At 39.5% G+C, this 144,179-nt stretch overlaps 1 protein-coding gene across 1 annotated transcript; it reads left to right on the forward strand.

The window, feature by feature from the left end:
* The first annotated feature begins 36,364 nt into the window (after positions 1-36,364).
* LOC124712488 (UDP-glycosyltransferase UGT5-like) lies at positions 36,365-91,901 on the forward strand. Its single transcript, XM_047242783.1, has 5 exons — positions 36,365-36,491; positions 36,802-37,394; positions 71,316-71,538; positions 76,477-76,696; positions 91,598-91,901. The coding sequence occupies exons 1-5, from the start codon at positions 36,365-36,367 to the stop codon at positions 91,899-91,901; spliced, it is 1,467 nt and encodes a 488-aa protein (XP_047098739.1).
* The last annotated feature ends 52,278 nt before the right edge of the window (positions 91,902-144,179 follow it).

Consider the following 144,179-nt stretch of genomic DNA (forward strand, 5'->3'; position numbering starts at 1 on the left):
GGAAGGCGTATGACACCACATGGAGGCATCACATCCTTGCTACGTTGCATGAGTGGGGTCTTCGTGGTCAGCTCCCGGCTTTTCTTCAAACCTTTTTATTGCGCCACTCTTTCCGGGTGCAAGTGGGTGCCGCCTCTAGTTCATCTTATATACAGGAAAATGGGGTCCCACAGGGCTCGGTGTTGAGTGTCTCCTTATTTCTAGTGGCCATTAATGGTCTGGCTGCAGCCGTGGGGTCGTCGGTGTCTCCTTCTTTGTATGCCGACGACTTCTGCGTCTCATTTAGCTCCACGACTACGGGAGTCGCCGAACGCAAGCTGCAAGTAGCCGTTCGCAAGGCAGCATCATGGGCTCTGACTCATGGTTTTCAGTTCTCTGCAGCCAAGACTCGAGTTATGCACTTCTGCAGGCGTCGGACGGTCCACCCTCGTCCTGAACTTTACCTCGACGGCCACCTGCTCGATGTGGTGGACACTTGCCGCTTCTTAGGACTCTTCTTTGATTCCTGGCTCACATGGGTTCCTCATATTACTCAGCTGAAGCAAAAGTGCTGGCGGCACCTCAATGCACTCCGCTGTCTGAGCCACACCTCTTGGGGTGCGGATCGCTGCACGCTGTTGCGATTATACAGAGCCCTTGTGCAGTCCAGGCTTGATTATGGGAGCCTGGCCTATGGGTCTGCATCACCCTCAGTGTTGAAGTTGTTAGACCCCATACACCACTGTGGGGGTTGGCTTGCAACTGGCGCTTTTCGTACGAGCCCCGTGGATAGTCTACTGGTGGAGGCTGGGGTTTCCCCACTGCGGATTTGCCGCCATCAACTGCTCGCTGACTATGCTGTCCACGTGCATTGCTCGCCGGGCCATCCCAATTGTCACCTGCTTTTCCCTGCCATGGTCCTCCATCTGCCCGAACGGCGACCTAGGTCTGGGCTTTCCATAGCTGTCCGCGTCCAGTCCCTGCTGTCGGAACTAGGGTCATTCCCTCTTCTGCCTCCCTTCCGGGTCCGTGCACCTACGCCTCCCTGGTGTTTGCCCCGGCCGTCCGTCTGTCTGGACTTGGCACAGGGACCCAAGGACTCGGTTCCGCCTGTGGCCCTCCGTTGCCGTTTTCTTGCGCTCCTCGCCTCCTTTTCGGGCTGTGAGACTGTCTACACTGATGGTTCCCTGGTTGATGGTCGCACTGCCTACGCTTTTGCTCATGCTGCCCATGTTGAACAGCGCTCCTTGCCGGCTGGCTGCAGTATTTTTACTGCAGAGCTGGTGGGCATATTGCGCGCTCTTGAGCATATGCGTTCCTGCTCAGGTACATCCATCGTCATCTGCAGTGACTCCCTGAGCAGCCTCCAGGCCATCGACCGCTGCTATGCCTCTTCTCCTCTGGTGTCCTCTATTCAGGAGTCTGTTTCTGCCTTTACCCACTCTGGTCGTTCGGTGATCTTTATTTGGACGCCAGGTCACGTTGGCGTCCCCGGGAACGAACGTGTTGACAGGCTGGCCAAAGGGGCGATCGACGCCCCAGCTTTGGAAATCGGCCTCACGGCTCGCAATCATCAGCTGGTGTTGCGCCGTAAGGTGCTTGGGATGTGGACTGCTGAGTGGCGTGGCATGACATCCCCGAATAAACTGCGGGCTGGCAAGGAGACGACCGATGTGTGGCGCTCCTCCCTGCGGGCTTCTCGCAGGGACTCTGTCATCCTGTGTAGGCTGCGCATAGGCCATACCTACGCGACGCATGGTCATCTTTTGCGTCAGGAGGATCCCCCCCTGTGTTGGTGTGGGTTCCGGCTGACGGTCACCCACATTTTGCTGGAGTGTCCCCGACTGCGCACCCTCCGGCAGTCTTTTAATCTCCCGGGCACTTTGCCTTTGGTTTTATGTGACGATGCCTCCATGGCTGACAACGTTTTAAATTTTATCCATGGCAGTCCTTTTTATGGTTCAATTTAGGGCAGTCCTGCACCTTTCCCTTTCTGTGTCTTTTGTCCTCACGTCTCTCAATATTTGTTGCTGTTTTGGTGTGTCGTCAAATGGTTGACTCTTTCCCTTTTTTTGTTCTTGTGGTCAGTCAACCAGTCTCTGGCCATCTTATTTTCTTCTGTTCCTTTATGTCTGGTGTTCCTCTGTACTCTTCTTGTCTGTAGTGTTTGTTGCTGCATTTGTGTTCTTTCAGTGCCTGGGGGGCGTCTCCTCCCCCCCTTTGGTTTTTACCTGCTTCGCCGATTTTCGGCTCACCTGTTATTGGAATGGGGGACTGATGACCTTTGCTGTTTAGTCCCCCTTAAACATCCCAACAACCACCACCACCACCACTCCTCATGAGATAAGCCTCTACATCCTTACATTTGTCCTCTAGCCATCCCTGCTTAGCCATTTTGCACTTCCTGTCAATATCATTTTTGAGACGTTTGTATTCCTCGTTGCCTGCTTCATTTACTACATTTTTATATTTTCTCCTTTCATCAAGTAAATTCAATATTTCTTCTGTTACCCAAGGGTTTCTATTAGCCATCATCTTTTTACCTATTTGATCCTCTGCAGCCTTCACTGTTTCATCCCTCAAAGCTACCCATTCTTCTTCTACTGTATTTCTTTCCCCCATTCCTGTCAATTGTTCCCTTATGCTCTCCCTGAAACACTGTACAACCTCTGGTTTAGTCAGTTTATCCAGGTCCCATCTCCTTAAATTCCCACCTTTTTGCAGTTTTTTCAGTTTTAATCTACAGTTCATAACCAATAGATTGTGGTCAGAGTCCACATCTGCCCCTGGAAATGTCCTACAATTTAAAACCTGGTTCCTAAATCTCTGTCTAACCATTATATAATCTTTTTGATACCTTTTAGTATCTCCAGGGTTCTTCCATGTATACAACCTTCTTTCATGATTCTTGAACCAAGTGTTAGCTATGATTAGTTTATGCTCTGTGCTAAATTCTACCAGGTGGCTTCCTCTTTCATTTCTTATCCCCAATCCTTATTCACCTACTATGTTTCCTTTCTCCATTTTCCTACTCTCGAATTCCAGTCACCCGTGACTACCCATTTTCCTTTTTAAATTTTGTAACCTACCTGCCTGATTAAGGGATCTGACATTCCACGCTCCGATCTGTAGAACGCCAGTTTTCTTTCTCCTGATAACGACGTCCTCCTGAGTAGTCCCCGCTCGAAGATATGAATGGGGGACTATTTTACCTCCGGAATATGTTACCCAAGAGGATGCCATCATCATTTAATCATACAGTAAAGCTGCATGCCCTCAGGAAGAATTATGGCTGTAGTTTCCCCTTGCTTTCAGCTGTTCGCAGTACCAGCACAGCAATGCCATTTTGGTTAGTGTTACAAGGCCAGATCAGTCAGTCATCCAGACTGTTGCCCCTGCAACTACTGAAAAGGTTGCTGCCCCTCTTCAGGAACCACATGTTTGTCTGGTCTCTCAACAGATACCCCTCCGTTGTGGTTGCACCTACGGTACGGCTATCTGTATCGTTGAGGCACGCAAGCCTCCCCACCAACAGCAAGGTCCATGGTTCATGGGGGAAGGCTTTTGTATACACTGTATTATATTTCAGGCTAAAATGTATAAAAATAAATTACTTCATTTTCGTTTTTTCAGTTGATATGTGCTAGCTTTGAAAGTTCAGTTAAAACTCCTTTTCTTTTAGAAACATTCAGAATTACTAAATATTTGGTACATTTAAAATTTCTGTTGTTAATTATGCAATTTAGTGCAATTTATTAAAATTATTTCTGGATTCATATATAAACTAATAATACAAATTAATAAACAGAAAGAAAATTTGTAAACTCTTTGGAATATTGTTAGTACTGCAGAGTGGATTAGTAGTGAGCATGCCTCTGATGTGATCGGACATGTTTTTATTTTTCTGAAGAACAATGTAATTTTTGGTTTTGTTGAACTGGAACTTGTAAAGACTGTGTGATATAGAAAAATGTGAGAGAATGAAATTAATGTAAAGATAGATATCACTGCTCGGGAAATACTTCAACATTATTTACTCAATTGGAACCATGAGAACCTATAATGTCAAAAATTTCAGCTACGAGACTCAGCCCCTGGATGTGAAGACCTGGAGCCAACTACAAGAAAAGAAGATAAGTAAAAAGTTTATTGTAAATCTTAATCCTCTTGAAGCTTATTAAAAGAGTTAATTATGAAGTCAGTGCCAATGGACAAAAGATGTGAGGGAGGGGCAGAATAAAAGTGGTGGCATCGTCTGGGATCAGTTGACTAATAATAAAGTCTTTTCTGTTGCAGAAGAAGGGAGAGTGATTTGTGTCATTTGCAGTTTATGTAATTCCAGTCACTCAAAGAAAGGAGACCGAGAGCTGCCCAGCAAAGTCACATCAGCAGTGATGATGTACTACCAATAATGATGGACCAGATCGAATGAAACTTGTACTACTGTGGTAGGTGTCGGCTTCATGTCTATCATGGCTACAATAATACATTCATTATGCTGTTGTAGTAGCTTATCCCTGCTCCTATTTTTTCATTCATTATGAAACCAACTCCTTCATTTCCCCTGTCTGATTTATTATTTATAACCCTGTATTCACCTTACCACAAGCCCTGTTCCTCCTGCCACTGAACTTCACTAACTTCCATTATATCTAACTTTCACCTATCCATTTCCCTTTTTAAATTTTCTAGCCTACCTGGCAGATTAAGGGATCTGACATTCCACACTCCAATCTGTAGAATGCCAGTTTTCTTTATCCTGAGAATAACGTCTTGCTGAGTAGTCCTCACCCGGAGATCTGAATGGGGGACTATTTTACCTCTGGAATATTTTACCCAAGAGGACGCCATAATCATTTAACTGTACAGTAAAGCTGTATGCCTTCGGGAAAATTATAGCTGTAGTTTCCCTTTGCTTTCAGCCACTCGCAGTACCAGCACAGCAGGCCATTTTGGTTGATGTTACAAGGCGAGACCAGTCAATCATCCAGACTGTTGCCCCTGCAACTACTGAAAAGGCTGCTGCTCGTCGTCAGGAATCACATGTTTGTCTGGCCTCTCAACGATACAGCTCCATTGTGGCTGCACCCATGGTATGGCTATCCATATCTCTGAGGCATGCATGCCTCCCCACCAATGGCAAGGTCCATGGTTCATGGGGGCAATTGTGATAAAGAACCATACAGTACCATCCACTGTACTCCCAGGTCTTAAGTGCTTGTGACTTTGGTTTGATTCCAAAGATGAAGGAACAACTTCGTGGCATTCGCTTCAGAACTGTTCCAAAAATTTGACAGGCAGTAGACCGCTCCATTCACACCATCAACAGAACAGGCTGTGCTAACGGTATACTATGCCTTCCACATCACTGGCAATGGGTTCTACACAATGCTGGTAACTACTTTGAAGGACAGTAACAGGTGCAAACATGTAAGTCTTTTGTATCGGTTGTGAATAAATAGTTGCCACTATTTAAGTTCCAACCCTTGTATAACCAACAATGACGGACCGGATCGAATGAAAGAGGACTTTACAGCTACAACCTGGGCCATCAGAAAGGAAAGATAAGTACAAACTATTTGTGAAATCAATTTGTTTGTGGGCTCAGGTGCTTGTTAACAAAATGAATAGAGACGAGGGTTGGTGTAATGTAGAAGTAAAACTGTAGGTCCCAGTCAGGACATGTTTGAAGTGACTGAAAACTGTAGTCAGCAAAGAAACAGTAAAAACTTACGTTTTGCAGTTAATTTTGGCAAAGATAGAGGAAATAAAGACAGATAATGATAGTAAATTGGATAGGGTACAAGACCAAATGGACCAACCTAGTAATCAAGTTTCAGAACTAAAAAACGGGCTGTCAGAGGGGTTAAAAAGTGTGAATGAAAAAGTTCATATCTTAGAAAATAAATTTATTGTTTTGGAAAATGAGCTGATGACCGAATCAGCAAGACAGTTGAAGAAATTTAATGACGTGAGAGTTTGACAGAAGGCCATAGTGGAAAAAGTGGAACAAAGCATCAACAGTTTAAACCAAAAAAATTTAAATGTTGAAGACAATATGCAAATTAGATCAAAAAACTTCAGCAGTTCAGGAAAATTGCATTCACAAAAATCTGTATTCAAACAATGGTACTGTGTGGTTCAGCATTCCTATCAAAAATTTTCCATCAGACAGTTTACATCCAGTGGATTTTCTGCACCACAGTGGAGATAGTTTTGTCAGGCATGAGTGACATCCAAAAAATTAAATTTGTCAAAAGATCTCATAAAGGCAAAGCTCTATCTTGGGTAAACTTAAATTTAAGTCAGTGGGAAACATATCAAAGTTTCAAGAAAAGTTTTTTAAATAAATTTTGGTGAGAAGCTGAACAGGGGAGAATTAAATGTGAATTTTTGAATGGTCCTAATTACAGGAATGGGGATGGTGCTCTGAAAGAGTTTTGTAAGAACCAACTTAAGAAATGATCACATCTTGACAAACCATTTGATGAAATGACATTGACTGTTGCACTTAAAAGGAGATTACCAAAAAGGTTGCAGTGGGATTTAGTACACAGACCTGATGATCCCTTGAACAATTTTTATGGTATGTTGCCGTGCGGTTAAAGGCGCTGCAGTCTGGAACCGCAAGACCGCTACTGTCGCAGGTTCGAATCCCGCCTCGGGCATGTATGTTTGTGATGTCCTTAGGTTAGTTAGGTTTAACTAGTTCTAAGTTCTAGGGGACTAATGACCTCAGCAGTTGAGTCCCATAGTGCTCAGAGCCATTTTTTTTAATGATATGTTGACAGGCTGGATAGGGGACTAGAAAGAAGTATGTACCATAACAATTGGAATGATAGAAATCACATTGGGAATAGCTACAGAAACGAGATAATGGTGACTTCTATGATGATCAAAATGTTAACAAAGAGAGAAATTTTGAACATCAGCAGGATAGGAATAATGGGGATAACCAGGGGAAATTTAATAGAAGAAACAATCATAGAAGTAACTACTTGGGAAACAGCATTCTGCCTCAATGAAGATCCACAGTTTTGGGGTGATGAAACACAACAACCACACAACCCCCAAGTTACACTTGCAATTAAACAATAGTAACAGTGTTAACGATACAGCACATGCAGCTGAAATTGAACAGAAGGAATATCAGATTTCTCATTCACATTTTGATGAAAAGTTTTGGGATACTATGTTTAATTATGGTGATGTAGGTAATAATCATAAACCAGAATGTGAGAGTAGTCAGAATTTTGATGTAGTATGTACTAATGATTTCTTCTCTTGGTCAGAAAACAGTTTTATTGATGTATGTAAATCGGGTGATAAGTGATGACTGTATTGGATCTGAACCAGGTGATATTTTTGATATAACTGAGGTTGGTAAGTCTGAGACTGGTAGTGTATTGCAGATGAATGTAGGTGAGGTACGTGACTTTGATGGAGATGGGACTTTTTAATAATGTTTTTGTTGAAGTAATTTTTGGAAGAATATGATGATGATTGCTGGCATTCTACGGATCCGAGCACGGAATGTCAGATCCCTTAATCGGGCAGGTAGGTTAGAAAATTTAAAAAGGGAAATGGATAGGTTAAAGTTAAATATAGTGGGAATTAGTGAAGTTCGGTGGCAGGAGGAAGAAGACTTCTGGTCAGGGTACTACAGGGTTATACTTACAAAATCAAATGGGGGTAATACAGGAGTAGGTTTAATAATGAATTTAAAAAATAGGAGTGTGGATAAGCTACTACAAGCAGCATAGTGAATGCATTACTGTGGCCAAGGCAGACACGAAGCCCACGCCCACCACGATAGTACTAGTTTATATGCCATCTAGCTCCGCAGATGACTAAGAGATTGATGAAATTAATGATGAGATAAAAGAAGTTATTCAGATAGTGAAGGGAGATGAAAATTTAACAATCATGGGTGACTGGAATTCGTTAGTAGGGAAAGGAAGAGAAGGAAACATAGTAGGTGAATATGGAATGGGGGTAAGGAATGAAAGAGGAAGTCGCCTGGTAGAATTATGCACAGAGCATAACTTAATCATAGCTAACACTTGGTTCAAGAATCATAAAAGAAAGTTGTATACATGGAAGAGGCCTGGAGATCTCGAAAGGTTTCAGATAGATTATATAATAGTAAGACAAAGATTTAGGAACCAGGTTTTAAATTGTTAGACATTTTCAGGGGCAGATGTGGACTCTAACCACAATGTATTGGTTATGAACTTCAGATTAAAAATGAAGAAACTGCAAAAAGGTGGGAATTTAAAGATATGGGATAAACTGACAGAACCAGAGGTTGTAGAATGTTCCAGGGAGAACATTAGGGAATGCCTGACAAGAATGGGGGAAAGAAATACAGTAGATGAAGAATGGGTAGCTTTGAAAGATGAAATAGTGAAGGCTGCAGAAGATCAAGTAGGTAAAAAGACGAGGTCTAGTAGAAATCCTTGGGTAACACAAGAAATATTGAATATAACTGATGAAAGAAGAAATTACAAAAATGCAGTAAATGAATCTGGCACAAAGAAATACAAATGTCTCAAAATGTAAGGGTGTAGAGGCATGTATCACTAGGGGTAAGGTAGACACCGCCCACAGGAAAGTTAAAGGGACCTTTGGAGAAAGGAGAACCTCTTGTATGAATATCAAGAGCTCAGATGGAAACCCAATTCTAAGCAAAGAACGGAAAGCAGGAAGGTGGAAGGTGTATATAGAGGGTCTATACAAGGGTGATGTACTTGAGGACAATATTATGGAAATGGAAAGGCATGTAGATGAAGATGAAATGGGAGACATGATACTGCATGAAGAGTTTGACAGAGCACTGAAAGATCTAAGTTGAAACAAGGCCCCGGGAGTTGACAACATTCCATTAGAACTACTGATAACCTTGGGAGAGCCAGTCCTGACAAAACTCCACCATCGGGTGAGCAAGATGTATGAGACCCTCAGACATCAAGAAGAATACAATAATTCCAATCCCAAAGAAAGCAGGTGTTGACAGATGTGAAAATTACTGAACTATCAGTTTAATAAGTCACAGCTGCAAAATACTAACATGAATTCTTTACAGACAAATGGAAAAACTGTTAGAAGTCGACCTCGGGGAGGATCAGGTTGGATTCCGTAGAAATGTTGGAACACGTGAGGCAATACTAACCTTACGCCTTATCTTAGAAGAAAGATTAAGGAAAGGAAAACCTACATTTCTAGCATTTGTAGACTTAGAGAAAGCTTTTGACAATGTTGACTGGAATACTCTCTTTAAAATTCTAAAGGTGGCAGGGGTAAAATACAGGGAGCGAAAGGCTATTTACAATTTGTACAGAAACCAGATGGCTGTTATAAGAGTCGAGGGACATGAATGAGAAGCAGTGGCTTTGAAGGGAGTGAGACAGGGGTGTAGCCTCTCCCCGATGTTATTCAATATGTATATTGAGCAATCAGTAAAGGAAACAAAAGAAAAATTTGGAGAAGGTATTAAAATCCATGGAGAAGAAATAAAAACTTTGAGGTTAGCCGATGACATTGTAATTCTGTCAGAGACAGCAAAGGACTTGGAAGAGTATTTGAACGGAATGGACAGAGTCTTGAAGGGAGGGTATAAGATGAACATAAAGAAAAGCCAAACGAGGATAATGGAATGTAGTTGAATTAAGTGAGGTGATGCTGAGGGAATTAGATTAGGAAATGAGACATTTAAAGTAGTAAATGAGTTTTGCTATTTGGGGAGCAAAATAACTGATGATGGTCAAAGTAGAGAGGATATTAAATGTAGACTGGCAATGGCAAGGAAAGCGTTTGTGAAGAAAAGAAATTTGTTAACATTGATTATAGATTTAAATGTCGGGAAGCTGTTTCCAAAAGTATTTGTGTGGGCTGTAGCCATGTATGGAAGTGAAACATGGACAATAATTAGTTTGGACAAGAAGAGAATAGAAGCTTTCGAAATGTGGTGCTACAGAAGAGTGCTGAAGATCAGATGGGTAGTAGTTGACATAACTAATGAGGAGGTATTGTATAGAATTGGGGAGAAGAGAAATTTGTGGCACAACTTGACTAGAAGAAGGGATTGGTCAGTAGGACATGTTCTGCAGCATCAAGGGATCACCAATTTAGTATTGGAGGGCTGCATGGAGGGTAAAAATCATAGAGGGAGACCAAGAGATGAATACACTAAACAGATTCAGAGGGATGTAGGTTGCAGATGGTACTGGGAGATGAAGCTTGGACAGGATAGAGTAGCATGGAGAGCTGCATCAAACCAGTCTCTGGACTGAAGAGCATAACAGCAACATTATGATGACGATGATGATGATGATGATGAGTATCAGGTATTTGTGGAGTTTAAGAATAATGATGTTTCAGAGTTATTTGTGAATGATGTTGACAATACAGATCAAGTAAGTGATGATGTAAGTAGAGAAGCAATTGAAATATATAAACATAGGGATAATTTTAATCGGAAAGAAGAGACTATGAAACTTAGTGATATTTGGACAGTAGCACTACAAAATTGCTAGATAATTTTATCCATGATGAGATTACGATCGATAGTTAAGTTTTATCTCTGACAAAGATTATCTCTGCATATCACGTGTAACTCTGGTCACGCCCACTTTCTACGATATATAAGTCGCTCTCAGACGTCCGACCCGTCAGTCGGCAAGACTCACCGGAGGAGAAACACCCCTCTGAAGATGTCCAGCGCAACTATGAATGAAACGTTAGGAGCTGAAGAGTTTCATGGACCACGACCTTACACCCCTGAAGGTTTACCAGAAGATATGTGCTAGCTTTGAAAGTACAGTTAAAATTACTATTCTTTTAGAAACATTTGAAATTACAAAATATTCAGCACATTTAAAATTTATATTGTTAATTACACAATTTAATGCAATTTATTAAAAATTGTATCTAGATTCTCTTATAAAATAATTGTAGAAATTAATAGAAAGTCATTTGTCAAGAAAATTTGTAAACTCTTTTCAATATTGTTAGTACCGCAGAGTGGATTAGTAGTGGGCATTCCTCTGATGTTTTTATTTTTCAGAAGAACAATGTAATTTTCGATTTTGTTGAACTGGAAATTGTAAAGACACTGTGATATAGAAAAATATGAGAGACTAAAATTAACATAAAGACAAAAATTACTGCTCAGGCTCAGGCAATACTTCATCATTATTTACATCAATTGGAACCATGAGAACTTAATGTCAAAAATTTCAGCTTCACAATCAGCCCCTAGATGTGAAGAACTGGAGACAACTATGAGAAAAGAAGATAAGTAAAAAGTTTATTGTAAATCTTACTCCTCTTGAAACTTATGATAAGAGTTTAATAATTCAGTGACAATCAACAAAAGATGTGGGGGAGGGGTGGATTAATCTATGTGTAATAAACCGCTATAAATGCAAGGGTATACAGGAGCTGCAGTGACTTTAGTAAATGCTCAAACGTACATGGATTTGGACTCCCCTCCCCTAAAACATGTTTCACGGAAGTTGGTTAGCTCAATAAACAGCTGATTTTGATCCTAGGTCAGTTCTTTGCTCCTGTCTCTTACAAATCTGTTATTTTGCACCTCACTTTCCTTGTTGTAGATAATTCCCATACCCCAGACCTATTCAGGTTAAATGTGGTTAAAACTTTCAGTTTCTCCATTGCTGATGAGGTAAATTTAGTGTCACATCAAGTTCTGTCTCAACAACTAGAGTCCCTCTGCTCTTGAGTTTTCGTACTGTTTTCGCCTGGACTGAGTTATGCTACTGGTTTTCTGTCCCACATTACCATGAAAGAAGCCGCCTGCCCTCTTTTTCTCATGCAGCAGGTGCCTGTCGCATTGTGCGACTCAGTCGATTTCAAATTAGATAGTTTGAGATCACTCAATGTCATTTGACCTATTTACTCCAGTGATGGGCTACATCACTGGTCATTGTTAAGAAGCTGACAGGTAAGCTTCACCTCTGCGGCAGCTTCAGTGTAACAGTTAATGCACAGTCTGTGGTAGATACATCCACTTTGCTCTGCCCTGACAAGTTACTCGCAAAATTATCTGGTAGCCACTACATTTCCGAGATTGTTTGTCGGAAGCTTACCTCCAGCTCCCCTTGGATGGTACCACTAGGCACCTTGTCATTTTCAATATACCTTCTGACCTACACCAATATCAACAGTTACCTTTTGGCATTGCTAGTGCACCCACAATTTTTCTATGTAGTGCCCAGCTGCATCAGTTACTTCAACAATATCGTTGTTTTTGGTTCTTTCCCTGAAGACCACTTTAGCAATCTCTGACTGCTGTTTTTTGCTATGCAGTGTGTAGATCTTAAGTGCAGCCTTGCAAAATCTCTTTTATTTCTGCCATCAGTTGAATATCTAGGTTTTGAGGTTTATTGCACATTGGTCAAGCCATTGTGTAACCATGTCGACACAATTACAGCTTTTCCATGGCCAACTCTATTAAGGATCTGCAGGTATTTTTAGGTAAAGTAGCATAGTACCATATCATTTTACCTGATCAAAGATTACAAGCCACTGGTTGGTCTTCTTAATCCTTCGGCTACTGTGCCAGACAAGGCAGCACATCGTTTGCAGTGGTGCGCTCTTCCATTATCATTATCAGATCCATTATTGGTCGATGGCGCAAAAATACCAATGCTGATTCGTTATCTTGCCTTAAGATTTTGCTGGACCAGGTAATAAATTCCACCTGATTGAACTACTAAGGTGAGCATTAACCATTATTCTGTTTTGTGGTCAGTGAAAAGCGTATGCTCTCCTGCCTCCTGCTGTATGTGAAAATATTTAATAGCTTCAAACACAGCAGGAAGTTCATGATCAAACACCCTCCATTTTTGCTGTGACAGAGACTATGTATGAATAAACTGTTAGTGGCTGTCATGCACCATCTATGTGCTATTGCAATGCTGCACCAGTAGCAGTTTCTTGCATCCACCACCAGCATGATAAGTGCTTCTAATCCAGGCTGTGTGAGGAATGCTCCATTCACTCTACTTTGTTTAGTTGCCTCAAAAGCAGATTTCATAGCATCTGTCCCCATGATTGGCACTTTCCCATTGATTTTAGGACCAGACAATGCTGCAGTTAACAGACCTTGAATGGGGTGGATGATGCTGCTAAAAATTAAGTGTTCCTGGAAGGCAACCTACCAGGGCCTCCTTGCTTCCATGCCATAATGCGTTGCCTCTGTTGTTGGTGCCAAAGGTGGACATAGTGACTATTAGGTAGGTTGTCATAATGTTCTGGCTGATCAGTGAATGTTACCTTTCTTAAATGCTGGCTTTAGTTTTCTGTATTTTAATAAATGTGCAAATATATCTTCTCATATTATGGCATTTGCCACATGTTTAAGGACTTTAGTGCAATTTCCCTCATTCCTTTATGAAAAAGGATGTAAACACTATCTAAGCCAGATGAATATTTGACTTTTATTTGTTTTATTAGGTTTGAAACTTCTGCATCAGTTGCTGGGATTAATGTAACTGGATGGTTTATATGTGGAATTTTTGGCACTGTACTTACTTCATTTGTTGTATTTTGTTTTATCATCATATCAACTACAGTTATGCTGACAGAAAAAATCACAACACCAAAAAATAATTAATGTAGAGTAATGCAATTTTGAGAATATATTTTTCTAGGTAATCCATTTAAGTGCTTAACATCATAAGATCATATGTTGCTGTAAGCGTGATATGCGCCATTGCAAATATGAAATGCTGGTACATTAATGAATGGTGTAACCATCAGAATGTTGAATACAAGCACGCAAATGTGCATGCATTGTGTTGTACAGGTGTGTCCCACATGTGCTTGATTTGAGACAGATCTGGTAATTGAGCAGGCCAGGGCAACGTTAGAACTCCTATGAGCAGTCAGAAGGTTTGAGGGGAATGGTTGGAAGGAGAGAGGAAAAGGAGAGAATTGGAGGAGGGTAAAAAAGAAAAGACTAGTGGGTTCTTTGGTGGAACAGAAGATTGTCTAGTGCTGGAGTAGGAGTAGGGATGGCGATAGGTAGGTGAAGGACAGGGAGTAGCGAAGGTTGACGTAAGGGGTATTACGGAACTGTAGGATATGTGGCAGGAAGAGTTCCTACCTGTGCAGTGCAGAAAAGTTGGTGTTGGTAGGAAGGATCCAGATGTCACAGGCTGTGAAGGAGTCATGCTGTGAAGCTGGTGTTGGTAGGAAGGATGCAGATGGCGCAGCATGATCTGCAACTAGGTGATCCAGTAGTCTCTTGGGCACAGTTGCCATTCACGTGAACAGGCAGCTTGATGGTTGTCAAGCCCATATAGAATTCAGCACAGTGGTTGCAGCTTAGTTTATAGACCACATGACTGCTTTCACAGGTATCCCTGCATTTGATGGGATACGTGATGCTTGTGACCAACTGCAATAAGTGGTTGTGGGAGGAGGTATCAGACAGGTCTTGCATTTAGGTCTATTAGAAGGACATTGGTCATGATGCAGGAGGATGAGACCAGGGGTTGAATAGGGATGGACAAGTATATTCTGTAGTTTCAGTGAGTGATGAATAATCATTGAGGGAGGGGTGAGAAGGGTAGTGGGGAATGTGGGAGGTGGTCAGTGAGTGGAGAGATGATGTGTAGGAGATCTGTTTCTGTGCAAGATTAGGAGAGTAATTTCGGCCTGTGAAGGCCTCAGTTAGACCTTTGCTATGTTTGAAGAGGAACTGCTCACCACTATTGATGTGACAGCTATGGGTAGCAGGGCTTCATGAAAGGGACATCTTGATAGGGAGTGGGTTGGAGCTGTCAAAGTGGAAGTATTTCTGGTGGTTGGTAGATCTGATATGGATGGAGTTACTGATGTAGCCTTCTTTGTGGTGGAGGTCACCATCAAGGAAGCTGTCTTATTGGGTTGAGGAGGACCAGGAGAAGCGAATGAAAGTGGGAGAGGGGTGGGAGATGCTGAGGATCTGGAGGAATATGGATGGTGTGTCCTCACCCTTGGTCCAGAACATGATGATGTCACAATTAATCTGAAGAAGGTGAGGTGTTTGGGACTCTGGGTGGTTAGGAAGGATTCCTCTACATGGTCCGTGAATAGGATGGTGCCATGACAGCACCCATTGCTGTACCATAGATTTGTTTTTGGGTGGCGCTTTCAAAGGTGACTTAATTGTGGGTGAGGGTATGGTTGGTCAAGGTGAGCAGGGATGAGGTTGTAGGTTGGAATCAGTCGTACTCTGGGAAAGGTAGTGTTCAGTTGCGGCAAACCGTGGACATTAGGAATGTTAATTTAGAGGGAAATGGCACTAATAGTTTTGAGCAGGGCAGCCTGTGTTGAAGGAACTGTGGAGGAAATGTTTGGTGTCTTTTCACAGAGAAGAATAGTTATGGGTAATAGACTGAAGGTTTTGGTCCATGTGAGCAGAGATTCTTTCAATGGCAGAACAGTACCCACCCATAATAGGTTTCGTGAGTGGTTAGGTTCATGGGCATTAGCAAGCTTGTAGAACGTGGGAGTGCAGGGAGTAGTAGTGGTGAGGGGGGTGGGGAGGGAGGGGTGGGGAGGGGGGGGGGGGGAGAGAGAGAGAGGTTCTGGGATGAGCCTAAGGTTTTGAGGAGATAATGGAGGGCTTGTTGTATCTCTGGAATGGGATCATTGTGGCAGGCTTACAAAGATGAATCTGACAGCTGGCAGAGTTGACCCTGAGGTCCAAAACCACAGTGTTGGAGTTTTTTTTGGCAGTTAGGATTATAGGTTCAAGATCATTTTTTAGGTGGTGGATTGCGGTTTGTTCCCAAGATGTAAGGTTAGCTTCTATGCTGAGGGATTTAGCTTCCATGTTGAGGCATTTGGGGAATGAAGGTGAGGCAAGGTTTAGGCTAAGAAATTCTGATATTTGAATGGGGGTGATTTGGGGGCAGTGTGGGTCATTCAAGGTTGAATGGAGGGGCAGGGTTCAACATTGGCTTTGAGTTGATTGGCAGGGCTGGTTGCGAAAAAGTTTTTCCACTGTAGGGACCAGTAGAAGGAGAGGAGGTCTTTAATAAGTTCAACATAACTGAATTTTGGAAGTGGGACAGAGGGTAAGGTCTTTGCAAAGGACTGATACTTCTGTGGGACTAAGGCTTTAGGAGTAAAGGTTCATGACTGTGTTTCTGGTCTGTTTATGTTCTGGAATCTGTACAGTGGTTAAGGGAGTTTCTAAGGGTGTGGTAAACTTAGCAGATCTGTGAGACAGGATTTGTCAGCTATTTGGAATGTGACGAAGGTTTGGAGGCTGTTGTAGAGGTGGATAACAGTGGTAGTCGAAGATGGGAGTAGGAGGTGAAGAGGTTGGAGAGTTTTCTGATGTGAAATTGTGCATGTTCCTCTAGTTCCTGGAGAGCAAGAGTTTCATTGTGAGTGATGAGATACCAGATTTTGGACTGCTGAACAGGTGAATTTTGTGGATGGAAAGGAGGTATTGCGAAGAGTTTTGGGTCAGATTTATGTTTTTTGCAGGAGGAGGTTGGTGAGTATTATGGACATTCTGAAATGTGAATGGGAGGTGATTCAGAGGCAGTGTTATTCGATGAGGTTTGAATGGAGGAGAGAACTGAGTCAGGCGGGGTTCAACATTGACTTTGGGTTGAGCTTGACTGGTAGAGTTGGTAGCGAATATGTGTTTCCCTCTGCAGGGACTAGGAGAGCAGATGAAGGTCATTTTGAAAGGAGGAGTTGCAGCTGGAGAAGGGGAATTTGATGCTAAATCCATTTGGGTGGGATTACTTGAGCCAGGTGACAATGCAGGAACAGTATGTGGGACTGCGTTATGGCTATGGGTAAGGAAACTTTCCCGTACTGACGCAGATGGAAGGAGGTAGTATCCATGGTGGATGACAAAAACAAGTAAAGGTAAGCAAATTACATACACTCATAAAAATACACAAAATACATGGTAAAAAGTCATGAAAATGACAGAACAGATGAAGTGCAGAGAGGAAACGTGAAATCTGAGGGAGTAGGACCAATAGTGAAACCCAGAAATGAACTGAAACCGACATGAAAGCACGATGAGATCAAAGAGAAAAATAAATAAGAAGACGATAACATGGGATGCAAGTCACTGGATGAATATGTATGAAGAGAGTAACAGCAGATGTGACTGGGTTAGGTGAAGTTAGTATGTGTGTACTAGAATAAGAGGAGAGAAAGAGAGGATAACATGGGATGCAAGTCACTGGATGAATATGTATGAAGAGGGTAACAGCAGATGTGACTGGGTTAGGTGAAGTTAGTATGTGTGTACTAGAATAACAAGAGAGAAAGAGAGGAGGATGATGTTGGGGAGTGCTGATAGGTCGATTTTCAAAAAGTTCATGTGGTACAGGAACATACAGAAAAGAAGACGCAAAAAATACGTGAGAGTGAGGCAGCAAGAGTGATGAATTTGAAGGTCTAGGATTAAATATAGGTGACAGTAACGTGGGACAACCGATGCTGCTCTGACAAACAGTGCGGTAACATGGCCATGTGTTGTTCACGGACATAAGTGTGACATTTTGGAAGATAACAGGTAAAACACAGGAAATAAAAGAAAGTAAAGGATGGACATACGTACAGTAATGCATTAGAGTATAGTAACAAAGGAAAACAGGAAAAAATGGAAAATGGTAGTGGGATAACACCAATACTATGAAAAAGATAGATTGCCACCCACCATACAAAATAGGTGTTGAGTTTCAGAAAGGTACAACAAAAAGACTACTATAAATGTGAGCTTTCGGCCAAAAAGCCTTCTTCTAATGTAGAAAACACACGAATACTTCATTCATTCCTTTTTTTAATTACTTTTCCCACATATTTTTATGAATCTTGCATATTTTTACGAGTTTTCTCACACAGATTTTTGCATAACTTGCATATCTTTACACGATTTTATAATTCACTATAGACCCCCACTCCTTCCATCTGCACCAATACAGGTAAGTTTTCTTATCTGCAGCCAGAACACAATCTGACATATTCCTACTGCATTGTTGCCTGGGGCATGGAATCCCTCCCAAATGGCTTTTCCTTTCTCTGGATGTAACCCCTCCACAATGACCTTCATCTGTTCAAATTCCACCAGTTCACAGTCCTCCCAAACTTATTCCTGCAAAACTATGTGAATCAGGCCTAAACCTCCTTGCGGTACCTCCTATCCATCCATAAAATTCTCCTGCTCTGCAATCCCAGATTTCAGTATATCATCTCACACATTGAAACTCTCGTTCTCCAGGGACTACAGTAGAATCCACAACTCCACCTCAAAAAAATCTCCCACTTGTTCACCTCTTACTCTCTTCTCAGAGTACCACTGTCCTCTACCTCTACAACAGCCACCAAACCTTCCTCACATCCTCTCATAGTCAACAAACCCAGCCTAGCTGACCTACTATACTTACCCCCCCACCCCCCCCCCCCCCCCACCCCCTCCCCAGATCTGAAACACAGTCTTGAACCTTTACTCCAAAAGCCTTAGTTTCACAGAAGTATCAGTCCTTTCCAATGGCTTTACCTTTTGCCTCACTCCCAAATTCAGTCATGCCAGACTTGTTAAAGATCTTCTCTCCTTCTCCCGGTCCCCACAGTGGAAACACTTTTTTGCCAGCAACCCTGCCAATCAAACTCAACCCAAAGCCAATGCTAAATCTTGCCTGAATAAGTGCTCTCATCCATTCAACCGAGATCGACTCACACTGTCCCCAAATCAGCCCCTATTCACATTCCAGAATTTCTTAACCCGAAACCTCAGCTTTCCATAGTTTTCCAAATACCTCAGCATAGAAGCTAAATCCCTCAACATGGAAGAACCTTACGCATCGAGTAACAACCGCAATCCACCATCTAGAAAATGATCCCAACCTTATCATCCTACCTGCTGACAAAGATTACACCACTGTGGAGGATTAGCTGGTCGAAGGACTCTGCCAGCTGTCAGATTCGTCCATCTACAAACCCTAACACAATGTACCTACTCTAGAAATACAATAGGAGCTCCATTGACTCCTGAAATCCTCACACTCATGCCAGAACCTCTGCCCAGAGTCAGTCACTCTCCTCACCCATACCACTCTTCACATTTTTACCTTCTGTATGCTTCCTCAAGTAAACTCAAACCAGTTTCTACACTCCCAGTGAGAGGATCTTTGCCTGTTATCTTCAACCTACCCTCTTATATCACAGACGCCAACTATTTACCCCCACAGACTCTTCACTGTTTCTGTTGCTCACCACTGCTAATGACACCTCACTCTACACTAACATCCCCAATGCTCCCAGCGTTACTATTATTCAGCACTGCCATTATTAAACACCGCCATTACCAACATACAACTGATTTCAAACCTACAACCCTGTTCCTAGCTACCATGTCCATTTATATCCTCACCCACAGTTACTTCACCCTTGAAGGCATCACCTGCAAATAAATCTGTGGTACTGCAATGAGCTCCAGCCTTTCTTATGCCAACCTGTCCATGGGTTATATGGCTATATAGAGAAATCATTCCTAACCACCCAGAATCCAAAACATCTCACCTAGTTCAGATTCATTGATGATAGCTTCGTGACCTGGACCGAGGGGAGGGTACCCCATTCACATTCCTCTAGAATTTCAACACCACCTCCTCCAGCATTGGCAGCCAGGGGCAATGGGCATGAGTGTGTGGGTTTCATCTGCATGAGTGTGTGTGTAAGTTGTCTAATTCAGAAGGAGGACTTAATATTGTCATTATTTCATCCTGGATTTTCCATGTTTGAAACCTACATTTTATCATTTGTAGATTTAGAGTACACTTTTGGCAGTGCTGATAGGGACAAAATCTTTAAAATTCTGAGTGTAGCGGGGATGAAGAGCAAAAAGTTAACTGCAACTTGTACCTTAAGTGCAATTTGTACCAAGAACAGACAACAGTTGTAAGAGTCATAGGACAAGGACAGCAGCCTGTCTCCCATGTTCTGTAATATGTGAACTGAGAGAACTGTAAAGAATAGCTAGGAGAAATTTGGAAAAGGAGTTATTCAAGTAGAAGAAATAAACTTTTAAGTTTACTGATGACATTGTAATTCTGTTGAAGATGGAAAAATACTTGAAAGATCATATGAACAGATTAGATAATGTCTGGAAAAGAAATTACAAGATAAACACCAACAAAAGTAAAAAGAGGGTAATGAAATGTAGTTGAATTAAACCAAAAGGACATAAAATGCAAAATGGCAACAGCATTAAAAGTATCTCCGAAAATGATTAATTTGCTGACATTGAACATGAATTTAAATGTTATGAAGTCTTTTCTGACAGTACTTGAATAGAGTGTGACCTTGTAGGGAAGAGAAACATGAACAATAAGAAGTGCAGACAAGAGAACAGAAGCTTTTGAAATGTGGTGCTACAGAAGAAAGCTGAAGTCTTGGTGGGTAGATCAAGTAAGTAATGACAAAGTACTGAATCAAATCATGAAAAAATGAGCTGGTGCCATATTTTGAGTATATCATTTAGTTTCTGTTTTTGCTTTGGTAAGTGAAAACAGAAGAAAGCATAAGCCTGCAGCAGTATTTGAAACTGTGTGGGGCAGCTTCTAAACCTGCTCACTTTTCTTGTAAAAATAAAAGTATAACATTTATTGCAAATGTCACTTTATCATCGAATTGATTTGGACCACTGTCATTCAGCTGCTTAAAGAGCTCAAGACAAAAGGAAATGGATTAGAACATAAATTGTAATGTCAATCAGAAAGCTGTAAATAATAAATAATTATGATGTCAATTACACCTTCTTCCTAGTACTGGCACAGTCATCCTGAGGTATGAATTGTTCATACACTATGCAAAGGGTTCTTTCAATTCATTTCATTTTGTGTATTAACATTAGTACCAAAAAGTACAGAAGTTTATATTCATTTTTTAAACAATACAAACAGACACAGTTAACAGTGCAGTATACTGTGTAAAATGTGAATTGGCATCTTCTATATCACGTCGACATAAACTAGTACTCACTTTCAACCTGCCAGAAAGTTACAGACCAGCAATGCTCAACTAGCAACAGAGAGATATTTATATTCAAACAATGTAAGCTCCAGATAGGAAGATCAACAATGTGAAAAAGATTGATTGCTACTTACAATGGAAACTCCAGGTTAAGGAAGAAATAAGCTAGATTCCTACTCACCATAAAGATGTACCATTGAGTGGTGGACAGGCATAATGAAACCGCACATGCAGCTATTGGGCAAACCCTTCCTCAGCAAAGAAAACATACACACATTCAAACAAGCAAGCACACCTTATGCACGCTCGGCTGCCACCACCACTCTCTGGACTGGAATGTAACTGTCATGTGAATAGCAATCTGGAATGGGGCAGGGATGGGAAGGGATAGCAGGGTAAAGGTGGAGGGAGAGAAGAGCATTGTCCGGTAAGCAATACAGGGATTAGAGACTACCGGGAACAGCATCAAGAGGTGGAGGAAGGGGGGGAATATGGGGAGCAAGGAAGGAGATGAGAGGAAAAGGAGGGGAGTGGAAAAGGAGAGGAGCAGAAAAGGAGGGAAGTGGAAAATGGGAAAGAAAGGATGCCTAGACAGCATCTGGATGCTGTGACAGGTACATTGACAGAGGGCGGTACAAAAAGAGGATGAGGGAATGTGAGAGATAAGGATGTGATAGGACAAGGAGGCAGAAACTGTTGGTTGAAGGGTGGGGGCAGTAGGTTACCATAGGTTGAGGCCAGGATAATTTTGGAAGTGGAAATGTATTGTAAGATAACGTCCATCTCTACAGTTCAGATAAGCTGGTGATGGGAGGGAGGATCTAGATGGTCTGGGATGTGAAGCAGCCATTGAAATCAAGCATGCCATGTTCTGCAGCATGTTGTGCTGCATGGTAGTCTACTTTGCTTTTGTCCACAGTTTGGTAGTGGCCGTTCATCCTAGTTGACAGCTGGTTAGTAGTCATACCAAATGTAAAGAGCTGTGTAATGGTTGCAGCAGAGTTGGTACACAACATGGCTGCTTTCACAGATGGCCTGGCCTTTGATGGGGCAAAATAAGCCAGTGACAGTACTGGAATAGGACATACTGGGTAGGTGGATTGGACAGGTATTGCCCATAGGTCTTCCACAGGGATGTGATCCCTGTGCCAAGGGTTTGGGATTAGGGGTGGCACAGGTATGGACCAGGATGTTGTGGTGGTTGGGTGGATAATGGAACACCACTTTAGGAGGACTGGGAAGGATCTTGGGTAGAATGTCTCTCATTTCAGGGCATGACGTGCAATACCACAAACAAAAAACATTTTCCCCACATTATATTACAGATGGTAGGTAATCAAAGTCCTGACAAGGAATGTAGTTCACTTGTTCCAGTCGAGGGTGATATTGGGTGACAAAGTGGGCACAATTGGGGGTGTGAGGGGAAATGGCACAGGAAATCTGTTTGTGGACTACATCCAAGGGGTAGTTCTGTCTGTGAAGGCCTTAGTGAGACTATCAGTATACTGGGAAGTGTAACACATACAGCGCCTCTCGGAGTTGAAAAAACAAAAATAGCTCCCAAATTAGCTCCCATGTCCTTAAAATATCAATTCACAAAATGACCCAAGTCCCTTCACAAGCAGTAATTACGAAAAATAAATAAAAAACAAATAAAGGGAAATATCTAGTATAGAAAGCAAAAGAAAAGAAAAGGAAAATTTAATTATAAATTTTAGAAACATGGGAAGGGGGAAAAACAGTGAAAATATTAAAATATTAGTTATTCCAATATGTAAGAAAATCAGTATTATAGTCATAGAATGTAGGTCTGGGACACTAGAGATAGTGTTTGTTAAAGTATAACTAGCCATACGCTGTAATTATGATACTCCAGTCTCTAGTCTGTTCTAGTTCAGAAGTTATTTAGGACATACAGCTTTAGAGAACAACAATTGGGACTTAATTAAATGGGGATCAAGAATAGATCGTGACTAGATTGTTTTTGAGGATTGTCAATTCAAGACTTTAATTTGGACATTTATCAGATTAGATAAATGGGAAGGTGAATAGTAATCTCGTAGGCTTTAATGTCAATTTGTGTGACTATTTAAATGCTTTACTGAATTGAGAATTTTAACTGGATTCGGACTTTGAATTGTGATAGTGGGAAACTTTAACTTCATGCGACTAGTGGTCATAGTTAATGACAGTTTGCGGATATTAAATAGAAATAACTTATTTACTGAAAGTGACAGGATATTATCTAACATCTCTGATGCTAGTAGGAATCCTACTTAGACATCTAATTAAAGAACTTCTTTGAATGAGATTGTATGAGTGAACCTATTCATTAATAATTCTTGTCAATAAACTGACACTGTTAATTTGAAACATAATACAAGTCTTGAACATTAATTTAACTTAGATTAATAAACGTTAAGGTTACATGATCTAGGCCAAGAACAAACTAGCGATTCCTAACTAAAACAATTGAATGAAAGGTCGTCTGTAAACGTTGGTAGTAAGGCTACTGAAGATTTTTTCTCTCAGAGTTGGGAAGACTATATGTATAGTGACCCATGTTTAACATTGGGTTTTAAAAGTAATCAAACTGATCCTTAACCAGGAAAATATTAAATAAAAGTAAAACTCTTCAATGACAGTCAATGTGTAAAAAAATAAAATCAAACTTTCACCTATTAGACAAAAAAGTGAAAACAGAAAATGGGCTGCTACAGAAGGGAGTTCTTGTCACTGCAGATATGCTGACCACTGATAGCAAAGCTGTGTGGGAAGGACTTTTTGATGTGGAAGGGATGGCAACTGTCAAAATGTAAGTACTGTTGGTGGTTGGCAGGTTTAATGTTGACAGAGGTGTGAATGGAGCCATCAGAGAGGAGGAGATCAACATCCTAGGTGGCACGCTGGATTGAAAGGACCAGGTGAAGTGGATTGGAGAGAAGGTACTGAGGTTGTGAAGGAATGAGGATAGGGTGTCTTGGCCTTCAGACCAGATCATGAAGATATCATCAATGAACCTGAACCAGGCCAGGGGCTTGGGGTTCTGGGAAGCCACAGAGATTTCCTCTAGATGACACATGAACAGGTTGTCATAGAAGGGTGCCAGGTGAATGCCCATAGCTGTGCCATGGATTTGTTTGTATACCTTCCCTTCAAGGAGAAGAAGTTGTGAGCTAGGATAAAGTTAATTAGGTGAGTGATGTAGTAGGTAGTGGTTTTGGAGTCTAGAGGGCATTGAGAGAGGTAGTGTTAAATTGCAGTAGGGCCATTGGCATGATGGATGTTGGTGTATAATGAAGTGACATCAACGGTGACCAGTAGAGAACCAGGAGGTTGGGATGGTGAAGAGTTTGTGAAGAAAGCAGTTGCTATGTTTGATGTGGGAGGGTAGACTATGGGCAATTGGTTGGAGATGTTGATCAATGAGGGCCAAAATGCATTCCTTGGAGCACAATAACCAGCTACAATGGGACATCCAGGGTTGTTGGGTTTGTGAATTTGGGGAGTATGTGGAAGGAGGGTGTGCAAAGTGTCACAGGGGTGAGGAGGGAAATGGATTCAGGGGAGTGGTTCTGGGAAGGTCTGAAGGCATTAGACAGAGAATGGAGGTTATATTGAACTTCTGGAATAGGATCACTCAATCAGAGTTTATAGGTGGATGAGTCAGACAACTGGCAGTGGCCTTCTGACAGGTAGTCACTGTGACCCATCATGACAGTGGTGGAGCCTTTGTCAGTAGGGAGAATGATTAGGTTAGGGACTATTATGAGTCTGTGTAGCAGTCCTTTCCTCTGCTGAAAGGTTGGTGTTCTTAGGAAAGGACTCGGGGAAGGACCAAAGTTGGATGATGATAAGAGCTGGGAGAGGCAAGGTTCAGTGTTGTGAGGGATAGGTACTGGCAGAATATGAAAAGGTGGAGCTCAATGTCAAAGTGGGGGTGGGATCCAGAGAATGGAAATTTTATGGTTGGGCCATTGAGGGGGTGGAGGGGTGGTGTATAATTCCATAGTTCAGGCAGCATTTAAGGAACAGCATGTGTCACTGAGCTTTAGCCAAGAAACGGAATACTTTTCTGAACTGGTGCAGAATGACAGAGCAGGGATCCATTGTGACAGGGATGACTTTAGAGAAATGGGTAATGACATGGGAAATGGATAAATGAGAGTGTTGGGTGGTTCGGAGGAGCGGGACAACAGAAAAAGATGGATAAATATCCGTACATGCATGCAAAAACAAGCACAGATACGCACAAAACATGCATAGGTATGCAAAAACCACATGGATATGCAAAGTACAGATACGTGATATGTTAAAAAAAACAAGGGAAAAAGGAACGCATGAGGAAAGGGAGCTCATGGGACACAGGTAGGTGAGGAAAATAAAACATGAAAATACACAAGGATATGTCAGCAGGAGGATTTTGGTGCATGAAATGCTGCATTTTTGTCAGCACTTTGATTATCTATTATCATGCCCTGAAATGAGGGACATCCCACCCAAGATCTTTCCCATCCGTGCTAAATTGGCATTCCATCACACACCCAGCCACCACAACGTCCTGGTCCATCCATATGTCACTCGCAGTGCCAACCCCTTGGCACACGGATCATATCCCTTTGGGAGACCGAGGTGCAAGACCCGTCCAATCCACCTATGCAGCATGTCCTATTACAGTCCTGTTACAGGCTTATCTTACCCTATTGAAGGCTGGGCCACCTGTGAAAGCAGCCGTGTTGTGTACCAGATCTGTTGCAACATTTCACAACTTTTTATATTGGTATCACTACCAACCAGCTGTCCACCAGGGTCAACATCCATCACCAAACTGTGCCCAAAAGGAAAGTAGGCTTAGCTAGATACTACCTCCTGAAAACAGGCAAACTACTACAAAACAAAAATATACACAACTATTGTGCCAGAGGGAAATCAAATATTCACCAGAAATATCATAGAACTACAGTGTATCAGAGGAGCATACTTAACATTAGTGTATACCGGAGGAAATAAAATTTACTATGCATCCAGAATTTAAAATTGAACTAACGGAATTTATAATAAAGCACTGTTTCTATAATAAAGCACTGTTTCTGTCATGTAAAAGTATTTCTAAGGATGCAGCCAAAAAAGTTACTTAAAAGTTAAATTGCAAGAATATGTACCTAATTGTAATTTGCTACTGTTTGCTAAGACTGTGTATTACCTCAACTTTCATTGACCTGTCCACTATCAATTGTACAATTTGTGCTGCATGATATGACTGGAACAATAAAAAATCAATCAATCAATCAATCAAAGGTGCTGCAGTACATAACATGGTGCATTTCAATGGCTGCTTCACCATCCTAGCCATCTGGATCCTCCCTTTCACCAGCAGTTTTTCTGAAATGCACAGATGGGAGTTATCCTTATGATACATTGTCCACTTGCATAATTATCTCATCCTCAACCTACAGTAATATACCATCGCCACACCCTCCACCCAACAGTTTCCACCCCCTCTGTCCTATCACCTCCTCCCCATTCCCACCTCCCAACCTCTTTGTTTGCCACCCTCTGTGAACACACCTACCCATCTTTCCCTGATTCTCTCCTTTCCGCTCCTTTTTTTCCCCACCACCCTGCCCCGTCCTGATGCTGTGCCTGTTGGGATTCTAAACTCTGCACACTCTACCTGACAACATTCCTCTGCCTTCCGACCAATTCAATACTATCCCTTCCCCTTCCCCGCACCCTCCAGACTGCTGCTGCCATCCCGTGTGATAGCTGCATTCAGGCCTGAGCTGCTGGAGTTGGCGGTGACATGAGGTGTGCTTGCTCATGTGTGTGAATTGTGTGTGTTCTTTTTTTTCTGGTGAAGGCCATGGCTGAAAGTTTTGTGTAAGTGTCTTATAATTGTGCCTGTCTGCAAGTTAATGTGTCATCTCTATAGTAAGTAGCAATCTATATTTACATATCAATTTTTAGAACCAAAGGCTCAATGTATATGATCAATGTCTTATAAAATTTACATTGCACATGATTTTCAAATTATAATAAAAAAATTATATTAATTATTTGCTAGCATATGATGGCACCAGCACACCATGTGCCAAGAGGTTATGAGAGTATCAATAGAGGCCAATGAGAAGAATCACTGGAAATGTGTCACCAAAGCCCTCTCAGCCAACAGTATTTACGATTGCCCCCATGGACCGGACGGCCAGTTTAGCCAGTTTGTTTGAGCCTCTTACATCAGTTAGTTTAGTCCCGTACATCGTGGAGTTCCAGAGTGTCACTGAGATTGAGCTGTGGACTTAACCTCTAGCACAGAGACAGGCAGCATATAGCAACCTCATAGTGAACATAGCAGACTTCTACTTCAACAGTATATACGGAAGAGAGCTTGTACCACAGCATCTGGAAACTTACGTTAAGTACCTCTTTGTTTATGAATAAAGAACCCAGTTATTCATTGTGTGCAGTTTATGTTATAGATTGAGGATACTGGCCACCAACCAACATCCTCTCCTCACTCACCATGATACAGCTCTACTGAGAAAATGAGACAACTTCAAAGTGGCTAGAGAGAATACAACAAATAATGATAATAATTTTATAATTTCAAAAGTTTTCTTCAGTGTTAAAGATTAAAGCAAAACATGTTTAACACAACATTTATTGGTTTGAATCTTATTTTGAAAGGATTTCTTATCGCATATTTTTATATTTGTACATAGGTAAAAAATGCATTTTTAATCATAACAAAACAATTATGAAGGAAGTCTATATATTGAGTGATCGATTTATTTGAGTCTATCAAGAAGTGCCACACATAGTAAAAATGATCTATTTATCAGTTCCATTATGAGCTGAAGGTTACTTTGAGATTTTTGAACTAAATTTAATTCCTTATTTTGAGTGCAATTGAAAAGATTTATGACAGATTTGTTCTGTATTCATCCCTTTAGTTCAATGTCTGTCCCAATAAATGCTTTATATTCTTTTATTTCCTCATTTCCCTACAATTGGAAATATTTCCTACGTATTTCATTCTTTGTGACTGGAAGAGGCAACCTTTGTATCCAGATATTTATAAATCTCATGTGACTGTTTCTTGTTAGTGTCAGCATTGTCACGACTGCCACTTTTGGTGAGTCAGTATTCTCAAAGCAAGGACTGTTTTTAAAATTTTCAGTTCAGATACCTGCATTTATTTTTATTACTGTTTTCTCCTCATTTCTAACATCTCCTCTCACTTCTTTGTACATGACACTGCCTTTGCTTATGATTATTCATTCTCTGACTGACCAATGTTCTCATAGCTCTTAACTACCTATTCTTTCTAAATTTCTTTTAAGGGTGCCCTTCACTGTTCATATTCATTTCATACTTGTATATGACTCCTCTAAAATGTCATTCCCCTTCATCTTCTGGTATACCAGGTGGTTATTATTAAACTGCAGATGTTATCATTGTGGCAGTGTGGGCTATGTACATTAGAGGATTCTGAAACATCATAGGTGTTATAACGTCAAGTTGAACACATATATTTCAAAACGACACAACACATTTAAGTCACTGAGCAAGTTGACAAAGCAAGACATGTGAACACGGTAACATTCAAATGAGCACCGAGTCCAAGTCTAGCGGCCGCTGGCTGGCTGGCCGCTTAGGTGGCCTGGCTGCTGCATGGCTGGCAGACAGCGCCGCATGTAGAGGACGCGTTTAGTTGCATGGCGGCACTTTGAATGATCGGCGAGTCACAACACTTTTCCCCTCTTTGAAAGTTTTGCACTGGTCTTGATGGAGGTGGCCTGTAGATTGCTAACATCGATAGGCGTTGTTTGACTGGCCATAAAGTCTCGAGGAGGAGGCTTCCCATATGGACGGAAGTGTCCCCGATGATAACGGGTCGAGACGACAGGAGACGTAGGGGTCGAATCTGCTGGGGCCCCGTGCACCAATCTGCCCGTTGTGGCAAGCCCAGTTGATATAACAGGAGACATGGGTGATGTGTTGGCGTCCGTAGGAGAAAGAGGCGAGTAGATTGGCTCCGACACATGATGGTCATCCGGTTCCTGCATGGGCACGTCTCCTGGTGGCGTCCATTCTTGTACTGACACTGAGATGACAGTGAGAGGGCTGCCTTGTGAGAGAGATGCCAAGATCCTGAGCATCAGGTAGAGCCGAAGGTGGTGTAGCGGCATTCGGAACAGGCGTTGCCGGCACCCGAGGCCAAAGCTGGTCCGAATGACCCACTGCAACACCCGTGTCCGTCTGGATTTCATACAGGCGTCGGCCACGGTGTTGCAAGATGCATCCCGGACTCCATTTTGGCCACCTGCCATATCCCCATACCCAGACAAGGTCGTCAGCGGTGAACCGGCCAAGCGAAGGCACCCGCGGCCATGAGGTGGAAGGCTGCAGAAGATGAAGTAGCCTGTGGGGCTGTTGGCCATGTAAGAGCTCAGCCGGGCTGTGGTCACCCATGGGGGTGAAACGGTAAGAAGCCAGAAATTGGAGAAGTGCATCATCAGCAGCAGAAGAAGTCAGGAGTTTCCGCATCTGAGCCTTAAATGTGCGGACCAGTCATTCAGCCTCACCGTTTGATTGTGGCTGGAACGGAGGGGCCGTGACATGCATAATGCCGTGACAAACACAAAAATCTGCAAATTTGGAAGAGGCAAATTGCGGACCAGCAGTATCAGCAACAAGAGTAGAGGGAAGGCCTTCCAAAGAAAAAATGTGGGCAAGAGCACTTGTGGTTGCTGCAGTGGTAGGCGACGTGCAACGGACAATGAAAGGAAAGTTAGAGTAGGCATCAATTATGAGGAGCCAATAACTACCTAAAAAAAATCCCACGAAGTCAGCATGAATGCGCTCCCAGGGCGTCTCAGGCGAAGGCCACGGTGACGAAAATGACTTCGGGGCGGCGGCCTGTGATGCACTAGGGCCGCAGGCAGCAACCATGTGTGCGATTTCAGAGTCGATGACAGGCCAGTACACATGACGGCGTGCCAGAGATTTTGTGCGAGACACACCCCAGTGTCCTTGGTGAAGGAGGCGCAAGACCAAAGCATGCAATGGCGCAGGTACCACAACACACGGCGAAGCATTGTCGGTGGAAAGGAGGATAACACCATCCCTAGCCGTGAGGCGGTGGCACAAAGCACAGTAGTTCCGCAAAAGGTCAGAAGTCTTAGTGGACGGACAATCTGGCCAACCCTTCTGAATACAGCGTAAAACCCGGGAGAGGGTAGGATCAGATCCCGCAGCAGCCGCCAGCCAGTCCCCGGTGACGGGGAATCCGTCCACAACCCGCTGCTCGGCGACATCCAGGTGGAAACACAAAAGTTCGTCCCTATCGAATGCCAGATCAGGACCCATGGGAAGGCGAGACAGTGCATCAGCATTCGTATATTGAGCCATCGGCTGGAAATGAATCTCATAATTGAAACGGGACAAGTAAAGAGCCCAACACTGGAGGCGGTGTGCAGCCTTGTCAGGAAGTGATGTTGTTGGATGATACAAGGAAACAAGTGGTTTGTGATCCGTAACAAGATGAAATTTGGACCCATGGAGAAAAACACCAAACTTATGAAGAGCATAAATAATGGCCAATGCTTCTTTTTCAATTTGAGAATACTTTTGTTGGGCATCCGTGAGCGTTTTGGAGGCATAAGCAATGGGTTGTTCAGAGCCATCAGAAAAACGGTGTGCAAGGACTGCACTGACCCTGTATTGAGAGGCGTCCTTGGCAAGAACAAGATGTTGGCCAGGTCGATAAGTAGCCAGGCACGGGGCCTGTTTCAGCATAGTCTTCAATTTCTGGAAAGCCACATCGCATGACGCGGACCAGTGAAAAGGCACGTTTTTATGCAACAGGCAATGCAACGGCTGAGCCACCGAAGCAGCAAACGGTAAAAACTTGTGATAGTATGCTATTTTCCCCAAGAAGGCCTGCAGTTCCTTAACAGACAGGGTGAGGAAGGGCATTGATTGCAGCGACAGTTTGCTGAAGCGGACTAATACCATCCTGAGAGAGTTGAAACCCCAAGTATGTGATAGATGCCTGAAAAAATTGTGATTTCTGAAGATTACACTAAAGACCGGCAGTCTGTAAGACATGAAAAAGTGTGCACAGGTTCTGAAGACGTTCTTCAGTGGTGGAGCCAGTGACAACAATGTCGTCCATGTAATTTATACACCCAGGGACAGGGAGCAATAATTGTTCCAAGAATTGCTGAAAGAGAGCAGGGGTGCTGGCAACCCCAAATGGCAATTGTTGGTATTGATAGAGGCCAAAAGGCGTGTTAAGGACCAGAAACTGCCGGGAAGCAGCGTCGAGAGGAAGTTGATCATTAGCTTCTTACAGGTCAATTTTAGAAAAATACTGGCCTCCCGCAAGTTTAGTGAACAATTCTTCAGTTCGAGGCATAGGGTAAGTGTCAATGAGACATTGCGCATTTACAGTGGCTTTAAAATCGCCACAGAGATGAATATCACCATTGGGCTTAGCAACGAAAATGACAGGAGAGGACCACTCACTGGAAGTGACAGGAAGCAAGACCCCTGAAGCAGTGAGATGATCCAGCTCCTATTTTACCCAATCACAAAGGGCCGCAGGAATGGGCCGAGCCCGAAAAACTTAGGCTGAGCAGTGGGTCTGAGCATGATATGAGCTTTAAAGTCGTTTGCACGGCCTAACCCAGGAGAAAAAAGGGACGAAAATGTCGTCGACAAGGAATCCAATTGAGCATAAGGAATAGTATCAGAGACGATATTGACAGAGTCATCTATGGAGAACCCAAAAATGCAAAAGGCATCACAACCAAAAAGATTCTCTGCATTACTCTGGTCGACCACAAATATGGGAACAGTGCGAACGACGGATTTGTAAGATACCTCAGCATTAAATTGTCCCACGAGAGAAATCTTCTGTTTATTGTATGTCCATAATTGCTGAGTGACAGGTGATAGGAGAACCCAACTGAAGATATGTCTGAGAATTAATTATAGTGGCAGCAGAACCAGTATTCACCTGCATGTGAACATCCCGAGCAAGGATTTGGACAGTGAGGAATAACTTCCCTGAAAGGGAAGAAGTGCAATTGACAGACAACACAGAAGCAGAATCAGCGTCATGGTCATGAACATCATGTATGTGGTTGGATTTGCAAACGGCAGACACATGACCCTTCTTTTTGCAATTGTGACACATGGCCCAACGTTGGGGACAATCCTCCCTTGAATGTTTCGTTAAACACCGCGGACATGAAGGAAGCTGTCAGGTGTTTTGCTGCAGTTTCTTAGGGGGTTGTTTGCGGTTAGGCCGAGGCTGCACATGGGAGCGTACTGCAGCCACGTCGGCCGGCGGGGATGCACCGCACGCATCGTCATCAGTGCACAGAGGTTGTATTTCCCCGACGTCACCCCATGCCTCTATTTGCACCCCAGCGGCGCGAGAAATTTCAAAAGACTGCACAATGGATAGGACTTTATCTAGAGTCAGATTTGCCAAATGAAGGGCACGTTGCCTCACTTCTTTGTTGGGCACCGCCGGGATAATAGCATCCTGTACCATGGAATTGGCATAGGATTCTTTGTGAACGTCAGTAACAAATTGACACTTTCGACTGAGGCCGTGAAGTTCAGCAGCCCAAACGCGATAGGATTGATGTGGTTGTTTTTGACAATGATAAAAGGCAACATGAGAGGCTACCACATGCGTTTGCCTTTGAAAATAGACAGACAGAAGTGAGCACATTTCAGCAAAGGACAAAGACGCAGGATCTTTCAAAGGAGCCAATTGTGACAACAACCGATACATTTGAGGTGAAATCCATGAAAGGAACAGAGACTTACAGGTTTGTTCATCTGTGACATGAAATGCCAAGAAGTGCTGTCGAAGACGTTTTTCATAATCAGACCAGTCTTCCGCCGTCTCATCATAAGGAGGAAAAAGAGGTATAGACAATGGTGAGAAATGCCCTGCATTTGATGCCGCAACAAAATCGTGAATCGCCGATGTTAGAAGCGTTTGCTGTTCAATGAGACCTTGCAATAGTTGCTCTAAAGTACCCATGGAAACATGTGGGTCACCAGTTGTTATAAAATCAAGTTGAACACATATATTTCAAAACGACACAACACATATAAGTCACTGAGCAAATTGACAAAGCAAGACATGTGAACACGGTAACATTCAAATGAGCACCGAGTCCAAGTCTAGCGGCCGCTGGCTGGCTGACCGCTTAGGTGGCGCAGCTGCTGCATGGCTGGCAGACAGCGCTGCATGTAGAGGATGCGCGTAATTGTGTGGCGGCACTTTGAATGATCAGCAAGTCACAACAATAGGTATGTTCATTAATCAGTGCATTCATGGAATGTACTGAAAAAAAAAAAAAATCTGTACTCTGTTTATTGCTAGGCGATGTGTGTTGATTTCTTTTGTGAGGTGATTCTTGGTATCAAAGCTTTAATAAGGTGAAGTTCTCTGTATGAAATGCAACACCTACTGAGAAGAAAGCCTGTGCACTGCTGTTAAAGTTGATTTATCAAAATGTCAGCAGTAGCAGCACTGCAATTGTGCGAAGATTGCCAACAGAAACTGCTGTGAAGAGGCTCCATGCCAATAAATGGGCTAAAGAATATCGTCAAGAAATTTGAACAAAAAGTGAATTAAATGCAGCAGCAGGGAGAGGGAGGCAGCCTATTCCCATGGCAGTTGTTGATGTTGCTGTAGCTATAGTCAACCCCCAGCACATGCCTCAAATTCTGCAGGCAATGCTCAAGCTGTCTCACAGAATTGTCTCTCATCTGCTCAAAAGTTCAAAAGATTTTGCAGCTCATTTTACACTGGCATCCCTACATGATTCAGAATGTGCACCAAATGAAGTTCCATGAGTTGCCTTTTGTTTTTTTAGCAGCGAGTGGCATGTGGCCGGAGAATATTGTTTGGATGGAATAGGCACATTTCAATTTACTTGGTGCAGTGAATACACAGAACTATAGCATATGGGGTTCTACTCAGTCACATGTTGTGCAGGAACATCACCTACTGTCAGCTTATGTGCTTGTGTGGTGTGGTTTCACAACCTCCTTCATTCTGAGTCAGTTTTTCTTTGAGAAGATGACACCTTGCAGCCCTGTTAAGTGTACAGTGATATCACACATTACAAGGACATCCATATGCTACATGTGACTCCTGTTTTGCAAGACTGCACCAGTATCCACACCACTATTTTCATGAAAGATGGGGTGACACCATATGTCACTTGCCAGGTTAAAGATTTACTTAAAGAAACCTTTGATAGTGACCACATCAATTTCAGGATGTGTTGTCTTCCAGATCTTTCAACCTAAACCTGCATGACTTCTGGTTGTCAGGATATCTGAAAGGTCATGTCTATCAGGAATGTATCTGGACTCATCCTGATCTGAAGGATAGCATGCAACAACATATCACTCTAATTACACCAGATACACTACAAGCAACAGTAGACTGCCATCTTATGGATGCAGCATGTTACTGAGTTGGGAGACTATACTGAACCCCATATGTTGTAACTTCTGACCATGTCCAAATAAACTTGCCAGAACCCTACCTTTTTCCTGCATCCTTACCACTTTCTCGCTGCTTACAGCGCCATATTATAACCAGGTGATGGAGAGTCGAACTGTTATTTTTTTCAGTATATTCTACACCTACATTTATACTCCACAAGCCACCCAATGGTGTGTGATGGAGGGCACTTTACGTGCCACTGTCATTACCATTGTGTGCGCACAACAGTTAATGAACATAAAATGATGTTTCAGCATCCTGAGATGAATACAGTCCACATTGCATCGCTCAGAACACCACCAGTTTCATCATAATCACTCAGTGTTTATTCAGATCTTGCTTACATATTTTTTATGTTAACTTTTGTGGTAGATGCTTACTCATAAGGTTATGTACTGCATGCTGCTATCAGCTGGACTTTAGGTGCTACTAAATTACTGAAAAATGAGCTTTTCCTCCATAAGCTGTGGATTTTACTTTTCAATGTGGGCAGACCCTTTAAAATGTTGCACACAGATTTATGGATAACAGTAATATTTCTTTTTTTATTCTTAAAAAAAAACAGTATAAAAAATTGGTGTTACTAAACTCAGACACAGAAAAAGCAAAAATTCAACACAAATAAAGCTTGTGTTTCACCTGTAAACACAGTAAGTATTGCATTTAGCTGTCATCATTTATATTGTTTGCTATCTAAGATTACTTCATATCTTTTATCGTATTGACACTGGAGTAGATAAAACTGAAGAGGTGTTTTATACTGTAATGGATAAAACTCAAGAGATAACATATAAGCATCTTCTATGTATGTTTTGGTTGTGAGCAAGAGGAACAACATGTGCAAGGTATGTATTACACATTTTGATTTTGTAAATGACTTCATAAGCAGGTAAGTTAACTCAGATTTATTTTGTTAACTATCCAAGACACATGATAATACATTCTGGCCACTCAGTAAAAAATGAAAGGCAGATAATTCACTACAGTCATATGTTTTAAACATGAGTGTGTAATTGTAGAACAGTAAACTACATATATTTTTGGTGATGATATGAAGAATCATGTAGGTATGCTGAATAATCTGGACATTGTGTTTTATCTAAAATTTACATTATAATTAGCAGCAACATAATTAAATAAAAAGTAATCCCTTCTTTAAATGACCTAAGGCAACATATCCATCATCACCTTTAGTGAGTCTTCAAATATCACTACTCTCTTAAATTTTGCCTTCCAAGGAAGAAAAGCAACTTGACATAAGTTTGGATAACAAGCAATTTCACTTGTAAGCCAAATGGAAATGGAAACAAACACAGTAGAAAAGACACTCAAATACCAATGAAATGTTGATAACTTCCTGAGTGCCAGAAACAGACTACTCACCTATTTCTTGAAAGAAAAAGAAAAAGAAGAAGATTAAATATTGTGATATGTTGTTCATTTTATTTGTGGAACTGCCGTTCTTTGGCAATTCCCTGGAAAAAGAGCAACAGAAGTAGTTTACTATCAAACACTGCTCATAATCTTGAAATAGTTTTAGGTGTTAGCACCTATAAAGTGAGCTTCACTAACTGTGCTCAAATAATTAATCATTTAGTGATAAAAAGTACGTAAGATCATTCATCAGTAAGCTTAATTAGAACTGCAGCTCATATAGAGCTTTTATGAATAATATTTAAACTTTTTTCACAGATGTTACACTGGAAGTTTCTACTGGTTCCCTTTTTGATAAGCAGTTTAAGGCTACTATCATATTCTGAAGGTGCAAACATATTGGCAGTATTTCCTATACCTGCCAGAAGTCATTGGACCGCTATGCAGCCTCTTCTCATTGAACTTGCCAAGAGGGGTCATAACCTAACAGTAGTAACTCCTTTTGATGAGAAGAACATGCCAGATACGTGGGAGACAGTACTAATTGGGAAACACTGGAATATGGGAGGTTAGCAGCTTTGCATTAAGTGTTAAAGTTTTAGTATTGTATATCAGCATTACTAACATATTATTTATTTCAAGCAAAGCATACATTTTTTACTAATTCTGATGCAGACACTACACAAAAAATCTTATTTCAACGCTGATCTCTGTTTAATGTATTATTTACCACTTGTCTACCACTGGTGAGTATAATCATTAGATTTGTATACTATCACAGATTTATATACTTTTGTCATGCATAAATTTATTTAGAATATGGCTTCGGCAAAAAAGCAAAAACAGAACATAAAATAAAACTATTTTGTTTTCAACAGGTGCCCTCAGGCCAGGTATTTTCAATCAAAGTCCATATTCCAGTATACTTCGTATGATCTTTCTGCTGTATGATGTTGGACTTGAAATGTGTGAAAATGTGCTGAAAGAAGAAAATGTTCAAAGGCTTATACACACTGAACAGAAGACATATGATCTACTGATCATGCAGCTTTTTGTTGATGAATGTTTCCTTGCTTTTTCACACAAATTTAACATACCTATAGTTGGAATGCCATCAGGTCCAGGATTTATTTGGACATCTGATAGTGTGGGAAATCCAACTCCTCTGTCATATATTTCTGAAGGTCTCTCAGCTGTAACAGACCACATGACATTTTCTGAACGTCTCACAAACACGTTAATGGCTACATACCAACGAATAACACGTCGTTTTTACTTTGTGCCAAAAGCAGATGCTATTGTAAGGAAATATTTCAATGATCCTTATATACCAAGCATAGCAGATATTGAATGTAACACCTCTCTCATCCTGGTTAACAGCCACATAAGTTTTGGATATCCACGGCCAAATGTACCCAGCAGGGTTGAAGTAGGTGGAATGCACATATTTCCACCAGAGAAGCTACCAAAGGTGAGCCAAAGCAACAAGAGTACAGAGCATCTCCATTAAGTATTTGTCATTTATAATTTTACTATTTTTTTTAGAATATTATTTCATTTCATTTTTACACCCATAAATTTAATAATAAATCTTACAAATTATGGCATAATACAAAATTATTATATAAACTGAGAGAAACCTGAGAATAGAATATAGTCTTTGAGAGCCAAATACTTTCCATTGGTATCAGTTCCTAAAATTCTATGCCGTATCTTCTGGCACAGTATTTTTATCAGTTGCTTAGTCTCTATATAAGATTAATTTAATTTCCTTTTCATTTCATTACAGCTGAAAGATTTAGGTTTTGATTAATATTGTATGTTTCGAATATCAAAATTATTACATCTTTTTGCAAACAGAAATTCTATGTTATTCAACTTTATATATGTTTGGAACACTGAATTATGTGAAATTAACACTTACATAAATAATGGAAGGAATAAAGATAACCATTAACCATATAGTCAAGATGTTTGATGGTTTACAGACACATAAACGTGGTTGAAACTGTTTCTCTCAACTATATGATGAATGGTTAACTTTACTCCTTCCATTATTCACATTCCATCCAAGAATTCCAGTCTCATATATGTATAAAATATTCACAATATAGATCTCATTTCCAGGTAAGCACAGAAGAATGCTGAAGTACATTTTTAGTTTCCTTTCAGTCAAAATTCTAGCTACATTCTTGTAAAGTAACATTTTAAGTGGCTCGGGAATTCAGTCACTGAGGTACTGTTTTTACTTTTCAGTTTGTAGCAGGTTTTCATATGATAATTTTTTTCAAGTACTTCCTGCGGTCAGAATAAGACTTCTGTTGTATTACACTTAAGTAAAATGTGTACTTTTGAACTCTTTGCACTTCTCTCCTCAGGATCCATGGACTATAACTTATTTATGATAATACTAGGTGCCAAACATGGCATTTCTGATGGTCCATTTTGTCAGTTTTCTATTAGAAATGAAATGAAGAAAATGAAGTGTATTTGTACTGCAATACCAAAAAAAAATTCATTTCTGTATATTGATGAAAACACTTTTGAAATTATGAAAGAGTTTTTGTATGCTGGGTACAACTGTTTTGTGTGTCTGCAATGTGATTATGTAAACATCTCTATAGCAACATTTCTTCATAGCTCTATCTATTGTTTTTGCCTACAGCTATTTGTGCTTCATAGTTGAAAGCTTTCAAAAGTGTTGCCAGATGTCAGGGATTTCATTAAGTTGACTTGACTGTATTTCCTTCAGCTTGACTATATGAGTATCTTGGTAGTAAAGAAAAACGGATGGTATTAAAAACTTCATGCATGATGCAGCATTTTTCCATGAATGTCAGTGTTTATGCTGCCATATCTTTCAAACTATTTGTTGTACAGTGATATATTTGCATGGACACATTCACCAGCATATATGTGGGTACTGCCTGCAAAGTAAGATGCAAACTGGGTTAGCAGCAAGGACTAACAAATTTAAATGTCATAATGCACCACTTTTTTTTAAATTACATATATCATCTCTGATAGGGAGGTTGTTCTTACCTCCAGAGCAATTGTTGCCTGACAGTAAGGGGTATGTGTAGGTACCAAGTTTGGTTGAAATCAGTCCAGTGGATGAGGGAGAGATGTGGAACGTACATCCATTTTTATAATATGTATGAATTATGTAATATACTAACATGGGCTAACAGTGACTGAACAAAGAAAGATGAGTTAAGAGCATTTATGGGACATGTCATCTTGATTCTACCCTTGAAATGCACTTATTTGATCAGGGAGAAAAAAATATATTTGTTTCCAACCAATAAAAGATCTGAAAATAAAAGGATACTATCTTGCATATGATTCACAACAGATGTACTAGCTTAGCAAAACTGGATACAAACCAAACACCTACCATGAAAGTACAAGTTTATATGCCTACTAGATACACAGGTGATGAAGAGATTATGTATGATGAGATAAAAGATACTATCAGATCATTAAAGAAAATGAAAATTTAATTGTTATGGTGGACTGGAATTCAATAACGGCTAACTCAGAAACCTGAAACTGGTCTCAACAACAAATCTATTGTGAGCCATTACCAGAGACATGAAAGATATACAAACAAACCTTAGCTATTAATGCGTGGGTTTGTCCCACTGACACATCAAAATAGAGTTATTATTGAAAACTGTTACACATAATGACATGGATTCTTTGTTTCTTCCATAATATTACACGTCCAGAAAAGATAAATGGTAAATTCACTGCCCATGAACTACAATCATCAAAACGACGTTGGACATGGGAAGCTTTCCATGGAACACTACACGCTTAAAAACAAGACTGAGTTTCCTGCTCATATGACTTGGAGAATGACTTCACTTTGTGGACTTGAGTATACTGGAAAAGCATCCACTACTCTTCCAATGTTCTCATCCATTTACAAAGTTACTTATTCAGCAAACACACATATGCTTACACTACCCAGGAACTGCTACACTATTAGCTGAATTATGGAATGATTTTAAGAGGAAGACAAACAGTAAAAGGAGTCATACACATGTGTCTCCCTTGTAAAATAGCCAGAAGTGCCTGAGGATGCAAAAGAGAAGTGCCCAAAGATGTGATAGATAACCTCCTCTACCATCTGACCTCACTGAATTCACTAACCTATTTGCAGTAACAGCCTCAGATTTCATAGAATCAGTTTTCATCAAACTCAGCAACTTAAACAAAAATATAAGTTACTATATACATGTGCTGTTACAAGAGCACCTCAAACTTGCATTATAAATCAGCACAAATAAATTTTTGATGGGCTTCAGAAGATTTACTATGAAGAGAGGACTATAAAATACTGTTTATTCAGATAATGCAAAAGCATTTCAAGCAGCAAATGCAGAATTGAAAGACATCACTCATTTCTTCAGAGACACAAGGGTTAGCCAGCACTTCACTCACCAAGGTGTCTCTTTGAAGTTTATTGTGCCATGAACAGCTTGCTGGGGAGGCTGGTATGAATGCATGGTAGGAACTATGAAATGTTGTCTCCAGAAGATTTTGGAAAAATCACTAGTAGATGAAGAAATAGATACCACCATCAACTCTCAACAAATCACATTTGGGGAATCAGGTGTACTGACACCAAGCCTTTTCTTAATTGAAGAACAGTTAACTACAGTAACCACAGGTCATGAACTGAGTGTACAGATGGATCTGTGAAGGGAAACAAAGCCAAGTGCAATGATACAAATGTGCTCTGTGCAAAATTCAGCACTTTCATTCCTTTTCTCCAATACATGTTCCCCTACTACTTTTCTTCTACTCCTTTTTCTGCTAGTGGTATTATTGAATTCCAGTCCACCATCACAATTACTTTTTCTTTAATGATCTGATAGTTTCTTTTACCTCATCATACATTCTTTTAATCTCTTCCTCATCTGTGTACCTAGTAGGTATATAAACTTGGACTTTTGTTGTGAGTGTCTGCTTTGTATCTAGTTTGGCTAAGATAGTGCATCTGTGTGTGTTGTATATATGATAGTATTCTTTTATTTTCAGGTTGGTTGGTTGGAAACAAATAATATTTTTCTCTCTGAATTGATTCTTAAGCCTCAGGACTCTAATTTACCTTACATATCAGCCAATGTGTGTGTGTGTGTGTGTGTGTTACATTTGTGAATATCCCTATAATCTGCAGTGACAAATTGTTCTAACAATTACTCAATGAAATAAGTGCATTTCAAGACTAGAATCAACATGACATGTTTCGTAATTCTCTTATCTCATATTTCTTTGCTGAATCACTCCTAATTCTTGTTAGTGTATTATATAATTTACACATGTTATAAAAATGGCTGTATGTTCCCCATCCCTGCCTGATCCATTGGACTGATTTCAAACTTAGTACCTACACATACCCCTTACTGTCAGGCAACAATTGCTCTGGGGGTAAAAATCTCCTACCTATCATAGATCAGGAGATATGACATCATAAACAATGAGATATGCATTATGACGTTTAAATTTGTTACTTCCTTGCTATTAACCCCGTTTGCATCTTATTTTGCAGACAGTATTCACATATGCTGCTGAATGTGCCCATGCTTATATGTTATTGTACAACACATAGTTAAAAGATATGACATTGTAAACACTGAGATGCCACCATAGGTGGAAGATTGTATCAAAATTCCTTGTGATAGCAAATCTGCAAGATTGGCTGTGGTATGGCAGTGTCTCCACTACGATGGCATTAAAAACCATGGACTTCAGTTACTCTGTACAAATAAATGCATGCAGTGATGTTGGTTGCATCATATCCAGCCAAGTGCCACCTTAGAATTGCTCCACATTATTGTGTTTGTGACGTCAAATCCAGAAGCCTGGCAGAAATATCTTGGAAGGCGTGTACCCAGTAGAGCTGCTAGTAATTAAAGTCATGGAAGTGTTATCATTCTGATAGGAGAAACTCTGTGTTTACTCACAATCAAACAGACAAATATATTTTTGGTGTTGGATGTTTGAATGTACAACACTGCTCCATATGCCCTTTTGGGGGCATCACAAAAAAAGTGAATTTACGAAACTTTCTGTTCTTGACTGTGGAAGCCTCTCCATCTGGAGTAATCTGAATGACTGCAGATGAATGAGTTGCGATGTCTAAAACTTCTGTTGGGGGGCTAAGTCTGGAGGCAAGATCTCATTACTATGTATGCCCTTACACCACATGTCTTGAATGAGGATTTCCTGTTATGGATATCAATGAAAAGATGCCAACATGATCATAAAATTTCACTGTTGTGTGTAGTAACTGATGTTCTTGTAATTTGTTGGTAATGAGATGGTGATCAAAGAGGATTGAATATGATTCATTATCCCAGTCGAAACCTACAATTGTGGTATGTTCTTTAACTGATTGCTCTTCCATATACTGTTTAGTATTTTAGAATTTGTAGCCCATTTTGCCATTGTAAGTTTTATTTGTTGCAACAGACCTGTCACCTGATAGTATACAGATGTGACTGTACTGTTGTCTTTGCAGCTGGTGGCAAATTCATTCATTAAAGTACTCTTATCTACAAATTCTGCTGCAATAGGATAAGTGCCTTGAAACCTTGTAGCTAATTCACACAGTGTTGCAGATAGGAGAAATGGGCTGCATGTGAGGCCAAATGGTAAGTGAGTAAATCTACAAATAACAACATCATTTGTAGTTTACCAGTTCGCATCTTCTCTATACCAACACAAAACCAGAAAAGTCGAATTCAGTCTCTATCCTTTTCATTCAATGACATTTTAAGAATGCTTGATTGCTATCTCCAAAAATGGCGTTTTGATACATCCTGAAACAAATTGAAATTATTATATTTCAGGCAACAGTTTTGGTCCTTAAATTAGTGTGTCATTGAGTGATGGTGAATCAATTTTTCATGATGAAATGTCATATACAAGTCTCCATGTTGTAATTCCCAGTCTTTCCTTTTTCACTGCATGATGAGGAAGGTAAAATACACCATCTAAGGTATCCTGCATATTGATCATTTCAGTGTGCTCACTCTGGATATATAAAAACATCTGTGAGTAATACATCTCACAAAAATAAACATTAGCAGAAAATTTTCTTTGTAATGATGTAAAACATGTTTCTGCATTGTGACGATTGGAAGACAGGATCATATCTTTCTTTCTTAATAATGAAACTAACCTTCTGCCTTTCATCATTTGGAACATATCATGGAAGTTCTGAAAAACAGTGGCATGTTTCGATGAGAGTGATCATTCTTGCTGTTCTTTCATCCCCATCAATTCTAAAGCCAGATTCGCACATACATGTAGCATGGTGCCACAGCTTGTGACTTGCTGTAGAGAAACAGCTAGCATGTGAATGTCATCTACAGACATGCCACTCTTCCAAGACACACACACACACACACACACACACACACACACACACACACACACACACACACACACACAGACACATGTGTACTGCTGGAGAAAATCAAACATTGGTTGCTGTTCTTCTAGTTCTAGAAGCTGTGAAAGTGTACCTCCCATACAGTGTTTTCCCTTTTTACAGAAATAAAATAAAAATATTCTGGAATTTAATGGATTACAGCAGCAATTACTGTGCTATAACTGTGACAAAATGCTCGTGTGGTTCACAATACTGCCACCTGGGAGCAGTGGCAGAAGGAAAGTGGCCCAACAAAGTACAAACAAATATAGGCTGACTCTTAGATAGCAGATTACACCAACCAGTCATTTTTTATAATGATATTTATTTATTTAAACAGTGCGTTTACCAGTTTCGAACTAACTGGATCATCTTCAGGTGGCTAAACCGGGTTGCGCTGTTTAAATAAAAAAACAGCATTTTAAAAATTGGTTGGTTGCTGTAACCTTCTATGTAAGAGGCGACATATGTTTTGTACACAGCCACAGGCTCAGAGTGGCAGTTTTTGACAAAATAACACAAAGTACAACCAAGCTGAACTTTTTGAGGTGTGACAAAAGTTGCATCTCTTAAGTTGTGCTAAAAAAACTGGGAGTTCACACATGCAACTGCAATGAAACTGCAGTATGCCACTACCTGTGGTGGCACTATTGTTGATTGTGTGGACCCAGCTTAAGTCCCAGATACAACGTGTGTCCTTGTCTAAGGATGCAGAATCTTCATTGAGGTGCACATGGCTATCAATAATAAGCCTAACAATAATACTTGACCTGTACCCACTGAAAATCCATCCAAATCTAGAAGGAAGGAGAACTGTCAAATCAGTAAGGCATGTTGGTGGGTCATTCTTTATTATTTTCCAATACTGGTCTGCACCTCTAACGGTTTCAATAGGGTACTGGTGTTCATCATCATTTGGATCAGCAAACTGCAGCTTATGGATGTTAATATCTTGAGGAACATCTGAAATTGATGAATATGTGTTCCTACTTTCGAAGGTGGAGAAAGTGAATGTATTTTTTGTACAAACTCTTGCAGCTTGAAGTGAAGGAGCCCGCAATTTGTTGTATTATGTTGACTCAATTCCTACAACAGCTAATGGTTGGCAGGTTGTCACTTGTAATTGCAAGCTGTTGACCAAATTCATGCTGATGAAGGTGCATTGGCTCTCGGCATGAGTAAACAGTGGGTACATTTTTTCAATCCAGTCAGACCTGTGATCCAAACAGAGGCAGTTTGAAAATACATGGAGAGAGGATGTTGAACATCAACCTTTCTCACTGAGACTTGCGTTCCTTCTTTGCAGATAGATACATGATGGGATCCTTTGCATCCAGAACAAACTAGTTTTTTTTTCCTGATGTTATGCCCTCCATTTAGACACAAGAAACATTGATGTGAGGATTCCGATTTGTTGACCCTATCCTTGACATTCAATTTCTTCATACACTCTTGTGCCCAGTGGAGATGTGAATTACAAAACATGCAGTATTTTGACAGTTAATTTTCCGTATTTCTACGCGGCTTCCCCCATTTGTATTCACCTGCAGAACCACAACTGCAGATGTGAATGTATCTAAAATGCTACAAACTAATTCTGTGGGTAATCATAGGGCCTTCTACTTCATTGTTCAAAAATTCCATTAGCTTTATGATGTGGCATTCAGCAATCCTCTCTCTTCTAGCATGAATAACCCAGTATGTGAGATCAGTTTCATAGTTTCAAGCTAATCAAAAAGAGCCTGAATTATACTGTTTTTGTCTCCATAGTGAGGTACTAATATACTTTTTGTTTCCTCTTACGTATCTGCAGTAATGGGGGTGCTTTCAGCCGAGTTCTTTGGCTCACATTTTAAATATCCCTGAAGTAAGACAAGTTTGTTTGTAGTAGAAATCAAAGCATTGCTGTCAATGGATTACTGAAACTGTTCGCAAAATTGAGACCACTTCTCCACATTGCCTGAAAACAGCTCTGATTTGATGGTGTCAGAGATGCTGTCATTGATGAAGCAGGTGTCGTGTTTGTATTTGATGATGATAAACTAACCTTAGTCCTCCTAGGTGCCTTCAGAATTGCCTTTCTACCAATGTCTACATATTCCTCACACCTACTGGCATTGGTGTCATAGTCTGTGTCAGAAAGCAGATCATAAATTGGATTGTCAAGCACTCCCAAATGATCTTATGACTCTTGGAGTCATGTCTGAAAGCTCTCGTAATCTGTTTCTTCTCATGTATCTCCTTCATTAATTGCTGTACTGAATCATGTTACTTGTGTTCATTCAGTCTTTCATTTCCTTTTCAAGTTGTGTAAACATATTTCTATATCTGTCTCTGCCATTGTACTTTGAACTGATGTCATACACTAACACATAAGCAGACAAGAAACTGTAAATATTGTGCTGTCTCAGATTACCTTTATGGACTAGCAGAAGTATCTGCTGACTGCAAAATGTGTCAAAGGCATTAGGATGAAGACTTCATAATGTCTAACTGCTTTGGATGAGCACAGTGTCACAACTGTTTAGTACACTGCTTATTAGTCATGGGAAAATATGTGTGAATAGTAGTGTGGGAAGCATTATTTTCCAAATAAATTATCTTTTACGCAAGATGAACTGTTTAAGTGTGATGAATTTTTTGAATCGGGGAACATTTTAATCTCATTCAAAACTCAAGCTCAAAGCAAAAGTAGAGTACAGTTGTGATGTTTGTAACAAGTGCTTCAGGGACTTGTTCAGCCTGAAAAGGCACAAAAAAATGTGCACAAAAATAGTGGCAAAAAGACACAATCCTTTGGTGTAATTTGTCCACCATGTAATTAAAAACGACTGTGGGGAACAATGAGTGAACACTTCACCGTTACTCACAATATTGAATGGGACAAAAAAGTATTTCCTGTTCCCAGGTATGGATCAGTTCTGTGAGTGGAAAAAAATTTGGACTGTGACACCAAATCAATTTATGTAAAATGATGCTCATCTAGCAAAAATATAAATGGAGCAACTGTCACATATCTGTATTGTCAATCATGATGGGCAGTTATGTTCTAAGGGTGCAAACTTTAGGGTAATAAGAGTATCAGGTTCCAATAAAATAGTTGCCCATCATTCATAAGAATAATGCAAACAGAAAATATATCACCCATGTGGGTCACAGTTTTGATGTTGCAAGAATGTGTCATTTGGTGGATAATAAATATAAAATTGCATCAAAAATAGAAAAGAAAGTGCCTATGGATGCTACTCTTGATAGTATTCGTGATTCTGTGGTTGGTAATGAAATAATTCATTTGCATCTTGCAAACAGGAAGGATTTGCATAACATCGTCCAACAGCACAATTTAAATAGCAATGCTGTGTCTCATAGTAATGTTTATGTCAGTGTTGATGTGTAGGTAAACAAGATGAAACATACTTCAAATGTTATTTGTCTGTACAACACTCAAGGCCTAGCTGTGGCTGGCTATCCACAATGCAAAATAAAGACTTTTGCCTTGATTGCAAATGATACACAACTTCATGTACTTTCAAGATTTGGAAGTGATCATCTTTGTATTGATGGGGCACATGGACAGAATGATTATAACTTTGAGCTTTTCATGTTATTAATTGTAGGTGACATGTATCAGGGATTTCCTTGTGCTTTCATGTTTTTGAACAGAAATGATACAGTAATTATGTAACTTTTTTATAAGACAATACTTTCCTGCTGTGATTCCGAGTTGAAACCTAAATGGTTTGTGTCTGACATGGCAGAAAGTTTTTTTTTTAGTGCATGAATGTCTTTACAGCCAGAAAGCACAACTAATCAACTTTATTGTGATTGGCATGTAGACTGTGCTTGGAGCCAAATTTTACATAAAATAAAAGAAAAAGACATGCAGGTTGAGGTTTACAAAAAAAAAATATTAATGTATGAGAGAGACACTTTTTCATTCAAAATCATGGAAAAAATTTACTTGACAACTATATGCCAGTGACCTGACAGTAAATTTTGCAAAATATATTGAAAAGTTTATTCATGGTGCCTCAAAATGGGGTCATTGCTACAGAATGCATGCTGGCGTTAATACAAACATGGTACTTGAAAATATGCATAAAAATCTGAATCACATCTGTCTTAAAGCCAAAAAGATTAAAAGACTGGATAAGAGCATTTATGCTTTGATGAAATTCTTGAGGGATACGTAATCCAACAAACATATTATTGTTCACAGAGACAAAATTACAAAGAAAGTATCTGCTTTAAGACTGAGACATCAGAGGTCTGAGGAATGTCTGAAAATTCTGTCTGCAAGGTAGACAGTGTTTGTTGGAATGTCATGTCAGAGAAGTCAGCTGAATTGTATGTTATTTCAGTGCAGAAAACTGAATGTAGCTGTAACCTTCGATGCATTGACTGATTGCTTACACAGTTTCAATTGCATTTGTACTGATCCAGTGATTGCCTGGAACATAAGCAACCATATACATCTTGTTTGCCAGTCCATTGAAGTCTTTGATGCAATGAACCCACATGACTCTGCACTATCACTAACTGATAGTTGTATTGTCAATATCATGTTGTTCTCATTGTTGGTTCTGTGTCTCATTTATACTCTTTTAACTCTAAACTCTAAATTATGTGTAATACGTGTTTTCCAAAATGTATTCATCACATACGGTACATGTTAAAAGAGCATGTAAAAGAACAACCCATTAATTCAATGTTTTAATTTTCAACATATTTTATAATGTTAATTTTATGTGTTTGATAGAAATTTGTAATATTCTGCTGCGCATTTTCTGGACAGTATTATGACAACTCCTATATCATGCAAAGGATGTTAATAAATGAAATGAAATGAAATGAGCTACTGAAAAAAATAATGCAGACTGCTTACAAAATGAGAAAATCATCCTACAAGATATGTCATGCACTACATTGAAATACATGACTGATTTGCAGACAGGAAAAATGCTGGTTATTTAGTATTTCACAAAAATTGTGAAGTCAATTGAAAGTCATCAAGGAGCACAAGCACTGAAGGAATTTATTTCTTCTCTGGAGTTTGTAGTAAAGAAGGCAGAATATTTACATGTGGCAATCTATTCTGCTGCTCCTTCCACTTCCAGGGAACAGGTAACAAAAAAATTGAATGTGGGTGATATCATCTCAAATCATACAGGTCATGCCAACTTGTGGCCTTGAATTTCTCTGGAAAAATATATATTAGACCTGTACATCATAATTGTAATTTTTGTTTTACCTTAATATTTGTATATTTTTTGAAAAATGTATAGTTTGTAAATAACTCTTAAAACACTAGAGAACAAAAAAAATATAACTAATAAACCAAAACATACTGGAGACCTGGCAGATGTATTGTATTAAAGCTCCCTTCTACTGTGTTGAAATTTAGTTGCTTAATGACCACTTTTAACTTACAAATTTAAGATAAAAATATGAAATTTAAATTAATTTTTCCACTTAAACATTTTTTTTATAATTCGGAATGTTACAGAATGCTGTTTTCTGTCATATTACCGGATACTGCTCATGTAATTATAAACAGTATCTTCTCCACTCCAGCTATCTGTATTATGTAAATATTTATTACTAAAAATGTAAATAATTGCATTTTTATGAGGCTTTACAAATTATTTACATTTTGTTGATGTTGTGGTCTTCAGTCCTGAGATGGGTTTGATGCAGCTCTCCATGCTACTCTATCCTGTGCAAGCTTCTTCATCTCCCAGTACCTACTGCAACCTACATCCTTCTGAATCTGTTTAGTGTGTTCATCTCTTGGTCTCCCTCAACGATTTTTACCCTCCACACTGGCTTCCAATACTAAATTTGTGAACCCTTGATGCCTCAGAATATGCCCCACCAACCGATCCCTTCTCCTAGTCAAGTTGTATCACAAATTTCTCTTCTCTCCAATTCTATTCAACACCTCCTCATTAGTTATGTGATCTACCCATCTAATCTTCAGCATTCTTCTGTAGCACCACATTTCAAAAGCTTCTATTCTCTTCTTGTCTAAACTGATTGTCATCCATGTTTCACTTCCATACAAGGCTACACTCCATACAAATACTTTCAGAAATGACTTCCTGACACTTAAATCTATACTTGATGTTAACAAATTTCTCTTCTTTAGAAAGACATTCCTTGACATTGCCAGTCTACATTTTATATCCTCTCTACTTCAACCATCATGAGTTATTTTGCTCCCCAAATAGAAAAACTCATTTACTACTGTAAGCCTCTTATTTCCTAATCTAATTCCCACAGCATCATCTGATTTAATTTGGCTACATTCAATTATCTTCATTTTGCTTTTGTTGATGTTCATCTTATATCCTCCTTTCAAGACACTGTCCATTCCGTTCAGCTGCTCTTCCAGGTCCTATGCTGTCTCTAATGGAATGACAATGTCATCAGTGAACCTCAAAGTTTTTATTTCTTCTCCATGGATTTTAGTTCCTACTCTGAATTTTTCTTTTGTTTCCTTTACTACTTGCTCAATATACAGATTTAATAACATCGGGGATAGGCTACAACCCTGTCTCACTCCCTTCCCAACCACTGTTTCCCTTTCATGCCCTTCGACTCTTATAACTGCCATCTGATTTCTGCACAAATTGTAAATAGCCTTTCGCACCCTGTATTTTACCCCTGCCACCTTCAGAATTTGAAAGAAGGTATTCCAGTCAACATTGTCAAAAGCTTTCTCTAAGTTTACAGATGCTAGAAACATAGGTTTGCCTTTCCTTAATCTAGCTTCTAAGATAAATCATAGGGTCAGTATTGCCTCACATGTTCCAATATTTCTACGGAATCCAAACTGATCTTCCCCGAGGTCTGCTTCTACCAGTTCTGCGTGGCTAATTAAACTGATAGTTTGGTAATTTTCACATCTGTTAACAGCTGCTTTCTTTAGGATTGGAATTATTATATTCTTCTTGAAGTCTGAGTGTATTTCGCCTGTCTCATACATCTTGCTCACTAGATGGTAGAGTTTTGTTAGACCTAGCTCTCCCAAGGCTGTCAGTAGTTCTAATGGAATGTTGCCTAATCCTGGTGCCTTGTTTCAACTTAGATCTATCAGTGCTCTGTCAAACTCGTCACGCAGTATCATATCTCCTATTTCATCTTCATCTACATTCTCTTCCACTTCTATAATATTGTCCTCAAGAACATCACCCTTGTATAGACCCTCTATATACTCCTTCCACCTTTCTGATTTCCTTTCTTTGCTTAGAACTGGGTTTCCATCTGAGCTCTTGATATTCATGCAAGTGGTTCTCTTTTCTCCAAAGGTCTCTTTAATTTTCCTATCTTACACCTAGTGATAGGCGTGTCTACATCCTTACATTTGTCCTCTAGCCATCCCTGCTTAGCTATATTGCGCTTCCTGTCAATCTCATTTTTGGGATATTTGTATTCCTTTTGCCTGCTTCATTTACTGCATTTTTATATTTTCTCCTTTCATCAGTTAAATTCAATATCTCTTCTGTTACCCAAGGATTTCTACTAGCCCTCGTCTTTTTACCAACTTGATCCTCTGCTACCTCCACTATTTCATCTGTCAAAGCTACCCATTATTCTTCTACTGTATTTCTTTTCCCTATTCTTGTCAGTCATTCCCTAATGCTCTCCATGAAGCTCTCTACAACCTCTGTTTCTTTCAGTTCATCCAGGTCCTATCTCCTCAAATTCCCACCTTTTTGCAGTTTCTTCCGTTTTAATCTACAGGTCATAACCAATAGATTGTGGTCAGAGTCCACATCTGCCCCTGGAAATGTCTTACAATTTAAAACCTGGTTCCTGAATCTCTGTCTTACCATTATATAATCTATCTGAGACCTTCCAGTATCTCCAGGCTTCTTCCATGTATACAACCTAGTGTTTGCTATGATTAAGTTATGCTCTGTGCAAAATTCTACCAGGCGGCTTCCTCTTTCATTTCTTCCCCCCAATCCACATTCACCTACTACATTTCCTTCTCTCCCTTTTCCTACTAGTGAATTCCAGTCACCCATGCAATTAAATTTTCGCATCTCTTCACTATCTGAATAATTTCTTTTATCTCATCACACATTTCATCAATCTCTTCGTCATCTGTGGAGCTAGTTGGCATATAAACTTGTACTACCATGGTAGGCATGGGCTTCATATCTATCTTGGCCACAATAATGCATTGACTTTGCTGTTTGTAGTAGCTTACCTGCATTCCTATTTTCTTATTCATTATTAAACCGACTCCTGCATTACCCCTATTTGATTTTGTGTTTGTAACCCTGTAGTCACCTGACCAGAAATCTTGTTCCTCCTGCCACTGAACTTCACTAATTCCAACTATATCTAACTTTAGCCTATCCATTTCCCTTTTTAAATTTTCTAACCTACCTGCCCGATTAAGTGATCTGATATTCCACACTCCGTTCCATATAACGCCAGTTTTCTTTCTCCTGATAACAACGTCCTCCTGAGTAGTTCCCGCCCGGAGATCCAAATGGGGGACTATTTTACCTTCGGACTATTTGACGCAAGAGGATGCCATCAGCATTTAACCATACAGTAAAGCTGCATGCCCTCGGGAAAAATTACAGCTGTAGTTTCCCCTTGCTTTCAGCTGTTCGCAGTACCAGCACAGCAAGACTGTTTTGGTTAGTGTTACAAGGCCAGATCAGTCAGTCATCCAGACTGGTGCCCCTGCAACTACTGAAAAGGCTGCTGCCCCTCTTCAGGAACCACATGTTTGTCCAGCCTCTCAACAGATACCCCTCTGTTGTGGTTGCACCTACTGTACGGTATCTGTATCGCTGAGGCATGCAAGCCGACCCCACCAACGGCAAGGTCCATGGTTTATGGGTGGAGGGGGAGGGGGGGGGGGAATATTTACATAAAAACACCTATTCAAAAACTTTTGAGAATTACACAACATATTATCTGGTTAAAATGTTAGTCATCAGTGCAAACACAGTGAGCAATATTTTGATTTGTAAAATGTTAAAAATTTTTCAACATTCTGCATATTTCACACCACTGAATTTCTAGTGTAAATTATGCATGTTGGAAACACTGTTTCCAGTGCTCTTCTCCGTATAACAGATGAGTGAGAACTTGTATATAAACTGTTCTGCATCAAGTTTTGTGTGTGGTTTGAACTTTTTTATACATATGAGGTCAGTGAGGATATACAGTAGTGAAAGAGTGAGGTGTGTGGACTGTGGGAAAGAAAACAAGAACATGGTGTTTAAGAAAAGAGGAAAACACTTCACAGTTGTTGGAAATCTGTCAGAGGTATTGCAGAAATAGCTTGGTTCTCAAGTAAATGGTATTAGCATCATATCCATTGTGCAGGAATTGCTACACTTACTACAAGAAGAAATTTAGTGACAACCCAGCTGAATGGTCACCATCACCCAAATGTGAAATTGAAGAAGAAGACAGTGCAGATGCTTATATTCCTGGGTGTGAAGTCGTTGATGCATTGAATGTTAGCATTTCTGCTGTAGCCCCTACCATGTAACCCCTTAAGCACCCAGGAGAGGTAAGAAGCACAGGAAGAAAGCAGTATGTAAAAAGAAAAGTGGAAGAAATTGAAACAACATTTATACAAGCAACATCTTCAAAACTTTGTGAAGTATATAATGTAGATGTACTTGGTGCAAAACCAGGAGATAGTGATATGTTCACGAAAAGTAATGTGTAGTTTCAAAAGATAAATCCTGTTATCTCAGCAGCCACTGAGAAGGTACAGTTACTGACACTGAAACCAGGCAGCTACTCTAAGAAGCAGATACAGTAATATATACCCACTTCCTTGCATTATTTGATTTCAAAATCTCATAAATTAAGAATGTGAAAGGTATTTGGGCATGCTGAGTTCCTTACTGTGGGCATCCGTTGCCAGATGATACATGACTTCTGAAATTTTCCTGGTGTATTTCTTCTTCCAGTAATTTACAGGTTTGCAGCTGGATCTCATCAGCATTCTGCCATGATATTTCATCCCAGAGACGTCTGGCCATCCTCAGGTGAGTAGATGATGTACTGAAGGGACCTGATCCAGTCATGGTATTTTGTAGTGAAATCCACGCATGGGAATCATACTGGCGGTTTACAGCACATGTGTTAGGAGGTGACATGTGTGAGGCGGCCAAGTTGAGTGCGCTGCCCTCAGAGATGAAGTAAAAACTATCTAATCACTGAGTTTCGACTTAGCATGTCGATTCCATTGTGACCGCATAATTTTAATAATTGGATTCCAATTTCTGTCCAGCTGAAATCCATTATTATGATTCATTAAATTATCAGCAACATGTATTTCCATGGATTTTGTAATTACACAGAAGCTGGAATGCGGTGCTAAAATTTTGGTATTATTGTATTCCATTGAATGTCCCATGGAAATGCAATGTTCTGCTACTGTTGATTTTAAAGGTCGCCACAGATGGGTGTACCTTTCATGTTCTACACAGCATTCCTGGTCTGTTCGTGTGGTCTGACCTATATATGCAGAGCCACACTCACAGGAACTTTTATTAATACACACCTTCCTCAATTGTAAACTGTCTTTAACGGATGTGACTAAGGCCCTCCTCTTTTCTGGGGGGTGGAAGATGACATTAATATTATTCTTCCTAATCAATCTGCCTATTTTAGAAGACATGTTCCCGGTATGTGGAAGGAATGCAGTTGGTTTATAGTCGTCATCAGTCTCCTCAGAGTGTTGCTTCTTGTTGTTATAATTGTGCATGGCCTTCCATATTTGACACGAAGTATAGCCGTTCTCTTTAAAAGCCCTCTCCAGATGCACTCATTCTTCATGAAGGCTATCAGCATCTGATATTACATGCACCCAATCAATCAAAGCACTAAGGACACCAGCAGTTTGTACGGGGTAATGGCAGCTGGATGCGTGAAGATATAGTTCTGTATATGTGGGTTTTCTGTACACCGAATGTCCCAAAGACCTATCATTCTTATGGCCTATACATTCTTGGTGAAACAGCATTGTGTGGTCTCACCCTCTTGATAACTTGTTCAGGTAAAGAATTATCCTTCAAAAGAGCAGCAATTTTTCTGGATATATGGTTTGTTGGGTCATTATTGATTTTGAAGTACACAGAATCACTTCATTGACTATGTATCCTCTCGTTGTAGGCTTCCCTTGTCAACCAGACTGTAGCATTATCCTTATCAGCAGGGAGTACGACTGTACCAATATCTTCATGGAGGTTGCAAAGAGCAGCTCTTTCCACTAGAAAGATGTTACTCCATTGCGGTACACATTTCAGCAAGGTACGACATGATTCCTGTCAAACTTTGTTTGCAGAATCCACAGAAAGAGATCTAATAGCCTCCTCAATAGAACTGATGAAATCCATTTTATTTATTTATTTAATCGTATAGCTAGGGCCCCCTTTGGGCAGACAGTTTGCCAGGTGCTGGTCATTCAATTTGATGCCACTTAGGCGACCTGCAGTCGATGAGGATGATAGGATGATGATGAGAACAGCACAAGACCCAGTCCCTGGCTGGAGAAAATTCCCCTACCCGGCTGGGAATTGAACCCAGCGCCAGAGGACTGAAAATCCATCACTCTGACCACTCAGCTACTGGGGGCAGACATGAAATCCATTAAAGGTCATGAAGAAGGTGTAGGAGCAAAGTTTAAACCTTTCAAGCACCGACATTATCGCAGTGTCAAACGATTTCTCCGTGAGATTCACAATGGATCATCCAGAAGGGGCTTCTTGCAGTTTACATGTTGCAAGACGATTAAACTTAGTACTCTGTCTATTTTTTAGCACCAGTTTCCAGCTTATGGGTCTCTGTAATTAAAGAATCTGTGGAAATATGTCTTACTGATAATTTAATGAATTGTGATAATGGCTTTCAGCTGGATAGAAACTGGAATCCAATTATTAAAATTATGCAGTCACAATGAAATTGACATGCTCAGTCGATACTCAGTGATTAGATTGTTCTTACTTCACCAGTGAGGGCAGTACACACAAGTTGGCTGCCTCACACATGTCACCTCTAACACATGTACTGTAAACCGCCAGTATGATTCGTATTTGTGAATTTTGCTATAAATACCATGACTGCATCAGGAGTCTTCAGTACTTCGTCTACTCACCTGAGGTTGGCCGGACATCTCTGGGCCGAAATATTGTGGTAGAATGTAGATGGGGTCAGGCTGGAAACCTGAAAATTACTGGAAGCAACATGATACATTTACTGTTGTTCTGGAATTTACCTAAGTGATGACAAAGACTGCAGCAGGCAAAGTCTGTTAGTGAAAATGGTGAAAAAGATAAAAAGATACATGATAAGATCAAAATGAGAAGCATATCTCCTAATGATAGAAGAGAACCCAAATTTAAAAATTGGTCTCACAAAATTCTACTCCTTACAACCAAGATGGGTAAAATCCCAGCCAGTGGAGGAAGTATGTACACATATTTATTTACTGCACTAATTTGAAACTTGTTTGTTTCACCACAAGCAGTGTCACTGGAAATAAGTACACAGAGATGGATCTGATGCTTTTGTGTATATGACAAGAGCCGCAACATAAATGTTGGTTGCAGGAGTGTGCAATATGTCCGTTGCTGAAGTGATGACTGTTGAAGCACTACACCTTCAGGATGCTGACAATGGCTTAACCTATGCATTGTGGGAGGGAGAACAGTTGGTGAAGGTGACAGTAGAGCCAGAGAAGTTTGTTGCAGTCATAGGCATTGGATCATCCAGAGAATTCAGGGACAGGCCATAGCAGAAATAAAATCAGGCACATCCCAGAATACTGACACATTAGTTCTTCATTTCAACTTTGCTAAGAACTGGTCTGTTGGTTTGCAGAGTGAAATTCAAAGTTACCATTGGCACATATCACAGGTATCATTATTCACATGTATTGCTCAATTCCTTGGAACATCACATTGGTTTGCTTTGTCAGTGATGATCTCATTCATGACAGTGGACATGCATGCTATGCTGTCAGCATGATAACTGATGACATAGCATCTAGAGGCCACGCATTTCCTAAACATGTGTATATGTGACTGATGGTGCAGCATCTCATTTTAAAAACTACTTTCAGCTTTTTGAGCATGGTCAACACTGTAGTACAGCATTTAAAAAAAATGATATTTTTAGCAACAAGTCATATAAAAAGTGCATGTAATGGGGTAGGAGGTCTCTGTAAACATCTTGCAACAAGATCTACTCTCCAGCATGAAGCTGTTGATGCTATAAGAGATACTACTGGATTTGTACACACCATATCAACATTAGTAACAAACATATATCTAAAAACAAAGATCATGTGACTTACCAAACGAAAGCGCTAGCACGTCGATAGACACACAAACAAACACAAACATACACACAAAATTCAAGCTTTCGCAATAAACTGTTGCCTCATCAGGAAAGAGGGAAGGAGAGGGAAAGATGAAAGGATGTGGGTTTTAAGGGAGAGGGTAAGGAGTCATTCCAATCCCAGGAGCGGAAAGACTTACCTTAAGGGGAAAAAAGGGCGGGTATACACTCGCACACACACACATATCCATCCACACATATACAGACACAAGCAGACATATTTTTCCCACGTGGAATGTTTCCCTATTAATTTATATAATTAATTTGAACCCAACAATTACATTTGTTATTGTCATTGTTGCATTTCTAAATCTTTTCTGTCATCTTATTTTCTCTTTTTGTTTGTGCTGTCTTTAAATATGTCTGCTTGTGTCTGTATATGTGTGGATGGATATGTGTGTGTGTGCGAGTGTATACCTGTCCTTTTTTCCCCCTAAGGTAAGTCTTTCCTCTCCTGGGATTGGAATGACTCCTTACCCTCTCCCTTAAAACCCACATCCTTTCGTCTTTCCCTCTCCTTCCCTCTTTCCTGATGAGGCAACAGTTTGTTGCGAAAGCTTGAATTTTGTGTGTATGTTTGTGTTTGTTTGTGTGTCTATCGACGTGCCAGCGCTTTCGTTTGGTAAGTCACATCATCTTTGTTTTTAGATATATTTTTCCCACGTGGAATGTTTCCCTATTAATTTATATTAGTAACAAACATGATACTCTGATTTCTAAATGAAAGTACGTTGAGGGAATTCCATTTAAAAAAGGGAGAAAATTGGTCTGCTATGAAGCCTGTGGTAGGAATCCAATCAAGGCATTACAGGGTTGGATCCCAGAGTGGGACATACGTTGCAAGAATGGTTCTCCCCATAATGCAGGCTGTTGCTGTGTGTGAAATGAAGAGACCACAGTATATATTAGTTGACTTTGTGGTGAGCCACTTCATTTCTTGTGTTATGACAATCAGTGGTGGGTGAAATACATAATAAGTGTCTCTCATTAGCTGCAAGGTATCTCTGTCTCCTTTATGGCACCTCATGGTCCTGCTAATGTTTTCAAATGGCCATCATCAAAAGATCATTGTGCAGTTCTCGTTTCCCAAGAACTTCTCTTGTTGGGTCATCCTTGTCCGTGTGCAAATTTGGCTCAGCTATACAAGTTCAATGAGAAGCAGATGGGGAAAAAAAGAGCTCTTATCAACAGTGCAGTGTTGACTGTTACATTGTAGGCAAATTTAATTCATGGGAAGTCATGAAGAAGTAAAATCAAGACAGAAGACAATAATAATTTGTGAATAATATCATAAAATGAAAATGGGTATAAATATTATATAAATTCTCTCATTTTTGTTGTAAAATTATGAATTGGTTTCCTACTCACTTATAATGCTGCAAAGTAATTATTTTGATTAAAAAATACCAGTTTTGCATGACATTTACTTAAAATCAGTGATCAATTTAAATATTTAAGTGTCCATGATTTTTTGACCTCGATAGTAGAGCAAGGTCTACCCAAAAATTTCTCACATTTTGTACAGACAAGTATTGCACACTCTGATTGTATATTATTTTGTACAATGACCAACTAACGTACCATGAAATTTTTAGAACATTTAGGATGGGGATTTTGAAGAAAATAATTTGTAAATAACAAAAAATTTCAGATTCTTTCAGCTTTACCTACAAATATTTTGACAGTTTAACCCTTTATTTGGCAAATGGTGAAAATAAAAAAAAATAAAAATTTTCAGTGGTTATATTTATTTATTATGCTTAAAGAAATGCAATTCAGTCAGTTTTAGAAATTTTTGACAAAAATTATGAAATGTTGCTTACAAGCAACATTGCCAGCAGTAGACCACATTTATACATATTGTAGAAAAAAAGTGTTTGCCAATAACCTCAAGCAAATGGTTTCCTGTATGGGAATAATTTAATTTATAAACACATTTATACATTCCTGCTATGTAATAGAACTGTTTCATTTTCGCTTCTAGTTCTTCTTGCAATGGAATTTTTAGAAACAGTTCCTATTTGGAACGAAGCACAATACTAGATTGCATTTTGAACACATGACTGTAGAATATCCAGATGGACAATAACAACAACGACCTTTTTGACCGTATACAGGCCAATGCTCCATATTACCAAATCGGACATCTTGTGTAACAGTTGGAGCTGTTGGCTTCCTCCTCTTCTTTTGTGGTGGTGTTATGTCTATTGAGGGCCTTCCAACTTTCCTCTTCCCTGAAAACAACAAACCATTGGCAATATCTGCCCTAAATGACTTCAATGAGGTCTTCTTGTCCAGAGATTCTCTTCAAAATACCAGCAAGGCATTTACAACACTCAGATCTAGCATAAATCCAAACAATCTCATGTACCAATGCCTAGTTTTCATTGGTACTCTGTAGAGCTCTACCAGCATACCAGCAAGATCAACTCCTCCCATATGCTTGTTGTACTGACGTACAATACTGGGACAGGGCATACCAATTCTTCTTCTTCTTCTTCTTTTTTTTTTCCTGGCCCATCGTTTTTCTGTTGAGAGTGGTTGGACACCATACAATGTGCTTGTAAGCATCACGATTTTTTTGTCTGCCCACCTTCCTGAAATGAGGTAGTCATAACTGCTTCATCCTTGTTTCAGTAACTGCTTCTTGTCTTGTAGAGGACAGTTCTTTATTCGGTTCTTCCTTGTGGTGCCCATGGACTCAATCTTTTGATTTTTTTTAAAAGTATGTTATAAGTTCAAGGCTGCAAAATAAACTCTGGGAGAAATATCTCTTGGAATACTTTTGCAAAGTGTAACCACAACTTGTCCTCCAATTCCAAATACTTTCTCGTCATCAGCAAGATTAGTTATCATCCCCTTGCCAGAACAGGGAAGAAAATCATAGACAACTCTAGACACACCAGCACGAACAAAAACCTTACAACCCCACTTGCGTGGCTTGTTTTGAATATATTGGCCCACATTACCTGCTCTTGTACCTTTATATGGAACCATCATCTCATCTATAAAAAATTCTGACTCTTGTTTCTGCTCACAGCAGTTCTTTACAATTGACTCAAGAACAGGTTTTATTTTGAAAAGTCTGTCAGAAGAGTTCACAGCATTCTCATTGTTCGTAAAATGCAGGTATCGACAGAGTTTCTGAAAGTGCTTCAAACTGAAAATGCTGGTGATTTTTTTCACAATTCATTGACTGAGACCAATAGTCAGTGTACGGAGGCATAGAAACCAGACCCATGTATGTCAGAACACCGAAAAATTGTTCCATTTCATTTATATTGGTGTTTACTGACGTGGTAGTTCATTGCACAGAGTATAAGTTCGTTTCCTGCACAATTTTGTCAATTAGTTCTGAATCAAAGAATCTTTTGAAATAGCCCAGTGGTGTATTGCCTTCATCAGAAAACACAGGAGAGAGACTTTCTGCCCTAGCAGTTATATCTTCCTTTATGCATGTGTAAGTGACTGCTTTTGTAATTTTCTTTTTCACTTGACTGGCACTTGCACTAGGAGGATTCACTGCAGAAGGTCCTTGCACATGTTCAGCTTCTGAGATTTCACTTCCTGAATCAGAATCAGTTTCTGGTATAACTAGGTTATAGAACTGAGATTGACACTCTGGATCATCATCACTACAGTCTGCCAAAACTTCGAGTTCAGAGTCTTCAGATTCACTTAGATCAGACGAAGCCGGGTTTTCTGATGGAACTACTATTCCTCTCACCTTTTTAATTCCATAAAATATTTTGGAATCCATAGCTAAAAAGCCCCTGAAAATAAAAATGTATACTCTGTCACACCGTAAGCATATGTAATATACTAATGGCACATGACCCAACTATGGGAAATGTTGCTCACAGGCAACATAAAAGTTTTATACTATTTACGTAATTCAAAACAATATTAGATTTAAATATTTCTGCTGTAAACTCGCCTCTGGGTTTTTCTTGAAGATAATCTGCTAAGATTACTGCCAATTTATTGAAATCCACTCTTTCAGAATCAAAATAAGACACCCCTGTTGCTCACACGAGGAGACCTTTGTAACACCACTGCACAAACTGCCATCTCATGTGGAAAACCTCGAACTACTACAGCAACTGGCATTCACAGTGTGTAAAGGAACGTTGCCTGGAGACAACAATGCCAGTAAAATGCACTGGGAAGTGTTTGTTGTCCCATAAGGCCAACGTAAATTTGGTGTTGCTTGAGAGCAACACTGCCAAATAAAGGGTTAAGAATTTCATCCATTAATGTCATGGCTGACAGTTAGCAGTCCTTGCACTTTATCATTTCTCAAGACACTTAACATCCTGTGACAATTCATATTTTCAAAACATAATTACAAGTTTTCATAGTTTATGTATTTAAAAAAAAGCTCTGAAGTGTGTGTGTATTAATCATGCCCGTAGATTGGGAACAAAGTATTTATTGAAAATAAATTCAGATCTCTATCACTTTTGGTTTCTTTATTGCAATTTTTCAATTTTCCCTTTTGTTACAACAGTTTCACAAATATTGAGTTGATTCTGCCAAAGAAGCAAAATTTGCTGTAAAATTTGTGTATGTGTTACTAACTTTTTGAATTATGTTTTATTTATTTATTCAGTGAGGTCACTTTGATTGTTTTATCAAGTAATCAGTGAAATATTAGTGTAAATGCTTATGAAAGCATGATTTGCTTTTATATTAATGATGTTTCAATATCATCACGCATATCACTGTTCTAGAATCTCACTTTTTGCAGTGTACTTTACCATAATTCACTTATTACACTGTGACACAGAACCATTTGTTGAGTTTAATTACTTTGTGCCTGAAACATGTGCCAATACCGTCCATTAAGATTTAGATTTGACATCACAGAAATTTCTAAACTGTTTCCTGGTGTGCAGATTTGTTCAAATGCCATTTTACAGTTTCTGCTGAAACTGCCTTAAAAATAAAACAAATTAAATGTGTAAATTTTTCTTTCAGCTGAAGCACATAACATTCCTGCAAGGTTGTACTAAATCATTTATAGCTGTTTTTTGTCATGATACACAAATTATGTCACTAACAAGGAAATAATTAATTTGAAAATTCAATATTTGAAATGTGCTTAAGAGCTGAATAGGTATGAGCGGTGGTTGAATGGTTTCTAGCCCAAAATAGTTACCATGATGTCTTTCACAAACAACATCACCTACTTTTATAGTGACCCTGTCTGTGTATACAAGTCAAATTTCGTGGCTCCAGCTTCATTTGTTTCACCACTTGGATGCATTGTGTAAGCCAAATGACAAATACAGAGAAAATCAAGAACCATGTTGTGATTGAATATCTTCATTTGAGGGGAATGATGCCCAAGGAAAGTGTAGAGGACATGCAGAATTGAGTTCTCCTTCTTATGCAACAGTGAAAAACTGGGTGTCCAATTGCAAACCTGGAAGAACGAATGTGGAAGATGCGCCAAGGATTAGACGGCCTATCGCTGTTGCCACTGATGTAACAGTGACTGCAATTCATGACATGATTTTACAAGATCATCAAACAATGTTGCAGCACATTGAAACCATGTTTGGAATCTCCCATGGGCATGCTCATGACATTGTTGTGAATATTTTGGGAATGCGGAAAGTTTTAGCTTGGAGGGTCCCAAAAGACTTAAATGTAGATCAGAGATGGGAGCATGTGTGGTGTTGTGAAGAAATCATCTGCCAATTTGAAGCAAATGAAGACAGATTTCTTGCAAGGTATGTGACAATGGAAGAAACATTGGTTCACCACTTTGATCCTGAGACAAAGCAACAGTCACAACAATGGAAACATCCATCATCCCCTACAGCAAAAAAATTCCAGATGCAAAAAATCAGCTGGTAAGGTGATGGAATAGGTCTTCTGGGATGCAGAAGGTGTAATTATGCTGGATTACTCGCAAAAGGGCATAACTATCAATGGATCATACTGTTGCACACTCCTGCATCGTTTGAGAAAAGAGATAAAGAAAAAAAAGGAGTTCTTTTGATCAGCATAATGTACCAGTGCACAAAGCCCTCACAACACTGGAAACTCAGCATGACTGCAGGTTTGGACTGTTGCTTCATCTGCCATTTTCTCCAGATTTGGCTCCATCAGACTTTTTTCTTTTCCAAAACCTAAAAAAGATCTCAAAGGACAACGATTTGACAGTGCTGATGTAGTGATTGGCGCTGTGAACACTTGGTAATATTCAAAATTGAAGATCTTTTATTTGAATGGTTTGCAGAAGTTACCTTGGCATGCTCATAAGTGTGTTAGTGTACATGGGTCTTATATAAAAAAAATAATGGTATTATGACATTTCTGTCATTCTTAATTTGTTAGGCTACAAACTTTTTGATCCCCCTCATATTTGTGTACTGGTGCAAAACTGTATAGGCTCTGACTATCGTGCCTCATATTACGTAGTTACAGATGGTGGCTTCAGCCTCACTGCAAACAGTCCAATACAGTGACATATTTGCTATAGGTGATGTTGACTAAGGATATCTAATATAGTTGTAAACGTGACAAAGCACACCCATCTTCACTTAAGATATGAAAGTTTTAGTGATGGTAGAAAAGACTACTTCTTTATGGCAGGGTGATGTGTCAGGTGTTCTGCCATGAAGTATATACAGCTTGGAGTACATACTTTGTGATAGAACACCTGGTATGTCACTATAATGCTTCAACCTTTTATGCATGTGGTACAGTCCTCATGTAGAAAGGGTTGTGCAACCATTGTATGATGTAACTCCTGCTGCCCAGTTTTATGGATCTGAGGTTGACAATTCATATTGTCAAATCTAGTAATCTGGTAATTGTGTTAATTTAATATCTTGGCAAACAAATTGATTTTCAAAAGAAGACTATTGTACAAAGGTAATAGATCCTATGTACAAATAAATTGCCCCCTGCACTGAATGATCTTGTCAGATAAACACAAAAAATAATGTGTTTACTTCATGTGTGTGTGTTCATCTTTAAACACAATGGACCTGTACCACTTTTAGTTGTGCTGATGCTTTCTGGTTTGTTTGAAGTTCCTATCTTAATTCAAAATAAGCTGCTTGCTGATAAACATTGTAGTAGGTATCCTTCCTAGCAATTATTAGTCTATTGTTCTGAATACTGTATTTTGAGAATAATACATTTCCCATTAATTAGGTAATAAATGAAGTTAACTTTAGATGAAATGAGAAGTTTGCTTAGCTCCTCTCCCTTGTCAATTTGGTCATCATATTTTCCACAGTGAACCTCACTGTAAAAGCAATGGCAAATGGTTCCACATCATTACGAAGTGTTGTATTCATGATCTATGGAACAAGTACTAATCTAATCTAATCTCTCTAGTCTACTGCAGGAAGTACGCACATGACTGAAGTTAATGTGAATTTCATAAGTACACAAACCATAGGTAAGCAACTGTACTTGCTCAGCAGTGGAATGTGTGAGGAAGCGTTGGCCAGTTAGTGTAATATACTTCCAGAAACTTGGAGAGTTGATGCCAAATCTGATTGGGCTGCTCAGTTGATGAAAGCAAACAAAATTACATTCATTTTCTTGTAATAGACTTGTAAACAGCTCTATTACATCGTACCCAAACTGTTCCAATGTATATGATACTCACATCACTTGTGTATTAAATTTATGATGGCTTTTCTCTTGCCCAGTGTTGGGATAGGTTGATGAAAGTAATAAATTAGTGGTGAACTGCCTGTCACACACGAAAAAATGTACACTTTATGCATCCTTTCACAGTCCATATCCAAATGACAAAGAATACGTGGCCAGCAAAAACTCAGTACCCATTGAAAATATTAATGTTATCTCATTTATTTGTGATAATTATAGAGCTGAACACCAGAGTGCACTGCTGTATTTCTTTTCCAGATAATTGATACAAATACCAGAGTGTACTGCTATTAAATCAAATATCTGACATTGGCCATTGTTGATTCTAATAGGTTGCGAAGATTTTTTCTGATGGTGAAACAGTTTTTACTTTAAAATGTGATACAAAGGTGGTTATAACTTAATAATAAGAGCATGAACTAATAATTTCAACACTGTTCAACCTACAAGGAAGGCTGTCTACAATTCAGAGAAACATTTTTAGAAACATGGTTCTGCAGCTGATAGCCACAGGTCAGCTACATCATCTATAGGTTTCAGTTATACATGTGGTTATCCGGAGCCCTAAAAGTCTACTCAAAGGCTATCTCTCAAGTAGAATATTTCTAAAATTTCTGTGTGGAGAATTTTACATAAGGCAAAATTCGAATGTTACATACCTTGTCTTGTACACAGGCTATTGGAAGTCAATATCAATCATAGGCTTAAATTTTGTGAGACAATGTTAAATGAAGAGAAGGTGGTAGTGAGATTTTTCTAAGATAAGTTGGAGTGATGCAACTTTCAAGCAGAAACAGCTGTACCTATTGGTACATAGAGACCTGTTTTGAGATGCAATTAAATCATCCTGGTGTTACCATTTGTGGTGGTATCACATGTTGTGGAGTACTTGGGTCTTGATTGATTGCTGGAACTTAAGATGGAGGGAACTATCTGGAAATGTGAACAAGATATGCTACTAGGGGACTGAAAATAATCGACAACTTAAACTCACTTTACTTTCAACATGATGGAGCCCTACCACATTACACAACAACCGTGCATAACTACACTGATGAGGTATTTGATGAAAAGTGATTGGATTGTGAGGAGCAACAAAAATGTCACCCAGGTCAGTACTTACACAAATGGATTTCTTCTCTTGGGCTTATGGTGAAGAAAAAGTGTATGTTAACAAAACCACAAACAACATATTTTCTTATAAGTCTTTACATACTCTGTAAACTGGAGATCTGTTAATATTTTGAATTGATAATTAATCCCTGTTAAACCCCAAAAGGAAATCTTAATGGCTGGCATAATGCAGGTACTAGATTTAGTTCTCCTACATGAATGGAAACTTGTCAGTTTGTTTGGAAAGCACATTTCAAAGTTAATGATGAATGCCGAAGAGAAATTATTACAAGCAGCACTATTATTTGATTGTGAACTCACTTTTAACTAGAATTCATTACTCATTATAAGCTAAAGTTACATACTGGATCCCCCCAACCTGAAACCTTGGTTGTGATGATAGACTGATCTGTAGTGCAACTCAAGGTCTAGGTTATGTTGGAAGGTAACAATTTGGTTGAGAGTTTATTTATTTATTTATTTTGATCCAACATCAACTGATTACAAAAAAAAAGTTTTTTTTGTTCCAGTCTTCTGGATAAGTCAGAGCCTTACTTACTAGAGTTACATATTATTGCCTGGCATTTTTATCTACACAACTTTTTCTAAATTTAGTTGAGAGAACAATGTTACATATATGGACTATACATAAAAATGAGTTGGTGAAGTTAATGAATATGAAAGCAGAAAACCTGGTTGCAGTAACAAATTAACCAGTAGAGAAGCCTAATGTTACCTATGAAACTTGCTTTTCTGTTCACTATCCTTGTGGGTCTATATATGAGAGGAAACATGCTGAAGCTGTGCAATACATTAAGAAATAGCTCCTTAGATGCAGATTCATTCACATGATTTATACTGGAGTCCACACAGCCAATAACAGTGTCTTTTTCTGTAAACGTAATGTCCAGAAGAGACTATTATTGAAAGTGTCTATGTCCCATGTAGGTGATCTATAATTATTACTTTACCCAGCTCCCCACACACTTGGACAAAATACTTTTCAGTACTCAAACTTACTTTTGTGTTTGATAAATTTAGAGAACTGTGGGTATTCTTCAGGCATACAAACCATCAATTTGCATGCAACAATAATAATTTACTTGATGAGTTCTGTTAGCTATTATTGACTTATGAATAACCGCAAGTCACTGTAACACTTGGCTACCATGTATCAACAACAGAATCTAAAAGTTAATATCATTGAGCTACCAACAAAAAGGGACATACAGAGAAAATAATTCTTTTGAGATATTTGAGTTACAGCCCTCAACATTATTAATCATTAGATTTAGTAAATATTCAAACTCCTCGACTTATGGCATCCTTCTTATAGAACTGACTAGCGACATTATAATGATTAATATTAATCATAAGGTTAAGTTCCATAATTTTGATAGTAGTCTTAGAATCTGTCCACATTATTAAAAAATGCAAATGTGGTACTATGTTCACATACACACTTCACAACTGCATGAACTGTGTATCTGTAATGAAGCTCTTAACATTTACATCGGTTGTATTTGTCAACAATACTTCTTTTGTATTATTAAGGTGGAAATTATCAGAACTAATAACACAATACCAAATATGTGCTTTTTATCAGATTTCAGACGTTTATGGTTTTCTAAGACACTTCACATTTTTGCACCTATTTTCCTGCTAGTTCAGTTAAGGATGTAAACATACAGCCACAGCTCTACTCTGCCTATTTTACAAACAAGATGGCTCGCAGTGCCCAGGCCACTATCCCTGGTTGGCCATGATGTAAACAGTTGTGATGAAACACTCATTCAAAGCAGTTACAGATTATGGCATATTCTTTGTCCTACACCCTTTGACACATTTTGCTGTCAGCAGATTCTTGTCAGACTAGCAGTCAAAGATTGTAGTACAACAAAAAATGTATAATGTTAAAAATGTCACTACTCACTACCCTTGCAGGTAACATTCAGTCTTTGTTATTATATATGAGTTAGTATGTGCATCCATTAATTTGTGCCTGCCAGGAAAAAGGTACTCAACATCTACATATGTGATTACTCTGCTATTCACAATAAAGTGCCTGGTAGTGGGTTCAATGAACCACCTTCAAGCTGTCTCTCTACCGTTCCACTCTTGAACAGCGTGTGGGAAAAACGAGCACTTAAATTTTTCTGTGCGAGCCCTGCTTTCTCTTATTTTATTGTGATGATCATTTCTCCCTATGTAGGTGGGTGCCAACAGAATGTTTTCAGAATTGGAGGAGAAAACTGGTGATTGAAATTTCTTAAGAAGATCCCGTTGCAATGAAAAACACCTTTGTTTCAGTGATTGCCACTCCAGTTCATGTACCATGTCTGTGGCACTATCTCCCCTACTCCCAATAATACAAAATGCGCTGCCCTTCTTTGTACTTTTTCAATGTCATCCATCAGTCCCATCTGATGCGGATCCCACACTGCACAGCAATACTCCAGAAGAGGGCAGACAAGTGTGGTGTAAGCAGTCTCTTTAGTAGATCTGTTACACCTTCTAAGCGTTCTGCAAATGAATTGCAGTCTTTGGTTGGATCTACCCACAACATTATCTATGTGATCATTCCAATTTAGGGTATTTGTAATTGTAATCCCTAAGTATTTAGTTCAATTTACAGCCTTCAAATTTGTGTGACTTATTGTGTAATCGAAATTTAGCGGATTTCTTTTAGTAATCATGTGAATAATTTCACACTTTTCTTTATTCAGTGTCAATTGCCACTTTTTGCACCATACAGATATCTTATCTAAATCATTTTGCAATTTGTTTTGGTCATCTGATGAATTTACAAGATGGTAAATGACACCTTTTATTAACCTGACACGTTCCACATCATTACAAAGTGTTGTATTCATGATATATGGAACAAGTACTAATCTAATCTAAGCATCATCTGCATACAATCTGAGATAGCTACTGAGATTGTCTCTTATGTCGTTAATATAGATCAGGAACAATAGAGGACCTATAAAACTTTGTTGGGGAATGTCGGATATTATTTCTGTTTTACTCAATAACATTCCATCTATTACTACAAACTGTGACCTTTCTGACAGGAAATCATGAATACGGTCACAGAACTGAGGTGATGTTCCATAGGAACGCAGTTTGGTTAGAAGATGCTTGTGAAGAACGGTGTCAAAAGCCTTCTGGAAATATAAAAGTATGGAATCAATTTGACATCCCCTGTCAATGTGAGTATAAAGAGCTAGTGGTGTTTTGCAAGAATGATATTTTCTGAATCCGTGCTGACTACGTGTCAATAAAACGTTTTCTTTGAGGTACTTCATAATGTTCGAGTACAGTATATGTTCCAAAACCCTACTGCAAATCAACTTTAGTGATATGGGCCTGTAATTCAATGGATTACTCCTACTTCCCTTTTTGGGTATTGGTGTGACTTAAGCAATTTTCCAGTCTTTAGGTACGGATCTTTCTGTGAGTGAGCATACTCTGTGAGGAACCTGACTGGTGTATAATCTGGACCGAAAGCCTTGCTTTTATTAAGTGATTTAAGCTGCTTTGTGATACTGAGGATATCTATTTCTATGTTTCTCATCTTGTCAGCTGTTATTGATTGGAATTCAGGAATATTTACTTCATTTTCTCTGGTGAAGGAGTTTTGGAAAATCGTGTTTAATATTAGTGGCACTGTCAAGTGGCACTGTCATCAGTGACTTCACCGTTGTTATCATGCAGTGAAGGTATTGATTGCATCTTGCCACTGGTGTGCATTATATATGACCACAATCTCTATGGGTTTTCTGACAGATTTCGAGACAGAGTTTCGTTGTGGGAATTATTGAGATACCCGCATTGAAGTACGCACTATATTTTGAACTTCTGCAAAACTTTACCAGTCTTGGAGATTTTGTGTTATTTTAAATTTGGCATGCTTTTTTTGCTGCTTCTGCAACAGTGATCTGACCCATTTTGTGTACCATGGGGGATCAGTACCATTACCTATTAATTTATGTGGTCTATATCTCTCAATTGCTGTTGATACTATCTCTTTGAAATCATTCCACAACTTTTCTACACTTACATGATCAGATTGGAAGGAGTGCAGACTGTCTCTTAAAAAGGCGTTAAGGGCATTTTATCAGCTTTTTTTAAATAGATATACTTTGCATTTCTTTTTGATGGTTGTAGGAGTTACAGTATTCAGCCTAGCAGCTACTGCCTTGTGATCACTAATCCCTGTATTCATCATGATACTCACTATTTGTCCAGGATTATTTGTTGCTAAAAGGTCAAGTATGCATTTACACTTTGAGTGGGCTCATGAAGTAATTGTTCAAAATAATTTTCTAGTTGGTCAATTGCGGGTGATGAGGTAACATGATTACAGACTGCCCTGCTGTAGGGCTAGAACGTGAAACAAGCGGATGTTGTTTCCTTCATTCCTTTTCTGTCTAGCAGCTGGTTCCTTCACCAATAGTCACAGCACTCCCGGGTTTTGGCACTGTTTTACATACTGTACAATAACTAACAGGACAACATATATCATTCTTACAGCTTTATTTACATTAACTAGCCAGATATATATGTACAAAGATTAACATGCTATAAACAGAGTATTATTTAACCAGAAACACTTAGTTTAAAAATCATTAATCACAGTTGTATAGATAGAAGAGATTTGGCAGCACTGGAAGTTTTCATATAGGTTATATAATGGGAAGACAGAAATTTCAAAATCACATTTTAACCTGAAAATCATTTCAAGTGGCAGATATGAACTCTTGCTATAATTTATTAGATAAGAACTGCAGATTAATTCTAAAGAAGTTGTAGAAATGTAGAATCTGGACAAATTGAAAGAATCAGAAATTTTCAACAATTTCAAAGGATGCAACAGGAGGCAGGAATACCGTACAAGACAAGTGAAACAATGGGAAGTCCAAGATGGAATAACATCAATATTATGAACAGGATAGACTGCTAGCCACCACATAGAGAAGGTGTTTAGTCACAGATAAGCACAATTAAAAGACTGATAAATAAGTATTCAGCCAAAAGACCTTCTTTGTAAATAGAAAACACATGCACATTCACATAAGCACAACTCACACACAAATAGCCACTGTCTCTGGCCATTGTGGCTGGTAGACAAATGGATAGCTTCAAGAAATGTAATACTGAAGGCAGTAGAACATCAAATAGGCAAAACACAATGTCCAAGAAATATCCTTGAATAACAAATGAGTTACTGAATGTAAGAAAGAAACCAGGAACACAACTAGTGAAGCAAGCAAACAGGACTATAGTGGTCTAAAAAAGAGATTTGCAGGAAATGCAAAATGCCAAAGCAGGAATAGCTAGAGGAGGACTGCAAACCTGTAGTAACATGCATAACTATAGAATTGCCACCCATAGGAAAATTAAAGAAATCTCTATGGAAACATGTGCTCATTAAAATTCAGATTGCTACCATGCAGGTTTTTTAATATCTATGGCTACTTTGGAAAGATGTTGTGTAAATGTCTTGGATAACAAACACACATAAGAAATATAGGCACAGCTCTGTACCCAGGAGATAAAGGGGCCACTGAACACTATATTGGTAACAGCCATACACTGCTTCATTTATTGAAGGATGGAAGCCCAACCACTGATTGTCAATATGATATGCTAACTATTCGAAATTCTCTAGCTTTCTTTCAAACTTGTATTTGAGATCTAGCAGTGCAATATGTGTTTGCAAATAAACCTTAATTGCATAAGATGGATCACTAATGCATTGGTTGGTAACACTTAATGACGCTCATATGGCTTTTGCAGGATATTCAGAATTATCTTGATACATGCACACAAGGAGTTGTGTATTTTAGCATGGGTTCGAATTTAAGGAGTGCTGATTTCCCAGAAGAGAAAAGAACAATTTTTCTTAATGTATTTTCAAAGTTGAAGCAATGTGTTCTTTGGAAATACGAAACAGATAATATCCCGGGAAAACCAAAGAATGTAAAAATTGATAAGTGGCTCCCACAGACTGATTTACTAGGTAAGAACAATAATTGATTTACTATTTAATGTCCATACTTGTGTTGACTTATACTTTGTATAAATTGTTCAGATATGTTCTACACACACACAAAATTAATTTTGCTGCTTACACAGTAGCCAAGCAAACTAGAAAAAATCGGGGGAATAATGTACAAAGTTTTAAAACTTTGAGAAAAACTTATAGTGGATGTAAGGAAAAACTTATAGTGGATGTAGTAGTTATAAATGGAAAAGTTTCCTCCACAAGTGGGTGAGTATCCCCCACCCCTCCACTTAATTCAATTTTTTTACCTTTTTTTCAGTATTTACAATAAACACTTCATTTCTGAAGACAAGTATTACAATAAAAAATATTTCTAATGAATTTCTGCCCAAAGAAGGTTATACACGTGTTTTGAGGAAGATGACCAGTTTTCAAGATTAAAAATACATTAGTTTATGCATTTAGCATAATTCTCAACTTTGGTTTTAATTCAGTTAACTCTTTCTTCTATTTCTATACAACTACTTCCCATTTTTAATATAGAAATATAGATGTAGTACATAAATGTTGGTACTATAGTCTGAAGGCAAAAACTAAAGCAAGAGAGGGAATGAAATTTATTTAAAAACTAACATTTATTGATTCAGAATATTTCTGCTATACACTTCTTTGTACAGGATTATGCACCTTAATATTTGTATTGAAATCAAATTCATTTGTCATGAAGATTAGGAATTATTGTGTAATTATCAACTATTACTGTCTTTATGTCACATTTCCGCTTATCATTTGCATATTAATCTTATGAGTGAAAGTAGGCTAAAAGACCAGTTCCTAAATCTGTTATGTAGTTTCAACCTGCTTCCACACATACACACACCCACAAGAATAACAAATAATACAGTCAATATAATGGAAGGAAACATTCCACGTGGGAAAAATTATATATAAAAACAAAGATGAGGTGACTTACCGAACAAAAGCGCTGGCAGGTCGATAGACACACAAACAAACACAAACATACACACAAAATTCAAGCTTTCGCAACAAACTGTTGCCTCATCAGGAAAGAGGGAAGGAGAGGGGAAGACGAAAGGAAGTGGGTTTTAAGGGAGAGGGTAAGGAGTCATTCCAATCCCGGGAGCGGAAAGACTTACCTTAGGGGGAAAAAAATACAGGTATACACTCGCACACAAGCACATATCCATCCACACATACAGACACAAGCAGACATATTTAAAGACCAATTTTAAATATGTCTGCTTGTGTCTGTATGTGTGGATGGATATGTGCTTGTGTGCGAGTGTATACCTGTCTTTTTTTCCCCCTAAGGTAAGTCTTTCCGCTCCCGGGATTGGAATGACTCCTTACCCTCTCCCTTAAAACCCACTTCCTTTCGTCTTCCCCTCTCCTTCCCTCTTTCCTGATGAGGCAACAGTTTGTTGCGAAAGCTTGAATTTTGTGTGTATGTTTGTGTTTGTTTGTGTGTCTATCGACCTGCCAGCGCTTTTGTTCGGTAAGTCACCTCATCTTTGTTTTTATATATAAATAATACAGTCAGTATTATTGATAATATATTTTCAAATGTAGGACGCACAGAAGTTGAAGTAACAAATACTGATTTGGGATTATCAGACCACAGTGCTCTTGTTCTCAAAATTCCTTCAAGGCCACTGAAAGAGAAAAAAACACACTTCATGTATAAAAGAAATTTTTCTACAGAAAACTGTGTAGAATTCATAAATATGCTAACTAATGAGGCTTGGGCAGAAGGACTATCCCTAACAAATACAAATGATGCATATAACACATTTTCTTCCATTTTCATGGGATATTTTGAAATGTGTTTTCCAAAAGATCTGTCAAAAATCAGGTCACATGGCAATAAATATATACTTGAGCAGTGTTGTGTATATAAGGACTAGCCGTTTAGGGAGGACAAAACTAAAGCCTTATGAAAAACAGACTATGCATTTAAAATAACAAGCAGGGATGTATATAGGCTATATTAATTTCATTGCATTATTATTAACTTCATTGTATTATTTTGTTTTGTACTTTTTTACGTATATATTGTTTGTGTCCAATTTCTTTGAAATGGCTTACATGTACCCTTGACAACATCGATACAATATTTATTGTCAACGGATGGATAAATAAAATAAAATACAATAAACAGCACCTACACAACTAATAAACCATAATATCTAACAAAGGAAACTCCACATAGAAATATCAGTATTGTAGGAAAATATAGGTTACCACTTACCAAGAGGAAGACATGTTAAGTTGCAGACTAGAACAGTTAAAAGACACTTACAAAAAGCCACAGACTTCATCAGCAAAGAGAAACAGAAAAACACCCATCAAGCACACCTCATGTACACATGACTACCAAGGAAAATATTGATTACTACTTACCATAAGGAAGACATGTTAAGCTGCCAATGGGCACAGTTAAAAGACACTTACACAAAGCTTTCGGCCACAGCCTTCATCAGCAAAAGAGAAACACACACCATTCATAGACACATGCAAGCACACCTCACATACACATACCGCCAACTCCAGCAGCTTAGGCCTGAATGCAACTATCACATGGGATAGCAGCAGCAGTCTGGAGGGAGTGGGGAAGAGGAAGGGATAGTGCAGTTCCTCTACAGTGGGGAACTTTCCTGTTTCTTTACATCCAATATGAGCTTTTTTTTCAAATTTTGTAAATATTTTCCTCCATTTGCTATTTTTTTATTATTAATTTGTTTGGGGTATAGGTTTTATATTGTCACAGTTTTGTGAGAATTTAAATACATGTAAAAATAACCATCACAGTACATCTGAGTGTTACAATTTCATCATGATTGTATTACTACTTTCTTTTACACCTCATCAGTATATTTCTTATGAGTTCTTTCACATTATCTTCTATTTGTGGTACTGCCAAGGATTTTTCTCTTGGTGGTAGAGCTCTTATAGAACACACTCAGCCTTGAGAATACATCTGAGAAAATACTCGATGGAGGAGTACAGGTCTCAGTATGGGAAAGTCAACACTAAGATTCTCAGTAATGCTCCTGAGAATGTGGTTAAGTCAAAACCCTCCAATGTATCCATTCTCCCAGAAATGATATCCAACATCACAATGTGTTAACCTCTGTTGAGCTTGAAAAATATTGTGAGAAACAAGAGGTAACTTGAAACTTTGAACTGGCCCCGGAGGCATGTTAAAATAATACAACCAATAGTGGACTTCCTGTGAAAGGTATTGTTCCTAGTTCGACTCTCAATATGGCACATACTTTTTAACTTCACACAAATCTTAAAAACCAACATTGAAGGGAAGAAAAGTGGTGTGCTAACACTATGCATCATCATACTGATTTCAGCCACATGACTAGATAGTTGTCAATGCTTTTCCCATGAGGCCTGAGCATAGAGGCATTAGTTATTTAACTTTAAATGATATATTTCCAACTTACCAGCAAGAGTACTTACAAACTGTCTTGCAAACCTGGAGACAGCCACATGAAACAGACAGCATTTGGATAAGATATACACTGCTTTTCCAATTACAAAGGGCATTCAAAAAGTGGTACCACTGGCACAGTCACTAGGGTACAGAAAAATTTGTGCATGTTGGGTGCCTAGATTATTAACAAGAGAAATGAAAACGATGAGGAATAATGTGTGTGAGGGTCTCATGAAGACCTTTACTGAAGAGTGGGAATAGTGCTTTGCTGGTGTCATTACCCAGGAGGAAACATGTTTGTTTTTGTCTGAATCTGAGAGCAAAACCCAATCCATGGATTGGCGTTGTCCAGGCTCCCTTTGGAAGAAGAAAGCGAGACTTTCATGAACAGCAGCCTGAAAGGTGATGGCCTCCTTCTTCTGGGATCAGTGTGGTGTCATTTTCATTGACTTTTTTGGAACCTGGCTCCACAATTAACCAGGACCGTTACTGTTTGTCATTGAACAAGCTGTGACATGCCATCAAGACCCACAGACCACAGCGTCAGGGTCAGCTCATCAGACTATGCCATGATAATGCCAAACCTCATACTGCCCTTATGATGCAGGAAGAAATCAGGAAAATGGGTTGGAGAATTGTTCCCCATCCTCCCTACAGTCTGGACTTGGCTCCATCTGATTTTTACCTCTTTAGTTGTCTGAAGGCCCACCTGTGTGGTAAAACATTTATTAGTGAGAAAGACCTTATCTTCTGTGTTAAGGGACGGTGTAAAAGTCAGTCCCCAGAATTTTACTAAAGTGCATTTACATCATGGAAAGAACATTGGGCCAAATGTGTCACAGCTGATGGAGGCTACATTGAGTACGCTCAATGTATAGCTAAATGTCCCCAGTATCTTCACAAAAAATTTCATTCTAAATTGCAGCCCACAGTGTATAAAATCATGTGAAATAATCATGTTCCACTAACTTAATTTTTGACATTACTTTCTTCACAAAAAATGTGTTAACGTAAATCCCTTATTGACAGCAGATGCCAAACTGTAGTGTAAGCTACATAAAAAACCAGATTTGGAATGTAAGTTAGTGATTTGTAAAACTTTTCACCAAATATTAAGAGCATCTTCATATAAGTGTGAACCTGTTTCCAAAATAACTTACTTTCTTAAAGTAATGACAACAATTAAAAATAAAAAGTACTAATGATGTTGCAACAACACTAAGACATGACTGAGTCAACATAAAAGATAATAAACGTTGGTTTGATCAAAGTGGTTTTATATATATGCTTTATTATCCTTGCCGTTTTAAATAATAACTCTGCTATCAGTTTTCTTTGGAGTAATTAATGCTTATTTAACATGTAAACATATTCTCGAACAGTCTCAACACTTTTTCCCTGTGTTTCAAACATCATTGTCTCAAATATAACTATTTCATATGACTTTATTGTACTGATAATATTAAAACTACCTGTTAATATTCCAGCTCATAAAAATGTTCAGCTCTTTATTACTCACGGAGGTCTTATGAGTACAATAGAAGCTATCAGCCGTGGTGTTCCTATCATCGGAATACCTATAATGGCTGATCAACATGCAAATGTGAAAAGGAGTGTATCAGCTGGAATTGGGCTACAGCTCGACTTTCAGAATATTACTGAGGTTTCCTTAACCTGGGCTATATCTGAACTTCTCAACAATCACAGGTAAGGTCCTCTACTGTTACTTATGACTTCATTAACTCACAATAACACTGCAGCCCCTTAAATTGCATCAGTCTGAAGGCAGCCTGCAACAAATGTTGTACTTGCAAAAACTGTTATACATGCTCAGATATGCAAATGTAAGCATTTCAGCACAGCCACATAAAGTAGACGAGAGTGACACCATCTATATTCTTCATGTAAGGAAGAATTACAGAGCAGGTTTCTCATTCAGAAACTGAATTAGAATGCTGGCTGTTTGTAAGAACATCATGTTATGCTTCACTTAAGAATGAGAGGCCTCTACTAGCACATATCTCAATTCAACAGTGGCATAATTGTGCCCTATTAGGACAGCAGTTTATCATTCCATGATATTGCTGTTCGGGTTATTCAGATCCCATGACTGTAAAGCAAATATGGAGTCAGGGGGTCCAGGAGGCCAATACTTGATGGCATGCAGGATCTCAAGAGCTGCACACAACTAGTGGCTTTGAGGACAGATGTGTCGTTCACTCTGCCGGGCAGGGTTACAATTATGTTACGTACTCCAAATAAGGAAACGGGCTCAGTTCCAGCAAGATAAGTAGCCACATGAGAAGGGGTGTTATCACACTCTCCCATTTCTGTGTACAGTGCCACAATGTATGTATCTAATTGTGGAGGTTCAGATGAGAACAAATGATGCTAGAGTGTATGAGTCATCATTGTATGGACCCAACACCTGATGTGATGATACGAGATGCTACTGGACACACAACATCATCACATTTGATTCAAAATTAATTTGCTGAATGTGACTCCTTCAACATCAGCTGCATCAAGTAAAGATCTACTACCCAACAGTGAGGTGTGAGAATTTTCATCACTATTGGGTTGTAGGTCTATTACCTATAGAGCTGATGTCGAGGACTTCACAATTAGCAAATTAATTTTGAATTATTTTGTACAGATGTGGATCATCAACAATGTCTGTTTCATTCAGACACCACAAAAGTATTACAAGCCTAGGCAGGCATACAGTGATAAAAGCATCAATCTCACTTCTTGACATCTTTCTTCCTGTTGTGGAAATCCAAGTAATGTAGTGAGCATTAAGCTCTGAATTCAGTGAACCATGATATAAGGATGTAGCCAATGTACATACAGAAGTTCAAATCCACAGAGTGCACACAAATAGCAAAAGTAGTTACGACAACTGCCTTTCATAAACTGGAAATCTGCCTACGAGTCAATATCCATCACCCGAGTTCAGTTCGACTCAATGTCCAGCTGGGTTAGAGCTATTTATGCTGTCAGAGGTGGCAGCACTGTGTATTACACAGTGAGTAACTAGGAGACATCATAATAAGAAGGTTTTGAATCTGAAACTGATAATAGCCAATCAATTTAGCACACTGTGTATCCCCTGATCACCTACAAATTTAATTGTGTTTCCTTCCTACTATATTGTGTATGCACAATACGTAAAATTTGGTGATTTTGTGTCCTCGCTGGTGTTGCAATTTTAATGGCCAGCAGAGTAATAGTAACCAGTCAGTTGCAGGATCTGAGCACAAATAAAGTATGTTTTTTGTAGTGGACTGGCCAGACAGCCAATCCACTATGACCGGTAGCCGAAAGGCACGCGTTTAAGCTCACGCAGACTGGCGTGAGGTCTGGAACAGGACAATGTCTTGAGAATTGCAAATAAAGTACGAAGATCTTGGAATACTTAACTTTAATCCACAATTGGAGAACATTGCTCTTGTTTAGACATTATTAACAATCTCAGTATAAACTGGTAATGGCGCCTTGCTAGGTCGTAGTAAATGACGTAGATGAAGGCTATGCTAACTATCGTCTCGGCAAATGAGAGCGTGTTTGTCAGTGTATCATCGCTAGCAAAGTCGGCTGTATAACTGGGGTGAGTGCTAGGACGTCTCTCTAGACCTGCCGTGTGGTGGCGCTCGGTCTGCAATCACTGACAGTGGCGACATGCGGGTCCGGCGTATACTAATGGACCGCGGCTGATTTAAAGGCTACCACATAGCAAGTGTGGTGTCTGGTGGTGACACCACATTTTTCACATGTGTGAAGAAAAAATATCGTTAATACCAGAGACTATAAGGTCTTCTCAAAAGCAATGCTGAACAGAGTGGAAAAACAATTAAACCCACAAATTGGTGAGTAACAAGGAGACATCAAAATAAGAATGACTTTGGACAGAAAATCCTATTAACTGATTAAACAGACCTTACACTACACAACATCCAAGGTTAAATCAGAGGAATGCTTTCTGAGGCCTTCAAAATGAAAACCAGAGTGCGTACTCAATAAGGTGATCAGTGACTGGTGACAAGAAACGAAAGGTGTGGGTGGAATATGGCTGGGGTGCAAGAAAAAAGGAATACAGACAGATTGTCTAGCATTCAAAGATGATATTGTGATATTGTCAGAATCATTAAATGAGGCAGTTAACTAAACCATGCAACTACAGGGATGAGTGATTAAAGCGGTTCTACAGATCTCTACCAAGAAGACGCAGTATATGACAAATGTTGAGGCAGCTTCTAGATGGATGACAATAGCAGAAGGAAAAATTCAAAAGGTAGAGAGATTTAAATACCTGGGAGAACAGATAGAAACTGGTCTGTCAGAAAAAGAAGCAATTGGAGCACAAAAAAAGTACAAACTAACTCTGAACATCTACAATGAGAAGAATATATCAATCAATGCAAAATTCAGACATTACCAGTCACTGATTCACCCTAAAACTTTATACACAGCACAAACTCTGATCCTAGTAAGAACAAGAGTACTTAAGAGACTATAACTGGTGGAATACCGAGCAAGATGGCACAGTGGTTAGCACAATGGATTCACATTCAGCAGGATGACAGTTCAATCCCGTTTCCAGCCATCCTGAATTAGGTTTTCCATGATTTCCCTAAATCGCTCCAGGCAAATGACAGGATGGTTCCTTTAAAAGGGCACAGCTGACTCCCTTCCCTGACCTTCCCTAATCCAATAAGACCAATGACCTCACTGTTTGGTCTCTTCCCCAAAACAATTCAATCCAATCCAACTGTTGGAATGAAAGATTGTCAGGAGGCTATTGAGACCCCGAAGAACAGAAGATGGACAGCTATGAAATCTTCATGGGTTATCAGCCGAGTGGCGTTGTCTTCTAGTTGCAATGTTTCAATGGACTGTGTATACATCATCATCAGGCGAAGACGATGGATACGCAATCCATTGAAATTTTGCGACTAGAAGATGACACCACTCGGGTGATAACACGTGAAGATTTCATAGATGAAATACGCCAACAAAGCCTGCAATCACAGAAGATGGACAATTTGTAATACAAGCAAACCAAGAACTGTGTACCAAAGTAGAGAGAATCTTGCACATAATCCAGAACAGAAGAAGTGTGTCCTTTGGACACATACTTAGAATGGACCAAGGGAGGTTAATACAGCAAATCATACAGTTTCCGATGAGCAAAGAACTAATAGATGCTGAATACAGGAGGTTGAAAGGGATCTGGAAGAAATTGAAATGCAGGAACAAGAGAGGGAGTTATTTAAATAAAAAATTCACTGTGCCACAGGTTTACAGGACAGAACTAGTAACAGTACAAAATCATCATGTACAGAAAAGTGAAGGAGGCTGCAAAGTATGAGAACAAAAGAATATCAGACATGGAAAAAGACCAGAAGGAATGAAACTGATATGAATTAACATGCTCCTCAGATTGCAAACAGGGAAAGAAGAAAAAGAAAAAGATGAAAAAGAAAATGATATTATAAGTATTATAACATAAATGTTCTGCTCCAGAACCAGTTCAAGCTCCAAGCGTTCTGTGCCTGGAGTATTTGTTTTGGTGAGTTAACAGTCTCTGGCCCCTACTTGAAAAGAATTGATTGGTGGTGAGAAATAAATTTATATCTTATGTTTTAAATCAAATAACATAAGCATGAAAAGAAACAAAGAATCTTACTCAGGGACCAGTTAATTTATTTTGAATTGCACAAAGTCAAATTAAAATGAGAAACTTTCCTCTGCTGGTGTGGCACCTCTTAATTCCAAATTCCAAGGCCCCACAATCTGTACTAGCATATGACTCTACCCACACAGCTGCACTTGCCCTTTCTTCAAAGAGCTGCTGCAACTGCTGACAGAAGTGTCTTTCCTCCCACCATCACATGAAGTTGCAGTATTTTTTAATGAGGACCAAGGCACTGTATGAAGACTTGTGATTGCTGAAACCCAACAGATTCCCAATGGCAGTGAATGGACATATTATGGCGAGTCAGCCTTGCATCATATTTTGAAAATAACTTGCAGACACCTTGTTTACCAAACATAACCAGTGGCATAGCCTCCAGCATGAATAGAATGTGCAGCTGCCTATTGTAATGCAAACACCTTGTTGTTGTAGGCTCCTTTCACAAACTGGGACAGTAAATTTCCTGCCAGCAAGTACATGAACAGGAGTAAACAGACAGTTAAAGAATTTATATGTATTTTTTGATTGTGTGTAGTTTGTGCATAAATAAATATTCGTGTGGCTAAATTTCTAACCGCGTGATACTTCTAAAATATCCATTCCATTCCACTGCACTCCCAATTACTTTCCCTTTTAAATTAAGTGGAAATGCATGCTGTGTGGTAAGCACTGAGAGCACAGCATGCCTACCCACACTGGTGATGCAAATTCTTGAATTTTTTCCATGCAGCACATCTCTCCTTTAGAGTGCCCGCTGTATAACTCCCTGCCCCAAAGCATGTGTGCAAGCACCAACTGTGCAATCCTTGTCTTCCCCTCTTCTCATCTGTACTGCCAGACTTATTAACAAGATGCAGCACACCTATGGAACCTTGTCCATGGCGCAAAGCATTCCCTTTGATCACGTCCTTGCAAATGGGCCTCCTGACCCACAGTCACAGGCAGCCAGCTTTAATTAGGTCCTCATGCAGTTTGCCTACTCATGAGCACTACTGCACCCCTCACACAGGCCCCAGTGCTGACAAGTCAACCGGCAGATCCTCCACACACTTCCCTGCATTCGATGTCCGTGACCCACGTCTACGGTTTGCATCCTTGGAGGCGATCTTCACCGTGTCTGCAATTATAAGCAACACAATGAAGTTCACCCTTACCATAGCTCAGCACAGACTCATAGTCTACGCCCCACTGTCTGGCAACTATAATTAACTGAAAAAGTGCCTAATCACACACTTTGCACTGTCAGAAATAGAGGGTTCCTGGCCTTTGTTTTCATTAGCTGATTGTTCCAATGTGAGTCCCACCCAGCTCCTGCAGCACCTCAGCACCTCTGCACCTTAGGTGAACCCCACATCTTGTTGGACAAACTCCACATCCACAACTGGAGTTCTCGCTTGCCGGCGGCCATCCATACTGAGCAGGATCATAAAGATAATGACACGGCCATGGTGATAGAAGATTGTGTATCCCAGTAGCTGCAAGACTACATGGGAGCACAAAACTTTCTTGCACCATGATCTCACGTTGTTCACTCATGTGATGGTGTGGGTCAATGGCTGTCAGCCCCCACTCTGTCCATGGTACTCGGGTCCTCACCTCATTCTGCAGTAAGGCAACAAAACATTCACTGTGCACATCTGCAGTGTCCCGTCAGTGATGTCCATTAACAGACTAAGACAAGCTTACATGTTCACCATCAATGATGCCGATGAAGCATCGTTGGTCGAGATATCCCTAGTGACCACAGATGCCACAGATGTCACTGCTGACACCAAAGCTCACCCTGATACCACTAGTGCCTGAAACGCAGATGCAGCCACATCATTCCCATTTGCTACCCCCACCCTCCTGCCGTTGTTCTTGAGCGTGAAAAACCCAACGCTGAAGGCACAATGCATGGCACCGAGTTCAATGCTTCATCAACTCCAACCGATAGAACCACGGGTGCCACTCCTCCAGCACCCTAGTGGCCCTCGCCACTGCTCAGAACGCAGCCTCGAGCACCTGAGAAGCAGTGCCTTCTCCCGCTGCCCTGCCAGCACTCCACCAGGGTATCTATCAGAAGGCAGAGACAGCAGGAGCACTCACTGATGCCCACACACTCTGGCACACATTACACCAAATGCACTGGCCACATTGTGCTTGGCGGTCAATAGCCTGCCTCTGCTAGTAGCTATTGCTGCCCCATATCCAGTGAGACTGCATCACAGAGCAGCTCCTCAGGCAACCTAGTCCCCCTCCCACATCCATTGTCGCCCCACACGGTGCGTTCTTCCCTGAGTTGCAAGTCCAGCTGCTTGTCTTGTGCTCTGGGCCACCAACCACTGTCACACACAGCACACAGGCCAGACCAACTCCCAGTGCTGCTCACCCACCACAGACATATGCCCCCATCGCTATGGCACCACCCTGGCATGCAGTAATGGGCAGCACCGTGCCATGCTGCACACCGTGCTAGCACACCTGCATTGGCTGCTGAGGTCACGGACTAGCTGCGACCACTCGTCTGCTGCTGCTGCTGCCCCACCCGCCCGACACCGCTGACCCACCACTGTGGCCGCCGTAGTGGCCCAGCTGCTTCTCTCCATCGCATGTCACAACACCTCGCCCCTATGCCAACACAGTGGGAACTGCCTCTGTAACCCAATGTCAGACCAGTGTTTCGGTGCATCTCTATCACCGACACCCGTGTCATCGGTGACTGATGGCCTGGAGCTGCACTCATACATGACCAACCTGGCATCCACATCTTGCAAGGGGGGGGAACTGTATGGTGCCTCTAAATTACAAATTCTAAGGCCCATACAGTCTGCCCTAGCAGACAGCTTTATCTGTCCAGCTGCACCTGAACTTTCTCCAAAGATCCCATGTCCAATTGGCAACTGCCAACAGGAATGTTTCCTTCCCCACCACCACATGCAAAACCAGGTGCTTCTGCTGGATTTTCTGCTAGCAAGAGATGATATCGTTCTTGTGTGTGTGTGCATGCACTGATCAGTAGCAACAGTAGCTATGCTTGGGTGTCACCTGCAAACTCAGTGAATTTGCAGTGTTTTTAATGAGGACCTGGGTGCAGTATGAAGATTTGTGGTTGTTACAACCTGATGGCTTCCCAATGACAGTGCAGGGCCATACTTTGGTGAGCTGGCCTTGCATCATATTTTGCAAATAACTTGCAGGCACCTCGTTTATCGAACAGGACCAGTGGCGTACTTGCCGGCATGACTCAAATGTGCAGTTACCCATTTAAACACAAACATCTTGTTGTTGTAGGCCCCCTTTTCAGATACTAAGACAGTAAATTCCTTGCCAACAAGGACAAGAACAGTAGTAAACAAATGGTTAAACAATTTAAAAGTAGTTTTTGATTGTGAGTAGTTTGTACATAAATAATCATGTGGCTAAATTTCTAAAATTGTAAAATATGTGTTCTGTTCACTCCACTCCTGACTCTCTTTTCCTTTTAAATTAAGTGCAATGTGTGCTGTGCAGTAAGCACTGACCGCATGGTATGCATACCCACACAGGAAACAAATTTTGCATCATATTGTCTAACCATCATTTAGCATGCTCCTTAGTTTAAATTCATCCTACTGAAAGAATATTAAATATAAAAGATCTGACACTTCTCAGGACTGGTTGTTTTCCCACTTCTAAGATTCTAGCAAAACAAGGCTATAGGAGTCCTTAATACCTATTTTAAATTAGTTATACATGAGATTTCAATGCCAAATTAACTCTGTGTTGCATTTATAATGATATGACCCTTTGAAGCCATTGTAAACTGATGGGCCATGCACTATGTGTAACATCAGACTGCTGAATTCCAAAGACCAGTCTACAAATGAATCTACAAATATCCTTATCAACTACTGCAGAGAACTTTTATTACAACTCATGTACAGAGGTCAGTAGCAATGATCAATTGATCGATCATGGGACTTTATTTTCATGTTGCACTTTTCTCCAGAAACTACTGATCACAAGGGTAAACACAGAATACAAATCTACATCTTCCCTCTGCACACCACTGAAGTGTATGGCAGAGGGTACTTCCTACTGTACCACTTATCAGGACTTCTTCCAGTTCTGTTCATGTGAGGAGTTTGGGAAGAATGACTGTTTAAATGTCTCTCTGCATGCTTGCCTATGTGATCCCTACAGCAGTGATACATAAGAGGTTGTAGTATATTCCTATGTTCCTCACTTATTGCTGCTTCTTGAAACTTTGGAAGTGTCCATCTTCAAGTGCCTGCCAGTTCAGGCAGGTTTCATTCCCTCAATGAAGCTCTACCAAACATCAGACAAATCTGTGATCATTTGCACTGCCCTTCTTCATATATATTCAGTATATCTGGTGTAGATTCCACACATTTGAGTTTGAGTAATATTCTAATTTGGGCTTCAATAGTGTTTTGTAAGAAGCTCCTTTACAGACTGATTTCATTTGCTGCTGTCCCACCAATGAATGGAAGTATTCCCTGTATTTTACCTGTAACTGAGTATTTGTGATCATTCCATTTTGTATCTCTACAAATTGTTACTCCCAGGAACTCGTTTGAGTAGAGTGACTCCATCTGTAGCTCACTGATATTGTAGACATGAAATATCACACATTTTAACTTTTTGAAATTAACATTTTACATTTCTAGGCATTTAAAGCAGATCTGCAAAGTTTGCAGCAGTGTGAAACATTACAAAGATCAGACTGAATATTTGCGCAGCTGTTTCACTTTGTATTTTGCTACAGATAACTGCATCATGTGCAAAAAGTTTGAGGCTATAATGATGCATAGGGAGGTACCATAACTGAAAAGAAACATGGGGAACAGCAGAAATAATTCAACTGATTGATGAAAGATGGAAATATAAAAATGATTGAGAAAAGAAAGTAATACAGCAATATGAGTTACTTTGGAACTAGATCAGTAAGAACTCCAGGGAAACTGAAGCAGAATGGCTACAGAAAATATATGAAGGAACTGAAAAGGAAATAGGTCACCAGAAAGACACATTCAGTAACAGAAAATCAAGATAAGTTTCTGTGAAATTAAAAATAAATATGTCATCATTAAGAATGCAAAAGGACTTCCACTGTTAAATGCAGATGAGAAAGTGAATAGGTGGAAAGAGTGCATTGAAGGTCTCTGTGTGAAGATGAACTGTCTCCTCATTTCATAGAAGAAAAAATGGATGTCAATTTGGAAGACACAGGGGATCCAGTAGTCACAGTATGACACAGTTTTGGAAGACTTGCAATGAAATAAGACAGAAGGAACAGATAGCATACCTTTCGAATTTCTAAAAGTGTTCGAGGAAGTGGCAACACAATGCCTATTATTAAATGTAAAGGCACCAGAGAGGAAGTTCTGACATCGCACATGATAATGGAAGTGACTTGAAGAAAAATCAGGACACCTTCATAGGATATGACATTAGAAAAAGTGAAACTTCCTGGCAGATTAAAACTGTGTGCTGGACCGAGACTTGAACTCAGGACCTTTGCCTTTTGCAGGCAAGGTAGGAGACAAGGTACTGGCAGAAGTAGGGCTGTGAGGACAGGTTGTGAGTTTTGCTTGGGTAGCTCAGTGGTAGAGCACTTGCCCACGAAAGGCAAAGGTCCCGAGTTCGAGTCTCGGTCTGGCACACAGTTTTAATCTGCCAGGAAGTTTCATATTGGCGCACACTCTGCTGCAGAGTGAAAATTTCATTAGAAAAAGTGTTTGGCAGTGTCAAATAGAGTAACATGTCCAAAATTCTCAGAAGAATTGGTGTAAGCTATGGAGAAAGATGGGTAATATAAAGTATGTACAAGAACCAAGATGGACGAGTAAGAATGGAAGACAAAAAATTGAAGTGCTTCGATTAAAAAGGGCATAAAACAGGGATACAGTCTTTCTCCCCTACTCTTGAACATGTAGACCTAAGAAACAGTGACAGAAACAAAAGAAAGGTTCAGCAGGGGCATTAAGAGTCAGGGTGAAATGATATCAGTGATAACATTAATTGATGACAGTATTATCCTCAGTGAAAGCAAAGAAGTATTACATGATATGTTGCATTGAATGATCAGGCTTTTGAGTGCAGAATATGGACTGAGATTAACTTAAAGAAATATGAAAGTAATTGGGAGTAATAGAATTGAGATTAGTGGTAAACTTAACATCAAAATTGGGGACCATGTAGTGGATGAAATTAAGGAACGCTCCTGCAGTAATGCATGGCTGTTTATCATGTAACTAAACCTACCTGTTATGGTAGAAGCCTTCAGCAGCAGCAGCCACCTGAAATTGTTGTTGTAGGATTTATCCTTAAAATGAATAGCCAGAAGCTTCTATATTTAAGTTCTAAACTGGAATTTCATTAATCTTTAATCATGTCCTTCAGAAACTACCAGTGATGACCAGGTCTTGTGCAGTCTCCAACAATATTTACAAAAAGATAGTTAGTATGGGCATATGTGGAGCTTAATAGTTATCTTTTCAAAAAGCAAAAGTGCTCACAGTACAGACTGTAAATTGGTTCACATGCAACTGAGTAAACAACAAAGTCATGAAACTGTTACTACAGTTACAAATATTATTCAACTGAATCATAACTTGCACATTTTGATGTTTACTGTTCATAACTATAAAATATGGTCTCTCAGTTTGAACTAAATGAATGGTTCTCGAGACTGGGCTAAAATGCAAATTAGATAGACTGAAGCTGTGCTAAACAATGACAGAGCAGAATAGAGGCAGACTAAAAACAGACTAACTGAAATGGCGCTAGTGCTGGTGTTATAAATATTTGCACCATGATGTTAATGAACTTTGTTAATTTGTAAAGGTTAATAAAGTTTATAGGTTAGAAAGTTTGTCTTTTATTGGCTATTGAATCTTTATATTTTGTTTTTATATTGTCATAAGCTGCATTTATTAAAATGCAGTACTAAGTATGCCTATGCAGTGGGAATCATGGGTTTATGATCATGGGAGCCATCTTATATGTTAAATTTTAATTATTGAAAATTTGGTAGTTTTTAGTTAGATACTCTTGTTGTTCAAGTTGGGTGTCATTGGCTTCATAAAATTAAAGTGATAATAAATATATGAACATATCCTGGAAATGTACAGCAGTTTGGCTATAAGTGGCGCTTAAAGTTCAGACAAGGTGAAATCTTTAATTATCAATGCTTTTAAACCAATTAAGTTTGGGCTAATGTAAATGTGTTACTGAAATGAGGAAAAACAACTCTTTAATTCGAAAGTGATCTTTCCTTCCAAATTTACCTATTAGTGCATAAGATTTTCCCTATGGCTATTTGTATGAAATTTTATAATTGCAACAACTTTTGATTACCAAATTTTATATAGATTTAATATTTGATATGGCAATGTACTCAAAGAAGGGTAGTGGGAGCCAGCCTGCTTCATCACAGGTTCTAGCTAGGAGAATATAAGAGGCAAACTAATACAAGCAAAAAGAGCATTCCTCACTCAAATAAGTCATCTAGTAAAAAACATTGGCTTTAATTTGAGAAGAAATTTCTGGTAATGAGCATTTGGTGCACAACATTGTATGGAATGAAACATGGACTGTTGGAAAATTGGGAAGAAGAGAACCAAAGTACGAGGGCGGTTCAGAAAGTAACCTCCAATTGGTCACAGTGCGGGTTGTGGGGGGAGTAGCAACGCCATCTGTGCGTTCACGCACTCAACAGGTCAGTCGGCATCAAGCTGTGCTCGAGTGAACGTCGTACCTGCGTTAGTTTAGTTTTTGTGGCAGTTTGAAATGTGTGCTGCAATAGAAAACCCCGCCAAATGTGAAGTGCATGCTGTCATAAGGTTTTTTACAGCCAAAGGATATTCTGCAGCAGCTATTCATCGTGAGCTTTGTGCCGTGTACGGACCAAGAGTTATGAGTGAAGGAGTTGTCCATGAATGGGTACATTTATTTGAAAGTGGACGAGAAAACGTTCATGATGAAGAGAGGAGTGGTAGACCATCATTGGTGACTAACGAACTCGTTCAGACAGTTGATGCAAAAGTTCGTGAGAATCAACGTTTCTCAATGTCGGAGTTGTCTACTGGTTTTCCACAGATTTCTAAGACTCTCTTGTACGAGATAGTGACAGCAAGATTGGGTTACCGTAAGTTCTGTGCACGATGGGTGCCCAAAATTCTTACCGACCACCACAAAACTCAAAGAATGGCCTCTGCATTAGACTTTCTGTCACGTTATGAAGACGAAGGAGAACCATTGTTAAACAGAATCGTGACCGGTGACGAAACCTGGATTAAGTACGTGAACCCTGAGACAAAAGAACAATCAAAGATGTGGGCACATTCAAATTCGCCTACCAAACCAAGAAAAGCCTCGCAAGATTTTTCTGCCAGAAAACTGATGGCAACGGTGTTTTGGGATGCCAAAGGGGTGTTGTTGGTTGAATTCATGGAACGTGGCATGACCATTAATCAAGACGTGTACTGTGAAACAATAAAAAAGTTACGACGGGCTATACAGAACAAACGCCGTGGTATGCTGACTTCCGGTATCGTTTTTTTGCACGTTAACGTCCGTCCTCACTCTGCTCGCAGAACAACGGCCCTTCTTGAGTCCTTCAAGTGGGACGTTATCAACCATCCACCTTACAGCCCAGACCTGGCGCCAAGTGATTATCACCTCTTCATGCATTTGAAGAAATGGCTCGGGTCACAGCGGTTTGATGACGACGAAGAGCTCAAAGATGCGGTCACAGGCTGGCTCCAGGCACAAGCGGGTGATTTTTATGCAGAAGGAATTTCAAAGCTTGTGAAGAGATACGATAAGTGCCTCAATCGCTATGGAGACTATGTAGAAAAATAGTGCAAAGATGTAGTTGTAAGATGTATATATTAAAATATTTTTATTTAACTTGGTGTATTTTTTTAAATCAACCGGAGGTTACTTTCTGAACGGCCCTCGTATGTGAGATGTGCTTTCAGAATGATGCTGAAAATGAAGTACACTGACATAAGAAAAGGAATTAAGAATTTATCTGTGCAAACAGGAAGGCAACAAACATATAGAAAACACCTTCTAGGAAAACAATAGAGTTATGGGACATTTGTTAAAAAATCAGGGAATAACTTCCATGATTACTAAAGAGAGCAGTAGAGCATATATCTGTAGGGAAAGACAGAGATTGGACTATATCCTACAAATAACTGAGCATATTGAGTGTGAGTGCTGCTCTGAGATGAACAGGTTGGCACAGGAGAGGAAGTTGGGGTGGACCACATCAGATCATCCAGACGACTGCAGTGGGGATTATGATGGTGCCAACAATGCTGCCATTGGTCTCTGAAGGTACAGAGAAAGGATTTATGGATCAATGGGTCAATGAGCATAATGCGGCACTCACATCATCCTACATGGATGTTGTGATTTGTCTGGGCACTGTGGAGATAGTCAAATTCAATGCAGATGATGTAATGATATGAGATAATTTATCCTGGTATGTGATCAGACTATTAGTTTCAGTATGTAGAGATAAGATCAGTAATCATGAAAACAATCTGAACAGTGTCAGACAAGTATTTAGACCTTGATCTTTTCTGTATCATCCGCAAAGCAAGAGATATCAGACATCTTCGAGATAAACTAGAACATTGGTTGCACGAGAGATCATTTTGCCCCAAAACCCAGTAAAAACTACTTATCATGCTTCAAAAACAGCAGAAATAAATTATGCACTGCACTGGAAAGTTGCAGAATACCTTCCCTGAATATTAAGTGCTTTAACAGTAAAAAATTGTGGTAATATTCATTATATGACCAATGCCTTTTGATGCCAGGATACTTGTGACCCATTTGTGTAACCATAGCCTGTGCACTGGACACCCACTACAAATACATCACTGATGTGCCATGAGTGCAGTATATGTGACTCGACCAGAGACTTCATTTCAGTCTTACTATCAATGTTATACAGCTGTGTGTCTTTACCTGTGTATGCATTTATTCAATAAAATGTAAATCTGCTGTACCATGTTTTATCTTACTTATATTTTATCCATACTGTGATTTGCATACCAGAAAGAAAATGATTATGTAGAATGTGATAGGGTAGCTGTTGCTGTGGAAGAAAAACTGAGTATTAAGACAATAGCATGGATTACAGTACCACTAACATGTATTTTATCACCCACATGGTGTAACATATGCCACAGTCTCTCTTGCTTTCTCTTTTTACATCTGCATATGTGATCTGTAAGGATAATGTATAGTGGGTGGTATGTAGTGAGCCAGAGGCAGTATAAATTTACCCTTCCCCCTTCTTATCGTGTATGTGGATGATGCACCAAAATCACAAGAGTTGAGTTACCACTGCTCAATTACAGATCTATCTAATTTTAATCTCATTCATTTTAATCTATTTTTCAATTCAGTTTATATTTATTTACAGAAGACATTCCCAAATGATGTCATTATCAATCTCAATACAACTGCCTCTGCACATCATCAAATCTGAATTTTTATCATTTGAAACATTACGATTGACCCCTCTAAGATGAACACTCATCTGGCAGTCTTTAAAAAAATACTGCCACTAAAAAAACGGTATCTTTTATCCCCTGGGTCTCATCAGCCAACTATAGTCTACAGCAGACAGTTACCAGTGATTTTCTGTGACATGCAAGTTCCTGCAGTCAACTTGCTGGAGAAATTCATTCACAGCCAAGACCTCAAATAAATGAAATGGACAGAAATAGCCTCATGAGCTGTATGCAGTGAGGTGGTAATTTTCACTCATTTGGGAAAACAGTTTCTGGGTATTTCCTCACTAACGTTTTTAGTGATTACAGACATAATTAAATTTGCAGAAATATTTCATATGCTGAATTCATGAGCAATAATCATAATAAACTGTTGAATGGTTTCAGATACAAGGAAAATGTACTGAAACGAAACCGCATATTCCACGATCGCCCAATTAAACCATTGGAGGAAGCAGTTTATTGGACTGAATATGTATTAAGACACAATGGTGCTCACCATCTTCGTTCTGCAGCTCTCGATCTGTCATGGTATCAGTACATGTTGCTAGATATTGTTGGTTTTCTTTTGGCTGTAATAATACTAATATGCTTAGCAAGTGTTGGCTTAATTAAATATCTTCTTAGAATGCTTACAGGTCAAAAACATTCTGCTCAGTCAAAGAAATTGAAGAGTAAAAAGAATGATTAATAATTACATCTTTGACATACTGAAAAATATTTTTATTTAAAGGTTCTTTCAATAACTAACATTATACGTTATTTTTAAGAAGTCTAAGACTGTATGAAAGTTTTGTACTTATTACTAATAAACTTGTTGTTAAGTATTTACATAGGTAAATTTAAATGACTGGTCCAGCTATCCCCACCTTCAACCCACATTTGTTTCCCAAAATTTCTTGTTTTCGCTTGCATATGTAAAAGGCAGGTCCAGCTTTTTGTGCCAGTTGTTGGTGTAACAGTTGAATATATTTCAAAAATTATTATCAGTATGGATTCAGTTCAACACATATCTATTTCTATATAAATTGAAAAGATGTTCAGAAACATCAAATATGATAACCTACATAAACAGCTTGGTAGAACAAAAATATTAAAAAGTCTCTAAGCAATCAGAGCTGTGCAATACTAACTCTGCATTAATCAAAAATAATGGGGGATTCAAGTGTAACAGAGGAGAAGGTGTCAGTACAGGCAGAAAAAAATTACAGTCAAGCAGTTGGTTGCAGCTGAGCAGCAGAAGTTCAAGGAGGAGTGGGCAACTAGAATAACATGAAATGGAAATAAAAATCTGTAATATGGTGATATAAAGCCGGAAGATCTGACAATGAGTATATGTAAACAGAAATCTGCAGTGTAAGGTGGTGAGTGATAAAATTCAAATATTACAGGAGTTCCACAGGTACTTAGGTATTTCATTGAGCTGTAATTGGGATGATAATCTGTTAAATTGTAATTGAGTTGACACTTCTGTCTATGATAAACTATAAGATTCTCGTAGTGCAAAGGCATGTAGACCCATCTGGTTGGAAGTGGTGGAAGCAAACTGAAAATACAACAGTTCTGCTTAATCAGATGAATACTGCAGGCCATCACAGTCACCAAGGGCATTTGAAATATTAATTATTATTGGGAACTGCCACATAAGGATGTTGTGGATGCACTGGAAAAACTTGAGGCTAAGAAGACCCCAGCTCCTGATGGCATTCACCAACAAGTTTTGCATGAAGCACTGTTGCAAATCACCCCTTTTCTTATAGAATTATTCAGTAATTGTATAACACTGGTAAGGGTCTCAGAATTCTAGGAAACTTCAAGCATAGTCATTATTAAGAAGTCTGAAGATATGGATTGTAAGCCTTATAGACCTATTTGCCCTGTAAGTGCACTGCCCAAGACTCAGGACTAGCAAGAATCTGAAGTGTTAGCATCCTCCAGATTTGCTCTTAGTCTATGATGTTGTGGTTCATTTGTGTATGTTTATCATTAGAGAGAATCTTCCTGTTAGAAATTCTGCTGTCTCAATTCCCGAGTCATACTTCCATTGTCTTATATAAGTGTTGACAAAACTGTCGGTGTTTTAATCTTCCCTGACAGGAGTTTATAGACCCTGCCCCAAAGCTCTAGCACAACCTCCATACAAAGGTCGTTCTTCGAGTGTTCATGTCTTACATTGAATAGCTCTGCTTTAAAGGTAGCTTGCTGCTTATTGTAGCATTGAAACTGTCACATTCCTGGACAGGTGGTGCTTTCTGATACATGCATCTTAAAATTTTTGTCCTTCCCCTCAGATACATTAATGCATGTGTCCGTGGTAACTAAGACAGATGTGGACACATAGTAGGGATGGCTTCCCACTCTGTCCTCTGCAGCAGTTAATTAAAATGAGTACCCAGCAGTCTATGTCTTAACCAGTCACTTGAGTGTGATGAGGCTGCTATAGTTTCCCTTAAACTGTCACAGTTAGCTTGTTTCAGGTTCAACTTTTCTTCAGGAGGCTCGCTGCATGTACAGTTCTTCCCATCTTCTGACTTTTCTATAAAAATACTGTAATGATCACTGGATGTTGAACAATCTAGCACCATTGAATTGCATGTTTTTGAAAATACCCCTCTATTGCCAACAGGGGTGCCAAAGTTACTATATCCTCCTTCCCTCCAATGGTATGTACGAGGTTGACACAGTTTGTGCAGGATGAAGAGGACGTGTTCCTCCAGCACTTCATGTACATCCTTCCCTTATCTTCAGTAGATGCTATGTGCCAAAGGATTGAGCATGGACTGATATTGGCCAATATTATGAGGTTTCTCCTTTTGCAATGAATAGCCACATCTCCAAAAATTCTTGCATATGACAGATTGCCACAGGCTGCCAAAAAAAAAAAAAAAAAAACCACCACAGCACAGACATCCCCAGACCAGCACCTCCTAATGCTGATGGTTTAAATCAAGAAACAGTTTCCTTAGACCAGTAGACACTTAATAAAAAAAAAATTAAAAAAATAAATAAAGAAAAAAGCACGGGTGCAGGCTGGACTCGAAATGTGACAAGCTATGGCTCATTATCTTTATCAGTGGGTGATATTACATGAAGAACTTCTTCCTACATGAAAATAACATTATTTAATTGGCAAGATCCTTTATAGATTTCATTTCAGCATCATAAAAACACAGAGTTAGTCTCAAGAACTGGAGGTAGGTGTGTGTGTGTGTGTGTGTGTGTGTGTGTGTGTGTGTGTGCACTCAACATCAAGGTTATCAGCACTATTACACATACTAAAAGGAACAAATGTGGATAAAATGACTAAAATTGTTGTCACAGAGTGAGAAGGAAACCTATAAAATGGCATTCATTCACTCAATCCCACCTCTCTCGCACTGACCCACACAATCACTCTGCTCACCAACTTTAATACAATGAAGAAGGGTGAAATGTGGTATACCTGGCATTAAAACAGAAGTAAAACCACAGAAAAACTAAAAAGAAAGCCACAGGGAAATGTTACTGGATGATCACTTACAAAAGAACATGAGTGAGCCAGTTACCCTGTTAGCACATTAAGATCTCTCTAGAATTTGCAAAAACCAGTTGAACATGTCACAAAACCTTAAAACTGTAGCCACATTTCTTTCATTGTCACTTAAAATAGAGGGCAGATCCACCAGCAAATCTGCCACTGCCCTCTGACGCAAAAATGAAACACAGCCTAGTAAAATGTGGGGCACTGTTATCTGTACGCCACAAGCCCGACACATAGGAGTTTCTTCACACTGGGGCAAGAAGCCATGTGTCGCAGAACTGTGGTCTATGCAAAGACAAGTAAGGAGGACCTCATCCTATCTTCATGGCTGGAAGGATGTACGACGTGGCCACATAGTGCACTTTACTATATGCAGCTTATTATCTGTCACTTCAGCCACTCATCTTCCCATCGAGGCACGATTCTGTACCTTAACAGTGAGGAGACAGTGTACAAAGGAATGACTCACTTAACTAACTGAGGATCACAACACATATCCTTGACTGCTACATCTGCTCTTTCATTCTTCACAATACCCATGGGCGTTGGTACCCACCAGAAAAACACCTCCTTGCCCAGCTGTTGTAGTTGGAGGAGGGTGTCCTGGATATAGTGGACTATTTTATCTGCTGGGTACAAGTGTTGTAGAGACTGAAGGGCACTTGGAAAATCAGAACAGACAAGGAATTTAGCACTTGATGCACATCTCATTTACTCCAGTGCCCAAAAAATCACATACAGTTTGGCGTCAATGATAATAAAGTCTCGAGGTAGTCAGACATTGAGAACACAATCAGGAAAAATAACAGAGCAACCAATGGAATCCTCTTATTTTGACTCATCCATAGAGACCACTGTCAAATCATTGTGGTCATTCAATATGTCATAAAATAAAGTATTAAAAACATATTAGGGAGTGAAATCTCTCCTGTACTGCACTAAATCTAAAATTACCTTGGGCCTCTCTAGTAACAATGGTGGCAGTCAGATAAATCCCTGGATTTGTTGTTGGATGTACTCCATACAAAGTGAATCCAGCACATGCTGAGCCCTAATCCCAAACAGCACTGTTGCTCATGGACAATGGGAGAAAAAGCATTCCAGAGACAGACAAGAAACAGTATGGTATGGAGGTGAATTTGGAGCTGCAATGAACTTACAGTCCTAATGTGCCATGAGGAGCTGCGGTGGTTCCCCAGCCTCAGCACAGATACTGGGTATGGGGTTGGCCCTATAAGCACCTGTGGCCAGCAAAATCCCCTAGTGGTGGACAGCGGCATCAATAATCTTCAGATAAGAATGCCTCATTGACCTGTGCACTGCACATCAATAGCCTAGCCATGAATGCACAAAAGGCCTATAAAACTGCACCAATGGCCCTGTCTGCTGCCCAAGACCTGTGGCTGCAGCATTTTATAATATTCAGTGCCTTCCAGGTTCTGGATTTCAGGTCTCTCAGCTGTGGTAACCACGGCAGTTTGGAGTAAAAGGTTAGGCCCAAAAGCCTCACTGAGTCTTTAAAAAGTAGAATGGTGTCCCTCATATGCAAGTCAGGGAAGTTTAAAAAATTATGAGAAAATTTAAAATGAACAAACACACACTTACCTATAGAAAACTAAAAACCTGTCTTCATAGCCCACTGCTATAACCTCCATAATGTAAATTTCAACTGATCAGTTGCTGTTGCAACACTGGAGAAGGAACAGGAAACAGAAAAATCATCCACAAGTTAGAAGCATTGTACAGGACTCTGTACGATAGACATGATACCATTGATGGCTATAGCAAAGAAGGTAATACTTAAAACACTGCCCTCAGGGACACCATTCTCCTGCTGAAAATGATCTGACCAATTTGGGACCCAAAAAACTGCTGAGACAGGAAAGACCATATGACATGAAAGAGCCACTGATGCAGTTTTGCAAGAATATTGTGTGTCTAAGTAGCATCATATGCCTTACTGACATCAAAGAATATGCCAGTACAGTGATGTTTATGTAGGAAAGCCAGCTTAATAGCCACCTCTAGCAGAGTCAGATTGTTGACAGTTGAATGAATTCAGAAACCACAACCACACTAAGAGCTGGTAAGGAGTTGCCTTGTCTGACAACTAGACCAGATGACAGTTAACCATTCCTTTCAGGGCCTTTTTACACTGCTCTTTAAGGCAATACTCTGGTAACTACTGGGACATGTGCAGTCCTATCCTTGTTTGAGATGAGGTATCAGTATTGCCTCTCTCCATAAGTTGGGGAAGTGACTTGTCTGCCATATCAAATTAGGACAGTCAAGGGGGATTTCTTTTGACACTACTGACAAATGTCAAAGCATGCAGTACCAGATTTAGTTGTAAATGGGTACAGTATCATGAGTCTTAGACAGTGCAATTCCAGTTGCCACATGGAGAGACGGTTCACGTCTACGCTGTCGCGACATGCTACCAGTGTTAAAGGTGCGATGGAGCTCCGTATGCCACGGCAAACTGGCTGACACTGACGGCGGCGGTGCACAAATGCTGCGCAGCTAGCGCCATTCGACGGCCAACACCGCGGTTCCTGGTGTGTCCGCTGTGCCGTGCGTGTTATCATTGCTTGTACAGCCCTCTCGCAGTGTCCGGAGCAAGTATGGTGGGTCTGACACACCGGTGTCAATGTGTTCTTTTTTCCATTTCCAGGAGTGTATTTGTCAAGCTTTGGCTCTTGCAACCCAAAAAGCTGTGAGTTTCTCTGTTGATGGGTAGTACTTAAAGTGACGAACTGTAGCACACCTGATCCACATTGCTTAGTGGCACTCTTCAGTCTGCCAAGGTACAGGATGCCTCCTAAGAAGATGTGAGGACTTTGGGATGTATAAGCCAGTGGCATGATCTATCAGTTTTGTAATGTAGTCCACTTATTCTGGGCACTGTCACGGTTTTCAAACACTGCTAGCTCACTTAACAGCATCCAGTTCACCCTGTTCACCATCCTTTTTGGTGGCTTCCTTCAGGGAATGCTCCATATAGTAGGTGAATGTGAGTGGGAAGTGGTCACTGGAAGAAGGTCGTCAGTGACCTACCATTGAACAGAGTCTACAAGGACTGGAGAGCAGAAAGAGAGGTTGATGACTGAATATGACCCAGTAGCAGCACAGAAATGAGTGTAGGTGTCTGTGTTAAGGATTCACAGCTCATAAGATGTCATGAGGTTCCCCAAAACCTAAACCCTACAGGTAAGTAGAGCTTGAGGTGCACAAGACATAATGAGCATTGAAGTCTCACAGTATGAGAAATAGTCATGGGAGTTGTCCAATAAGGTCTGTCAGATCCTCAGACTCTGTTACAAGTGAAAAAACAGTGATCCTCTGACACACATGAACTTCAACAGCAACTGCTTGAAGGTCAGTAGCCAGGGGGGGGAGTAGAGGAGCAATGCGGGTTATTGATACTCATAGCAACCCCTGCCTTGGCTCTGTCCCCATGCGACGGATTTTTACGTGCATGCGTGCAATGCACCGATTGCGACAGATTATACGTTGCTGCTGCTGCAATGCAATTTCTTTTATAATTTTTGTTCACCTACCTCTTTACAGTGGTAGATCTTTGCACGTAAACTCCTGACTGCAGCTACTTAAGAGATCACAGAAAAGCAGTCTTGAGGAAACTGTAACCTCATAACTACAAGCCAGAGGCCGCTATAAGTAAAATTTGCTGAAAATTGTCTATGTACTTTAAAGAAATGATTCGGAAAGGGGATGTCACTCGTACTTTAAACATGAAGTTCAAATTTAAACCTTCAATAGATCTTTATTGCCGTTGAGCAAGATCATCAGCCCACATTTACGAAAATTACTAAAGTTTCTGCTCACAGTTATCACCATACCTAAAACAGCCAGAACTTTTACCTTCCCAAATTCCGAAACCAATTACTTGTAATACAGTCAATGATCGGCCAATTACTTCTGCACATGATATTCAGTGGTTATCTTTAGTTAAAGTTTATGCTCACCATGAAGTACATAGTAAGAATATACTCAGTACTGCCAAGCTATATAATTCAAAGTTCACTCGCGATTTTTGTCGGAACGAATTATCACAACACTCTAAAGTTTTCATAAACAGTTTCTGGTCGCTACCAGATACCATTAATACTGGACCATAATGCAGAAGTCATCCCAAGACTTCATCTTACACATAATGCGAAAAGTCACATCCGGCATAACCGCCTCCAATCAAAGCTAGCTCGCGACTCTCTTCCCACTCTCCCACACTCAAAACTCTATCTCTCCTCACTAGGTGGACAACCATCTCACTTCTCATTGGCTGTCAGAACTTAAGACCAATGAGAACTCACTTCTAGGGAACGGCTTGCCCCAAAATCTAGCATGCACCAACCACTTCTCTAGGCTCATTGACGTCATCAAATTAAGTAACACAAAACTCTCTAATTAAATAAACAAAACAAAATGAACTATAAGCTTTACTCTACATCTGGAAATTTATTATGTAGTCACGAATGTTCTGGCTTTCTTATACATAAACATACATACTTGGACATCCGACATTCACTAGTAGGGTAACCACTAGTGGATTCGTTCCCATGTTACAGAGTTGGAACACTTGCCATTTCCTGTAGAGAATTACATGAATGATTTTTAATAATGCCAAATGTCCCACATACTCTCACGCATGCATTCTCATTCACATGCACCCTAACACACAATACACACATTTACTTAGAATTCTTGAAATTATTATTATAGAAAGTCACAGAGGTTTTCTGAAACTAAAAACTTTCCAAATTTATATATGAACACTGAAAGTGTTATCAGATCATCGTACATAGTCACTGAAGGTGAACTATTACATCACTGTATTTATTTAAATTCTCGACTGTCGAAAAATTACGATTTTTATTTATTTTTTTGGTATTTTACTAACTTTCAAAATACAACCATTTTTGATCTCAGACTTTGACATATTGTTTGTTTTCACAACAGAAGGATGTACATCAAATATGACATTCCTCAGTAAAAATTTCTCGGTGTACATGCCGCGTCAAATCAGGATAAATCTCCAAGCTTTCGACCACTACCTCCATGGTCGTCGTCAGGGCTAAAACTGACTGTCGTGAACTAGCGAGGTTCCCACTTTTATATGCAAAGGACGGCTTCTTATTGGCTGGAATACGTCAGCGATATGGCGCGTAGCGAAGTGGTGCCCTCTACTTCCATAGATGTAGTTGCTATCCCGCGTTGCTTGCAGCGCCATCCCTTAAATCAGAAGGTAAAGTGCGAGAAGTTTTTCTCTGCGATTTTTCTTTATCCAGTGCACTGTTCCAAGTGTTGCTAAGTGCATAGCCATTGTCTCTATTAAAGTTATTATCGCTAAGTCTAATTTCGACTGCTTCCCGGATCACAGAGTCCCAGTAATTCAATGTGTGGGCTATTACTCTGGTTTCTTCAAATAAAATCTTATGCTTGTTAAGCAGTCTATGTTCAGCCACCGCTGATTTTTCCAAATACCTGTATTTCAGGTGGCGTGGGTGTTCGATGCAGCGGTCGGCAACGGTTCTTACAGACTGGCCCACGTAATTCTTGCCGCATTCGCAAGGAATAGTATAAATTCCCGGCACTCTTAAGCCGAGACTATCTTTGACTGGTCTCGACATTTCCTTAATTTTCCTAGGTGGTCGGAAAACTGGTTTTATTCCTTGCCTCTTCAGGACTCTGGCTATCTTGCTCGTTGTAGCACCGCAAAAAGGAAGCCGCGCTATGTGTTGGTCCTCTTCTTGTATGTGGCCGGCATCGTGTCTTACTTTCTTGGACAATACTGATTTAATTTCACCGGCAGAATAACCATTCCTCTTGAAAACAGTTGTCAAATGGTTGATCTCGGGACCGAGGTGGTCCTTGTCGGAAATAGTCCTGGCTCTGTGTACTAAAGTATTCAGCATAGCTCTCTTCTGAGACCGATGATGGAAGCTATGGCTATGCAGATATAAGGCTGTATGGGTTGGCTTCCTGTACACAGAATGGCCCAGTCGTCCATCCGGCTTTCGCTCTACCAACACATCTAAAAAAGGTAACTTCCCTTCCTTCTCTACCTCCAATGTAAATTTTATGTTCGGATGTACACCATTCAGATGTTCGACGAACTGCTGCAGCGTGTCGCTGCCGTGTGGCCAGATTAAAAAAGTATCGTCGACGTATCTGTAGAAGCATGATGGGCGGAGGTGAGCACTGCTCAGGGCTCATTCTTCAAAGTCCTCCATGAAAAAATTCGCTATTGCTGGTGACAGTGGCGAACCCATGGCTGTTCCATCCATCATTTCATAATAATTTCCACTGTATAAAAAATAAGTGGTCGTCAAGGTATGCCGGAACAACTTCAAAATTTCTGAGGAGAAATGAGCAGACAACAATTGTAATGTGTCATCCACAGGTACTTTGGTGAACAGAGAAACCACGTCGAGGCTGACCATGATATCACTTGGGCCTATCTTCATCTGTTTAATGATATCAACAAACATTTTTGAATTTTTAATATGATGTGGGCAGTGACCAACTATAGGCGCCAACAATTTAGTTAAGTGCTTTGCAAGCTTGTACATAGGAGAGCCAATAGCGCTAACAATTGGTCTCAACGGGACGTTCTCCTTATGAACCTTTGGCAAACCGTACAGTCTTGGTGGCCTAGGTGCTCTCGGCCGTAAGTTCTTCACCAGTTCGTCGGAAAGGCCAGAGTTTTTTAGTAGCTCCCTTGTCTTCCTGCTGAGCGCCGATGTGGGATCCCGTCTGAGAACCCGGTATGTGCTGTCCTCCAGTAATAATCCAACTTTCTTATGGTAATCTGTAGCATTGAGGATTACCGTGGCGTTCCCCTTGTCAGCAGGTAAAACAACTAGATCTTCATCCTTCTGCAACAATTTCAGTCCTTGTCTCTCCTCTCTACTAATGTTTGACTTAGGCAGCTTGGATGTCGCTAAAATCCGGCTAGTAGCAAGCCTTACGTCATCCGCTGCTTCTTGAGGAAGATGATGAACTGCTTGTTCCACTCCACTAATGATCTCAACCACCGGTAACTTGCGTGGAGCTGGGGCAAAGTTCAATCCTTTACTGAGAGCCGAGATGGTAGCTTCATCAAGTTCCTTGTCAGAGAAGTTGAGAACAGTGCGGTGAATGCCGTTGGACCCAGTAGTTCCTTGATCATGGTTAAGCCGCTCAAATTTATCGGCCTGTTTCGCCGTAGTCCTGCTTAAATTGGCTCGTTGGTGTGCCGCCAAAGTCATATCCACCCATTCCCAGTCCAATGGTGAGAGGACTTCGGCCAGAAATAAATGGCAACTAAATAACAGGCGAGCGTTCATGTCTAGTTCATACCTGGTATGAAGTATCCTCTCCTTCACAATAGCATGGCTGGTCTTTCCTAAAATTCTGTTACTGCAGCGCTTCTGATGTGGTGTTTGACGACTGCAAACTTCGGTACTACCTCCTTGTCACGACAGCGTTGTAAAAAAGCCAGATTGCTCAGCAACTGAGACTGTTTCAGGCGTAGCTTCTCCAGGTGACGAACGCTGCGCGCTATGTCCTCCCCGTAGAGGAAACTAATATGGCTACGAAGACTTTCGCGACATATTTCCTGAGTAAAAATTTCTCGGTGTACATGCTGCGTCACATCAGGATAAATCTCCAACGAACTGGTGAAGAACTTACGGCCGAGAGCACCTAGGCCACCAAGACTGTATGGTTTGCCAAAGGTTCATAAGAAGAACGTCCCATTGAGACCGATTGTTAGCGCTATTGGCTCTCCTACGTACAAGCTTGCAAAGCACTTAACTAAATTGTTGGCGCCTATAGTTGGTCACTGCCCACATCATATTAAAAATTCAAAAATGTTTGTTGATATCATTAAACAGATGAAGATAGGCCCAAGTGATATCATGGTCAGCCTCGACGTGGTTTCTCTGTTCACCAAAGTACCTGTGGATGACACATTACAATTGTTGTCTGCTCATTTCTCCTCAGAAATTTTGAAGTTGTTCCAGCATACCTTGACGACCACTTATTTTTTATACAGTGGAAATTATTATGAAATGACGGATGGAACAGCCATGGGTTCGCCACTGTCACCAGCAATAGCGAATTTTTTCATGGAGGACTTTGAAGAATGAGCCCTGAGCAGTGCTCACCTCCGCCCATCATGCTTCTACAGATACGTCGACGATACTTTTTTAATCTGGCCACACGGCAGCGACACGCTGCAGCAGTTCGTCGAACATCTGAATGGTGTACATCCGAACATAAAATTTACATTGGAGGTAGAGAAGGAAGGGAAGTTACTTTTTTTACATGTGTTGGTAGAGCGAAAGCCGGATGGACGACTGGGCCATTCTGTGTACAGGAAGCCAACCCATACAGACTTATATCTGCATAGCCATAGCTTCCATCATCGGTCTCAGAAGAGAGCTATGCTGAATACTTTAGTACACAGAGCCAGGACTATTTCCGACAAGGACCACCTCGGTCCCGAGATCAACCATTTGACAACTGTTTTCAAGAGGAATGGTTATTCTGCCGGTGAAATTAAATCAGTATTGTCCAAGAAAGTAAGACACGATGCCGGCCACATACAAGAAGAGGACCAACACATAGCGCGGCTTCCTTTTTGCGGTGCTACAACGAGCAAGATAGCCAGAGTCCTGAAGAGGCAAGGAATAAAACCAGTTTTCCGACCACCTAGGAAAATTAAGGAAATGTCGAGACCAGTCAAAGATAGTCTCGGCTTAAGAGTGCCGGGAATTTATACTATTCCTTGCGAATGCGGCAAGAATTACGTGGGCCAGTCTGTAAGAACTGTTGCCGACCGCTGCATCGAGCACCAACGCCACCTGAAATACAGGTATTTGGAAAAATCAGCGGTGGCTGAACATAGCCTGCTTAACAAGCATAATATTTTATTTGAAGAAACCAGAGTAATAGCCCACACATCGAATTACTGGGACTCTGTGATCCGGGAAGCAGTCGAAATTAGACTTAGCGATAATAACTTTAATAGAGACAATGGCTATGCACTTAGCAACACTTGGAACAGTGCACTGGATAAAGAAAAATCGCAGAGAAAAACTTCTCGCACTTTACCTCCTGATTTAAGGGATGGCGCTGCAAGCAACGCGGGATAGCAACTACATCTATGGAAGTAGAGGGCACCACTTCGCTACGCGCCATATCGCTGACGTATTCCAGCCAATAAGAAGCCGTCCTTTGCATATAAAAGTGGGAACCTCGCTAGTTCACGACAGTCAGTTTTAGCCCTGACAACGACCATGGAGGTAGTGGTCGAAAGCTTGGAGATTTATCCTGATTTGATGCGGCATGTACACCGAGAAATTTTTACTCAGGAAATACGTCGCGAAAGACTTCGTAGCCATGACATTTCTCAGGTTATTCTTTTATTAGTTATTAATATTTTTAATTTCGTATAATGTAAGTGGCCTGCCAGCGCTAGTCCACTGCTTTCACATGCACAGCTGCAACAGATGGTTGTGATGTCAGTCTGCAGGACACAACTCATCCATTACTGACTGTATAATACTCTACCGGCTTACATTGCAGCCCACATACATTCTGAAGTAAAGCTTTTAATAGACAAATGGGCAATCGCGCACTAGTGCGACGCCACACCCAGTCAGGTAGGCCTTTTGGTATCTTCGGTGTAGCACAGGGGTTTCAATGACTTCGAAATGTGTTTCTCATAAACACAGCCACAGGAGGCATTCCTGTGCTAGCAGTTTCAGTTCCTCCACATGAGTCCTGAAGCCATTAATGTTCCACTGTAATATGGGAGCCATATATCAGGAGGGTTGCACTATAACCCTGTCTTCCCATTTGGGGCAGGGGGGGGGGGGGGGGGGGCATAATGGATGGAGGCTCAGTCTTGCGGTGAGATGATTGACCCAGTCTGACATCGAGGTGCATTATCTCTTCAGAAAAATCAAGAGACATCAGATAGGATGATGTCGACATTGTTGAACTGTTTAATTCTCAACTCCTTTGGTGGACCAATTTTTTGCCCTGGGTAGGCTTCAGAGCCTGAATCATGGCATCAGTAGTGGCAGCACTGGAGGGTGGACCATGCTGAACCTTTGGAGGAGCAGGGAGCTTCACAATGTTAATGACCACAGCCATATCTGATGTTCTGGGAGGAGGTGTAGGCTCTGAAGTAACTACAGCAGCACAACTGCACTGGCATACGCAAGTATTAGTGCTGACAGTAGCAACTTCTGTTTGTGTACCAGCATCAGTCTTCTGAACAGGCTGATTAAGAACACATGCAAAGGAGATAGCAAGCTTGAAGGTCTGCTTAGCCTTATAGATCATTTTGGCCTCACCATATGAGAGACAGTTAGTTGTTTTTGTACTTCCTTTAAGGAAGACACTGCAGTCCCTACCCCACACAGTGTAATCTCCGGAGAAATTTACACACTTTGGATGAGATGAACAACCGACACCTTCATGGAGAGCCTTATTCTGGCTTCGGAACACATGCTGAGGCAAAGGAAACCAACCTTAATATGCTCTGGAGGTTTTGTGCTGCTAAAAATCAATATAAAGAGTCCGATTCTACAAGATCACCATCCACCCTTTTCATTATGTATTGCACATCAACAATGCCTTCCTGAGATCGCTCAAGCTTTCAGTCTATCCCAGGAAATGTCAACCAGATTCCTGCAAGTCACAACTCCTTTGTTACAGTTCAAGGCTGTTGTGCACTTCACCTTCTATTGCATACTCCCCAAGGCAGTGAGCTTTCTGGATGTTCTGGAGACCTGGCTACAAGAGACCTCTTGTTTGATTGGCTGTTGGTGTCTACCAGTGGCCCATCTTCTCTAATGGGAGGAGGAAGAGAAAATTTCGAACACTCCATCCCAGTCCTGCGAACAGCTAAGGAAATAAAAGTCCACCTAGACAGAGCTCCACATTCAACTGAAGTGTGGCAGGTTCCACATAGGTTGTCCACTAACGACTGTTCCATCTCAAGAGCCATGTATCTTATCATCACACAGCACACCTAGAGATTGGTGCGGTTTTTTTTTTTTTTTTTTTTTCACACATGTTCCACCACTGTGCCACACACAGTACTCGCTGAAGCATGCCCAGAGCTTATGGTGACAGAGGACTGGTGGCACTTACCAGTCCCCAGCTCAGGAACGCCAGGGTTGCCAAGCCCACACCCACAAAATGAATGCTTAGCTTAGCCCCTGAGAGTTCAAGAAGCACACCATTGGTGTGGGATCTATTCTGTAGGAGTGTCAAGAAGTCCAGACCACAGATAACCTATTCAATGTTTTTGAGATTTTGTACTGACACATCCACCAAGAAGAACCTCCTCACAGCAGCATCAGAGATGGACATGTTTTATTTGAAGAAATATTTGTAGTTTAATGAAATGTTAATTTTATTTCTTTAAGTATTTGAATGTACACATTTTAAGCTATTTCTTAATTTTCCATGGACACAATAAATAATATGAATAATCATAAAAAATAGAATGAAGTATGTTGTTATTTTCTGCTATGTATGGATAATACAAGAACAAGATGTATTATACAACTAAGACCATGAGAACAAGGCAAATTCAGACAAAATTTGAAATTTTATGATTTTCCAGTTACTTTGCTGTAAATCCACTCCAGAGAAAAAGCCAAATTTATCATCATCATCATCTTGTATAGTTTCAACTGCTGCCTGGGTCTGTTTGGAACAGGGTCTCTCCATCACCATCTGCCTTCTCACAAACTTTCCATCTCAACCTCAATCCAGTCTTCTCTCTTTCATATGCAGTCCTTCTCTCCTTCCAGCCACCTGTTTCTTGGTCTTCCACTTGGTCTTTTTGTCTTCCCTTTAAGCTGATGTACCTTTCTGAGTATCCTCTTCACCTACATTTGCTTGACATGACCACATCATCTAAGCCTTGAGCCCTTCATCCTATCCTTTAATGGTTTCTCCTTCACAAACTCCCTGATCCTCTTATTCCTTAACCTGCCCCTATTTGTCACTCAGTACTGCTTCTCAAGAATTTCATCTCGCTAGCTTCTATTTTGCTTCTCCCTCTTCCTTTCATTACCTGGTCTCAAAGGTACACATCAGAATTGGAACACTGTACACTGTCTTGAGGGATATCTTTGCTCCATATCAGGCTTCTAACACACTTCTAGAGTGTTTCTGATTGCCTCCCCTGCTCATTTATTTCGGTCATTTATTCCATTCTCCTGTATTAAGCTACCCACATCCTTAAAATTCTTTGTGTCTGTCATTCATTTCCCATAAACTGTTGTTCCAGTTGCGACTCTAAATACTCTCGGATACTTACACTAAATTTCATCCCATGCCCTAGTTTGTCTATTTGTTGCCATACTTTGAAATGCTTCCACAATTCCTCCTTCTTGTTTCCCCAAATCATCAAGTCATCCACAAACTCCTTTGCTTTTATCTTACCTTCACCAATTCCTTGTGCTCTGCCAGGCATTACGTTAGCCACCCCCACAATGATGAGAGCAATTTTGAGAAAGCACTTCCCTGCTTCAAGTCATTCTTTGGTTCTGATCTGTCTCTAAATTTCAGGCATCTCACATTCCCACTATACATACATTTCTCTCATGCTTAATGTAGTCTGCTTTTCTACTCCCCTGTTCCCAAGTGACTTCCAAAGCTTGTTTCTACATGCACTGTCATATGCTTTTTCTCTGTCTGAGAAGGCCTTCAGTAGTTATATCCAGAGTAGAACCATATTACAGGTAAGGAAATAATGTCTCCTTAATTTGTCACAAAAGAAAATGCTACAGTTTCCTTAAAACATTATACACTCAGGTGACAAAAGTCATCAGATAATGATATGCACATAAACAGATGGTCATAGTATAGTGTACACTAGGTGTAAAGTGACAGTACATTGGTGGAGAAACCATTTGTACTCAGATGATTCATGTGAAATGTCATCTGATGTCATTATGGCTGCATGACAGGAATTAATTGACTTTGAATGCAGAATAGTAGTTGAGGCAAGATGCAAGGGACACTACATTTCAGAAATAGTTAGGAAATTGCATATTCCGTGATCCACATTGTTAACAGAGTACCAAGAACACCAAATTTCAGACATTATCTCTGATCCAAGATGGTGACAAGTAAAATACGGTCTGTAAATTATGTACAAAAGACTGTGTAAGTGCAAGTATCTTGTACGTAAGGCGCAAAAAGTTGTGTCGAAAAGGTGTAAGTGCTTGCAGTGCATCTGCATTAAACTAAAAAAATTGTAAGTCCAATTGCTACAAGAGTGAAAACAAAGCAGGATTGTACTGTATTGAATGTGTATCAGACAACAGTGTGCAATTATAGTGTGAGATTTTGATAAAAAAAAAATAGATGTACTTAAAAAAGAAAACTGTGACCTTTTGAAGAAACTCAAAACATTGGAATCTTAAGTTAGTGAACTTGAACTGGTTATCCAGAAAAATGAGTACAATGAACAGTGCAAAATTACAGGTGAAATGGGGAACAAAACAGTGATCAAAATATGTAAACAAACCCGCGAAACACATCAAAATGAAAATCTACAGTTTTTAGTAGGTGATTATTCGATAAAAAATGCGAAAAATCAACAAAACTCAGCTGGTGAGGATAGTATGAGTACAAAAATAAATTGGAAAAGACGAATGGAGGCATGAAATAAAAAATTCTTCTGTTAGCGGGCAGTCATGGGTGGCATTCTGCAAGGTTCTTAAGCCCGAAAATACAGCCCAATTCTGATATGTTTCTCCTGTTAGCTAATAAAATTCCCTTTTGTAACTCCTTGTCGTTTGTCCCAAAATTATCTATATGAAGCAGTATGTTCTGTACCCCAATTGTTGCAGCACAAAAAAAACAATATGCTGTGTCTAATTCATCATTTTCCTCTAAAGGTTCCACTATGCATAGTGTGTTTGTGGGTAAAGCAGCATTAATGTCTGCCCAAAGTACTTTTTCTGTACCAAATGGTATTTTATATCTGAAATTGGCCTTCAAGGTAACAGTTTAGTTGATTCTTCTTTCTGGGGGGAGAGATCTTGTGGCAGAGTGTCCTTGGTAGTTATGTCACCTAATCAAAACAATGTTTCATTAAGTGAGTGCAGGCTTTCTTGGTGAATTTCATATATGAAGACTTCATAGGTTGTCAGCCAAGTAGCGTCATTGTCTCGTAAAAATGTTTTGATGGAATGCATCTCCATCATCTCAAGGCAAAGTGTCGGGATATTGTCGATCACAGGCTGATATCTCTGCTGGACCGCTCTCCGCTTCCCGCCACCGGCCAATCATGCACCCGCGACATCGCCTGACGAGCCTGGAGCGGCCGGATGGGGGGGACACGTGTGCGGGGTTCGTGTCCCAGTGTCTGTCTCTGTCTGCTCCGTCTGTGGCCCTTGGTGGAACGGAACATACTTCTCTGATTTTCCTGATTGCAGGCTGCCAGGTTGTGCTGAGATAGTAGCCATTGTTGCAGATGATCAGGTTGTTGTGTAACCATATTTCTATGGACTCTTTGATTACTGAGTCCCAAAATCCATTTGTAATACATATTTTCTTTGTGTCCTCAAAATCGAAGGTGTGCTTCTCGTCAATACTGTATTCTGCCACAGCAGATTTGTTGGTCTGACCCAAGCGTACGTGCCTGATGTGTTCATTGTGGCGCTGTGAGGTGCAACATTGCGTCTGTCCTATATATTGCATCCCACATTCGCATCCGATCTTGTACACACCAGGTGCCATCAGAACTAGTGGATCCTTGGTTGAACCGAGTAGGTCTTTGATTTTTTCCCCCTGCGCGGGAAACGGTCTTCACTTAATGTTTCTTGAGAATTCTTGCAATCTTGGCCATTGGGGGACCCGCGAATGGCAAGATTGCACAGCCCATTTCTTCATCTTCATCTGGTCTCCCTCTCTCTTCTTGTGGTCGGTCTTCAGAGCTCTTCTTATTTGTGTCTCACTGTATTCATTTTTCTTGAAGGTATCCTTCAGGTGTTGCAATTCTCCTGGCAAACTTGCCTTATTACAGATGGACCTGGCCCTGTGCACTAAGGTGTTGAGTACAGAATTGTGTTGCACAGTGTGGTGGCAGCTGTTGGCATTAAGATAGAGGTCCGTGTGTGTTTTCTTTCTGTACACTGCATGTCCTAGTGTGCTGTCCATGTATCTTGTGATCAGGATCTCCAGAGAGGGCAAGCTTCTGTTCTCTTTTATCTCCGCGGTGAATTTGATATTTCCATGTATACCATTGAGGTGTTGATGGGACTCTAGCAGTTTGTTCCTGTCATGTGGCCAAACTACAAAAATATCATCAATATACCTGTAGAAGGCTTTTGACTAGTGTTTAGCAGTGTCCAGTGCTAGCTTTTCAAAGTTCTCCATGTATAGGTTGGCTATGCGGGGGGAGCCCATAGCTACACCATGTATCTGTTCGTAGAACTGCCCACCACATTTGAAATAGGTGGTGGTTAGCACAAGGCGAAAGAGCTTGATGATATCCTCCTCAAAGTGTTCTTCGAGCAAAGCCAAGGAGTCTTCTATCAGTACTCATGTGAATAAGGATGTCACATCAAAGATGACTAGTAGGTCTTTATTTTCCAGCCACATGCCCTGTAGTACCTTCACAAACTCAGCCAAGTTTTTCACATGGCGTGGACCATAACCCACCAAGGGTTTTAGCTTCTGTGATAAATGCTTAGCAATAACATATGTCAGCAAGTTAATAGAAGACTCCCAGGCTTTACTCGAAACACTTTGAGGAGGATATCATCAAGCTCTTTCACCAAGTGCTAACCACCACCTATTTCAAATGTGGTGGGCAGTTCTACAGATAGATGGTGTAGCTATGGGCTCCCCCCCAGCACCAGGTGTAGCCAACCTATACATGGAGAACTTTGAAAAGCTAGCACTGGCCACTGATAAACACTAGTCAAAGGCCTTCTACAGGTATGTTGATGACACTTTTGTAGTTTGGCCACATGACAGGAACAAACTGCTAGAGTTCCATCAACACCTCAATGGTATACATGGAAATATCAAATTTACCATGGAGATAGAAGAGAACAGAGTCTTGCCCTCTCTGGAGATCCTGATCACAAGAAACATGTACAGCACACTAGGACATGCAGTGTACAGAAAGAAAACACACACGGACCTCTATCTTAATGCCAACAGCTGCCACCACCCTGTGCAACACAATTCTGTACTCAACACCTTAGTGCACAGGACCAGGTCCATCTGCGATAAGGCAGATTTGCCAGGAGAATTGCAACACCTGAAGGACACCTTTAAGAAAAATGAATACAGTAAGACCAAATAAGGAGACCTCTGAAGATCGACCACAAGAAGAGAGAAGAGAGACTGGATGAAGACGAGGCAAGATTGTGCGTTCTTGCCATACGCAGGTCCCCCAACAGCCAAGATCATGAGAATTCTCAAGAAACATAAAGTGAAGACCGTTTCCCGTGCAGTGGGAGAATCAAAGACCTACTCTGTTCAACCAAGTATCCACTAGTTCTGATGGCACCTGGTGTGTACAAGATCGGATGTGAATGTGGGATGCAGTATATAGGACAGACCCAGCGTTGCATCTCAAGTGCCACAATGAACATATCAGGCATGTACATCTGGGTCAGACCAGCAAATCTGCTGGTGTACAAAATGATGCCAAAAGTTAGAATACATATGTATTGAAGTATCTGATACATAACGTATTACAGGAAACATAAGAAAAGTATCTACTATACAAGTCATTATTTATTCATTTACCAGGATATGGCATTCAGATTTTCGGATTGCAACACTAAACTATAGAAATAAATACAGAGACAATGTAAGTTAATTGCATTACAAATTGTAAGTTTACATCCACAAAATCAAACCTTCAAAATCTTCAAAAAAGAAGAGAAAAAAATTCAGGGCCTAAGTGTGTGACAAGTGAGCCTACTTGAAAAACTCACAATGATGGGTACAGATCAGAAGAATATACTCAGTCATGATTGGGAATCAAGCAGCCACATAAACCAGAGTATTTAGGGATATGTTGACTCACGAAAGGACAAAATAATGAAAAAAATATTAGGGCCTGAGTTTATGGTGTGGGGACCAACCTATGAACCCAAACCACACTGAGTACAAACAAGCAAAAAATGTTTTGAGGCAGCAAAATGAATAAAGCTCATAATCATATTAATAAGTTCAATCATATGCAAAGAATAATTGTAAGAAGCATCTAGCCTCACTCACCCCACACTGTTTGCTAACTGTCCACGCAAACTAATCTATGTACATAGAAACCTAGGAGATCCATTCACAATTGATAAAAAAAATACATACTGATTTAAAGTTTCATAATGTATTGTAAAGTCAATCCTCTTTCTTGGAAAAAAAAAAAAAAAAAAAAAAAAAAAAAAAAAAAAAAAAAAAAAAAAAAAAAAAAAGAATTTATGCAGAATAACACTGTCTTTAGCAGTCTTGGCTAACAGTTTACAAATCTCACTCACAACACTGATGTAGTTAACAGATGCTTGAGTACGTTACTCGGCACCTATGATCTCTTGTAAGTTGACTGTTAGAGCAGGATAAAGCCATAGGGCAGTGTGGGGAGTGGATCCGCTCACATCTTTCAGTTTCCTCCCTAGAGTTCTTATCACACGCTTCAGTGGATAGGTAACTACCTGTCTAGCATTCACATAAAACATCTAGCACTCACATAAAATACCTTCTTCACATCACACTAGATAAGCTCTTCCTATTAATTTTTCAGTCAGTTATATGGGATATGTGACAGGTGTGATTAAAACGTGTTCACATATGAAACATTAATAAACAGAGTAAAATGGAATGAAAAAAAATTAACTAACAAGGTGATACACAGAGATATACTAAGATACTATTCCTAATTTTCACAGTACAAATTATGAACAGTGTCCCATTGCAAAATTGTAAAAAAATCTACTCGTTTAGTCTCATGGCATATATGTATCAAATTCTAAAGCACAAATTTATTACATAATGTAATTATATAGTACATTATAGATTTCAACTCATCAATAAATAAGATGGAACACTAGAAATCACATCATCTTACATACTAAATTCATGACAATGGAAAAAGAACAAACAAACAAAAATTAGATACTTATGGATCATGTCTACATGCTTTCAGTTCAGTGATATTACATAATCCAAACAACTTCTTATATTTAGGATACACAAGTCTGTATGCATTAGGATGTGGATTCTCAAGAATTTCGAAAGGTCCAGTATAAATATTGAAAAATTTCTTTACCTCAGATGTCAACACTAAATTTCTCTTTTTCTTTCCCCAACACAAGATCTCCTACCTCAAACTTAGAAAATCTACCTTTACCATCACGTCCATCCCACTGTTTTTTCATCATCTCCCTAACACACTCTTCCCTCTCACGTGATGACAGAATTTTACATGATGAAAACTAAAAATTTTCAGAATTAAAGTTAGCTGGTCTGCAATCAAACATCATTTCAAATGGTGAAAACCCTGTTGATGAGTGTTGTAAGCTGTTCATAATATCCTCAAAATCACAGTCATAATCTATTCAAGTGGTAGGATTCTTACTACAATATGTTCTAAACAGTCTTCCAATCTCTCTCATATATCTTTCTTTGAAGGGTGGTACACTGAGGTTAGAATATGCCTCATTTTTGTGTGATCAACAAAATCTTTCCAAGCTTGTGATGTAAACTGAGAACCATTATCAGATAAAATTGTTTTAGAAATACCCATCTGATGAAAATATGTGCTGTCAAACTTAGAGATGATTTGCTTACTGGTAGCTTTCTTAAGAAAAAACAACTTTATGAACTTCGAAAATATATCAGCCTCCACAAAAACATAACAAAATCCATTCTTAGACTTTACATAAAGGTCCATAAACATCCACAGACATAAGATCCAGGTTACTACTTTTGCATTTGGCCTCTACTTGTTCAGTTACTAACCTTCAGTGTTTGATATCTGTCACAGCTGGAAATCTTCTTCTTGACTCTCTTTCCTATGTTATAAAAATTGATATTTTCCTGAATCTTTTGTGTGCATTTGGTTGATCCACAATGACCAAAACTCTCATGTGTATAAGTTATTGAGTTATCAATACATTGTTCTGGCCAACAAATTTTCCAGTCCTCTGAGTCAGTCTTATGTCTCCTGAATAAAATACCCTTGTATACCTTATAATACTGTTCTGTTCTTTCTTCTCCTTTCTTACCCAACATGCTATTAACCAATTTCCAAATTTAATCATGATTTTGATACCTGCAGATGCCTGCAAATTTTTAAGGTCTCTTTTTCCTGTTTCACACCTTTCAACTACGTAGTTTTAAACTCATTCTCCCCTTCCTCAAGACTGTTAGATGATACACTCTCTAAAGGTAATCTAGATAAAGTATCAGTAACTACATTGTGCCCTTAATGTATCTGATTTCATAACTGAACTGCTGTAAAAACTAGGCCCAATGAGTAATTCTGTTATGGTACAGCTTAGACACCTGAATATAACATAATGCTTTGTGATGAGTATAGATGATGACTTTGTGACCTAGTAAATAATGTTTAAACTTGTCGAATGCTCAATGTACAGCCAAAAGTTCTTTCTCACATAAAGTGTATATCTTTTAATGTTTCTGCAATACTGTACTAGCAAATGTAAGATATCTATGTTCAATAACACCATCAACTTCAACCTCCTGAAATAAATGAGCACCCAAACCAACAACACTTCTGTCTGTCATAATACAAAAAGGAAGAGACAAATTTGGTCTGGACAATATCTGACTTTGACACAACTGTTGTTTGATCTCATCGAAAACATCCTGACACTCCTGATTCCAATCCCAAATGCTATTCTTCTCCAAAGGTTCACACAAGCATGGAGCATTCAAAGCTTGGTTGCTGCAAAATTTTCTATAAAATCCAGTTAACCCAAAAAGTGATTTAAGCTGTTCTTTTTGTGAGGAGTAAAAAATTATCAATAGCATCAAGTTTCTCTTTATGAGGTGCAATTCCTTTCTCCTAAAAATTTAACTTGTTCAACACCAAATGTACACTTACCTATTTTCAAAGTCATACCTCCTGATTCTAATTTTGGAAACACATCTCTTAACAGATACACAGGTTGTTCCCAAGTCTTTTCTGTAACCAGAATGTCATCAACATACACAATTAATTTTAAGCTCACTTCACTTCTCAAGACAGAATCCAGAGTTCTTATGAGTTCAGCCACAGATACACTTAGCCCAAATGGCACCATACAATGTCGGAAACACTTACCTTCACACAAAAATGCTGTATACTTTCTAGAATAAATTTCTAGTGGGATCCGGTGAAATCCAGAGGTCAAATCCAAACTACTCATATATTTTACATAATCAACTTTGTGTAACAGCTCATCCATGTTCTAAGGATGGTCATTCTCTCTGATAAGAAATTAATTAAGATGTCTAGAGTCCAAAATAATTCTCACTCCACCATTTCTTTTACTTAGCACAGCTAAAGGATTATTGTAAGCACTCTGACTTCACTCAATTACACCACGTTTCCATTTTCTGAATTTCTTTCCCTACATCTTTCCTTATTGAAAATGGTATATTATATGGCTTGAGAGAGAAAGATTGATGATCTCTAAGGTAAAGGATGAACTGATAGCCACTCACTTTCAATGATTTTTTACCAAATACATTTCTAAACTCCAATAACAAATTCCCAAGTTGTTCCTTTTGTAGGCCATTAAGAGTCATAGCTCCCCTTACTTTAGAATCTAAAACACTTTTAAAATACTGATCCTCAGTCTCATCAAGATCTATATCATCATCAATCACCTGGTACTCACCTTGGTTCACAATTTTTTGCAAAAAGTTACAACTTTAACCACAGTTTAAAATAAAGGAATTATGTAAGTATTACTTTTAGGTTCCAAAATAAACAATTCTTTAGCATTCCATCCAAAACAAACTTCAACTTCCACTATCCAGTTCATACTGACAATTATTTATTTATTGCAATACATATTCCGTTGATCCGGGTCAACAGAAACGTCCGATCTCACGCGTCGGCTTTGACTCGTGACGTAAGGGTGTTGTGGTGCGTGACGTCATTACGGCGCGGAGTTTGGTTTGTGAGTGTGGCGTGTTTGTAGATGTCGTGTTGTTGTTTGTTGTGCCCTCTGGTGGTATGTTCATGGTTTTCGTTTGTTTGGTGTGTTGGGCTCAGTTTGCTGTTGCTCAGTGGTGAGTGCTGTGTGCGTCTTTTTGAAGCGGAATTTGTATCAGTGAGTTAACGGTTTTGTGTGATGGTTAATGTAATGATGATTGCTGTACGTTGGGTGGGTTTGTTATTAAGTGTATTCGGTTGTGGTTTTTTGTTCAGGAATGGATATGAAAGACCAGATTAATAGTTCTCGGTTGAGGGCTATGATGGGGGACACAGCTTTAGAGCTGATTGAATTCCTTCGGCTATTTGGCTTAATTGCCGAGGTCGTGAAGTGCGGTGTGTGCCGTGAACCAATGAAATTGGTTAAAGTTCCGGCCTCTCGGACCAGGGACGGTTTCATGTGGCGCTGTCGCAAAGATGACATATGGCGTTCCATACGGCGCGGTACCTGGTTCGAGATGTCTAGATTGGGCATGCGTGAGATTGTGCTTGTTACATATTATTTTTGTTATAGATCCCCACAGCGTTTTTGCGCGCATGAGACCGGTGTGAGTGAGAGGACTGTTTTAGATTGGTATTCCTTTTGTCGTGAAGAGTGTTCGGAATTTATTAAGTACAGGGGTAAGTTGGGGGGGCATGGGGTGGTTGGGGAGGTGGACGAGTCACAGTTTGGGAAAAGGAAGTATGGGAGGGGGAAGTCTGTGGCTGGTCTTTGGGTGTGGGGGGCTGTTGTTCCGGGGGGTGGGGGTTCCGAATGTGTTTTTAGGGTTGTGGAAGGGAGGTCGAAGGCTGAATTAGTGGAGTTAATTGAGGAATATATAGAGCCGGGGTCCACAATAGTTTCTGATGCTTTTTCTTCTTATAGGGGGTTGGGTGAGAGGGGATTTAATCATTTTGTAGTGAACCATAGTTTAGAGTTTAAGAATTATGAGACAGGGGCTTGTACTAATACAATAGAGGGGATGTGGGGGGCGGTTAAGTCAGTTCTTGGGAGGGGGAAGAGGCACTCTTCCAACCTTCAGTCTCATTTAGATGAGTACTGTTGGCGGAAGAGTGTCCCAGAGGGCTATTGTATTGTTCGGGTTTTCTTAAGGGCTGTGGGTAAAATGTATAGGCCGAAAGTGGATAGTTAGGGTGGGCTGGGTAGGTGGGTGGGTGGCTGTGGTTCAGGGTGGGGTGGGTGGTTTATTTTGTTGTATAGTGTTTGTTAAGGTGGGGGGGGGGAGGGGGAGTGTGTTTGTTTTTTGTTTTAGTTGTGGAGGATCTATTTTGTTGAAGTTTTTGTTGAGTTGTAGTGTGTGATTGAGATGTTTTTTTTTATATTGCATTTGGTTTTTGTTTGTGGGTTTTTTATTTTGGTGTTGGGGGGGGGGGGGAGGGGGTTGAGGTGTGGGTGGGTATTTTTTCGTTGGTTTGCGTGTGTGTGTGTGTGTGTGTGTGTGTGTGTGTGTGTGTGTGTGTGTGTGTGTGTGTGTGTGTGTGTGTGTGTGCGTGCGTGCGTGCGTGCGCGCGTGCGTGCGTGCGTGCGTGCGTGCGTGTGTGTGTGTGCATTTGTGTGTGATTGTGGTGGCCAATATAGTTTGTGGGGCTGGAACTTTCTTGTGGTAAGTTCTCATTTTTTTGGTTTTGGCGTATGTGTTGTGTGTAGGGGTATAGGGAAGTGTTTCATTGAAATTTGTGGCTGTGAAGGTTGGTATTGGTATTCATATTGGGAGATGTTTTTGAGTTACATAGGTCAAGGGTAGTGGTCGATCCCAATTTATGGGATCGGGAGCTGTTGTAGATAGATTTAGGTCAAGGGAAGTGTTTGTTCGTAATGTTTTGCGGTGTATTTTGATTTTTGTATTGGGAGATGGGATCGGGAGTTGCTGTTGAGCTATTTAGGTCAAGGGAAGTGTTCGATCCCAATTTATGGGATCGGGAGCTACTGTAGATCTATATAGGTCAAGGGAAGTGTCCGATTCCAGATAATAATGTGTTTTGTGGTATTTGGTGAGTTTTGTGATGTCGGTTTTTTTCGTCGTCTTGCGTGGGTTTGTATGGCGGTGGGTGGCTAAATTTGTTTATATTTAGTTTCTCCCCACCCAAAAACCCCCAATTTCCCATGCTTGTCCCGTTAGAGTCATTAGGATTTTTGTGAAACCTGTGTGTGTGTTGTTTTTAGATGTATTTTCGTCTTTATGATACGTATGCAACGATTTATATCCGCCATATTGGAATTGTTGTTTATGGTCGTTTCCGCCATATTTGTGACGTCATGGGTCAAAGCCGACAGGTGGGGTCGGACGCTTCCGTATTTCCGTTGATCCAGTTCTGCATGTTAACGCATGGATGTGGAACGAGTCAAAAACGTGTAGTTCATTATTACATTAGTTTCCATAAGGACAATAAACAAAGCTTAATAATACAAGTTGGAAACACAATTGGTAGGATAAAAGTACACTCACAAGCAGAGTTCCAGATACAACATACTGATTTTGTCCAAATAATTTTTTACATATCACATTTAATTCATTATTACATTAGTTTCCATAAGGAGAATAAATAAAGATTAATAATACAAGCTGGACACACACTCATTAAGATAAAATTACACTCACAAGCAGAGTTCCAGATATAACATTCTGACAGGAGCATGATCTTTGGAATGGCTGTATAGTGTGTGCTGATAAATGTGTGAACAAAATAAGTTACTTTGATCGTTTAACGAGCTTAAGTTAAATATATTATGGTTTGTATATGTGGATTAGTAATTGTTCTCGGTGAGTAACTAAAAACACGGCGATCTGTTGAAAGAACAGGGACATATTGTGCTTTGAAACTAACTAGTGCACAATGGCCGCGACCAGTTCGGAAAATTTGAATACTATTTACGAAATAAGTAAGGAAGCATGGAATAAACCATGTTCCTGTAACAAAACAGCAAGAAAAGGAGTGTGTTGTGTAAAGTGTAACAGGAAATTCCATTACTCATGTGTAAATTCAATGAATAGAGTGAAAAGCTGGAAATGCAGTGATTGTTTTCGTACTGACGGTGACGATATGGACGAAATCAAAACAGACCCGTTAAAAACGTGTGTGTGCGAAAAGTTACAGAATGAACTCAGAATAGTAAGAAAGGAACTTAAGTAATCGAAAACAATTATATGTTTGCTAACAAACGAACTACAGAAGCGAGAATCAGGCAAGATAGAAATGTGCAAAAACTACAGATTTGATGCACTCAACATAAATCATGATTCACAACACAGTGTGCATACCACAACACAGAATGCAGTTCAAAAAGGAAATCAATCTATGTGTGCAGCAATGAAAATGCAAACCTTTGCTCCTGAGAGTCAGTCAGTGAATAGGAGACCCAAAATATTCGTTCCTCAGATAGCCATGGCAGAGACTGTGCAAGAAACATTTTTAATTTAGCTTCAAATAAATATGATGTTGAAGGGAAGGTGATACCAGGTGCCCCCACTAGTGTAATACTAAAAAATTGCAATGACCTCCATAAGTTGACAAGTGAAGATTTTGCTGTTATCTGGGCAGGGGCTAATGATGTAGCAAAGAATGAAACCAAGTTGGCAATTCGTTCACTACATAAAGCCTTGTCAGCATTACAAAATACAAAGGTGATTGTAGTTGGTGTACCACATAGACATGACCTGCCTGAATGGTCCTGTGTAAACCAAGAAATTCAATCTGCAAACATAAAACTAAAAAAAATAGTGAAAGGCTTCCATAACACTTGTTTTATTGATACTCCTAGTAACAAGGAGCTTTATACAACACATGGACTACACCTTAATGCAACTGGGTAAAGAACTAATTGCCACAAGGATTTATGAATCAGTGGAAACAAACAGGAAAGTGTACAAAACAGCAATAGAACTTAAATGGAAGGCTACTGAAGTCTCAAATAAAGAATCAGTGAGAATTGTTACTGACACAACTCCAGCACAAATAACAACAGAATCCTTAAAAGTGAACTCTGTTTGTGTGGAGAGGACAATTACTCAAGCAATAAACTTACCCAAGAGGACAGTGCAAAAGTTTGAAGAAGCAGCAAATGAGGTGGCAGGAAAGAAGGCACCATATAAGAAGAGAGACCTACTTGCAAAAAGAAGAACAGCAAATCAAGCTCAAGGGATGAGAATACCAACACATGGAGTACAGCAGTCAACCCGAAAAAAGAAACCACAACCGAGGGACCAGGATCTTTGGTGGGATCAGCAGTGGTTTTACAGACGAAAGCAGTTAACAAAGTGAGTCATCAAGTGGATGAACGGGTATGTGACTATCATAACACATATGGTCACAGTGCATCAAGATTAAAGACATTAACGGAACCTACAACTTCAAATATAAAGTCAAATTGCTCTCAGAGGAATACAGACAGAGACAAACTACTTACTTTTCTACAAGTTAACATATGTTGTATTAGAATAAAATTTTAGAATTAGAACATTTATGTAACACTGAGCATGTAGACGTTATATGTGTATCTGGGTACTGGTTAACACAAGAACAAGTAAATATGTTCATTCCCCAAGGGTATGTTGTGGGAGACATGATATGTAGAAAACAGAGAAAGAATGGTGGGGCGGGAATTTTTGTCAAAGAAGGAATAATGTTTTCCAGAATTGACATATCTACATACTCCTCAGAGCTAGATGGAGCTAGATCGGGAGTTTAGTTGTGTAAAACTAATGAATGAAAATATAGTGGTAGTTAGTCTATATAGGTCGCCAGATGGTGATGTAAATTTGTTTATTGAAAAATGTGAATTAATAATTAAAAAAAAAATATTGAAGAGTAAAACGAGAATTGCTGTATGTGGTTATTTCAACATAGAAATGGGTTCTGGCGCTGCAGTCCGGAACCGCGGGACTGCTACGGTCGCAGGTTTGAATCCTGCCTCGGGCATGGGTGTGTGTGATGTTGTTAGGTTAGTTAGGTTTAAGTAGTTCTAAGTTCTAGGGGACTAATGACCTAAGATGTTGAGTCCCATAGTGCTCAGAGCCATTTGAACCATTTGAACCATAGAAATGGTAAACACACAGAGACCAGTTGCTAGGACATTTTTGAATATGCTAAGATCAGTAGACCTCTATTGTACAAATAACTGTGCCACACGTAAGAATGCCTGTATAGACAACATTACTCCTTACACTCTGTAAGAGGCAGCCAGTTAAAACTGAAGAATCTAAAGTAGTAGTGGTACGAAGCCAGAAGGAAGAGTACATAAATATGTTTGTTGATAGATTGGGGAGTGCAGATTGGGACTTTATATATAATTGTCAATCTGTAAAAAGGGAAGCTGAAATTAGCTTTGGTAACTTCTTTAAAAAGTATACAGATTTATGGTATTCTTGCTCACCAGCAAAAAAAAATTAGATATCCAAATGAAACGAAAAAGAAAAGTCTGAACTGGTTCACACAAGAGCTAGTAGAGATTAGAGGAAATTTGCATATGCTGTACCAGATGCATAAACAAGCCTCTGACCAAGGGGCAGAACAGAGTGTGAACATTCATAGGTCATATCTGAAATGCAAAAAATACTATAAAGCTAAACTTCTTCTGGCAAAAAAGCAAGCAGTGGAGAACTATATAAAAAGAGCTCCCAATAAATACAAGGCAGCCTGGCAAATAATAAAACAAGAGAATACACCGAAACGCACAGAAACAACTCTGCTTGATCCTGAAGAATTAAATGAGCACTTTTTAAACTTAGTTAAAGAAATAAGTAACACTATCAAAGCAACAAATTCATCTGCAATGAACCTTGTTGGAACACCACTACCTGTTAACCTGGCATTTCAATGGAGGGCTGTCACACCTGCTGGTGTTATAAAAGCTGTATCCAAATTTTCAGGTTCTAAAAGTATGGACTATTATTGGTTATCAAATAACATAATTAAAATGACAATACACTCAATCACCAGACCATTAGCTTATATTTTTAATAAATGTATAGCATTTGGAGTTTTTCCGGATGCACTCAAGGTATCAAAAGTTGTCCCAGTTTTTAAAAAAGGAGACAAACATCTCCCCCAAAGCTACAGACCAGTCTCCATTGTTCCAATATTCTCAAAGGTATTTGAGGCGCTGATACACACACAAATAAGCAACTTCTTTGAAAAACACAATATCCTATGTAACAATCAGTTTGGCTTTCGAAAGGGGAAGAACACAACAGGGGCCATCTTGGAAATCATTGACTAACCCTTAACAGCCTTTGAAAATAATAACATGGAATCACTGGTATTATGTGACCTAAGCAAAGCTTTCGATTGCATTCCTGTTGACGTACTACTGGGGAAACTAGAGTTTTATGGGGTGAGAGGGAGCACTTTATCTGTGATAAATTCTTATTTAAGTAACCGAAAACAATTCGTTTCAGTCAGAAATTTAAATTCTTCCATCATGGAAATCAGCACAGGTGTACCACAAGGGTCTATCCTTGGACCCTTCTTCTTCATTGTCACTATTAATGATTTACCTAAAAATATAGCTCAACCTGTTGTGTGTTATGCTGACGATACAACACTACTTACCACACATCAGAACATTTCAGATCTGAGTAACCTAACAAAAGAAACACTAGATAAGGCCCTGGACTGGTTTGCAGCCAATAAGCTCCTATGCAACCCTGACAAAACACTATTTTTAATGGGAACATCAAATGAAGTAGGCAATAAGTCGGTAAAACTCTTAGGTATTCACATTGACTCAAAACTATATTGGGAGGAACATGTCAATCATGTATGTGAAAAAATATCTCGGGTGGCATACCTTCTCTTGAAACTAAGGGAGGTAGTGAACTTGGAGTACCTCAGGGTGACATACTTTGGGCTATTCCAGTCACATATTTCATATGGTCTGATTATATGGGGGCACTCCCCTCACATCAAAAACGTATTGAAATTACAAAAAAAAGTCATATGTATAATATGTAAAAGAGGTCATAGGGAGCACTGTCATCCTCTTTTTTCCAGACTCAGAATACTTACAATTATAAATCTATACATTTATGTGTCTGTACTCTATATTAAAAATAATATTTCAGAATTTATTGCCAGAAGGGAAATACACGAACACAACACCAGGGCTAACGGTAATTTAGACATACCGCACCACAGATTAGCGAGAACAGGAAATTCCCACAAAGTTAACCCATTCAAAATGTTCAATAAACTGCCAGTTCATGTTCAGTCTATGGATACAAATTATTTTAAAATTAAGTGGTACAGCTGGCTGTCAGATCATCCATTCTATGACATTAAAGAATTCTTTGAGATGCCTGAGGAGAATATAAGCATTTAAAAGTTGCCTGTAGTTAAACATATTATTTTGTGCTGTGGTTAATCATGTGTAATTACAAAGTTTACACTATAAACAATAAAATGCTGTGGTTAATCGTGTGTGATTACAAAGTTTATACTATAAACAATAAAATACCATATTATATTAGATTATAAGATAGCCTGTTGTGTTAACTTTTAAAAGCTATCCTTTGTAATTTGGTACACTGCCATGCTTCAAATGTATTCTATAATGCATTGACAGAAGTTTATTTTATTATTCTGTATGTACATCTTGTATGACGAAGCCAATATCATTGTAAAATGATCTATGGTGAATAAAATTCTTGATTCTTGATTTTGTCCAAACAGTTTTTTACAGATCACCAATTAATCTGATTAACCGAGAAAAATATATTGAGGCAAGAATGTACAATAATATTTGGGAAATAAAATTAACTATCTCTGCTATAGAATTCTTTTAGAGAATAGAAAGTTTTTTCAAGCAAGAACTCCTTTAGCTTATTTTTAAACAGTGCTTTTTTTATCTCATAGACACTTTATATTGCTTGGAAGTGCATTGAAGATTTTTGTGCTTGTGTATTTCACACCTTTTTGCACCAGGGACAGATTTTTGAGGTCACAGTGCAGTGTCACATTTCCTCCTCGTGTTATGGTGATAGTACATTTCATTTGTTTCATACTGAGAAAGATTGTGAAGCATGAATGTCATGATTGAAAAGATATATTGTGAAGTAGTGGTTAGGATCCCTATTTGTTTAAAAAGACTGCAACATAAGATTCTTGGAGGCACTCCACACAAAATTCGTACAACCTTTTTCTGATTTCCTAAAACCTTTTTTGATAGTGGTGAATTGCCCCAGAAGATTATTCCATATCACATAAGTGAGTGAAAGAAGCCAAAGTAAGCAGATATTGAGGCATTGGTGTCTCCAATTTTGGCAATTATCCGAATGGCAAATGTTGCTGAGCTGAGCCGAGCCATTTCAAGGTTTGGTTGATGTGCTGTTCCCAGTTGAGCCTGCTATCTATATATTATGCCCAAGAATTTCAAATTTCTTCCAGGCTAGGGATCACAAAGCATCCATATTCAAAGGTTTCGTCTTCTATACTAAATGTTAAAAGTATCTGAGATTTTACTAATTTGTGTTGCTTACCTGTAGCTCCTGTTATCTTTACACCTACAATGGGCATTTCCACAAAATTCTTACTATACTTTATCTTGTCTCTAAATTTTTTCAGATATGCCACAAACTGGGCTACCTGTATCAATCAAACAGTTCCCTTCACACTAATCAATCTTAATTTTAATGTAAGAACAACCAAAATCCGAATCATCATCTCTGTTATTAGACACTTCACGTAAAAGATCACTTTCAATTTTATCAAATGCTACATCCACACTGTTTTTGCAGAGTTTTATCAACTTTACTGGTATCAAAGCATTACTTTGGTTATTCTTGTTCTCAGGCACAAATTGAATACACCGAATTGATTCCATAGCACTACTAATATCATTTATTACAGAAGGAACACAAAATATATTACTGCCAACATTACACTTGCACTTAGATCTTCTTTCACTTCATTCCACCAATCTGGATATAAAATTTGACTAACCACAGCTAACTTACCAGAATGCACATTAAACTATGCCTCATTGCTAGTCCAAAATTATCCTCTAAGGTCCAGCAGGTAAAACTTAGCCTTAAAATCATACACCAGAATCTTGGTAGTCTTAGAAGTAAGCATAATGATCTAGATGTAATTTCATGGATTGACAAACTGAACATTGGTACAATGAAGCTCTGATTAGCATTAGTCAACCACTGTGTATGAAATTCTGCACAGCTTTCAGTAGAAAAGACAAGACTGGGGGAGGTGTAGCAATTTTCACTGTAAATGAAAGTAATTTTAATGTTATTGATGTGAGTGCCTTCTGCTTGGAAGGAGTCTCAGAATTTGCTGCAATAAATCTGAAATGAGGTAGAGATAACATAGCAGTTATTGGTGTTTACAGGCCACCTGCAGCAAATACAGATACCTTTTTTGTAAATCTTTCTGACTTGCTTGTATATGTAGACACAACATTTTCTGGGCCAAATGGTCATGTAAATATTATAGTTACAGGGGATATAAATATAGATTTATTAACAAATGATGTCAGCACCAAAAAGCTACATCATCTGTGTGATGAATTTAACCTGACCCCACTCATTCGGGAACCCACTAGAGAAATTGGCAATAGTAAAATATGTCTTGACAACATAATAACAAACATGACCCACCTATCCCACAGTGCATCGGTTTTAAAACTAGCCATCTCAGATCACCATGCAGTACAGCTTAAATTGGAACGCCATGAGGCCCCCACTGTCACCACAAAGCAACAGTTTGTAACTAAAAGAATAGTGTAGAATGACAACATAAATAGACTAAACTGGATGCTAGCACAAATAAAATGGTTTGAAAATAATAGCTTCTCATATGATAACTTTGCCGCTGACTTCTATAACTGCTTTGATACCACATGCCCAGTTGTAATCACAAAAATGAAACAAACAAAAAATATAAACAAAAATATTTGGGTAAATAGTAATGTCACTGAAGTGAGGGAAAAATTAAAACTAGTTCACAGTGCAATGCTGAATAATAGAGAGATTCCTGAGCTAAAGGAAGCCTTCAAAATATATCAAGCACATTATAAGGACTTACTTACACAGACCAGGAGCAACTATGTTGCAAATAAGCTTCAAAACTCATACAACATAACTACTGGCATCTGGGCAGTCATAAACAGTTTTAGAACCAGCAATGACAAATCCTGTATGGACTTTACTATTAACCACAATGGCATGCTCATAAAAGACCAACTGGAAATTGCAAATATTTTTAATGAATATTTTTCTTCTGTAGGGGAAGCCATAAATGACAAACATAAAAACATGCACTACAGTTTTAAAGATAATACATGTGACCATAGTATATATCTAGCCCCCACAAACTGTGCAGAAATAATGGGCATCATTAGCCCTCTAAAACCCTCTAATTCAGCTGGGCATGATGGCCTAAATACTATAAATTCCAAAATTGTTCTGTATGCCGATGACACATCCATTGTATATTAAAAGGGATCATGTAATGAACTAGAGGCCGAGTGTAATAATGTGACAAAAGAAATTGATCAATTTTTTAATTAATTAATTTATTTATTCATCTGTGGAACAATAAATATTGTATGGATGTCGTCAGATTACAACACATGAGCACACATTTACATTTACAATTAAACAGGTTTCTCATATTTTGTGTAGTTTTTATAACTAGTCATAATATTTTGGTGATAATGTCATATGTTGCTAATAATCTACATCTATGTTAAATATTCTTTACAGTATAACAACTTTTACTTACTAAAAAGGTTTTAAGCTTTTGTCTGAAAGTGAGGGGCTCATTTATTTCTTTAATTTCTTGTGGTAATTTGTTGTACAGTTTTATCCCATTGTAAAATATACTTTTTTGCGTCTTTGCCTTGTTGTTTCTATCTAAATGGATGTGGTGACAAGCTCTTGTTTCATGGTCATGTATTAGGCTGTTTGTGTTGTACATGTTAAGATTTTTCTTAATGAACATTATGTTCTGAAAGATATACTCACAAGAAACAGTTAGAATTCCTAGCTTTCTAAATAATTCTAGACACAGTGGGCCTTGTTGTTGCTATTTGTTATTATCCTTATGGCTCTTTTTTGTACTTTGAACACAGTTTGTATGTTACTGGCACTTGTTCCCCAAAACATGATCCCATAGCTGAGGACTGAGTGTAGATATCCGTAATATGTTATTTTAAGACAGGTATTATTGCATACCGGTGCAAGGATTCTAAGAGCATAGCATGCTGTGGATAATTTCTTTGCAAAAATGTTGATATGGTTTGTCCATTTCAGTTGGCTGTCAACATTCATCCCTAAGAATTTGGTACTTGTTACACATTCTAATTCATTATTATTAACTTTTATTCTAGTGGCATTGTGTTTTTTGTTCAATTGGAAGTTAATATAGTTAGTTTTCTTTACATTTAGGGTTACTTTATTTTTTAATGACCAGTTGTGGACATCATTAAGAGCCTCGTTTGCTCTTTCTGACAGTTGTGTTGGATTTTCACCTGTTATTACTATGCTGCTATCATCAGCAAAAAGTATTTTTTCGCCATGTCTGATACTTTGTGGGAAGTCATTAATGTATATAAGAAACAATATTGGGCCTAATACACTTCCCTGTGGGACGCCTATATTCACATTTTCTGGGTCAGACAGGTGTTTTATAAGGGAATTGTTTGAAACTTGAGATATCTCAACTCGTTGAACTCTGTTTTCCAAGTATGATTTGAACCACTTCTTTGTCACACCTCTTATTCCTATTTGCCCTAATTTATGAAGTAAGATTTTGTGGTCAACTGTATCAAAGGCCTTGGACAAGTCTAAAAAGATACCACTTACATTTTCACCTTTGTCCAGTGCTTCTAAAATTACTTTAGTGAACTGTGCTATAGCATATTGTGTGCCTTTTCCGGGCCTAAAACCAAATTGGTCATTGGAAAGAAGATTATATTTATTCAGGTAATTTAGCAGTCTCTTTTTGACTAGTATTTCTATTATTTTAGAAATGATAGACAGTATAGAGATCGGCCTGTAGTTCTCTACATTTTCCACATCTCCGTTTTTAAGGATAGGTATAACTTTTGCTTGTTTTAGGTACTCCGTAAAGTATCCAGACTCGAAAGATTCATTAATTATGTCTGTTAATGGGCCCTTTACGGAGTCTATACAATCTTTAATTACGCAGAATGGGATTTCATCAAGTCCTACTGAAGTTTTATTTTTTAGTTGGTGTACTACTAGTGCCACTTCGCTTTCTGTAGTTGGCAAGAGCACCATTGAGTTTGTTGGCTGGTTCTGAGTAGGTAAGTCATACGTATCTGGAAATTTCTGCTGTAATTTTTTTGCAATATTACTGAAATATGAGTTTACAAAATCAGCTAATTTTTTAGGGTTACCTACTGGTACATCTTTGTTTTTAATATGTGAATTGAGGTCCTTTTTAGCAGAGTTAGATGTTTCCTGTTTGACGATGTTCCAGGCTGCTTTGCTCTTGTTTTCAGCTTCAAGTAATATTTTGTTGTTTGAAAGTTTTTTTGCGGCTAGCAACACCGTTCTGTAAATTTTCCTGTACTTTTTGTAGGATTGCAGAACTTCTGGGTTAGATTGATTATTTTTTATGGAGTTGAGATATCTAAGAGTTTCTGAGGATTTTTTGATACCTGTAGTCACCCACTGATTTCTCTTTGTAGTTTTAATTTGATGAAGAGTTTTGGGAAACATCTCCTCAAATCTGAGTTTAAAAATTGACATGAACTTGATAAATTTCTGATTTGCGTTGGTTTCTGCATAGACTTCCCTCCATATTCTAGCTGGGATTTAAACTGATGCAGGGCTGATTTGGAAAACATTCTTTTGTATGTACAAAGTTTAGGAGGAGTTTCTACATGAATGTTAGTTTTTAAGATCTGGCAGAGGTGGACTGCTAGGCCCAGGTTATGGACAACAATATGACATTTTTTATTATCAATATCTGTAGCTACATGATCTATAGATGAGGAGGATTCTTTCGTTATTCTAGCTGGACAATTAACAAGGGAGGATATTCCGTAACAGCTTAGAATATTCACATATATGTTGCTAGCCTTATCAGGCTTCATCATATTAATGTTTAAGTCACCACAGATAATTACATTTGCTTTTGGTCCAGAAACGTTGTCTAAGCTTTGATTCAGTTTTGAGAAGAATATATCAATGTCTCCACTAGGAGAGCGGTACACACAAAATATGACTAATTTTTTTGCTATGCCAGGTCCTATTATTTCAACAGCGGAAAGTTCGAAATGTTTGTCCTTACCTAGATCTAAAAGATCATATCTTACTTTAAATGACATACCTTTTTTTACATAGATACATGAACCTCCACCATTCATTGAGATTCTGCTATAGTAACATGCAAGGTCAAATGAGGCTAATGCAATGTGTTCAATTTGCTTCCCTTTGCACCAGTGTTCAGTGATACACAAAATTTGGCTATCAAATTTTTCCAATTCTACTTCTAGCTGTTGTGCTTTGTTCTTTATGGCTTGAATGTTTTGGTGAAACACTGTTAGGCATTTGTTTTCACTTATCTTGGTGGCACCTTTCCCTTTAGACCTGATGCTAAAAAATCCTTCAGATGAGCTGGTGGCATGGTTATTCTTCTGTTGATGACAGTGGAGGTGAGTCTGTTGCCGGTTTGACTTGGAAGTTGGTGTATCTGAGGGTATCTGCCTTATGTTAGTCTTGTAACTGAGGCCGGGTACCAAAAATCCTGCAGAGTTGAAAGTTTCCTGGTTCTTGTGCTTCTTCTGTTTGCTTCTGTTACTGATGATGATGGTGAAGCTGGTGAAAAGTCTTTCACTGTTGAAGACTGAGGAGCGGCCAATACTGATGATGTTGGCACATCAGGCGTTTTTTTTCTTGTTAATGATGCAGTTGCGTAGTATGTAGCTGCTTCTGCTGAAGCTGCTTTGGAAACTTCTGTCCTAGTTGACTCATTTATCTCAGCTGTTTTTGACGAAAGTGGAGATTCTAGTGCTGGACCTGGAAATTTTCAGTTGCTGTGTTTGGTGGTGGAAGTGGTATGGTCGTGCTATTCTTGTCCTTAACTGCCTTCACTGCATTAAGGATTTCTCGACTAATGAATGATTTTCCGAGTTTATTTCTGTGAAGCCCATGCCTTGTAAAATGACTTCTCTCTGCGGATGGTACGTCCACATATGTGGCATTTGGGAGGCTTCGGCAGATTTTCTCAAATTTCCTATTAGTAACTGTGATTTCTTTGTTGACACAGGATTCTTCTATGAGATCATGTCTTTGTGGGATACTGGCAATAAAGAAGTTAACATCTGTAATTTTCTGTAATGTACTTCTTAGAGCTCTTGTGGCGAGTTTGCCCTCATTCCTATAAACATCATTAGCACCTCCTATTATTAGACAGTTGCTTCCAAGCTTCAAAGAATGTTCACAGTCTTTTAAAACTTCGCGCAAAGGGGCCCCCGGTTTCGTTATTCCACTACCCTTGAACATAGTTTGCATGTTACACAAAATGTCGGCTAAGCCCTTTCCATGACTGTCTCAAAGTATGAAAATATCTTCTTTTTTCTTCTTACCTGTATTGGTAGATATCTTGTTTGCACGATAAGTATGTTCCATGTATTTTATGGTATTTCCTTTCTTGTTATTACAGGACTTTGTAGGCCTACTGAAATGATTTGTGGTCGCATTTGATGAAAGTACTTCCTTTCTTTGGCTCTTTTCAGATGTTTCATATTCATCACACGTTAAAAATTCAAACTTATTTGCTTGTGGGAGACGAAAGTTGTTTCCGTTATGATTAACACGACAAAACTTTTTAGGCCTAATAAAGTTACCGTTTTGTTCGTTTACAACCGTTTCACTACCCTTTGAATGGTCTATCACTTCTTCCAGCTTCTGTACACTGTCTATCACTGATTCAAGCTTCTCTACATATAGTTTAGCTAATATAAGATCATATTTTAATGAAGAAGTCATGCATTCTTCTTCGCATTCCGTTTGTAAACACACGATATGACGATAGTTACTAAATTTAAGCACCAGTAAAACATGTTTGATGGAGTTTAACTAAAGTAGTTTGAATAATGAAATTAAATTATACGTGGGCAATGAATTGGTAAAGAAAGAGTCTAGTGTAAAATTCCTTGGCGTAACAATCCAAAGCAACCTGAAATGGGACACAAATATTGACTCTCTAGCAACTAAGTTGTGAAAAAATATATTTGCGATCAGTACTATTAGCAAGTTCTGTAGAGACACCGTAGTCCTAAAGACTGCATACCATGCTCTTTTCTCCTCTCACTTGAACTATGGTATTGAAATTTGGGGGACAACAACCAAAGCTAATTTAGATAAGCTACTCATTCTTCAAAAAAGGGGTGTGAGAATAATCTGTGGAGCAAAATATAGGGAATCTTGTCGCAACTTGTTTCCAAAAACAGAGGTGTTAACTGTTATAAACACATACATTCTAAAAGCCATATTGCTTGTGAAAAGACTGCACCCAAACACTTATTCAGATTTCCACCAGTACAATACTAGAAATAAAGAAAGATTTTACATTGGCAGCCACAGAACAGCACTTTACGAAAAGGGGCCTCAGTATGCAGGTATAAAATTAGCTAATGCACTGCCTAGAGCAGTCATGGCTCTTCCTACAATTAAACTGAAACATCAGCTTAAGAAATTTTTAGTAAAACACCCTTTCTACACATTAGAAGAGTACCATACTTATAAGAAGAACAACAAATGCTTTGTGAAATTATGTGAACAGAAATAAGTAAACACCTTATTGTAATTTTGTTGTAAATTAATGACGTATTCAGAAGAATGTGTCTTGTGTATTGCACAAATAACTTTAATCATTACTGTTTCTTTGTACATGTGCAGTGTACCATTCGATGTTGAATAAAGCTATTATTATTATTATTATTATTATTAATCAATTTGGTCCCAAACAAATTTCAAAAATTTTTCACCTTTATTCTCTAGGCTTACAGATAACTCACCTTTACAGTTTGGATCATTACTCTGCATGATCTTAATGATGAACTGCTTTGAGTGGACTGGTTTTCCATGACTCTCAGTTACATCATCACATACATCACTTACCTTACCTCTATTCACAAATAATTCTGAAACTTCATTACTCTTAAACTCCACAAATACCTGATCCATCATCATCATCATCATCATCATACTCTTCCAAAACTATTTCATCAACAACATCATTAACAATACAAGTCTCATCCCCATCAAAGTCACACACCACACGTACATTCATTTACAATAAGCTACCAGTCTCAGACTCACCAACCCCAGTTATTTCACAGCTCTCATTCACATCTACATAAAAAACACCACCTAGTTCAAATCCAATACAGTCATCATCTGTTTTACATATATCAACACTGTTTTCTGACCAAGAGAAGAAATCATTAGTATATACTACATCAAAATTCTCATTACTTTCATATTCTGGTTTGTGTTCAGTACCTACATTACTATAAATAAATATAGTATACCAAAACTTTTGATCAAAACATAAATGAGAAATCTGATATTCTTTCTGTTCAACTTCAGATATCTGTGCCACATTATTAGCACTGTTATTATTGTCTGATTGTAAGTGTATATTGGGGTTCCTATACTTGTTGTGTTTCCTCGCCCCAAAACTGTGGACCTTCATTAAGGCAGACTGCTGTTTCCCGAATAGTTACTTCTATGATTGTTTCTCCTGTTAATTTTTCCATGGTTATCCCAATTATTCCTATTGTGCTGATGATCAAAATTTCTGTCTCTATTACCATTTTGACCCTGATTGTTTTTATGACTATCTCTGTTTCTGTAGTAATTACTGTTGTGATCTCTATCATTTTGATGATTATGGTACATGCTTCTTTCTACTGCTCTATCCAGCCTGTCAACATATCGTAAAAATTGTTCAAGACAATAATTCGATCCATCTACTAAATCCCACTGCAATCTCCCTGGTAATCTTCTTTTTATTGCATCAATTTCGTCAAATGATTTGTCAAGATGTGTTAATTTCTTAAGCTGATTCTTACAAAACTCTTTCAATGTCTCATCTCTATTCCTATAATTTGGACCATTCAGAAATTCACTTATAACTCTCCCTTGTTCAGCTTATGACCAAAATGTATTTTAAAAAACTTTTTTCAAAACTTTGATATGTCTCCCAGTGACTTAAATTTAGATTTACTCAAAACAAATCTTTGCCTTTGAGACATCTTTTAACAAATTTAATCTTTTGGTCATCACAATGGTGTAGAAAATCCACTCAATGTCAATTGTCTGATGGAAAACTTTTGATTGGATTGTTGGACCACACGATACCATTCTTCAAATAAAGAATTTTGTGAATACAATTTCCTGAACTGCTGAAATTTTTTGATCCAAGACATTTACATTAGTTGGTATACTGTTTTCAGCATTTAAATTTTTTTCATCCAAACTACTAAAGTTCTGTTCCATTTTTTTCCTCTATGGCCTTCTGCCGAACACTGATGTCATTAACATTCTTCTCCTGATTTTCAGACTGTGCAACTAACTCATTTTCCAAAACGGTAAATTTATTTTCTAATACATAGACTTTTTTGTTCATATGTTTTCACCCATCTGACAACCCATTTTTTAGTTCTGAGACCTGATTTCTAAGTTGGTCTGTCAGGTATTTACCCTGTCCATTTTAATATTATATTCAGTTTTTGTGTCATTTAATTGCCCGTGGAGTGAAGCATATTTTTCAGTGAACTGATCATTAACTGCACTAAATTTGTTATTGTTATCTGTCTTCATTTCCTTTAGTTTTGGCAAAATTAACTGCAAAATATCAGTTTCTACTGTTTCTTTGCTGACTATGCTTTCACTTGGTTCAAACATGTCCTGGCTGGGTCCTACAGCTTTCAGTTCTACATCACCACTAACCTCTTCTCTATTCACTTTTCTAACAATCACAAGAGTCCACAAACAAATTAATTTCACAAATAATTTGTACTTATCTTTCCTTTCTGATGTCCCTCATCATAGTTGTAAAGTCCTCTTTCAATTCATCCAGTCTGTCACTGTTGGTAGTATCTAGGCACTTTTAATATGACTTTGTTGGTCAGTCCTCAGTTCTCCTCTCTTTGCATGATCGGGACTTCATTTGCGTACAAAAACTTCAAATCACACATATCACTGTCCCTTCTTCTTGTGCAACAACAATGCTTCATTATTAGTCAACTGATCCTGGATGACACCCACAATTATAATCTTACCCTTCCACAAATCACCAGTAGTGTTTCAGTCCTCTCAAAAAGATTAATTGCTTTGTTTCAAGCATTTCGAGAGGAGTGAGGTGTAGAGATAATTTTGTTACTTGTCTTTATTATCTCATTGTTGGCTGCAGTTTGTCACGTCTAGTGGTACATTCTTCAAGCTGAAATTTTTCAACTTTATGAGTTCCAGATGACTAGATAAATTGTCAGTAAGACTGTTGCATGATTTCTGATTGCACCTTTTGTTTTTTATTATGTCACATTCTTCTATATCACACTGACTTAACAATCGCCACTTTAAAACACAAATTCACATTGTTTCTGCCAAGTTAAAAAAAAAAAAAAAACCATCCAATTCCTTCAGAGCCATGGCTACTACTCCTAACTCTTTCTGCTATGATAACAATGTTCCAAAGATATTACAATACAAAAAGTGTTTACAAATTTTCTTCACAAAGAATCTTCACAATTATAAATGAGTCCAGAAATAAATTTAATAATTAGCATGAGATTTTGCAATTAATAATATGAATTTTAAGTATGCCAGATATTTTGTAATTTCAAATATTTCTAAAATAAGAGTAATTTTAACCCTACATACAGGGTTAGTACATATTGATTGTAACAAATTAATTTCTTTTTATACATTTCAGCCTGAAATATAATACATCATATACAAAATCAAATGAAATTCATTTAGTTAAACAACTGAGATAATGTTCGCCTATACAACATTCGAAAATACCACAGGTATCCACTATTTCTATTACAAAAAAAAGGCAATGTTAGAGGAGGGTGTCCCATTACACAGGTAATGAGCACTCCACCTTTGCATACATTCTAATAGCATGGAATTTTAATGGGAACACTTGGTGGCACTTCTGGGGTTCCTATTCCTGTTTAACAGACCCCTGTTTGCGAATTTCCCAATACTGCTACCCTCACAATATGTATGGTGCACTCTTTGACAATTTGTACGCTGTGGTTAGTGATAGTTTTTTGCTATGTGTCCCTGCTGACTGCATCTGAAGCAACGAACCCTTGTGGAAAATACACTCTTTCTTTCTTTGAATCTTGTCACGCCATCTATTTCCTCTAATGCTGTAGCAATCTTCATTGCATCAATTCAGTTCTTCAGAAATTCTGCCCTAACACAGCTTGATGTTTCAGGTGGCAATCCTCACAAAAAGTATCTAAGGCCCTAGTCTCTGCTTCTCATAGAATATACTTATCGGCTGACAACTGGTATGTGTTACCATTAACGTTCCGTGATTAACCGTAACATTGCAATTTGCAACATTTCTTCATCTGACCAGGAACTAACTTTAGTAGCTGCTAACAAATCGGCAAAAAATGCTTCTACATCATCGCTTGGTTTGCCAGAGGCTGCTGATGAATCTAGTATGGGAGGGGTTCCACTAGATGTCAACCTATACTCGGATAATTGATTCAACAATTCATTATTGTCAGACCTCAACTGGGCTACCTGATTAAGTAGGCTCCAAAGAGCCTTGTGTGCGGAAACTCTTTATGTCTTACTGTCTGTTATTGTGATGCTTTCCTGTTTAACAAATGGTTATTTCCACAAATATACATCCTATGACCACAAGAACATACACTCGGCTATATAACAGCTGGATCACAAAGGGAATAAGGGTTTCATGCCAGAAGAAAAGACTACTTCATGAAATATGTAACTCAAAACATTCCTCACCTGCAGTACGCACATACTATAAAAAATACTCCAAAATATTAAGAAAAGTAATAAAAGCAGCAAAAATAATGCATAAAGATGAAATCATTTATAATTCAGCTAATAAATCAAAGGCTATGTGGAGTGTTATAAAAAAAGAATGTGGAGAATACAGACAACCTTGCAAAAATATAACACTATCACATAAAAATAAAAAAGTAACAAACCCCTTATAAGTAGCCAACACATTTAATAACTTTTTCACAGGTGTTACTGATAATATGTTACAATAAAACTTTAAGAGCACCCAGGCAAATGAATATAAAATAAGTGCATGTAGAGGATCAATGTACATTAGTTCTGTTTCACAAGATGGAGTAGCTAAAGCAATAAAAGGACTAAAAATTCCAAATCGGCAGGTATTGATGGTATACCTGCAACAATGTTAAAGAAGAGCGCATCAAACCTAATTGAAGTACTCACACACTTATGTGACTGCTCACTTCAGGCAGGCACTTTCCCCAATGTGTTGAAAACATCAGAAGTTATTCCTGTATATAAAAAAGGGGATAAAGACAATGTAAATAACTACAGACCCATCACAATTTCCTCCTGCATCTCTAAAGTACTGGAAAAAGTTATGTATGAGAAACTTATGAAATTTATAAATAAAAACAGCATCCTATGTAATGAATAACATGGATTCAGAAACAAGAGGTCAATGTCAACTGCTGTCTATGAGTGCATCAATTTCATCCTAAACCTGATGGACAAAAAACAGGAAACAATAGGAGTCTTTATCGACTTGTCAAAAGCTTTTGACATGGTGGACCATAAAATTCTGCTATCAAAGCTGGAAAGATATGGTATTCAAAGTCTGTCCAACAAGTGGATCAGTTCCTTCCTGACTAATCGTATGCAGGCAGTGTGCATCAAGCACACAAATATTGAACTAAAAACTGTATCTAATCACTTATCTGACTATAAACAAATTAAATGTGGGGTCAATGATCAGTATTGGGACCCCTTCTGTTTCTTCTGTACATAAATGATCTAAGCTTAAATGTTGACGCACACAAAACAATCATATTTGCAGATGACACCATGATTCTACTAAAAGGAGACGACGATGAACAGTTACAGCAGACAGTAAACACACTCATGAAACAACTTAGCAGCTGGGCACAGAGTAATCAGCTTGTAATAAACAGTAAGAAAACAATTGCTCTAAAATTCCACAATGTTCCTAACAAGGACATGTTTATCTCATCAGTCTCTATCAACAACGAACCAGTTGGTAACAATACTGAAACCAAATTCTTAGGACTTTGACTGCAGAGTAACATCAGATGGAATAAGCATATTGAATATCTCAATGCAGAACAGAGCAAAACATGTTACCTTCTTTGTTCATTAAAATCATGCTGTAGCGAAAAAACAGTATTGAATGCATATCATGCATACTTTCATCTCGTCTTAGATGTGGGGTCACCTTCTGGGGAAACTCTAAAACAGCTAATAGCACTTTTAAACTACAAAAAAGGGCCATTAGAATCTTGTTTGGGTGCAAGCCTAGAGACTCTTGTAAACCCCTGTTTAAGAAATCTGGTATTCCTCCATTACCATGTGTATACATTATGGAAACCCTGTTGTTCTTTAAATTAAATGTAATAGGCAAGGACCGGAGACTGCAAAAAAACTGTGATATACATGAGCACTTTACCAGACAAAACAGAAACTTACATATGACTCATATCAGCACAGCACTGTGCCAAAAAGGTACTTTTCACATGGGAGTTAAGCTTTATAACAAACTTCCTGAAAACATAAAATCTATCACTGGGGTCAATACATTTGGAAAATCTCTTAAAGTCATATTTACAGCATCAATGCTTTTACTCCATTAAAGAATATTTAAATTTATGAAATGTGTTATATAAATACTTACGTGTAAAGTGTAAAGTGTATTATTGTAACCTTAAATATGTATGCCTTGTAATGACTTTCAGCCTGTATATTTATAACTTGACTTGTCCAATGTCTTATGCATAAGCTGCTATGTAGACAACAGGGCCAATAAAAATACAATACAATATAATACAAGTAACATTAGAAATCTGATTACAATTTCAATCAGAAGAACATCTATCACAATCCGAAAAGAAATTCTCTAGTGTTAATTTTTTTTTAAATGAGATCTTTACATTGTTTTTACACTGTGAAAGGTTCGTGGAACTTCAGTCAGACACAACAGAACTGGCGTACAGAGACTTACAACTGTCCACGACAACGCCATCAATGGGGAAACGACTTTGTGCTGCATCTTAGTGTATCAGTTGAGTATTCGTATTATATCTACACTGAAGAGCCAAAGAAACTGCAAACCTGCCTAATATCGTGTAGGGATACCGCGAGCACGCAGAAGTGCCGCAACACGACATCCCATGGACTCGACTAATGTCTGAAGTAGTGCTGCAGGAAACTGACACCATGAATCCTGCAGTCCTGTCCATAAATCCGTAAGAGTAAGAGGGGGTGGAGGTCTCTTCTGAGCTGCATGCTGCAAGGCATCTCAGATATGCTCAATAATGGGGAGTTTGGCGGCCAGTGGAAGCGTTTAAACTCGTAAGAGTGATCCTGGAGCCACTTTGTAGCAATTATGGACGCGTGTGGTGTCCCATCGTCCTGCTGGAATTTCCCAAGTCCGTCGGAATGCACAATGGACATGAACGGATGCAAGTGATCAGACAGGATGCTTACATACGTGTCACCTGCCAGGGTCGTATATAGGAGTCTCAGGGGTCCCATACCACTCCAACTGCACACTCCCCCACCATTACAGAGCCTCTACCTGCTTGAATAGTCTCCTGCTGACATGCAGGGTCCATGGATTCATGGGGTTGTACAAGTCCATCCGCTGGATGCAATTTCAAACAAGACTCCTCTGACCAGGCAACATGTTTCCAGTCGTCGTTGGCCCCGTTCTTGCAGGATCTTTTCCCGGCCACAGCGATGTCGGAGATTTGATGTTTTACCGGATTCCTGACATTCACAGTGCACTTGTGAAATGGTCGTACAGGAGAATACTCACTTCATCGCTACCTCCGAGATGCTCTGTTCCATCGCTCGTGCGCCGACTATAACACCAAGTTCACCTAAGTCTTCATAACCTGCCATTGTAGCAGCAGTAACCGATCTAACAACAACGCCAGACACTTGTTGTTTTACATAGGCATTGTCGACCGTAGCGCCGTATTCTGCCTGTATACATATCTCTGTATTTGAACATGCATACCTGTACCAGTTTCTTTCGCTCTTCAGTGTAGTTTACAGTGATGCTGGTTATTCTTTCCATGTTTGATTAATGCTTCAGGTGCCGTGGACCTTCCACAACAGAACTGTATCTTGTACGCACGTCCACCACTCGGACACATTCGTCTGGAACTGAAGAGTGAAGAGAAATTTTGGGGATGCTGTGTAACTTGAGAGAATTTGTGTCTGTTTGATATCTGGCTGTTGCCGACCAGTATTTAATTGTAGTAACGTGTTCTTGTTTACAGAATTGTGGCAGTGTATGCCGCGCGGGATTAGCCGAGCGGTCTAGGCCGCTGCAGTCATGGACTGTGCGGCTGGTCCCGGCGGAGGTTCGAGTCCTCCCTCGGGCATGGATGTGTATGTTTGTCCTTAGGATAATTTAGTTTAAGTAGTGTGTAAGCTTAGGGACTGATGACCTTAGCAGTTAAGTCCCATAAGATTTCACACACATTTGAAGTTTTTTTTTTGCAGTGTGTATAGTGTGTTTTGTTGTTGTGCAGCGCACCGCTCTCGCTTAACCTTAAAATTAGTCATCGCCTGCGCGTTTACTTGTATCTGAGTACTTACATAAGTCGCTCAGTTTCTGGCACAACAGATCCAACAGCTTGTGGATGCTATGAAAAGGCTTTCGGAGTTCCAAATGGTTCAAATGGTTGGCATGGCTCTGAGCACTGTGGGACTTAACATCTGAGGTCATTAGTCCCCTAGAACTTAGAACTACTTAAACCTAACTAACCTAAGGACATCACACACATCCATGCCCGAGGCAGGATTCGAACCTGCGACCGTAGCAGTCGCGCGGGTCCGGACTGAAGCGCCTAGAACCTCTCGGCCACCGCACGCACAGGCCAGAGGAGCTCGTGGACAGACTCAATGCTGATAGATATTTTTCCAAGATAGAGTTGCAAGACGCCTATCTGCATATCTCCTTAAACAAGCAGTCACAGCAGTTTCTTGTCACAAATAAGCACGTGGGTCTATTCAGATTTCTGCATTTACCTTTCGGCAGTGCCTCGGCGCCTACCATTTTTCAACAGTACTCGGAAGAGCTAACGGCCAATGAACTATCGTGTTCCAATTACTTGGACGACATAGTGGTTTCGGGACAGTTTGTCAATTTGCGTACCTTGCTTAAGGTGCTATGCTCAGAAGGTCTAATTTGCGACAAGAGGAAGTGAACTTTCTTTAAAACCGAGATTGTCTATTTGAGACATACAATCAGCGTGCAAGGCATTCATCCAGCACAGGCACATCTCAGCGCTATACGTGATTTGCCAGAGCCGCACAATGTTTGGGAACTAGAGGCTGCGTTAGGCAAACTGAAAAGCTATATTGATTTATTCCATATGCTGATCAGATCGCAACTCCCCTGCATCGCCTCCACCGGAGAAACGTTACGAATGTGTGGTCAAAAGAATGTGCATTATCCTTCAAGAACATCAAAATCTGTCATTTTGGCGGTCGATGCTTTCTCCTACAGGATTGGGGCTGTTCTGTCTTCCCACTTCAAAGGTGCCAGTCGATTGATCGTTTTTTCGTCGAAACTATTAAACAAGACTACACACAATACTCGCTACTCGAGAAAGAAGTGTTCGCCTTTACCTGTGTGTGTATGGCGCAAGTTCTTCCTATTGACAGATCATAGGGCGTTGACATCTTTGCTCAGCCCATCCCACTCCATTCCACAGACTGCAGCACTGGTCGCTCATTTTGTCAAATTATAAGTACGAGATTTTGTACTGTTCAACAAGCGAGCACTCAAATGCACATTGTCACGACTTCCTTTTGGGACTGTTCCAGTATTTGTCCAATCAGAAGAGCCATGTTTCTTTTCGGATGCTGAGGAAGTAGCAACACTTCAACAGTCCCCAATTATGCACCACGAAGTCGCCCAGGCAACAACAGCGGTTCAAGATTTGCAAGTTTTACTGCTGTATATCTGCACTGGTTCGCCCAGATCTGTCAAGACAATTCCAAATGCTTTGGTTCGTCATTACTTTGCATTCCGACATGCTCTTTCCGTACAGAAAGGGGGTGGAGTTGGATTGCTCACAATTAGTCATTCGCAAGTCACTGCAACAGGAACTGCTTCGGTTACTGCACCAAGGTCATTGGGAGCTGATAACCGGTCTGTGGTCGGTGGTATTTAGTATTGTGATGTGTAATTAGGGCACTGGGTGATTTTTGACCTCTGTGGTGATGCCTGGACGATAGACACACACACAGGAGACCCCCAAACAGTGGTTTCTATACTGCACTTCATTCCATTTCTCAGTGCTTACAGTTATTATGTTCAAGGAGTTCAAGAAGTGAGCACTACAGAGATGGGGGAGCCCTGCCTCCTGCAAACTGATTAAATAAAGAATCTGCATCAGTAAATTATTGACATTGTCTTGAATTTTGTATCATGACATCCTTCCTCTCTAGCATAATCTGAGTCCTTTTCCTGCAAATTTCCAGATGGGGGATGGGAGAGGGAGTGTGGGGTGGGAGAGGAGGACTGGGTGATTTCCCAGATGGGGAGCAGTTAATTAATTTAACGATTTAATTAATTAATCAATTAATTTGATATCAAAAGTGTGCAAGTATTGGTGAGGGGGAGAGAGAGATAGATGGGTTGGGGATTTCCTAGAGGTATGGGGGAGAAGGATGGGGAGGGGAGGTGTGGAGGTGTGGGAAGTTTGTCAGAAGGACAGATTATCCACAGGGAGTCATAAATCAACCCTTAGGAGGTCATAAACCACTTAGCAGAACATTAGGTTAAGTTTGCCCCTGAATGTGTGGTTCCCCTGCACCAACAAACTGTGCTGCAACTGGCTATGCCCCACTACTGACATTCTGCTACACTTGAATGGGACCTGGGGTAGTAATCAAAGACACGATGGGAACTGCAAATCACCTGAAACCCTTCATGCTTGATAACACTATGTGATGAAAAGTATCTGGACACCCCCAAAAACATACGTTTTTCATATTAGGTGCATTGTGCAGCCACCTGCTGCCAGGTACTCCATATCAGCGACCTCAGTAGTCATTAGAGCAGAATGGGGCGCTCCACAGAACTCTTGGACTTCGAACTTGGTCATGTGATTGGGTGTCACTTGTGTCATACGTCTGTACACGAGATTACCACAGTCCTAAACATCCCTAGGTCCACTGTTTCCGACGTGATAGTGAATTGGAAACCTGAAGGGACATGTACAGCACAAAAGCATACAGGCCGACCAAGTCTGTTGACTGGCAGAGACCACACACAGTTGAAGATGGTCGTAGTGTGTAATAGGCAGATATCTATACAGACAATCACACAGGAATTCCAAACTGCATCAGTATCCACTGCAAGAACTGCAACAGTTAGGCGGAAGGTGAAAAAACTTGGATTTAATGGTCGAGCGGCTGCTCATAGACCACACATCACGCTGGTAAATGGCAAACGACGCCTCGCATGGTGTAAGGAGCGTAAACATTGGACGATTGAACAGTGGAAAAATTGTGTGGAGTGACGAATCACGGCACAGAATGTGGCGATCTGATAGCAGTGTGTGAGTATGCCGAATACCCAGTGAACGTCATCTACTAGCGTGTTTAGTGCTAACAGTAAAATTCGGAAGTGGTGGTGTTATAGTGTGGTCGTGTTTTTCATGGAGGGGGCTTCAATCCCTTGTTGTTTTGCATGGAACTATCACAGCACAAGGCTTAATTGATGTTTTAAGGAACTTCTTCCTTCCCACTGTTGAAGAGCAATTTGGGGATGGCGATTGCATCTTTTAACGCGATCGAGCACCTGTCCATAATGCACGCCTGTAGGAGAGTGGTTACACGCCATTAACACCCCTGTAATGGACTGGCCTGCACGGAGACCTGATCTGAATCCTACAGAGCAGCTTCGGGATGTTTTGGAACGCCGACCGACATCGATACCTCTCGTCAGTGCAGCACTCCGTGAAGAATGGACTGCCATTCCACAAGAAACCTTCCAGCATCTGATCGAACGTATGCCCGCGAGGGTGGAAGCTGTCATGAAGGCTAAGTGTGGGCCAACACCATACTGAATTCGAGCAAAACCGATGGAGGGCGCCACGAACTTGTAAGTCATTTTCAGCCAGGTGTCTTGATACTTTTGATCACATAGTGTATCTACCCCAACAACGATGTCATCTTTCAGCAGTATAATTGTGCGTGTCTGGGAACCAGAACCGTCCTACAGTGGTTTGAGACATCAACTCAAGATGAAGTCTTTTCGACCAAATTCGCCTGATGTAAATCGCGTGGAATCCTTCTGGGTCGCTATCGGGCGTCCTCACCGTGTATGCAAATCAGCGGCCCGTTATTTACGCAAATTAATTGTCCTGTACGTCGACATCTAATACCACATACGTCCACATACTTGTCAACAGACTGTCTCGGATCCCTGATACGCAACATCAGTGATGTATTTCGTTCCAGAGATGGACAAACAAGCTGTTAAGTAGGTGGTCATAACGCTTTGGTCCATCAGTGTAAATGCAATCTTTTTATTTTAGTTTCTAAACTGAGAGAGACACAATACAGACCATTACCGTGCTCACCAAAATTGTGCCTGTAACTCTTGACAAGGATGACTGTGTTACAGACATGCTCTTAGAGTTGCCCAAGGCTTGCGACACAGTTGTTTATAAAAATACTACTAAGTTAGCTAGAAGCACTGGGTGTGAGAGAAATATCAAAACAGTAGTTCTATCGAACTTAGAAAACAGAAACCAAAGGGTACAGACAGTGTACGCTCTACCGGTGCTACATTTTTGGTAAAACAATAGTCAGACAAAAAACATGTAAACGTAGATATGCCTCGGGCAGTGCATTGACTCCAGTTGTGTTCTTAATACGTGCCAATGACTTTCCATGCAGTGTAAGACATGGGGCAAAAGTTCCCTTTGTCGATGACGGCAACATCTAAGACATTGA

Source organism: Schistocerca piceifrons, chromosome 8, assembly GCF_021461385.2.
Source record: "Schistocerca piceifrons isolate TAMUIC-IGC-003096 chromosome 8, iqSchPice1.1, whole genome shotgun sequence".
Taxonomy (NCBI): Eukaryota; Metazoa; Arthropoda; class Insecta; order Orthoptera; family Acrididae; genus Schistocerca; species Schistocerca piceifrons.

What these genes read in the sequence shown, in the direction of transcription:
- LOC124712488 (XM_047242783.1), top strand. Translation starts at nt 36,365, where the DNA reads ATGCAGCCTCTTCTCATTGAACTTGCCAAGAGGGGTCATAACCTAACA. An exon ending in GAAACACTGGAATATGGGAG is followed by an intron (nt 36,492 to 36,801) that starts GTTAGCAGCTTT and finishes TGTTTTCAACAG; the next exon opens with GTGCCCTCAGGCCAGGTATT. An exon ending in GAACTTCTCAACAATCACAG is followed by an intron (nt 76,697 to 91,597) that starts GTAAGGTCCTCT and finishes GAATGGTTTCAG; the next exon opens with ATACAAGGAAAATGTACTGA.